The following is a 144,179-nucleotide window of genomic DNA, read 5'->3' as shown; positions in this document are numbered from 1 at the left end:
ATTTTTTCTTTCTTCCATGGAGCGTTCTTGACATGTTAAGACTTAGCTCAGATCTTTTTTGAGAACAGCATAATTGGCAGGAATGTGATCAAGGGCCCTATTCACTCAGAATGTACACATGATCTACATAGCCAAGTTGTGTTGGTTTCAGAGTCACGCAGACGCATCTTGAAGACACACACACACACACACACACAACAGAGAGATGGGGGGGGGTTGCCAAGACTGTTACACTAAGAGAGTAAGAAGGCTCTCCTCAGCTTGTGTCAGCGCATCTGACCTGATCTAGCCCTGCTTTGTCCTGTCTTTCAGAGCTAGCTTTGGAGCAGCCCATAGGGTCTGATATTCAGCAGACAGCACTGTCTGGCCGCTTTGATTCAAGCTTTGCCATTTTCCACAGTCTGTGTGCTGTCTGCTCATTGCCTGATAATTAGGGAAGGAGTCCCACTCTTTGACTATTGTGTTTCTGAAACAAAATAGAACTACCTTCTTGTCAACTGCAACAGGCATCTATATTGCTTTTTAAGGATCACTTAAAGATAAGTTGGCTTGATCCTTTGTGTCTGAAACTCACTGAAGTCACATCCAAACAGAAAATAATAAGTTTTCGTCTCTATTTCATGAAAGATAAAGGTGCCACACATTTTACCTGACTCCCTTTTTCATGTGAATAGGTGTCAAAGTATTTCCTTAAAAAAAAAAAAATCCTGCATTCTCACATTCCTCCCTTCACGTGGCATGGCTCATTTGGGAACTCTGTTATTTGGAAGAATGTGGGTCACCACTGTCAAACCATAAATCTAAACTGGGTGGTGGTGGCACACACCTTTAATCTCAGCACTCTGGAAGCAGAGGCAGGAGGATCTCTGAGTTCAAAGCCAGCCTGGTCTATAAAGTGAGTTTCAGGACAGCCAGGTATACACAGAGCAACCCTGTCTCAAACAACAACAACAACAAAAAGGATTCATTCTAGTCTAAAGCACAGAGGATTTCTTAGTAATTTTAAGACTGAATTTGTTTGTCTTAAATACATATATACATACGTACATAGGTACACACATATGTACATGTATGAGTTTTCCAAGCAGATAAACTGACCCATTGAAAGATGCTGCAGCAGGAGGACCATGGCATCCAAGATGAGTGGAGGAGATGGTGAAGCTATGAAGGGTGAGATGGGGCAAGAAACGATAGTCACGCAGATACCTTTGCTCTTATTAAGAGCATTCCCCATGCCTTTCAAACACTTGGATGATTCTATGATCATATTACCATAGACCGGGTTAATCATTTTGACTCTTTCCTTGGAAACAGTAAAAAACAGTAAGCATGGAACAACACACTTAGAATATGGACTTCCAAAATGAAGACATAGAGATCAAATCAGGTCTACCTATGACAGCATACTTCATACCAGCCTCTTGTGAAACCATGGCCTGAGTAGAGCAGAACTGGCCATTTATCCAGGTGTGACACAGGAAATTATTGTGTTCAGGTTGGCTTCAAAGAAACTTTAATGGCCAATTTTAAGTAATGTCCAGAGAAGCATTCGCTAGAGTACTCCAGAGCAATTGAACAAGTTAATATATACTAAGAGAAATTGTGTGGTCAGGAAAAGGTTGGTGGATTTTTAAAGAGTTCTCATGAATATAAAGTTGAGGACTTGCAGTCCAGTCTTAAGGAGAGTCTCACAGAAGAATTCCCTCTTTTTTGAGGGAATAAAAAATAAAATAAAATAAAATCTTTTTTTTTTTCTATTCAGGCCTTTACTTGGTAGAATGAGGCACATCCAAACTAAAGTGTGTAACCTGCTTTACTCAATGTCTACAAATTTCAATATGGGTTAAAAGCAAAAATAACTTCACAGAAACATCCTGAATAAGATCTGCCCATGTTCTGGCTACTATGGACACGTGATGATCCATCAAGAGTCCGTTGATGTAAGTGTCTTTCTAGCTGTCAGTGTGAGGAGGAGGTCTGTCGTATTTTGTCATAGCCCCTTCGTGGGGGGGGGGGGGGGCAACACAAGCTGTACTGAGACACACTGAACACAAACCAAAGCTCATGCTCACCACAGTCCAGAATGAAAGGGTGAGAGAGGGGCTGGAAGCAACATGTCTGGGGCCTCCCCCACAAATGTTGCCCTCCTAAAAGAATATGGCAAGAACTGCTTCTTTGCAGAAGAAATTCTATCAGGGAAATATATCTTCAGAACGTCACAATTTCAGCACAGAGGCTAGAAAGGCCAACAGAGGAGCTGAAAGTCTTCCTCTCTATTCATTAAAAAGAAAGAGAAAGGGAAAACGCCCCGTGTAAGCAGTTTACCTGGCGCTTCTGCGCTTCTCTGAAGAAGTGTGAGTCAGAGGTATAAACAGGGAGGGGAAGCTTCAAGGTAGGATGGGCTGCACAGAGGCCCATTGCATCTGAGGATACCAAACGGTAAGTTCCCATCAGTGTGACCACTTGAGATTCTAGTTCACCAAACTCTTCCTTAATACTTACGGGTATGCCATTTCCTATTTGGGTGTCCAGGGTAGCCCCTTATCAAAATAAATAAATAAATAAATAAATAAATAAATAAATAAATAAATAAACGAAGAGATTAAAAATCAGAAAATCCAGAGGGTATGAGAAAGTTTCTGAAGACATTTCTCTAAGGCCATACCTGTTTCCTTGCCTTCTTTCTTCTTTTAAGCTTTTTATAACTCAGAGGAGGGCAGTATACTTAGTAAAGGCAAGAGAAAGTTTTCAAAGACAAGAAATGTGGAGACCATTTGATTCTGTGTTTTCCTCTAGACAGGACAAGAAACAATAGGCTTAGACTTAGCGAGAGTAATTGGAGCTCGTTAGAGAAAACCAGCCCATAGTGGTAGTACTCTTTCTCATCTCTCCACATCTCTCTTCCCATCACTCTCTCTGTTCAAAGCATGCCTAAGGGCTGGAGACATGGCTCAGTCGCTAAAGGTGCTTCCTGCCGAGTCTGAAGGTCTGAGTTTGATCTCTGCACTGGGGAGGCCGACTTCTACCCACATGTTGAGGTATATGTGCATGTCCATGTATATTTGCTTACATGCACATGTACATACGCACATACATACAGATGAACTAATAAATGTATTTTAGATTTCTTAATTAAATTTTAAAATGCATGCATAGGAAATTGAGAAAAATGCAAGTAGTTTAGACTACTACGAGTATATTGGATCTTCTTTCTTGCATGTGGAACCTCATAAAGCAAAAGAAGGCATATTTGTGCTAACATACCACTAACTAAACATACAGTTGTGCATACACACAGACATATAATTACTCTAAACAACGGTCTCTTAATTTAAAAATAATGTGTAAAATTAGCCAGGTGTGGTGGTATGCACCTTTAATCCCAGAACCCAGGAAGCAGAGGCAGGCAGATTGTTAAAAGTTTGAGGCTAGCCTGGTCTACATAGTGAGTTCCAGGACAGCCGGAGCTACATAGTGAGACCCAATCTCAAAAAACAAACAAAGAAAAATGTGTAAAAACATTCTAATTGTCTCTTTCCACACAAAATAGTAACTGCTCTTACAGAGAGATATGATCTCTCCATTAGATTATCCATACACCTAGATGCTGAGATGTTTAGATGTCCACGATTCCTCGAGTCAAGCATCAACATTTCTGTAAGAACTAGCTAACTCTAGTATGCTTCACTATAGATAGTAAACCTGTCTCTCCCAGAGGTAAGAGTAAGAAACAAATAGATCAGAAGGCCTTTAAGGAATGAGAAGGAGGAGAGAAAAGAAAAGAGATATAAACTGCTTTTACAGCCCCATTTCTTTCTCAAGATATGATTTATCATTGAAAAGTTTGTCAAAGCACAAAACATTGCTTCTACCCCTCCCTCTTCACGATAAACACTTTACAGCTTTCTTAAATTCTTACGTATTTTATTTATGAGTGTTTTGCTTGCATGTAGGTCTGTGCACCGTGTCCATGCTCGGTGGCCATGGAGGTCAGAAGAAGGTATGAGATCCCCCTGGACTGGAGTTACAGATGGTTGTGAGTCACTATGTGGGTGCTGGGAACAGAAGCAAGGTCCCCTGCGAGGACAGTAGGTGACTGTTACTGCTGAGCCATTGCTCTAGTCCCCTGTTCTCTCTTCAGTACCATTAATCATCCTTTTAATCAATCAATGGCCGTTCTCTTCTACATCTCTTCCCTGTATACAAACTACTTCAGAAAGTACATGCAAATTCAAAATAGAATATTAAATATGAGGTAGGCTCAGGGGTGCAGTGTTTGCCTAGCATGCATGATACTTTGATTTCAATTCCTAACCCCTAACAGGGGAAGGGGAAATAGTCATAAACACCTGTAATCCAAGCCCACAGGAGACTGACATAACAGGACCAAGAGTCTCAGAACAGCCTGGACTACGCAAGAAGAGTCTGTCTCAAAAAAGTAAGTAAGCACTTCTTAGGAGCGTGATTTGATATTTCTCTGCCTGAAATTTGGACAGGATGCTTTAAAATGCTCTGTCAGGGTTTAAATTTAGACTAAGAGGTATCTGCAAACCTTGCCGTTCTGTCTAAAACTTCATTCCAAGTACTTAGGAAGGTTTTATTTACTATGTTTGTGTCTGTATATGTGATGGTGTATGTACACATAAGGGGGTCTGGGGGAGAGGGGTATGTACCACCCACATACAAAGAGACCGGAGGATGAAATCAGGTGGCTTGCCGTCTAGTCAGTGTTATTTTGCTGTAAAGAGAAACCATAACCACAACAACTCTTACAAAGGAAAGCACTTAATTGGAGCTTGCTTACAGTTACAGAGGTTAGTCCATTATCATCATGGTGGGGAGCACAGCAGTGAGCAGGCAGATGAGCCAGAGAAGGAGCTATAACAGTTCCACATCCTGATCCACAGGCAGACTCGGGGCTTGGAATGGGCTTTTTGAACCTCAAAGTCCTCCCACCCACACCCCTGTGACATACTTTCTCCAGCCAGGCCACCTCTACTAATCCCTCTCAAGGAGTGCCACTCCCTGATGACTAAGCATTCAAATATGAATCTTGGGGGCCATGTTTATCTAACCACCGTGTTTGCTCTAACCCTCTATACCCACTTCCCTGTAGAGAGGGTCTCTCCCTGAAGCTGGCCTTAAGTCTCCTATTTCTGCTTCTTTACCTTGCTGCTTGGATTATAGGTGTGCACAATCACACCCTTTTATCACAGATCCTGGGGATATGAACTGAGGTTTTAAGGATTTCACAGCAAGCTCTCTTATCTACTGAGTCATCTCCTGGGTGGCGAATAGCCATCTCCCCATAATTGAGGAAGAGAGAACTTTCCCCCTAACACAAAAGATCTGACTTCTATTCTTGTTTTCTATCACAGTAGATCAGGGACCAATGCTAAGGCCAGTTCCTAAAAGAAAGATACCGTGCTAGACTAAACTGTGCTCCCCTAATCTTTATCTGTTGAAACCCTCACTCTCGTGTGACTATTTAGAGACAGAACTTATCAGGAAGTGACAGAGGCTAAAAAATATTATAAGGGCAGGGTCTTCAGTTGATAAAACTGGTGTCCTCAGATCAGGGGCTGAGAGTGCACCTCAGAAGTAGAATATTTACTTAGCATGTGCAAAACCCTGGATTAATCTCCAGCATCAAGAGACCATGAGAGAGGGAGGACACAGGAAGGAAGGTGGATGGAGAGAACAGCTCACTCCCCCTCACATTGCTACTTCAGGTGCGCAACAAGAACTCTGTGTGCACACAAAGAGATAGAAGTTATACCTCAGAATGATTTGGGACACCTCGATTTTGGACTCCTAGCCCCCAGAACAATGAGAGACAAATTCTATTCTTTAAGCCCTTCGCTGGTGTTTTGTTAGGACAGATCTTGCTGACTGGAACAGGAGCAGGAGATGGGTGAGAGCCACAAGTCCCTGTGAGATCAGACCAGTAGCTAAGTTTTGAAGAGCTGGAATGTTCTTTGTACCAATGTTCACAGAAACACAGATATAATTACTGGGAGCTCTGAGGTTTAAGCCAGGGGATGAGCTAGGACACAGCTTAGAGCAGGACTTAAATCCCTGCTTTAACTAAACTTGCAACCTTTGGCAATTTTTTATTATTACTTTTTTCGTTTGTAAGATATGGATAAAGGCAGAAAATATTCATTCCGAAGAAGTGATAAAGCATATAAAAAGCTCATCACAGTAAATGCCACATAGAAGTCACTCACTTAAGTGATCCAAAGCAAGGGAAGGTTGGAGCAGAAAAGTCAAGCTTGCCACTGGTGGCTGTAATATTCTGTCCCTTTAAGAGACAAGCCACGCCTACTCCCTTCCAGCTTGCAGCCTCAGAGCCCCATCTTCCTGCTTCCTGTCCCCACTCTTGATGAGGCAGCTTCGGCCTCTCTCCCTTCTTCTCCGCCCTCCCCTCCCCCCTATCTCCCCTCCCCCTTTTCCTTCCCCTCCATAACCCATCTAATAAATATCTAACTTTACTCTGTATGGTACATTTATCCATCTCTCTCGCCTGCCCACCACAGTCACATGGAGCCTGCCGTGCAGTCTTGTGCACCGTCCCTACTTGGGACCCCGGCAGCTTGTAGCAAACCCATCCGCATGGTGTGCCTGTCTGCCCCTTGCCCACCTGCCGCCCACATGGCTAGCCACCAGGGACGCTCAGGGAACCAGCCACCTTGATTTGTGGGGACCTGCAGCAAATCCATAACAGCGGCTCACACGGGCAGTGCCAGAGCCAGAACACAGCATGAATCTTGAGCCCAACAGTGAGGGTTCGAGAATGCCTCGCTACCAGAAACCCACAGCATTATAAAATTGTTCCAGACCAAGAACTGACCGCTCTGCTCTAAGAAGCCCGTTGATATGGATGTATGAACAGTCATCGTGGCAGAAAACTGATGGCTCACTCAAAGTGTGTGAAAGACAGAGGAATGACGGCTAAGGAAAGCCAACAGAAGATGGAAAATATCCCTACACTCACACTAAAAAGAGGCTAGCAGCAATAGTAGTCGGAAACACAGGGGACGGGAGACAGGGCTGAGCCCTAGGAGAACCCACACTATGGGCAGGGCCCCCAACAGGAGTCACTAACAGCCAAGGTCTGGAGGGAAGGGCAGTGAGAATACTTTATCCATCTCACTTCCCTGCTTTCCTCTGACTTCCTGCCAGTTCTGCCTATTAGCCAGACCAAAGCAAAAGCCAGAGACAGGGCACTCTGCAGAGGACTCCGGAGCAGTCATCGCCGCAAAGCCCAGAGGGAAGTCTTTGGGGACACACAGAGGGCACAATGAAACTGACCAAGGATAAAAGGCATGTTGCCTAGAATAGAGGGGGAGGTCTTAGGGGGGCTGGTTTTAGAATTGAACCTGGGTCTTGGGTAAGGGAAGGGTTTCATCTTTTCAAGTCAACTACAGACTCACTAAAGAAAAAGCAAGCTAAGAATTCCTTTGTTTTCGGGTCTTAAAGATACCTCCCTAGCCCTTTATCTGACACACATCTCGTTTTCTGATTATACTCCTCATGTGTGTTCCTGCCTGGGTGGCTGCTCCTTCCCCCTTCATCTTCGTGGGCTTAAGCTACTTCTAGAAGTCTTCTTTTCAAGTGAGCTGTAATGAACATACTCAACTATACCTAGGGATAAGTTTGGCTAAAATGTTTTAAGGTCTATTGCATACATAAATATAATTCAGAGAAAGAAAAAAAAAAAAACAACCCAAGCCTGAAATCTGTTTCATCTTTAACCTGAATAGGAAATGCTCCAGTTTTTCTGTTATAGTCGTTGAAGAGTAATGAGACTTTGATCGTTTTCATCTTGGAATGTATTGCAAAGATGTTGACTTTGGGATCTAGTCCTCTTGCCTCCACCCCACCGGATATGGTCTCATAAGTCTTGTTGACATTAATGAATAGTTTTGTGTGCACAGCACAAGGGTAAGAGAAACAACTGAGGGGTCGAAGTGGTGATTTCTTTCCTAGAAGCATGAACAATAAACTCTGCCCACCAAAGCAATCAGTGGCTAAACAATGTGTGTCATTACTTTTTCTTCATCCTATAAGGAGAAATTGTCAATTCACTTAATTAATAGAATCTTTTGTGTATCACATTCAAAAGAGTCTTCCCCTTTCAAGGAGAAATCTAACAGCACAGCAAACATATGCATTTCTGGCTGCATTTCAAGTCGTATTTATTAACTAAGTGCTAGGGTGGAGGAGGGTTTTCTGGCCAACAGGATTCATAGGACACAGCGGTCGAAAGCACATCCAGGAATGAACCATTCCTACAACAAGTACAGTCGCTGCCTGTAACTCCAATGGAGTCGGTGCTGTCTGCACTGACCGCACAAACCACAGTCTAGCTGCAGAACTTGAGGCACCTGAGATTAAACACAGCCTTCCAGTATATGAGGTGCTGGAACCAATCCCCAGAGCCACTTGAGTTGAGAGAAAATAGCAGCTGGTCAGATGGAGGCCATTTCCGACTCTTCCCCACCATTTTGGGCACAGGGACCTTCCTGGAGCTGAACTCTTTCATATCCTGCTGTTGGCAAGGAGTAGCCTATTCACCAATGAGTCTACTTCACACACCCTTTGCAAAACAACATTTTTGGAAGAAATCCAATGACCTATGAAACCAACACAGGGAATATGCCAGGTAATTAAGACACAGGCAGGTTTTCTTTGGTGCCTCTCTGCCCCTGCCCACACTCCCTCCTACCTCTCCCTGCTTCCAAAGTCAGAAATCCTCCTCCTCTTTTCCCCCCACCCCAGCTCAGCAGCCCCCCCTCCCCCTCCACTCCTTGCTGAGTGTGTGAGGACTAGATTGGAATCAAAGGGTTCACATCAGGTGACAAAGCTGGCGCGTGTTAAACACTTAGCATTATGCAGCCAGCCCTTCAGAGTGCTCCAAATCCATCAGTCATCATGGAAAAATTAGAAGCTTTACTGGGTTCCTGCCTCTCCAAACAGATCTTCTCAGCGCCTTAATGCACTCCATAATTCAGCATTTGAGAACAGAGCCTCAGACCGGCAAGACTGTCTCTGTAGCACACCGTCAAGCAACTTGGAAGAGACAGAGAGGAACAAGTCAAAACAATCAGCAATTTCATTAAGGGGATAAGATTAATCTTGAATGATGCCCAAGTCTGACTTACATTGTCAATTATATATGATCTCTGTGAGCAGGCCATTTTCCCGACTCCCTGGAACATCTGCACATTTCAATGGGCTGAGTTTTTTTACCCTCTCCACTGCCCTCTGGCTGTTTTTGTTGTGGATTATGTCATTTATGGGGTGATGCAATGAGGAGAAGATGCTTTCTACCTGTGCTTTGTACGTGATGGGGTCCAGCGATTACGGAAACGGGCTAAAGGGCCCAGGACCTTGGATTTCAACACCCTAATTTGCTCTGTGACCTTAGGCCTATAACTTCCCTTCTCTGCATCCGCTATAAAAGGGATGTGGAGCAACTACCTTTGCTTCTGTCATCACTGGATCTGCAACTGACTGTACCTGCCACTCACACAGGTCCCGGTCCTTGAAGGTTTGGGCTAAGATTCCTGGGAAGTACACGATGGGCATTAGCTCCAACAACAAAGTATTGCCTTTGGGATTCATCTTTGCATTTATCTATATAGGAAACTATGTTTAAAAGGGGACTCACAGCTGGTGATGCACGCCTGTTATCAGTATACTTGGGGATGTAGAAGGAGTAGGCCAATCTCAGCCGAACAATAAGTTCAAGAACTTGGACTCCATAAAACTCTGTCTCAACAAACCAATAAAACAAAAAGAAAAAAATTGTTAAATAAAAAAGAAATGTACATTTTCATCTACCAGTATCAAGTAGAGCAAAAGGAATTAAGGAGATCTTGGGTCTGTGGAACACATACAAAAAGTCACATTTTATTTTATTTTAGTTTTTACCCCAAGATATATTTCACAAGATCAATTAAAAATATGTCATAAAGTCGCTAGAAAAAAATGGGTTAATATTTTTTATAACCTTATAGCTTTCCGATGGACACCATAAAATCCAGATGCTCCAGAAGGAAGCCTGATGAAATTCACTGCAGAACACTGGGAAACTTCCTTGCAAAAGCAGATACACATAAAGCAAACATATCAAAAAAAAACTGGAGGCAATGTTTGCGCTTGACATGTGAGAAAAGACAAATGCCTCTAACATATGACATGCTTTTTAAAAATCAATACACAAATATGAATACAAAATCAAGCATAAGCATAAGGAAAAAAAGAGACAAAAGCCTGGCCAACATGTGGGAAGAACCACAGCCTTGCTCACAGTGGACACAAAGGAAGATACAAACCATTGTAACACCTTTCTGATTGCCAGCCAGACTGACATGCTTCTGCTGCCCCTGACGGCTGTAGCGTGAACCATGGGCTTTCCACAGCCTAATGGCTTGTGTGAAAGCTCAAGAGGACTGATAAACAGGCAAGGTACATTAAAATTCACTTTCAAATTTGGTGATTCCCTTCCAAAAATTTGTTCTGCAGACATGCTTCCAAAAATATACAGACACTACTTACTTTAGCATTGTTGGCAATAAAGGAAACCTGGAAATATCTACACAGTACAATACCAACTCCAGACCGTAAGAATTATAGCGGGTCTATATGTAAGACGACACGAGCTGTGGCAGCTATGTTTTTAAGAGAAGAAAACAAAGTCCAAATTAATAATGTGGACATTAGAGACTGACCAGAGAAGGAGAGACGAAAGACCGGTCATGCTCACATTTGAGTTAGTGCTCCATGGAGTTCCCCAGATCCAGAGAAAGCTGAATAGAGAGGAAAGACAAATCACACTAAGGAAAGGGTGGAGGCTCACCAGGGGGAGACAAGGCGGGTTCCTTGTTGGTAGTGAACCCTCAAGGGCTCATTGCCTGCTATTCCTTCAACAGAATAGGGAAAAAACTAGTAGCGGAGGGTCCCGGTGTTCCCTGGGACTTGATGCACTAATGAGTGTATGCGCCTCCCAGAAAGAAAGGCTAACAGCCAGAACAAAGGTATTTTAGTTACTTGTCTTGTTGCTGGGACAAGAGAACTGACAAAATCATCTTAAGGAAGGAAAAATTTCTTGCACTCAGAGTTCAAGGGTGGTCAATCTTGACCAGGAAGGTGTAGCAGAAGGAGTTTAAAGTACCTGGCCACACTGTATCCACATTCAGAAAGCAGAGAGCAACGAGGGCTGGCACTCAATTCCTTTCTCCTCTGTCTGTGTGCAGTCTAGGACCTCAGCCCACAGAGTTGCGCTACCCACATTTAGGGTGAGTCTTTCCATCTCCGTTAACCAAATCTACAAACTTTCTTACAGACATGCCCCGGTATTTGTTTCCAATTCTAAATCCCATCCAGTTGGCAATCAAGGTTTAGCATGACAACTCTGCTCCTTGTCAACCTGACACCCAAACATTTCACGTTGAAGCCACAACCGTGCACCCCTTGTAAATACTAACCATCACCTAGGGTGTCAGGAATGACCTGCTGTGACAGAGCAAAGAAGAAAGGCTCTGGTGGGAACAAGACGCTCCGCAAAGGGTTCTGTGCAGCGAAGTTTCCAAGACTTTCCAAGGAGCTGAATGATCACCCATGAAAGTACTAATATCTTTGCTGTAGAAAAATCCTTGTGGCTTGCTGGGGCGGGACTATCTCAGAAGGCACATTCTGTGAGAGCGGGGTGGTGGGGGGAGGTAGGGGGGATGTCCGTTCGGGGGGGAGCCATTAAAGGCCTACAACAGAGAGCAGAAAAACCACCTCTGCATCTCTGAACAAACGCACAGACCCACCCTATGCAGGAAAAACCCAGAATGAGGCTTCCATCATTTAAAAGGAATAGGTCTCCAATCACATATGACCCCTTTAAGGGGAGACCCTACCCTTTTCTACGGTCTTTACTTGTTTGTTTTTGTTTACATTTTGTTTTGTTTGAGACACTGTTTGACTCTAGCCCAAGCTGGCCTGGAATCTGTAGCTATCCTCCTGCCTCATCCTCCTTAGATGCTGGGATTATGGGCATAAAGTACCCTATTCCGATAAGACTTTTTCTTTTCCACTTTGCCTCCTGCCCCTCCCTCTGTCCTGGAGGTTCCTGGGATCAGTGTGGGCCCAGGAGGGGCAGAAATGCAAGGTTAAAAGGAAAACAGAAGTTACACTCCCTTTGTCCCTGAAGGTTTCTGAATCAAGCCAGGCCTAACCTCTGGCTATAAACAAGAGATAAGAGGATCTCTAGATTTTTATCAAGAAAAGGGTGAGAGTTTTAACACCCAAACAGGTTTGGAGAAACAGCAGGAACTGCCTGAGGAACTCCCCAGGAGCCTTGACAAGAGGAATGCAGAGTGCTTTGGAAGGGCTGGATCAGAAAAGGCTACTTTCCCCATCTCCTCTGGTTTCATCTACTTAATATACAATTTAGCCACAAGCAAACACTCCTCAAAGGGTCAGAAGAAGTTGTGCGATGAATTTACAAGATACGGGATTAGGATGCCACACAGAAAGGCTTTTTCTATATTCACCCAGACTTTGAGCATCTTAACAACATTACTCGATATTGAAGACAGTTTGAATATGGAGCTGATACACATCTTGTAGCCAAATGAATTTTCCTGGGGCATTTATAACATCTTTCTCAGGATTCTCTCCTTCAACTTTGACACAGTCAACTACTGCCTACTTGGCCTAATTGGCTACTACTAAGAAGTGCTCTCTGGCTGTCTAGTTGTCCTTACAAGGCACTAGCACCTCTTGGCATCTCTCCCTGCAGTAAGCTAAAAAAAAAAAAAAAAAAAAAAAAAAAAATCTAAAAACCCTTGAGAAGGAGGTCCCAGAGAGCCTGTGCTATGGCTATCCAGTCTTTACCTAACCAGGGGCATTGTGGGACATTCCTTAAGCCTTGACAACCGTTGTTAGGGCTCCTGGCACATTTATGAAGTACATACATCCCAGCACATTTCTTAAGCCTTGACTGACAGTCGCTGTCAGGGCTCCTAAAACATATGTCACAAAGCAGAAGGGGGTCCTGCTATGAACACATCCAGGTCTGGAGAGTTCAATGGCTGTCACCAAGATGCCTATTCATCTACCTGTCACCGTCAGTCAATAGCCAGCGTTTTGATTGATTATTATTACCGTGCCGTGAAGTAGCAAATAAAAACACAGGCAAGCCCGAGGAAAGAAAAATGTCCCTGAGTGGTTCTTCCACCTCAGAACTATTTGGTTGCTAGGCTGTAGTATCTCTGTGTCAAGACAGTTGTGAGGATGGTCTGTATCCTCACGAAGACCCATGGGTGTGGTAAGGTACTCTGTTGCCTTCTAGAGTGAACTGCTTACCTCATGGCTCTGCTGAAGAGAAGGAAGGGGTTCAAAACAAACGCCAAACTCTGAGGCCTCTGTCTCAGCCAACTGTCTCCTGCCTTTGAGCGATAGTGGCCATACAAAGAGAGCCTCTACAACTATGCTGTTATTCCCCCCACTTTCCACTGAGAAAATCCTTGTTGCTCTCATTGCCTTAACTTCTCCAAAAGCTGTAGGGAAAGAGAGAGCTACATTCTCCAGGCCGGGGAGAAATGACCCAAGAACTTTCCATTTGCTCCCTAAAGAAAAGGGAGGCCTGCACTGCCATCCAGCCATGCTCCTAATTATGAGATGATATTTTGGGACTGCACCTCAGAGCTCAATGTTACCAGTTTTTTACCCCAAACTGAGCCCCCACTTCCTCCAGAATCATCCACTAACATCACCAAGGGTCTGCTGAGTAGTGAGACCACAAGCAGGAGTCAGAGGAATACTCACAAATCACCTCTCACCCTGGTGGGGTCAGGAGGTTATAGATACAGTGTAAGAGACATAAAGATGAAGGGATGGAGAAGCTAAACGGGGAGCAACGTTCATGTATTTTCTGGAAATTGATGGAGATTTTTCCGGAGTTTGGATACCACTTCTTTTTCCTTTTCTGGTTCTTTTATTGCCAGCTGTCCCGGAGCTTCCAGGGAGGAGTCCTTTGTGCGTGCGGATAGAATTACAGTGAGGCTACAGGTTGTCTGGTGGTCACTAAGATGGTGGTCATCCAAGCTCTGATCAGTTTCTGGGTCGCATACCCAAACAGGAACTTCTGGCCTTCAAATATCCTGTCCTCGAAGATCAACACGATTAGGACAGGGTACCAGAACCTTGCCTAGCCCTCTCCACAGACAGCCACTTCTCCCGTGCACCTACCAAGTCATCTTCCTAGCAGTTGCCATCCAGGCTTCAGCTCAACAGCAAGATTACAGCCACCAAAGCGCCGGCAGCGATCAAAAGCCAGTTAGGACCACCTGGGAAGAAGCCGAGGAGGCTGAAAGCAAAATGGGTCCTAACCTCATGCATTCGCCTAAATGACAGCCTGAATGGTCCGAAACCAGGATGACACAGGTCACCAAGTCAGGGCCAAGCAACAGGAGGAATAAAGATGAAGGAAAGCGCAGTTCAGTAACTTGGCTACTTAAAAAGCAAGATGGGGGAGGGGCGCTGAAACAAGTAACTTCTACTTCTAGCAGAGAGAGAAAAAAAAAAGCAAGCTTCTTTTCTGGTAGACTCTCATGGTGTCTAGGACCTTCATCCTCTGGGTCATGCCGTAGGGCTTTCGAAAGTTGAGAAATGACGGACAGGAAAATTAACCTGGCTTTTGGAATGTGTCTGGGAAGATAACTCTCTGGCCAGTTACCACAGGACTGCCAGGAAAGGAAGTTGCACAAGACTGAAATGTAACAATTAATTAACAATGCAAGAAGAGCCGTATCTGCAAAGGAAGGACAGGAAGCTCTCACAAGCCTATAAATTATTCCTGCTTGTTGAGTGCTAAAAGCACAAGTTCTAGACGTATATAAATAATATATCCCTGTAAATAATTGAAAACACAAGGAAAATTACATAAACAGAGAAGCCAGATCTAAATTTAGCAAGGCCAGTGGCTTTTAGAACCCTTACACACACATTATGCTTCTCCCTAAGCCCCAGCACCTTGGCTACTAGGGGTGGGGAGGTGGGGATGGGGGTAAGATCATAACGAGAAATATTGCCTCCTATCAGAGAGAATTGACGATAGTGTTTCTTTTCTTTGGCTTTTTGGTTTCCATATCTTTTTTTTTTTAAGGTATGAACAAATGAGCTGCAAAATCCCTTCCAGGCTTGGCTTTCTGTTTTTGTGCAAAGACCTTGTAGCATCCCAAACCTCCCTCCATTATTGATGGTCGGATCGATCGATCCTTCAGCAGCACTTCCTGTAGCAGCTTGGGCATCTTGGTTTGCTGGTGTGTGAGCTAAGAAGTGGCGATCTTCGGCCAACTGAGAACTCTGTAGCTACAACCTTCCTTCATGAATTAGCTGACTGCTGTTCTGTCCTTGGGAAAGATTAGCTTGTTGTCTGTTTCCTTCAGAGGACGACTTCACATGGTGCCAAGAGGACCGGTATAAATTAAATAAATGAGCTTCATTTTCTTAGTTGTACAAAGTCCACGGGGAACAGGACCCCAGGCTGGTCTTTCCTCTAGCACTGGCTACATTCTATCTTAGGGACAACTTACCAAGTTGTCTCCTGATTAATGAGAAGAGGAAAAGTTAGAGGCAGTAGGAGTTTGGCTCGGCTTCCTTTATTGGTGATTGTTTAGATACAGAGATAATGACTTAATCACAACAGCTGTTATTTAGTATCTAGGAAGCAGGTGATAAGCGCAGACATTATCTCTGGCCTTATAACCATCCCTGAAGGAGATAGTATCAAGAAACTGAGTCTCAAAGGTTAAGTAACTTGTTCGTGACCACTTACGAGACAGAAATAAGAAGCCCAAACACAATGTTCAATCCATCACAGTGATTCTGACTTTCCTCCCAGCAATGCTGTGGAATGTTTAATTCCACCGCAGTAATACAGTTGCTCCCCAAGCCGCAAGATTTTAAGTTTATGTGAAGATGTTCTTTCAGAATCTTGGACCCTTCTCTCTTATTGTCCTGAATTTATACTTGTCTTCATCCAGAACTACAGCTTGAATGTTTGTATTCCCTCCAAAATTCAGGTTGAAACTTAATCTCCAATGGAACACACTATAAGGCAAGGCCTTGAGGAGTCGACTAGGTCCAGAAGGCTCCTCCATCCTGAATGGGATGAAGGTCCTTAGAATCAAGAGAACGCGGAACTTCTCCTCTGGCATCTTGCAACGAGTGAAGGCACAATGTTCAAGGAAACACTTTGGAAGCAGAAACCAGAGACCAAATACATCTTGATTTTAAAATGTACAGCCTCTTAGGTTTCTATTCCTGAGAAGAGACACCATGACCATGGCAACTCTTATAAGGAAAACATTTAACTGGGGTGGGGGAGGAGTCGGGGGGAGGAGTGGGGGGAAAGGACAGGCTCACTTACAGTTTCAGAAGTTCAGTCCATTATCATCAAGGCGGGGAGCATGACGGCAAATAGGCAGATGTGGTGCTGGAGAAGTAGCTGAGAGTTGCACATCTTGCAGGCAACAGGAAGTGGTCTGTCTCACTGGGAGGTATCTTGAGCATATATGAGACGGCAAAGCCCGCCCCCACAGTGACACACTTCCTCCAACAAGGCCACACCTACTCCACCAAAACCATGTCTCCCAATAATGCCACTCACATGAACTTATGAGGGCCCAATTATGTTGAAACTACCACGACTTCCAACTGTGAGAAATTACTTTCAGCTATCTATAAATTTCTCAGTCTCAGATATTTGTATATGAGAACAAATGGACTAAGACACCTAGGATTACCACAGTTCTACTCAACCACAGTTTCAGATGTCTCTGCCATTATCAAAGCATTTCCCCTCATAGTACCAGACAGCTGTTATAACAAAAAGAAAAGAAATACACAGTGAGCTATAAATCTCACATTTTATCCTCATTTATATTTCTCAGCATTTTTGTATTCATCTCCCTTAAGTTGATCCTAGTTATTAATCAATAAAAATTTATATGACCATTAGCTATGTACATGTATAACTCTAAGAAACCAGATATAGATATGAAACTTCATTGTTGAAGAAAATAAAACAATGATCTTTGGAACAAGGGAAAATGCTTGCTTGAAGATTTCTCTTGGAAATAAGTTCTGTTATCCCAAATATAAAGAATTTAATCTAGCCTGGGATGAATGGTAAATCAAAGGGACTTCATTTTTTTTTTAATATTTACTTATTTATTATGTATACAATATTCTGTCTGTGTGTATGCCTGAGGGCCGGAAGAGGGCACCAGACCTCATTACAGATGGTTGTGAGCCACCATGTGGTTGCTGGGAATTGAACTCAGGACCTTTGGAAGAGCAGGCAATGCTCTTAACCGCTGAGCCATCTCTCCAGCCCCTCAAAGGGACTTCAAAAATTAGGTGTGATTCAAGTGATAGTAAGCATTTAAACCTATGAACTAGGCTGGGCAGTGGTGGCACACGCCTTAATCCCAGCATTCGGGAGGCAGAGGCAGATGGATCTATGTGAGTTCGAGGCCAGCCTGGTGTACAAGAACTTGTGACAGAACAGGCTCCAAATCTACAGAGAAACCCTGCTTCAAAAAAAAAAAAAATTAAAATTAAAAAAAAAAAAAAGAAATGCAAAGTAAACCTATGAACTACAGGCCCAGAACCACGGGAAAGGCTGAATGGCTATTTCAATGTTTGGAGTTTGCTTTTAGCATAGAGTAACTTTGTAGAATTGAACAAAACATTCGGCTTCTCCAAAATTGTTTAAATTCCAGGCAATGAAACAGGATGAGGTGTGTTTAGTGAATGATATTAAAAGAAATAATTCCTAAACAGCAACGGCGCTGCACTCCTATCAAAACATTCGCCCCTGCTGGCCATCATCACTGTGATTTCCTGATCTATGGCCTCTTTGTCTCCAGCTCCACGCTCTGATTGCCACTGTCACTGAGTCACACAGCCTGCTCTAGGCATGACGCCAATGTGGTGACAACAACTGCCTGTGGGACAGAGAACGTTAGTTTTCAGGGTCCTAGCAAATGGCTCAGTCAGGCTCCTGGGCCTAGGGCATGAAGTCCGGCTGTCATTCATAAGATGAAAAATAAATATCTACCTAACTGAACAAGACAGCAATCTGCGATATGCACACAAGCACAGAATGGTATAGCCAAGACAGACTGAGAAGACCCTACACTGTAGCAGGCAGATACGAACACAGTCGCATTCCTCAAAAGCACCCCTTTACAATCTTGTTTTTATTTCCCAGGGTTCCAGTAGGACTTGCTGATTTTTGAATCCCTGATGTCCAGGGCATGGCATATGTACAAATAATATTTACTTAGCTGAAGTGGGATAATGAAGTCACCTAGAGTCAGTACCTGTCACCTAGCTTAATTCATTCCTAAAGCGATTCATGGCTAGGCAGCAGGGCACCGAGAAGGTTCATACTCCTTTGGTCTTTGCAACTGAGCTAAATCACTCCATTTTCAACTAATTATTTTATCTCTGTAGAAACTAAGCCTTCAAAAGAAAGAACAAAGCCAGGCATAGTAGCACATGCCTTTAGTCCCAGCAATCCGGGGGACAGAGGCAGGCTGAGTTTGAGTCTAGCCTGGTCTACATAGTGAGTTCCAGCATGCCCAGAGCTAACTAGTAAGACCCTGTCTAAATAAATAAACAACAAACAAAATCTTACCAAACAATATCAAACTCTACTAATGTAAAAAACATAAACATGTATGTCACCGGGTTGTGCTAACTACTGTGGCAACTGTGCAGTACGCCATTCCTTTATCATGGTTCTGTATTGCTCTTTTTGGTTTGGATCTAAAATAAAAGCTAGGACATTAAAATCATTCAAACCCCTCGAAAAAGATACACCTCTGTTTGAAATACACTGCTAACTGATTGCTTGTTGTTTCATTTAAGTAGCTCAACTCAATAAATATTTATTAAATTGCATAAACAGGTAATTATGGGATAAAAACAATAACAGCTTCAATGTGATTAATATTTCTTTGTCTCCACTCTTATGCTAATGGTGTGCATATATTAGCTCCCTTGATTGTCACAACAGAATTATGTGATATCACCGCACAGACTAGGAAGGTTAGAGAGGTTAAGGAATGCACTCAAGGCTACTCGTCTAAGAAGTGGCAGAGCTGAAGTCCATCCCAGAGCTCTTAAGCGCTAAAGCTTAGTTGACACACAGAGACAGAATCAAAATGTGGATAGTCAGTGAAGTTTGGGGGACCTGAAACTACCTGGACAGTCCTACTGGAGACTGAGACCGACCAGGCCAAGAGCCCCACTTTCGTGAAGCCACCAATGGCTGTGCAAGCCAAGTCGACCTTGGCAAACCCCAGCGAGTAGGACTCGGTTTGAGAGTCTGCTGTCTTTAGTCATCTCTGCACTTCCTCCCTCTAGAACATTCTTCTCCCGGCTCAGCCAGTATTTCCGCTTTTGTTTTGTAGTTGGGGTGTTTGCCACAACACCTGGCTCTCCATAGGTTTCTTGGCTATATTAGGAACTTGTTTTCTTCCTCTTTGCCTGACTCAAAGCTGGAATTTTTCAGAAGTTGGTCTATTAAGAAATGAAGGGGCAGGTACTGGGGAGATGCCCCAGTAAGCAAAGGTAAGCAAATGCTTGCCGGGTAATTATGAGGGCCTGCCTTTGATCTCTGGCACCCTAGGAAAAGAGCTGGGCATTGTATAGCTGCAATCCTAGCACGGGGGAGTTGAAGGCAAGATGATCTCTGGGGCTTGCTGCTCTGCCAGTCTTGCCGAATCTATGAACTCCAGGCTCAGAGAAACACCCTGTTTCAAAAATGTAAGGGTGGGAGAGCTTGACGAAGACAGCTGACAGTGGCCTCTGTCCTCCACAAACATGCTCCCCTACAAATAGAATCCGTGGGAATACCAGGTGGGTGTGGCAACCTGCCTATAATCTAGCTTCAGAAGATGGAGATAGCTGGTTAGCCAGATTATTGTATCATTGAGTTCTGGGTTTGTGGAGACTTTTCTTCAATGGGAGAGGCAATGGCAGATGATTTCAGATGTCATCCTTGGGCCTTCACATGCTTAGACACACACATGCACACACGCACCCACTCACAAAAGAAAAAAATATATAAATAAAATTAGGTGATTAACATTGCAGTGAAACGGGTAACTCAGGATTAAGGGAAAGTGATCAGAGCCATCCATGCACGACACATTATGTATTACATTCTTGTAAGTTTCAGCTGTTAGGGCTGTTTCCTGAGAAACCCTAAAAAACTAGGACTTCAATACACCCAACACACTTCCTAAAATGCAGTATATGAGCACCCCTACGGAGTCAGTCTGTATTGGTCCTCTGATCTCAGGCAACAATTGTATATGGTGAGCGTCCAAGAAATAAAAAGGAATCTCTTTAGAATCTCCCATGTCAATGCACGGAATGCTTGTGGTGCTCTTTGAAGCAAGGCGTGGTGGTTTGAATGCAACTGGCCCCCATAATCTCATAGGGAGTGGCACTATTAGGAGGTATGGCTTTGTTGGAGGGGGTATGGCCTTGTTGAGAAAGTATGCCACTGTGTGGGTGGGCTTTTAGGTTTCTTATGCTTAAGATGCTGCTCAGTGTCTCAGTTGACATCCTGTTGCCTGCAAGATGTAGGATTCTCAGCTATTCCTCCAGCACCACATCTGCCTGCATGCCACAGTGCTCCCATCATGATGATAATGGACTGAACCTCTGAACCTGTAAGCAAGCCACCTCAATTAAATGTTTTCTGTATAAGAGTTGCTATGGTCATGGTGTCTCTTCACAGCAATAGAAATCCTAACTAAGACATATGGTGTCATCATGGAAAAACCGCCAGCGCTGTATCAGTCGCTTCTGAACTGGTACATTGTGCTGAGCAAGCAGAACTATAGGTGAACAGAGATTTGCCTTGGGGCTGGGACAGCAGGAGCAACCCCTAGAGATGGATGTGAAATGCATTCACAGTGCTCACTTGCCGTCTGCCCTCTGCCTTCCATGCACTCACTGTGAAAACGGCCCCAGAGAAAGCAGACCGAAAAGACAGTCCCGAGAGTGAAATCTCATTCCCGAATGGACTGTCTTTCTTTGGAAGAAATACTATTTGTGTATTAAGGTAATTTCTATAAAAAGATGATAGATAAGAAGTAAGTAGCAAGAACTATCCAGAGGAAAAGAGAGGGAATGATGAGATTAGAGAATGAAGGATACCTTTTATAATGCTATCAGTGGGGGCGGGTGGACTACCTCATTGAATAACATAAGACAATAATCAAAGTCTGTTTCCAATGACCTGAAGGATTGACAATGTCCTTTAAAAACAGGACTGTAGGAAGATTGAACAAGAAGCTGTTGATGGGTGGCAGGTCCCTCCATCCCTTCCTTCCTTCTTGTTCTTTCCGTGGTACATAGGATCAAACCTAGGGCCTTGCACTGGCTAAGCAAGCAGCAGTACACATATCAATGGTTAGTTAAGAAAAGCCAACACTTTTTGGACTTAAAGGATCATGCTTGAAGCAAAATCAATGTTTCTTTACTGCACTCGTATGAGATCTAATCTCTTCTATTTCCAGAAATAATTAAGATATCTTGGGTGGGGCTTGGTAATTTCACCTTCAGCAGTTTCTTTGTTTAATTCTGATGCACCTCCAATCCAGCACTGTTGGCACAGTTTAGTGACTTCCTACCAGTGTAATATACACACACACACACACATACATACATACATACATACATGGCATATTTATGTTTTCACCATTATAAATCATGGTGCACAATCCACCTTCATAATAATAATTAATATTCACTGAATATGTCCTATGTGCTAGCTGGAACTAAATGTTTATGTGGTCAGGACAACTTGTTACTGAGATAAAATCTTATGTAAGGGTTCTGACGCCCATTTCCAGCCTGTTATGCCAGATTAGCTCTGAGGCCATTCCATACTTTGACGATGGAAAAATACTGAGGGCTATATTGCGTGGAGACTAACACTCGGCTATCAACTCAGTAAGCACCCTCAAACGGCAGCTTATTCAAGAGACTGAGGAAAGATAAAGCCTTGTGTCCTGGCTCCAGCAGCGACCTTAGCTGCTATTGTTTCTAAAAGTAGCACTCCTGAGTGGTTGCTTCCAGGAATGTCTATCCAGACTGAGCGGCAGAGACGGTTGGCTGTCTCTGGGAACTGGCACATTTCATATGCTGTCTCTTCCAGGACCCATCAAGACATAGCTGTAGTCAAGGGAACACAGTAGTGTGGAATTGCTGGGCTCAAGACTTTCTTTTTCTTTTTCAAATAAAATCAGATAGCAGATAGAAAAATGCTCTGATGTGGTGGGGGGAGGGGGAGAATTGTAATGACCTAAATAAATTATCAAGTTATGAGGAAGTTCATGTGAGCCTGGAAAACGTAATTAGCCAGGCACAGAAGTGTTATCCAATGAAAGGGAAAGATGATGTCTTCTGTGGTGGTTTGAGGAGCAATGGTCCCCATAGGCTCATGTTTGAATACTTGGTCCCCAGTTAGTAAAACCCTTTGGGAATGAGGAGGAGGTATCGCCTTGTTGGAGGAGGTGTGGCTGTCACTGGAGGTGGGCTTTCTGGAACATGCCCAGTTATCTCTCTCTGCCTCATAGGTGTGTCTCAAGACCTAAGCTCTCAGCTTCTGCTCCGGCACCATCCTTGCCTGCCCGCTGCCATGACTGTCACAGACTAACCTTCGGGAACTGCGAGCCCAAATTAAACGCTTTCTTGTATAAACTGTTCCAGTCATGGTGTTTTCATCATAGGAATTGAAAAGTAACTAAGACATCGCCTTATCCTTCTTTTCTTCAACTTCTGTTGTAAGCAGGGGAGAACTGCAGCTTATATTCATCACATATTTATAATACCTTCACCAAGAGGTGGGGCAGAGAGTCACTTGGAGGCGTGGTGTCCACCTATGTAAAGTCAAAGGGAGGGGCCAAAGCTTACAGTACTGATGTTCGGAGACCACACCACTGTATTTGGTCTAGAAAGTGAGCGGCAGCCCTATTCTCCTGGCCTTGAAGCACTGTATAACCACTTGTTATGAGAAAGGATACTCAGGACACTGGGACAAGATTCCTAATACGCGGCTTCTGAAACCTTTAAGGAACACGGGAATTTCAGTATATATTATCCAGTCTCTACCATTTATAAATAAGTCAGCTAAGGCACCAAGAAGCTGACTGAATCTCTGAAAGTCATTTAGCTAGAAAATGGAAAGCCTGATGTCTGAGTGTTAACCAAGAGTTGACTTCCTATATGGCCTCGTCTGTTCTTTTCCTTCTAGCCCTTCTAAACAACTAAGACCTTGCAGTCACTACATGTAAATGTTCTTTCTTTGAGGCAAAGTGTTAGGTGGGGCATAATAATTACTAAGGTGTGCTTCCTCTAGATAGGGCATAATATTCACTAACTAAGGTGTGCTTCCTCTAGCTGGGGCATAATATTTACTAAGGTGTGCTTCCTCTAGCTGGGGTATAATAATTGCTTACTATGGTGTGCTTCCTCTAGGTGGGGTATAATAATCACTTACTAAGGTGTGCTTCCTCTAGGTGGGGCATAATAATCACTTACTAAGGTGTGCTTCCTCTAGGTGGGGTATAATAATCACTTACTAAGGTGTGCTTCCTCTAGGTGGGGTATAATAATCACTTACTAAAGTGTGCTTCCTCTAGGTGGAGTATAGTAATCACTTACTAAGGTGTGCTTCCTCTAGGTGGGGTATAATAATTACTAAGGTGTGCTTCCTCTAGGTTGGGAATAATAATCACTAAGGTGTATTTCCTCTAGGTGAGGTATAGTAATCACTTACTAAGGTGCGCTTCCTCTAGATGGGGCAGGACACCTGGGAACCAGCTCTGGCTTTCTCACTGGCCTGGGGGTACCCACCTTCCTGAGCCTCTTTCATCATTGGTTACATGAAGGCCCATGGACTAAGTGATGTCTTTAGCAAGTCTAGATAGTTATGCTTGCAGGGGAACTGCCCCATTCAACTCCATCATCCATGTCGTTATGGTGGGGCCAAACAAATTACCACTACATCGGTCAAGGTCTGACTGACCAGGAACAGTATGCGTCCAGGCAGAAGCATTCCTAAACTGAACCAATAAGAGATATTTCCAAGGAGTTTTGGAACCGGTGCTAGAATGGTTCTGTTGGCCTCTTCCTCTGTGTCTTAAGCTGAGAGCGGACAGACCTGCAACTAATTAGTAGCCACCTTTAGCAATTTCACCTGAGTGGTAAACAGCCAGGAAGGAAGGAGGGAGGGAGGGCATAGTCATTGGTAAAGTAGTGAGACAGAATCACTTTCAGATCTGTGATCCCAGTTGACGCTGACAACTGAACATCTCTGGCCTTTATGTAACACGATCCTGTGGAATCCTTATGTGAATATTAAACTCCTCATTCAGAAAATTCTATCAGCCACTTGGCCAGTAAATGGCATACTAATTGAGATGAAAATAGTTATGCCCAATATGTTCACACATGTTCTTCATGCCCAGAGAGTTGATTTTTTAAAGAACTGTTGATTTTAAAGGCTTAAGGGGTGGCCAGACAGAAGCATTCCACATCACAGAAAACAATCGAACTGAAACAAACTGAAAAAGAGAATGTCTGTCAAACGGAGAGCTCCTAGAATGGGGACCACAACTATAGATTAAGTTAGGACATTGGGACGTTAAATGACGCGTTCTCCTACCTGAATATGAAAGGTGGACAGAAACAGGCAGTGTAGCTGCCATCTCCACAGTCCTGGGGAAGCTGGAAGGAGGCATTTGTCCCTAATTAAATCTGGGTACTTGGCTTCGTGTGTTTCCTCTAAACCTTCCTCTTTATTTTTAAAAAGGAATTAAAATATCTGTCAGCTCGACCCCTTCAGTTTGAGCTCGAGATGAATACTGTCCTCACGGTATCTCTGTCCCAGCATGAAACAAAGGGCTCCATTGCCACAAAAGGCCTTGGTAAGAAGTGAAAAGGAAGCAAAGAATAGACGCTTTAGAAAGTGTTCAGCCAAATCACAGCAAGTAACTTCATAGTATGTTTATAAGTTACCTTCATGCTTACGATTCACGCTCCCAAGGTTTATTTACCTTCATGCATACAGAGTTTCTTTACTGTGTAGTAGGAGAGCTTTGCAACCTCAGCCAGTGAGCTTACTACATATTTTAACAACTCATATAAAAGCAGTGCCGGAATGGAATTAGAGGCTTATTTCATTGGGACTCTGAGATAAAGGCCTTTGTGTAAAGAAGTGTGGGGAAACTTTTGATGTCATGCAGTGGATTTTCCTCCTGACGGGTAAGGAAGAGACCGAGTCCCGCTTGCCTGCCACACTGCACTATCTGATGGATGAGAACCACAGCCTCCTGCTGCTGGCTCATTTGTCTTTGTGTACATCTGCGAAGTGACTGGCATCTGTCACTGCTCAGACAAGAGGACCCTCCTAATGGGACCTCTGAAGAAGCACAGATGAGCCTTGTGTCCTAATTTGAAGCATGCAGCAAAGAAAAGATGACCCTGTGACTCCAGCGGTCTGAAAAGGCTGGAAGAATCTCAGGGGCTACACAGAGCTACATCCATTGAAATTGAGGGGGAAAAAAAAATCTTAGGAGTTTTTATTTGCTCTTCATTGCATTCATTTTCTAAAACTTTTACTTTAGAGTTTTTTTTATAATTAAAATAACATATCACTGGAGCAATGTATGCATAACATATGCTTTTGCACCTTGATTTTATTTACTTATTTTAAGGTTACCAATGGGAATATAGGTGATTTTTTTTTAATGATCTTGGGATAGGCGGAATCCGACTGTGTTAATAATGTTAGATTTGGCCAGACTCAGAGAACATCAGTCCACGTGCTACAATGATTTCACGTGACATGGTGGCATGCAGACAAACATGATGCTGGAGAGGTAGCCGAGCATCCTACATCTTGACTTGCAGGTAACAGGAAGCTGTTTGTCTCACTGGGTGTGACTTGAGCATATATGAGACCTCAAAGCCCACCTCCACAGTGATACACTTCCTCCACACCTACTCCAAGAAGGACACAGTTCCTAAGAGGGCCACTTCCTTTGGGGGCCATTTTCTTTCAAACCACCACAACTTGTTTGTGCAATCGAGTAAACCCCCTCACCTGAGTTTTTAGGCTCCACATCTACTAAAAAGATTTATGAGGCTTCATGCAGGACTAAACAGAAGGTGTGGTGCACAATATATATATATATATATATGGTTTTTTTGGTTTTTCGAGACAGGGTTTCTCTGTGGCTTTGGAGCCTGTCCTGGAACTAGCTCTTGTAGACCATGCTGGTCTCAAACTCACATAGATCCGCCTGCCTCTGCCTCCTGAGTGCTGGGATTAAAGGCGTGCACCACCATCGCCCGGCGGTGCACAATATTTTAAATCGTATATAAATTTCAGTTACTACCCCTAAACACTTTTTAAAAACTCCCCATATAAATAGTGTAGGTTATCATTAATAGATATTCACGAGGAAATATTCAAATCTGGAAAGTAAGTTTTGTTAAGGTAAGAAACACTCTAGTCTAATTCGAGGGTAATAATTATTCTTCAGATGCTTTCAGTAGAATAATGCTTCTCCTTTTTGCTATTGTTATCTCAACATCTGCTGTGTTTCATTTTAATCCATGGCTTTATAAAGAGACCTCCAAATAATATCATTCACAGAATACTTATCCAAAGAATTCCGAGGCCAAAGAGAGAAAACTCTGGCAAGAAATTGCACTCAAATACATCGGCTTAAGTATTTTTACTATTGCTATTTTACGTTATCGTGTTTTTAATGAATGTTCTGAATTTAGGCCAGAGAGGAAGGAGTTGAAAGGAAAGAAAATAGAAAATGGATAGAGAAAAGAAGCTCCGTGTGCCCCCTAGACCTTGTTTAGGGACAGATTCCACACTACCAGAGAGAGACTAGGTACCACTGTCTCTCAGAAAAATGGGGTTCCAACCTTGCTGTCGCTGACATCTTGAGCCAGATAATTAGCTGCAGTGAGGGGCTGTCCTAAGGAGTGTCCCTGGACACTTCCCACTAGATGCCAGTGACATTCCCTCCCACTCAACCCCTGAGCTGTGACAACTAAAAGTATTTCCAGACATCACCAAATGTCTTCTGAATGCATGGGGTGGGGGTGCAGAGGGAACTTGCTCCTAGCTGAGGGCCATTTGGATGAAATGATGCCCTGCTATCTTTTCTATGGTACATAAGTGAGTCCAGTGAATTAGAGAGTCCCTGAAAACCCCATTCTGAATTGTATGATGGCTCTTCCAGAATGTTTTCAAGAACATGCTTTCTAGTTTTTTAGGAAGTTTGTATTATAACTTACTTTCAAAGAGTTCGGGTCCCTTAGAGTCTCTGAGAACTGGAGTACCATGAAGCGAGAGGCTCCAGGGATGTTTCCAAGGCCGAAGAAGGACTTCTTTTTTTTTAAAAGATGTATTTATTTATTATGTATACAACATTCTGCCTCGCTGTATGCCTGCACGCCAGAGGAAGGCACCAGATCTCAGTACAGATGGTTGTGAGCCACCATGTGGTTGCTGGGAATTGAACTCAAGACCTTTGGAAGAGCAGGCAATGAATGCTCTTAACCACTGAGCCATCTTTCCAGCCCCCCGAAGAAGGACTTCTACAGACAGGTGTGTGCAGGCAAGGGAACGAATCCCTCACCTGAGTTCTTAGTTTCCAAGGGCAGGGGAGGCTGACTAAGGCCAACTTGAAAGTGTAGCACATTTGATTAGGCATGAATGCGCAGGGGTTCAGTTGGTGGTATCGGAGTTGGGAAGGAATTCTCCCCATTTCTTTCTCTACTCTCACCATTTACTTTCTCCTGTCTATTTGCCTCCTCTACCCCTCACTGTTTTCTTTTCTCTCTCTGTGACCTCTTTATAGTTTCTTTCCTCTCTGACCCTGTTTTAGTGACACTCTGGTCACGAAGATGCAGCACTGTGGTCCTGAAACCAGATGGCCTGACTCAGAATCAGAGCTCTGCTACTTTCTCGTTTAAAACCAACTGGAGCTTCTTTAACCTCCATCTGCTTTCATTTCCTTCCTACTGGACTGGGGATGACACCAAGAGCACCTCTCTGTGGTGAGATGAACTTGAACATCTACGCAGCAAGTGGGACTGAACCAGGACTGGTGGTGGACATCCAACATTAGTGCATTCTCTGTGGCTAGACGAACATTGAACATCTATGGAGCAAGGGGAACCACAGCAGGGCAGGAGGTGAGCATGCAACGTTAGCTATTATATTTTCTTCTTTCCACTATTATAGAACATGAGTCACGATTGTAGAGTTTAGCAACGCCCACCTGTTTGTAGCTGTACAAACAGCTGTCCTGTCCCTTTAAGAGACAAGCCCCGCCCACTCCCCTCTTCCTTCTGCTTCCAGCCTGTCTCTTGGGAAGAGATGGTGGCTGCCATGGTTCCTCTCCTCTCTCCCCCCTCTGTTTCTCTCTCTCTCCCCTCTGTTTCTCTCTCTCTCCCCTCTGTTTCTCTCTCTCTCTCTCTCTCTCTCTCTCTCTCTCTCTCTCTCTCTCTCTCTCTCTCTCCTCTTCCTTTCCCCCTCCATAACCCACTGAATAAACTATACCCCAAATCCTCTCTGCATGGTGTGCCTATCCGACTGTCTCTCACTCCCCCCTCAACCTGGGACCCGCTGCCCCTCCTGGCCTGATGCTCACTGCCGCCCCTCGGGGAACAGCGCCACTTTATTTTTACCATTACAGTATCTCTTTGGAGAGTTATTGCTTGTTCCTGCTTTGGGAAAGAAGACGTCGGGGTTCCTGCTTCTGGGAGTTGATTTAACAGCTTTATGCTGGGGCAACAAATGCACCTGTAATGGCTCTTTTGGATTTCTTCCTGGGCACAGCGCATTCTGTGTGCCCAGAGCAAAAAATGAAATCACACTAAATACTGGAAAGAAAACCTGGAAAAGCCTTTCTAAATGATACCCTCATTTGTCTATTATTTTTCTCAGACAAAAAAAAAAAATCAATGACCTTCTTCTAGTATATAATAAATGAGAGTTTCCATAGGGAGTACGTGCATGTTTCAGTTGTAGATCACTTATCTAACACGAATGGAGCCCAGAACTCAATCCCCAGCCCCACAAAATCATCATCAGAAAAGATTAAGTGATGTGGCTGTGGCTGTGGTTACTCATTATTGTTATGCCCAGATCCGCAAAGTCCCCCAAAAACCAACAAGGAGACCGAGTCCCATATGTAAAAGCAAAGAGCCTTTATTTTATAGAAGTTTGCAAACTTGGTCTCTCCATGTGTCCAGCGTGTTGGAATAATCAGAGAGCCCCAAGCTCAGATAGAATTGGGGCTTTATAGTAGTAAAGGTGGGGTTGAGGGATTTCTAAGGCTCAGGACCCCTGATTGGCTGACATTTGTCTAGGGGTGTCCTGGTGAGTGTGTGCTGGCAGGTGATCCTTTCTGCAAGGGGTTGGAATGTTAGGAATTTCCTTTGGATGGTCTGGTCTTGGGCAGTACCTGGGTAATCTCAATTTGTGGTCCTTCCTGCAACCAGATATTACCTCAGGGTAAACTACTGAGACTCAGACCTCCATTGAGCTTATCATGGCTAGGTCCTACTCTGGCAGGTGATAATGGTTGGAAGTTAAGAACTTCCTTTGGGTGGTCTGTTTCTGTTAAGCTTATCATGGCTGGCTCCTACAATTATAAGCTAAGGATACAGAACAGGAAACTGAGGCAAAGAAATAAATGAGAAGAAGGTAAATCATGATGCTCCTTGAAGAAGAAATGCCAATGACATTAAAACTGGTGATTAGAGAAGTAAAAAAACAACAACAACAAAAAAAGTAAAAAATAAAAATCAAAATCAAACCAACAAAAAACCCCACTCAAAGCAGCAATAGAGTATTTGGGCAGAGTGTCACATTAATAAAGAGATCAATATCCTTTATGTGTATGACAGAGAAAATGGTACTGCCTTTCAATACTAATGAGAAAATAATTGGTTTTTTTTTAAAAAAACATGCTTTAGAGGGAGAGCCAAGTAGTTCTATCTTTAATTAAAATGCTTATTCTCAAGTCAGTTGTGGTATTTACATTCAGGATGCTGAGGTAGACATGAGCTACATAGCAAGAGCCTAAAAGGAAGGAAGGAAAAAAAGAAAAAGAAAGAGAGAAAAAAAGAAAGAAAGAGAAGGAAAAAGAAGGGAAGAAGGAAGAAAAACAGAAAAAAGAAAACGCTCTCCCTTTTGAATTTAGGAATGCCACTTATGTAAATTTTACTCAGAGAAATGTTTGTTTTTATAAGTATACTTTTAAGGCAAATATACAAAATTTTTTGAAAGTGCTGTTTCTCACAGGAAAAAAAAAACCCTACTAGTAAGGAATGGTTGATATAGAAATAGAACGATAAATAGATGCCAGTACCTGTACTAGGCTTTTTCTGTTGGGTCACCAACCAGCTCCCAAATCATGACACAGAGACTTATTTTAATTTTGAATGTTCTGCCAAGGTTAGGCTTGTTTCTGGATAGCTCTTTTAACTTAAATTAACCTGTTCCTCTTTATCTTCTTTTTGCCTCAGGGCTTTCTACCGGGCTTACCTTTGTATATCTTACTTTCACTGCTTCTCCATGTCTGTCTGTCTGTCTGGTATCTGCCTGACTTCATGCCTGGAGCCTGTTCCTTGTTCTCTCCTCTTTCCTCTCTCATTCTTTTTTCTTCTCCTCTTGAGCCTAGAATTCTCTTCCTGTTTATTCTCTCTGCCCAGTAGCCCTGCCTATCCCTCTCCTGCTTGGCTATTGGACATTCAGCTTTTATTAGACCAATCAGGTGCTTTAGGCAGACAAGGTGAAACAGATGCAACCCATCTTTACATAATTAAACACACATTCGTATGTCACTAAATAAGTGAAGCAAAAATAAATGTAACACATCTTTACACAGTTAAAATAATATTCTACAACAGGTACCTTGCTGTGTAAGCACATTACAAACTACCATATAACTGTCTAGAAGAATAAATACTGCTATAAAGCACGCACATGGCATGGTACACTAGTGGTATAAGCAAACCCATGGCTGCTGCGTGCACATTTGAATATCTAGGGAAGGATCTCAGTTCATATCTTCTCAACTACTAACCGTATTCCCTGGGAGACATGTAGACTTGGTGTTCTCTGCCTCGGCAGTAACTTCTGGCAGAGGTCCTAGTATTCACAAGGAATGTTTGGTTTAATTTTTTAAAATTTAATTTTAAAAAACATTGTAGTAACATTTTCTTTGCTCTCTGGGATTCCTGAGGAGGGGGTGGGTATCTTGGTTTCTTTTTCTCTTTCTGTGATAAATCATCCTGACAAAAGCAGCTTAAGGGAGAAAGGTTCCTTTCTGCTCACAGCTCAGGCATCTCGGCTATCATGGCCAGAGCGCCCTAGCAGCTGCAGGGTGAGACACTAGGTTCCAGCACATCTCTAGTCTGCAAGCACTAACAGGTGAATACTTGTGCCTAGCTCATTTTCCTGTTTTGTACAGTTCAGGATTCCAGCTCAGGGCATTGTGGGCAGGCCTTCTCATTTCAATTATCCTAATCAGGATAATCCCTTTCAGACTTGTCCAGCGGTTAGTCTAACCTAGACAATCCATCGCTTACCCTCTAAGTGATTCCTGTCTTAGCAGTTGACAGTTCCTGCTGACTGTCACAGGATGGAAAGCTCCATGATATCTGAGTTTAGGTCATTGTGATTTCGCCATTTGATGTTATTTTGTGCTCTTTTTGAATGATTATTTAGAATTATACTTGAGGTCTCCGGCTCACATGTGCTTCCCTCAGTTTTCTAGCTCACCACATACGATTTCCATCTACTAACATTGTTGAGAGTACAATCTAGACATTTGGGGAAGACAAAATATATTTTAGGATGTAAGTTTCCTGGTCTCTTTCTTTCTGTTATATTGGGGTGGGGGTGGAGAGCGGGGGAAACAGAGTGTCAGTCTGACCTCAAATGTACCTATACTTGTTGCTATGACCAAAGCTGGTTAAAAACAGATAGCAATCCTCCTGCCTCAGCCTTCAAATATTGGTCACTATGAGTAGTTTAAGAGAATATGCATTAGAAACTTTTAGAACTTTTTTTGTTTTTTGGGGGGAGGGATTGGTTTTTTCGAGATGAGATTTTTCTGTAGCTTTGGAGTCTGTCCTGGAACTAGCTCTTGTAGACCAGGCTGGCCTCAAACTCACAGAGATCTGCCTGTCTCTGCCTCCCGAGTGCTGGGATTAAAGGCGTGCGCCACCACTGCCCGGCTTAGACCATTTTTTACATAATAAAATTAGACCCCAAGAAGATATAGGTAGTGTAGGAATTTTACGTTCACTCAGAAGAAAAGAGAAAGGGACGATGCAGCGCAAAGGCCCTGGGATGGATGCAGGAGTGGTCAGGCAGGTGGCCTGACTGAGAAGTAATACAAAGGACAACTGCTGGCAGTTAGGATCTAGGAATCAAAGCAAACCATATTGAATTATGTAAAAGGTTACTTACTAACTAGATTAGCAGATTGCTGTCCTAATCCAAAAACACCGATATGACAAACAACTGCCAGAAAATACATACAACAACAACAACAAAAATTCAAGCTAGCTAGGTCCACATTTAGGGGTCACAGTGTGGTACCAGAGAGGTATTAGCCAGTATCACGCTTCATCCCCTCACGGCAGGCCAAGAGCGAAAGGTAGGGGAGGGTAGGATGATATTCTTACACCCAGTGTCTAAAAGTGCGGGAGAAAAGAGAACAACCACACAACCACACACTTGTCAGATCTCTCTGGGCACCAGCTGGCCCTGGGGAAGCTGAGTCTACACAGACATCAGTCAGCACTTTCCTGTTCACGGTCTCCGTGGATACGCCGACAGAGTCAAATTCAAGGCTCTCTTTTTCACTTCCTTGTTCTTATTTATGTTTCACAATAGTGCTTCATGGTAACCTACTGTTAATTCTTTAGTGATGCGAAGCACGTTGCTCGTATGATACCTCACTCCTAGCCCTTCACTCACAGTCTTGACGGGTCCATGCCTTCACTAGATTGCAAGTTTTTTGAAGTCCTGGACTGTGTTTATTTCATCTATAGTATGAAGCTGGTATTTGACGTGAATATCTCAACAAATGAACTTTCCTGACAAGGAGATCTTCTGTGAGTTTATAAAGAGAAACCAACCCTTCGAGGGTCAAACCAAAATACTGCTCGCTAATAAAGTCCAGGTGACTCAGCTATTTAGAAGAGGTCTTCACCAATGAATACTTCAGTATTATAAAGTAAGATATGTATTAAGAGTGAAGGTAAAAAAAATGATTAAAAAAAAATACCGAGCCAAGGCATGGGAGTTAGTTGCTACAACTAAATGAACTATTGCAGATACTTTTTTTTTTTTTTAAAAAAAAAAGCAAATGACATTTTAGAGCTATGAAAAGTAAAAGAAAAACAGGGGCTCAGCATGCAGGTGGACTTGCATGGGGGACTGAGTTTGATCCTTGGAAGCCACAGAAATGTGGAAAGAGAACCAACCCCTTTGTGCTGTCTTCGGATCTCCACACAAGTGCAGTGGCTTGCATGTGTTCAGACTCAAACACACCTAAGCTCATGCTGTAATAATGAATGCTACTGCCTTGTTCTGGTTCAGACTCCATAAATGTGGAAGAAGTGTGTCAGATACTATTGACACCTCTTCACTTGAGCGCACAGGAATTCCCCAAATACAAAGGCAAAGCCATCCCACCAATGGCAGTGAATTATACGTCTCGATAACCTCTGACAACAGCCCATCCGGGTCTCACTTTATAAGTTCTTATCACAACAAACTGATCCATGTGAATATTGAACTTTCAGTGCACCAGAAGGACGGACGACTAAATACAGATTCTAAACAGATGGCGTTAAGAATAGTTCCATGGCCCAAAACAAGCGCAGCTACACCGTGCTAAGATGTGGACACACATTTGTAGAAAGCTATTTTATTTTCCCAAATCAATTCTAAATGATTTGTAGAAACAGCGAGGAGATTTAAATGCGTAAGCAGAGCAGGTAAAAAAGACTGTTCAAAGGATGTGGAAGGGCTTGGCAAGGAACCCAGAAGGAAGTCTGGGACAACGCAACAAAGGAAGGAAACTTGAAATAAACAAAGATTGGCTAAAGCCCAGGAGGCAAATAGGGTGTGAAGTGTTGTAGGGCCTTTGATAAGGAACTTTAAAGCCGAAGGTGGCTCTTCAGTGTGAAGGAAAGCCGGGTCTGCCTGGACTTTCAGGCTGAGGAGAATAAAGACAGTTCTCTATGATGAGGAGACAACTAGACAAATGTCACTAGAATTGGAGACTTCACCTCGTAACAATCGCTTTTCAATTTGTAAGAGGTTTATTTTATGTTATTTTTTTTTTATTTTTACTTTTTCTTTTGGAGACAGGGTCTGGCTGTCCTGGAACTTGCTATGTAGACTACGTTGGCCTCAAACTCACAGAGATCCCCCCTGCCTGCTGGGATTAAAGTCATACACCACCACGCCCAGCTTGTATGAGTATTTTTGTTAAATAAAAGTATGGCATCATACAATAACAAAATAGATTTCCAAAATGGACACATTTGGGATGTTACTAAAAACTGGTTCCAACGGAAGAAAGTCCTATGAGTTAGCTTACTTCTCGCTAGGCATTCAGTCATACAGCATCTTGTATTGACTAAATGTCTGCCTTGTGTTTGCACATCCTCCTAAGATGATGGGACTCCTCGGGGGGCTTAAAGCGGCCCCGTGGATCCTCCATGCACTGCATTTGCAGTCACTCTTCAGCTTCAAGACCCATGAGCACTGTTTCAATTCTTAACCTTGCATACATGCATCATCTTCCTCCTTCTTTCTTTGTTTCTTTCTTTGTTTCTTTCTTTCTTTTTTTTTTTTTTTTTAACACAGGCTTAGTCTGTAGCTCATGTCCAGGCTCTTCAACACTGAGAAATGTGCTACCTGACTATCTCATAGAGACTGTTACAATAGCTTTTTTTTTTTTTCTGGTCTTCAGTCTTACAATATTAACTATGGAAACATGAGAAACTGAAAGAAAGGGCATGCAAAATGGCTCAGTGGGTAAAGGACCTTGCATCCAAACTTGATGATCTGAGTTCAAGCCCTGAGACCCACGTGGTGGAAGAGAGAATTCCCATAAGTCGTCTAACCTCCAGACTCATGCTTCCCCCAGCGAACACACAAATAAACATTTAAAAGAAAACATTTAGATAGTACAAGATTCTATTCCAAAGAAATAACATTTTTTCCTCAAATACTAATATTTCCTTTCTAGCTTTTCTTCCATCTCTATCAATTAAACGTCTACAACATGGTTTCAAATTACAACTGCACATATATACACACGCACTCTGTTCACCAGATAAAGAACTGTTACATATAGCAAGGTTGCATGTAAATGAAGAGTCATCAAGACTTTTTTCGTTGGCAATTGTAACAACATGTAGAACTGTAAGAAACTCTAAATGATTTGTTAGAAGCACTGAGCTTTACACAAACCCAACATGGAGACCAGATTAAGTTCTAACAATAGTGCAGAGGGAGCTGGAGGGGAAAAAGACTGGGCTTTGCTTGTTGAAAAATCAGGTAAATTTTAGAGCAGGGAAGGAAGAAGGGGGTGTATTAACTCTATTTTATAATGTTGGGTGGGGGGAAACCTGACAACAGCTCCATAAGGAAGGGCTTATTTATTTCAGCTCACAGTTCCTACAGAATGTCCTGGTGGGGAAGGCATGGCAGCAGGCAGCGGCAGGTCACAAGGCATCCAGTCAGGAAACAGAAGATGACTTCAGTGCTCAGCAAGCTTTCTCCTCTGTATGCAGCCCAGAACCCCTGTCCACGGAATGGTACCATTTACACCGAGGTTAGCTGTTCCCACATCAAAGGCCCCAGTCTAGAAAATCCCTCACAGCCATCCCCAGAGGTCTGTTGCCTACTCAACCATCACAGGGAGGCACAGCTCTCAAACGGAGCCCTAAGACTGCAGAGAACCAGGTAAACAGTGTCCCACCCAGAGGTGAGGCAAGATAAGGTGCTGGGGGGTGGGGTGGGGGTCTAAGGCAGACTACAAATAAGAGGTCAAAGGGCAGCAATGGCAAAGACTTTTCCGCTTGTAGGCACCAGGAAAGGAGCCAGATCAGTGACTCAATTGCCTGATGTGTTTGTATTCTCAGAGTCTAACAAGTGTGAGACCCAATGTTTTCAGTGAGTGTTAGCAAAGGACACTACTATCCACAGATTAATCTTTGCACCATTGATTCATAAACACCAATGTGCAGATGAGGTCTCTGGGGAATATTGTTAAGTGAAGATTCTAACTCAGTAAGGATGGGGTGGAGGCGAGGAGCTGACATTTTTAACAGATTTCAGATGATGCTTTGCAAGGGTGGATGCTTGAAGTATTTTTACAAAACAAACAAATCAGTGAATTTATGTTCCCCAACAGAGAGATACCTCCTGTGGGCTTATCAAAGACCTTAATTATGAAATTATCCCCTCTTTCACCTTTAGTGGGTAGAAATAAATAGATAATTGGATATCAAAAGAGGAAATCCAGTGTCCCTATGCAGGTCAGTAATAATACATTTGAAGGCATAATCATAGTGAATGTCCATTTTAGTAACAAAATAACTCCCTATATTATTTATAGCAATACATCTATACTCTAAAGTGTCCAAAAGAGCTTCCTGTGGTAATACAAATGTTCTGTATTGACTGTCCACTAAGTATATGTATCTGTTGAGCTCTTGAAATATCCCTAATACTCCCAGGAATAAATAGCCACACATGGCTTCCAGCCACCATGATTGTCAATGCTGCCAGCGTCACACAAAGACGCCAGATACCCAGATGCTTTTGCCTTCTGAGGGAAGTACATACGCTTGCGACTAAGGCTCTAATTTAACTACTAGTTTATAAAAGAGACCTCAGAAGTCTCTGGGGCCCACCATGAGAGCTGATGGCAGAAGGAAACTTGGGTTTCTTTCCCATAGAAGGCAACTGATAACAACCAGGGAATTTAATCCCCTTTTCAGCTAAAGCGAGCATTCTCCTGCTAAACCATCATCTAAAAGAACAATGACTCAAAATAGAAGCATATCCCAGCTAGGAGCCTATGTTTGAAATAGTCTATAAAATACTGAAACACATAGATGAGGGAGAGAGGGAGGGAGAGAGGGAGGGAGGGAGGGAGGGAGGGAGGGAGAGAGAGAGAGAGAGAGAGAGAGAGAGAGAGAGAGAGAGAGAGAGAGAGAGAGGGGGAAAGGTTTTTGAAACATATGATTTCACTTCCAGCTCCAACTACACCTTTACTACTATAAAAACCCCTAACAAGTATCTTAACCTCCCTGATTTTCAAGCCCAGTCTCTGTAGCTTGGGGTTGGTAGTATTACTTACTGGACAAGGACATAAGGAGCTTAGGTCACTAAAATCCCATGCAAAGGTTAGTTATTACTCACTAAAGGGAAAGCCGTTGCTATAAAACAAAAATCTGAGAACTACCTAGACTCTTTTCTTCTACTATTAATAAATCCGTATTGCATGCACAGAGCCTTAGGACTCTCTTGTGATGCATATCCAACCCTTCATGACTGCTGTAAGGGAACATAACCTTTACAGAACGGGATTGCCGCAGCCATCTGGGAGGGTGGCGGTAGAGCAGAGTGCTTTATTTAGTAGCACAGGGTCTGCTAAGCATCCTCCCTGCTAAGATTACACTGAACATAAAGGAAATCGCAGACTGCTCATTTCCCTTGTACTCATCCGAAGCTTGTGGAAACTTCCTGTAAAAGGCAGTTATAGCATTAAAAGTAAACTGATTTCACACATACCGGATACCAGCAGACAAACAATTGCAGTCCTTAGGGAGAAAAAGAAAATAGCACACTTGTCTTTCATTCTTTACATTAGTTTGGAAAAACACGGAAGCTCAGTGAAGGAGAGAGACCCACGCTAGAGGCAAGTAAACTGTTTAGAAATATATTGATTATACCACAGAAGGGGGAAAGGAAGAGGGAGGGAGGGGAGGGGAGAGGGAGACAGAACAAGGCAGGAGGGAGGGGAGAGGAAGAGAAAAGGAGGGATTGGGAAGGAAGAATGCAAGGGGGAGGGAGAGGGAGAGGGAGGTGTGGGGGAGAGAAAGGGAAGAAAGAGAGAGAATCATTATACAAAGCCTATTGCAACATGAAATAGAGTCCTTTAGGACCTGGTTTCAAACTGTCAACTCTGCCGACTAACAACCGCAAAGGAACAGTGCTAAAGTAGGGGAATTTTGGAAAGGGAAGAGAACTCGTCCTTTAAGTACTAAGAGACCCTCACGTGTTGGCATGGCTCTCTCCTCTTGGGCTTGCCAAGTGTACAAATATCCGCTGAGAGTGAGGAGCACCAGACAGGGTCTGTGTGAAATGCTGAACCACCATATATTCGAGTGCAGTAGGAAGTGCGAGGGGCTTCTGGGTTTAGCCCAGACTCAGGCTACACAACTGCACTTATATATGTGGATTAGACCTTGGCACAACCTTCTGCCTTGAAAGCTCTATTAGTAAAAAGAATACACACACACACACACAAAGGAAACTAGCCTCTGTTTTTAGGTCCCATAAAGTTTAATAGGGAAAACAAATATATATTTATAAAAAAGATAAATAGAAAAAAAGGTCATTAATGCATTAACACGATGTATAAATAGTAAAGGCAAGAAGGAAAGAACCTCAGAAGACAAAATCCACGTTCCTAGGAAAGCAGGTTACTATAAAGTACAGTGCGGGAAGACTGATGAGGGCAGAGGACAGGGCGCCATTTACCACCCCGGCCACCTCTGCTAGCTGCGTTTCTCACTGCTGGGACAAAATACCCTGGAAGAAAGAAGCCAAACTTGAAGGAGCAGGCTCTGCCAATCATGCTGAGAGGACACTTGAGGTGACTGGTCACACTGCATCTACGAGCGAGAAGCAGAAAGTGATGGGGATTGGTGCTCAGTTTGTTTCCTCCTTTTTATTCAGTGCAGGTCCCCCAGCCTGTGAGATGGTGCTACCCACACAGTGGGGCTTTCTGCCTCAGTTTACCTAACCTAGAAAACCCCTCACAGGCACGTCTCTTAGGTAATACGAGATCCTCTCAAGTTGACAAGCGGCACATTAACAAGACTTAAACTATTACCTGCCTGAAACTTCGAATCCACCGGTGACTTAGCGTTTCTGAAATGATCCCATCCTGGCCTTACTTGACAGTCATGCTTTTGCTCTTCTCTCTTTGACCCTTGGCACTACTCATAATTATTCTAGTTTCCTTCCTGTTGTTACAAAAAATAAAAAGCAACTTAGGGAGGAAAGGGTTCCTTCCACTCAAACATCTAGGTTATGGCCACTCCCCTTTAACTGGCTGGGGTTAAGTGGGTGTGGCTAACTTTAAGAAGCTGAGGACAAAGTACAGATAGCTAGCCACCTTTGGGAACCAGCAATTGTGGCCATCCTCCTTCCACAGTTTCCCCTCCCCCCACCCCCAGGGAAAAACAATCAAGCTACTACAAACATCACCTCCCTTGAACAATCTGAACCTAGCCTTTGAATCCTTGGTTAGGCTGGGTGGTGGTGGCACACTCCTTTAATACCTGCACTTGGGAGGCAGAGGCAGGCAGATCTTTGTGAGTTCGAGACCAGCCTGGTCTCCAGAAGCTAGTTCCAGGACAGGCTCCAAAGCTACAGAGAAACCCTATCTCGAAAAACCGAAAAAAAAAAAAAAAAAAAAAAAAGAATCCTTGGCTAGTAGCAACTGCACAGAGTTGGAACTGTAGGTGCAACTGTGATGTCCTTAGCATGTGGCAGACATGTGAGGCTGTCCTTTGGTGCTGGCAAGAGCAATGGAATGGTTTTAGTTAGGGATGTGTTAGGAGACAGGATGACAAGGTGCTTGTAAAGAAAGGGGAGGAAAACTGTGAAGGACCTGTCCTATTTCTGAAAAAGGAAAGTTATTGGCCCTATTACAAAGCTGCCTCACTGCTGCCAGGACCGGAAATGGAGTCAGAGGGAACGTACCTGCTTAGTTCACGCAGATTCTGGGTTTGATCCTCAGCACTTTGGTAAAGAAGTACAAAAGGGAGTGTTCACAGAAGACTGGGGGACATACCTTTAGTGGAAGATTTCAATATAAAATATAGTGAAGGAAATATACTTATCTGTAAACAATCTTGCATCATCAGTCTCTTAAGTCTTTCATTTTGAAGTAACATTCAGATACCATATCATTTAAACTGTACTATTTTAATATACATATATGAAAAATAAGAATTTAATAAACATAGCCATGAAGGGCAATCTTTAAAACAATCTTTATTTTCATCAAATCCTTAGGTAGTATTGAACATTCCCTAATCATCTATCTTAAAATACTTGCCAAATCAGGATGCAATTAAAGTCTCATATATTGCCTTTGATTGCTGTCTCTCTCTCTCTTTTGCCTTAAATCTTTCACTGAGAGAGAAACACCAGTAGGCAATCCTTTGTCCAAGAGTCTTCTTAGGCCTTAGATACATGGTTTAGTAAAATCAGACTAGAAAAAGCCCATCTCTGCTGTTCAGACACCACGGTTCTAGGTAGAGGCCTGGTTTTTCAACTCAGGGGTAGGGTCTACAGCACCCACAGCCTGGTTTTCAAAGCTGGTCCAATGGGGCAAGTCTGTGCACTTGCAGGCAGAACCCGAGGACAGATGGATTGGGTAACATAGTTGGTTGGTATCCATCTTAGAGACTAATGTTTGAGGAAAAGCCACAAGACAACAGGCTGTAAATGCAACCAGGTAGATGATGGGGACGTCACTAAGCTCCCCCTGAAGGGCTGCTCGTTCGTTCCTTTGGCAGTCAGGCTTGAGGACCAGGCTCTGCATCAGACTTCCCTAGGAAAGGATCTGCCCACCAAAACTGACAGCAGTTCCGAGGCTGGTGGAACTGTCTCCCACTCCTGCTCAGGAGCAAACTTTGCACGGAGGCATCCAATGTCCTTGAGCAAGGGCTGAAGCAGAAAGAGTTGCAGCAGAAATCTTTCTGCCCTACATCACCACACACACATTAGCACCACTGTGGGTCAGGCTGCCTGCCCCTCTCAGCCACACACACACACACACACACACACACACACACACACACAAAACACATAAAACATATAATATCACATATATAATATTAAAAATATATTTTATTATAGGTTGGAACTAGACCAGGGAGACACACACACTTATGTATATAACAACTACTGGTAAGAGGTGGGAACTACAAATGTCCTCTTAAAATGGACACAGACGAACCCTAACTAAAAGGAGTTGATGGCTTGACTACCCACTGCATCTTGTCCAAAGGGCACAAGAATAAGCTGAGGTGCAGCACTTCAGGCTGTTAACTGCATTTTGAGTCTTTCAGTAGGCTCTCTCTGTGTAAGCGGAGAGCACACGGCTTGGTATGTGCTAAACAATGCCAGTTTTCTCATCTTCCCCCAGAGCCGGTTCTGATTATCTTTGTGCTGCACAGGAGCCTCAGACAGCTGCACCTCCTCAGAAGGGAAAGCAACCCTGCAAATGGCCACCTTTGCCCTGCATCCTAACTCTGATGGTTATCACTGCTGATGGCCTAAGGAGGGCCAGGCCATGTGTCTTTTGGGGCATGCGGAAGAAGATGGATGGTTGTCTGTTCAATGACTGGACAATACCGAGTGCTTCACATCTGACTTCACACGCTGTCACTCTGACGTGGGCTTTACAACTTAGTTTTACAGAATCACAGTTAGAGCTGGAAAAACAATCAACTTTGAATGTCTTCTCAGTTCTTCTTTGCTTGTTCTGTTTTTCAAGGCAGGGTTTCTCTGTGTGTAGCCCTGGATGGCCTTGAACTCACAGAGATCCGCCTGCTTCTGCCTCCTGAGTGCTGGGATTAAAAAAGGTGTGCGCCACCACTGCTTGGCTTGTTCTAAATTCTTTATGTGTGTTGCAATCCCAGTAACCCACGTAGAGCCCGTGAAATAGGTGCTGTTAGCCCCACTGCAACAGGCAGAGTGTAAGTGATTTAAGAACAGTCTGTGAGAGATTAGACTTGACTCCAGCCTCCCTCCAGCCTCGGTATTGAGGATTTAGCCCAGGGCCTCAGGTATCCCTCACCCCCACCCCAGATACTCTACCACCCGGCTAGATCTTCGGTTTCTTTTAAATTTAAATTTTGAGAGAGAGAGAGAGAGAGAGAGAGAGAGAGAGAGAGAGAGAGAGAGAGAGAGAGAGAGAGAGAGAGAGAGAGAGAGAGAGAGTCTTGCTAAATCAACCAGACTGGCCTCGAACCGGTTCTGTAATCCAGGCAGACCTTGAACTTGTAATTCTCCTGCTTCATTTCCTCCCCCTCCTCCCTTTGGGGAATTGCCAGCCAGGCCCAGACTGATTTAAACTAGAGTGGGCAAAGCTAGTTAGTGAGAATACTTGGAGGACAGACTAGTACCAACACTCCCGCGGTCAGGTTCTTCACATCACAATCAAGTTCAAAATGGTAGGGGTAGAGACCTCAGCGCAGGCTCCACGCACTTCTCTTCCCCATCCGCACCAACTGCTCCTTCCTCGCTCGGAAGATGAACAGTCCTGCAGACGTGGCCGGAAGGCAGTTATATAAAGGAGCCTCACTGATCCACCGTATGGGCTTTTGGTGCACGGCTGGCTGGGTTAGCGCTCTCATTCCTTCCTCAAACATACCTTAGGCACTCCTATGTGCACAATACTGTTAGCACACTGGTGTGTACTCATCCGGAGAGCAGCAATTCTGAGGCTTCCTGGAAACCCTTGGCAGGAGAGTGTCGGTTTCCTTGGGAGGCTCTCCCTCTTTCTTCTCTGGAATTGTTCGGTCCCTCAAGGTGGCTGGAGCCGCAAGTTTCCTTCCCTGGAGGTCAAGTAAACTTGAGAACAAAGTGAGAAGCCTCGAGCACAACCGCCTGGAGGGAAGCGACAGGAACTTGGGAGCGCTTGGGATTCAGTCTCCCAGGCCATCTAGTACAGAGGCTGACTCCGTAGAGAAGAGATAAAAGAATTTATAGAGCCAGGAGTTCCTAGCCCTTCAGTCACAAAGATCCCAGGCTCCAGTCCTCAATCCTAGAAGGCTCCTATGCAAAAAAGACCTTTTGGGATGACTGCCTACATTGTCCTCTGACAATGCAAACGTGACAGCTGCCTATCCAACAATCGTTCCGCCTCCGTTCGGCGGAGTTCGTGCCACACTGGCATCTCCTGCGCTATAGTTATGCAACCTCACTCGCAGCGGGAGTTATTTCCTGTGCTGCTGGATGCGCCAGATTCATGTAACCCGCCTACCCCGGGCTTCAATGGAAGCCGTTCTCCATTAACAACCACTCGGGCTTTGAGAGATGAATGCCTTACATTGCATGCTGTTTGCGCAGCGAGAATCGCGCTGCGAGGTATTGAAATCAACTCTTTACACACACACACACACACACACACACACACACACACACACACACACACACACACACAGAGTCAGTCTCTCTCTCTCTCTCTCTCTCTCTCTCGTGCAAGCAGCAAGGGGACTGCAGCAATGCAACTAGAGGGACAGCAGGAGGAGCTCGCTTTGCAGTCCCGGCCTATAACCCCCACTAACTAGAGATGAACTCATGCCAGTTCCATTCTTTGCAAGGAAAACACAACACACGCGCGCGCGTGCACGCGCACTGAGCAGAACGGAGTGGCCTTCGGATTTCTTCCCCGAACACCCGGCGAAATGCCGCCTGCTTCCACAGACAACCTGGATAGTCCAGGCCGAGTAACGGGGAGTTGCGCGTCGCAACAATGCCAGTCCCGGAGCAGCTCTGCTCGGAGCTCCCACCCCCGCCCCCTTTCGCGGCGTGCCAAGAGTTTGGAGCGCGCGCACGCACACGCGCGCGGTGCAGCGGTATATCCCTCCGCCGCCCTCCTCGCCCCGCTCCCTCTGCCCGACAATTTGGGAAGCGAGGGGAGGAGGGAACTACTTTTTGGAAACTTGTTATGCTGCCCACGATCTCGAGCTGCAGTGATTCGCCTGCAGGCCGTGGCTTTTAGGTCTCTCCTCTCCCGCCCCGCCACCTCGCAGGAGGCCCCGCGCCGCCCGCTCGCAGCCGCGCCCCACGTCCGCCTTCCCGCCGGCTCCCGCGCGAGCCCCGCCGCCCCAGAAGTCGCGAGGGACTATTTCGCCTGCCTCTCCCGCGGGCGCCCCCGGTTCGCGCGGCGGAAGGAGCGGGCGGCGTGAGAGCTTCCGCCGCCCCCCTCGCGGCTCCCCTCTCGCGGGCGTGAGGAGCGGGCCCGCGGAGCTGCGCTGGTCTCGGCCCTGCTCGCCGCCGCTCGGCGCTGTGCCCTCGGGCTCGGACGGCCGCTTCGCACCCTGCCCGCCACCCCTAGCTGGAGCGCGTCTGAGGGGAGCCCCTGAGGGCCGACCGGGCGCGCCGCGCGGGCAGCCGGCGGCCAGGCGGGAGATGGTGCGCGGCACCTCGGCGGGACCGCGCCGCCGCCCGCAGCCAGCACTCGGCTGCCCCCCGCCGGCCCCCGTCACCCTCCTGTCGTCGCGCCCTTGAGAGAGCTAGCAGTACCGCCTCAGCCGCCGGCCGCGTCCCTTTCCAGCGCCTGCAGCAGCCCGCGCCGTCTCGACGTCGCACCCGGCCTCGGCGCAGCGAACCGCTGGGGTCGCCACGGCCGCGCTCGCTGCCGCCGCCCCCCTGTGGGGGTGGCCGGGCTGCCCGGCTCGCGGGGCGCCGTTCCCGGTGAGGCGTCCACCATGGTGAGGCCCCCGAGCCGCTGCCCGCGCGCCCCGCCGGCCGCCGCCGCTCGCCGCCCCTCGGTGCCGCCGCTGCCGCTGCTTCCCCGCCTGCTGTTGCTCCTCCATCTCCTGTGCGGATCACGGTGAGGGAAAGATGAGCGAGGAGACGGCGACTTCTGACAACGAGTAAGCGAGCCCTGGCTTGGGTGAGCCCCGTGGGCAGCCCCCTCCCCTAGTCCGTCCGGCCCGGGAGGTGATAGATGCCCGATGTGTCGGGCCGGGTTCTTTAGTGGCAGCACCCCCTTTCCAGCTTTGCGTTCGCCTCCCTGCTTGGGGAAAAGGCTCTCGAGTGCCGAGCAGAGGCGTTGTAGCCATCGGACGTCTCCGAGACCGAGTCATGTGGGTGGCTCAAAGTGGAGTAGAAACTACCCTTTGCCTGCCCTTCGCTCCTGCACACCTCCCATACCTTGACCATGCAGCCATCCTCCCTTCTCAGCTCTTTCGCTCGGAAACTAATGTGTGGGCGCACCTCCTGCCGCAAACTGCTCTTGAATCCTAATTCGATGACTCAGTGACTCTTAAATGCCGATTAAGCCTTCGCCCCCTGCCCCACTTTTTAAACTTCTGACCTATACTATTCTAGTTTTTTTTTTTAATGGTTAGGGAAACATTTTTAAGAATTAAAGAGGATTAAGGACACCTGGAGTGTGGGCGATGTTGAGCTTTTTTTTTAAACCTTTGCGAATATTGAACCCGTCTTCATCAAGAAAAATTAAGAATTTTGAGTGCTAGGGTCTGGCTTTCGTTTGTGATAAAGCCCCGTTTACATTGCCGAACGCGTTGGTGACTTCATCAGTGTCATCTCGAGCATTCCATGACTACGTTTTTTGCTTGTTTGAACTGTCCTTATGTTTTCGAAACGAAGCACTTAAATATTTTGCTTTTACATAGCAGCCACTTGGAGGAATAATGGTGCGGCAAGATTTTCCTGTTGAGCAGAGAGTTAATTTGGGGCAGAATATTGGCGTCTGTTTTTCTTGTAATTGAGTTCAAGTTTTGTTTGTTTCTGGAGGGTTCTGAAGAGTTAAATGAGGATGCATTCCTTTAAATAAAGTACATTCCTCAAGTCAGACCTCCTCCGGAAGGCTTCAGAGGCCAGTGCCGAAGCCCGCTTAACGTAAACTAGCTAGAAAAATGCCAAGCTGCGTTCTCCCCCCCCCCCTTCGAGAAGCACAGACTGAGGAGCGGGTGTGGAAGGAGGTGGATTGCTGCAGTCAGTGCAGTCTAGAAGCAGAAGTGGCCGCCATGTTCTCTCTTTTTGTGAATCGCCCTCATTTGCATAGCACACTTCATTCATAAAAAAAAAAATAATTAAACATCCATCACCTTGGACAATTTGAAAGGGTTTCCTAAGAAAAACATTCGAAGCTAGTTTCTCTTTATGTAGATTTTTGAGTTCAGGAAGTGAGGAGAATTAGAAGTTTTAGATTAAATTTTAGAACATACGCACACACAAACAACTACCCCAGTTCTCAGAATGTTGACACAGTTATGTGGGAAATATCAGTTCGGGGAGGTGCTGGGATCACGTGATCGCCTCCATTCATAAAATACCTGGCTGTCCATTCACAGTGCAGTACACTGTCACTGCCTTCCGCAGACTAGACCTATTTTGAGCGAGATCAAGACGCCTGTCTCAGATAGTACTGGGTTAGGAGAAAAACTGCGGAAATGCTGAAGGGAATGACGGGAACTTTTATTAGTATCTTGGAAGAAAGCAGCTGTGATAAAATCTTAAGATCTATTTTAGAGATGGGGAAAGATGTCTTACCAGTTTAGTAGTTTAGGGAGTAGTATTATTGCCTTGCTGCGGCTGAGAAAAAAATGGGATGTGGACTAGTGCAGGCATATAATAGATTGTTTCAAAACGGGCCTTTTTTGGGCACTCTAGTTAGTTGAAAGAGCAAGTAAGTGTGTGAGAGAGATCTCAGTGGATGGAACCTTTGTTGCACTAAAATGAAAAATATTTCCGATGGTTTTAATCCTCAAGATAGTGATGCTTTGAAATAACAATTTGGAAATTATTCATCCAGATTTTTAAATTTGTTCTTAGAAATACATCCTGCCTTATTAATACATTGCTCCCCAGGAACTTTGTAATATTAGTTTGGGTAGGAAAAGAGTAATCTATTTTAGCATGTATTACCCACTAAAAGGTTCTTCATAGGGCAATTTTTTTTAATGTTAGAAAATGCTAATCATTGCTGCTAGACCTGACATTGTTTACTTGTTAGCTCAGCCACAAAGTGGTTTTCTTGGAATGTCGATTTTAATCTGTTCATTTGTATATCTCATCTTTAACGTAGAAGGTGAAGTTTTGAAATGGAAATTCATTAATTGTAATCATACATTATGAAGAAGCAAGAGATATAGATATAGCAACGCCCACAAGGACTTAGGTATAGTTTAGAATGGGCCTTTATTATTTTTTCCTTTTTTCTTTAAACCATAGTTCATAGGGATTTAATTACAGTAGAATTTGTTCTTAACACTTTATTTTTCTTTGTTTTTAACTTTTTAATGAAGGTGAAAATACCAATTCCTTGAAGTGTTACCCTTTTAAAATTAATAGATAGCCATTGTGCTGAAATATAATAATGTTTTTTAGAATCCTCATTCTGAAAACCATTATTTGAATTTAGACTTTTTTAAACAGAGAGATAGCTAACTGAAGTGGTTTCATATCTAAACAAGAGTTAGTGGGAGATGTGCTAAGTAAAAGGCTTCCTGTAACAGTGACAGGTCAGATGAGGAAGTGAATGAGAATGGGATGGGTGGGAGACTTTCCCATTCATGTTTAAAAAACAAGGTGGCTCAACTGCTAAAGGCACTTTGCACCATTTAGCCTAGTGATCTGAGTTCTGGCACTTACATGGTGGAACCTGCTCCCAGAAGTTGTCCTCTGACCTAAAGTCACCTGTGTGCCCAACACAGTTACACTAATAAATGTAATAAAAGAATTTTTTAATCTGAGTTTTCAAAAGGCAGTAAATGTACTCTAGGGTAAACTACTTTATACCTCGAGTAAAGGAGCTGCCACACATCAAAAAATATTTCATTTTACAGAAATTGATACCCAGATATGTTTTTCATTTGCAGAAACTGATACTCCAGTAGATAAAGATGTACCATATTGTATATAATGAATTAGCCTTTTAAATAGAATTTTGAACACTTAAGGACATGTGATGTAATACCTAAGGGCCTTTGTAACTTGTGTTGAGTGACTACCATACTACATGCCCTTTGCCAGTTGGGCCAAAGTACTTGGAGGAGTGAAGTAGCTGAAAAACCAAGAATTTTGTTTCTTCTGCTTAAATAAGCCAGAACCATCTGCCATGTCAGTATACTAGGCTTTTTAATACCAAGTTGGGATTATAGTAATTTTAGAGGAGGTTAATTAGAATTGAGGTAAGTCTGGGTTAGAACCATTTCTCTTGCCAATGTACCTCACAGTGGGAGCATGTGAGTATATATGAATTTTATTTGTTGTGTGTGTGTGTGTGTGTATGTCTATGCATACATTATATACATCTATTTAGAAAGTATTCTAGAACCGAATGGAAAGAAACATTGGGAAGCTGTGTGACAGTTATTTAAGGAATGTATGTTTATGTAGATATTATGGACACATAATGTAAAATTTGCTTGGAGTTCGTTTGAGCTCAATGCTAGCTTACATGTTTCAACTTTATTCCTCCTATTTGATGCAGAGCTTTCTGGTCTTGGGTTTTCTGTTTTAAACTATATGCTATCATGCTCAAAATAATTTTTCAAAAAAGAAACTTGTGGAAATAATTTTACTCCAGAGACTTAATTGTGCCATGCTCTCCAACATTCTGTCCTCCTGTGTTGTGTACTAAATCCATACTTACAGTTAGATTTTTAAGGCATAATGTAATCATTTACTCATTTCTATGTCTGTTATCGCCCCTTCATAATGCTCATTTTATACTTTGAGTGTGTGTGATTTTATGCATTTGGGGTCATTTAATTTTAATTAGAAAATAGACTGAGCAATTATGGAAAAAATTATTATCTGTTTTTAAAAGATTTATTTATTATATACACAGTGTTCTATATGCCTGCAGGCCGGAAGATGGCACCAGATCTCATCTTCGATGGTTGTGAGCCACCATGTGGTTGCTGGGAGTTGAACTCAGGACCTTTGGAAGAGCAGCCAATGCTCTTAACCTCTGAGCTGTCTCTCCAGCTCTTATTGTTATCTTTTAAAGAAGATTTACCCTTTTATTTCCCAAGGCCAAAATTGACTTCCTTTTTGACATGTTAGATTTCCTCAAGTTCTAGAAATAATAGTTGGGACCTAAAACTATCCTAGGTACTTCTGGAGTAATCATTGTGTTGGCCTGTGAGCTATTCACTCTATCAACAAAACCGTAGTCATCTATCAGTTTCGAAGATTTGAAAATTTCTTCCTTTTGAGGTTTCTACATGGTGCCAAATAATGAGAAACTAGTTAGGAATAAAGAAGTTCATTGATGGGAAAGGGTAGAAATTATAGGCACCCTAATTGTATGCTGCTGCTGGTGACTGAGAAGTATTCGAGGAGAAAGACTGACAGACAACCTTGCTCTGATTAGGGTGACTTGAACTTGCCTAATAGGTCTCACTAATTGTTGGGAATGGTCATACAGAGAGGTCTGCATTTCTTCTCCAATCTTCTAGAAGAGTTGCATTTGGATTAAAACTGACAATTTGCAAAATAGTTTACCCACCCATGCAAAAACAAAAACCACTTCAGAGATGAGTAATTTATTTGCTGTGCTACTGTGAAATAACAAGGACTATGATATTTCGTTATGTAACTGCATGCATACTCCTTTACCTGTGAGTTTGATGATATTCATATATTGGATTTTTCACTTTCTGCCAAGCACTGAAAAATTCATTGTTTAAGAATTATGTAACGTGTTTATATACACTCTCTCATAGACAGACACTCTGACCGGAGTGGTGTTTCATAGTGGATACTTATGATAGGTTAATATATGTAAATAGTTTGCTATGTTTTAATTGTCTTTCTAGAATGTCACATTTAGTGGCTACTGTATATCCAATGTATGATATATTTTGATGTGTACCAATCTAATATTGTTGGAATGTGTTTGTTCTGGATTTTCCTTTTTCGAACAATATTGTTTGACCTTGAATTTTTTTCTTCATCAGTATCTGCTGTTTTTTCCTTGAGATGGTCACATTTTTAACTTTTTATTAAATTGCCATACACAAAACAAAAATTTAATAATATGAGACTACTTAGGCTTTGAAATGTCTGTCCATTTGTCTTTGAGAATTATATCAGTTTTAAAGCAGAGAATGAAATTTTGTTCAGACTGCCTTAATGTGCTGGGTGGTAAAGTAGAAATGGTTTGTTTAGAAAAAACAAAAAAATACGGTTTAGGGTATTTGGAATTTTTTTAAAATACTGCATTATAAATAGACTTAAAGTGATCATTCAAAAGTCATTTGCATATCTATTTAACTTTTAACTGTTTTATGCACTGTAGTATAATACAAAGAACATTTAACTTGAAATTGGGAGACATTTTTCTTGTGACTAGTTCTCTGGTCAAGGGTGAGTGATAGCCTCTCTGGGTCACACTTGATAACAGTTTGTGATTGAGGGAGTTTGAACTAAGCATTATGGGCCCTTTTTATGCTAATAGTGTATGATTTGTTCTAATGATATCATTTTGTAGACACACTACTTCACTTGATTTTGCTAATTTTATTATATTATTTTTGACATGTTTAAGTAATTGCTGCCTGAGCGTGGTAAAGTAAAAATGTGAATTTTGAATAAAAAGATAAAAATAGTTTGTGAAGCCGGGCGGTGGTGGCGCACACCTTTAATCCCAGCACTCAGGAGGCAGAGGCAGGCGGATCTCTGTGAGTTCGAGACCAGCCTGGTCTACAAGAGCTAGTTCCAGGACAGGCTCCAAAGCCACAGAGAAACCCTGTCTCGAAAAACCAAAAAAAAAAAAAAAAAAAAAAGTTTGTGAATAACTGATCTGTACATCAGAAAATTTTAAGCTGGGCTTACTAACCATTTTGTTGTCATTGGGAGATGAGGTCCCACTGTATATTTTAGCTTCTTAGATTCAACGAATTTGAACTACATCCAGCTAGTTGGGGATTATAAGGAGGTTAAGCATCCTACCCCGTTAACATATATTAGTTGGAAAGGTGAACAAAAGGCTACTTGGGCTTCAGTGCCAACTTGAAGAGTTCCATAAGGAACATATTAACATTATACTAGTCTCTAAGCTTTACTTAATGACCAAGAACACACCAGAAAGTCATTCTCACTTGATCATTTATCAAAACATGTTAATCTAACACATTTATTTAGTTTCAGAAGTTAACATGGGTAAAGTGTTGTTGTATTCTCTAGCATTTGGATATTGTTCTATGACCAGATTGGTATATGTAACTATACCCTTAACAGTTTAGAACTAGTCTTTAGGTCTATGAAATTTGTGTCTATGATAATTGGAATGAAAAAACATTTTTTTTTTTTAATTAGAGGGAGGCTATGTCTCATTATATAGCTCTGGTTGGCCTCCAATTCACAGAGATCTGCCTGCCTTTGCCTCTAACAAGCAAAATAATACTAATGTATCATGAACGTTTTCATTCATGTTCTGGGCAAAGATCAAGGAAAGAGTGGGCAAATACAGAACTGGTATTGGGAAGGACTAGTTCTGTATCATTTTTCCTTCATTAAACAACAACAACAACAACAAAAACTCACCTGTCTGTAGAAAGTATTTTTCTAGGGCCTGTTAAAACCTCTTTGAGTACATTGTGGAGGTACTGGTAGGTTTGATGCTATTCCCTCATTTAGGTGGGAAGGGCCATCTTTCTGACAGTTTATATCACTGTAAAGGGATCAGAAGTTTACTTTCATGGGAGAAGTGAGCTTTTTCAGTTTCAGTTATTTCAAGAGGTAAACACTTGCTTTGTAAGTTGTGATCCAGCTAAGATCTCTTACTGGTGAGAAAGATTTGCTAGCCAGAAGTGAACCCTTCTTGGTTTAATCTGTTAGAACTTTAATTGAACCAACCAAGAATTTGTCAGCTTATGAGTAGGCTGTCAGTTTTGGTCATGAGAACTAGCAAAAAGTTAATATATCATTAGTTCTGATATATAGCCTGCTATTCTGTGGTAATTTTAATTTGCTAATTCAGAAATAACTTCCTTGAATATATAACTATATATTTGGTTTAGGAATTAATTTGAAGTTTATTGATAAATTAAAGTGTTGAATAAGCATAAATCTAGAACTTAAAATGAGGCTTGTTTAACAACAACAAAACCCTAGGTAGAAGTCGAGAATATGTAACAAATAACCTTTAATCAATGCATCAAACCAAAATACTGGTCAACTTTGCATTTTAAAAAGAAAGAGAGTGAATGAAACAGGCTAACCTTTAACCACCCTTTGTTTTCCTTAGCAGATTTTTTCTAAGTCTTGATACTTCACAAGGGAGCAAACAGTTTTAGTGACCAAAACAGTTTACTGATGAGACACACATACTGTATTGCTTTGAGTCTGAACAACCTATATAATGTGTGCTTTCTGTTCTCCAGTGCATATCAAAGGAAAAGAATAGTTTGGTTTGTAATTACTGATTACCTTCATTCAGTTCATCCCATTCTTGTATTACTCTGCCTTAAATACATTTAGCTAATCAGGAATTATAAGGAAACCAATCCTAGCCAAGTTGGTGACCTGCAGGTGGATCTCTTAAGTTTGAGGCCAATGTGGTCTACATAGTGGGACCCTGTCTTCAAAAAAGGTAAAATGGATACTTTTAATTGACTTTGGTTTATGGGTAGGAGCAATTAATGTTGAAGAAAGATCTATTTTTTTAAAAAGCAAATGTAAAATCTTCAGACCTTTCATACACATAAGCTTCATGTGTATATAATTTTGTTTTTCTAGTGTAAATATAAAGTTATTGTTAAATTAGATTTTAATAAGAGGTCAAAAAGCAATAGAACTATTATTCACTCATACTTGATAATACACTTAATATAACGACTATTTTATATGCTTATGTTAATAGTTCTTACTTAAACTGTAATATACCATCATATAGTACCAAAAACTTACATAGCTATTTTCTCCTTAATGAATGGTAGATTCCCAGCTCCTTACTATTACAGATAACATTGCATGGTTGGTATACAGCTGGAATCCTTGCATTCAGAAGGCAGAGGCAAGAGGATTTTAAGTTGGCACAGCTTTGGCTGCATAGTAAATTCCAGGGCAGCATCTTTGCCTTTCTCTGTCCTCTTCCCTTTCATGGCACAGGTATGTGTATGTGAACGTGTGCTTTTGTGTTTGTGTGATGTGCATGTAGAGGGCAGAAAAGGATGTTTAGTATTCTGCTCTAGCACTCTTCAAATTATTCCTCTTTTTTTCTCATTGAACCCATTGAAGCTGTCAGGCAGCAAGCAAGCGCCAGGGATCCTTTCTGTCCTCCATAGTCCTGGGATTTTATATAATGTGGCTATACCGGCTTTTATGCAGTGCTAGGAATTTGAACTCAGATCCTCACGTTTGCAGAGCAAGCACTCTCATTCCCTGAGCCATCTCCTTAGTTCCTTAGTTTATTTTCCCAACATAATATTTTTATTGATTATTTGGGAATTTCACATAATGCATCCTGATCACACTCACTTCCCAGTCCTTCTATGTCCATCCATCTTGTTACCCTTGTGACCGCCAACAGAAAGAAGAAAAGAGAAAAAAAATATGCCAAGTCTAATTTGTGTTGTCCTCATTGGAGCCTGGTCAGACTCCCAGTGGCCAGTCCCTTAAAGAAAGCTGAGTCCTTCCCCACCCTCACTCCCGCCAGAAACCTCAAAGTTTGTGAAAGGATGATAATTGTCAAAGAACATATCTTTTAAAGATAATATTTTTTCTGTTGATTGTTTTTTGAGTGAAATTAGTCTCTAAATGTCTTAGATTCATTTTGTATTTTTAGTGCCACATGATTCCAAATACTCAATTAAATTATCACTAATATTTGAGGGATTGTTAGTTTATGTAGGAGCCAGCCAATGATAAGCTAAATATGAACAGATCACCCAAAGGAAGTTCTTTACTTTCAACCATTATCACCTGCCAGTGTAGGACTCAGTCATTGATAAGTTTTAATAGAGGCCTGAGTCTCAGTAGTTTACCCTGAAGCAATACCTGGCTGCAGGAAGAACCACAAACTGAGACTACCCAAGCACCACCCAAGAACAGACCATCCAAAGGAAATGCCTAAAGTTCCAACTCTTGTATTTAGGATCACCTGCCAGCACACTCACCAGGACACCCCTAGACAAATGGCAGCCAATCAGAGGTCCTGAACCTTAGAAACCCCTCACCCCCACATTTACTACTGCTGAGCTTGGGGCTCTCCATTTATTCCAATAGGTTGGACATACGGAGAGACTGAGTTTGCAAACTTGCATAAAATAAAGGCTCTTTGCTTTTACAAACAGGACTCGGTCTCCTTGTTGGTTTTTGGGGGACTTCATGGATTTGGGCATAACAGTTTATAGAACTGGGGCTATAGCTCAGTGGTACAGTGCTTGAGGAAGACACAGATTTTGGCTTCATAGCAGCTACTTGTTCTAGTAGATGTCATTGCTGTTAACTTTGCCCTTTTATAAAAGTGAGAAAACTGAGGCTTGGGAAAGTTTAGTCCCATAGCTGGTGAAAAAGGTCTCCGTGCTGGCAAAGCTGATGGCCTTAGGACAGAGGCAGGAGACTTTGGAATGTAGTGTGATTTCCTAGGGGGCTAAGTTTTAATATCATAGTTTTACTAGCCATTTCTGAATTTGACAGATCTGGAGCATTTCCAGTCTTTCATCACAGAAAAATATATTGATAACTGTATCGTATTCTTTTTCAATCTATTGAAAATTCTGCATTTTACTAAGAAAGCTTGAGGAAGAATAGCTTTTCTAAAATTTGTAGAAGTGTTACTGATAAGTAGGTAATTTTAGTTGTTTTGCAAAAAGGCATTAAACTAAGGTTAGTCCTTTTTAGTATGTGTTGAATGTTGATGTTTATAGATTATTTGCATTTCCTCTTAGTCAAAAGGTTAACCAGTGATTGCATTATATCTGTTTGTATGCTCATATAAATCTTTAGTCTATGGTAAACCAGCATAGTACACTTGGCTACATTAAGTGTCATTACCATAGACTTTTGATATGCATTGTCATTTACTAATGATTAAACTGTCCATGTTTTGGAACATACTTTGGAGATTATTCTTGACACCTAAAACAGAAAAGCTGATAAGGTAGTTAATGTCAAAACACATTTGTGGCATGCTGATCTAGCAAAAGGACAATTTGATTGGTAAGAAGGAAAAACCCTCTGGTGCCATTAGTTTGCCCTGGGATAGTTACTATTTATTGTGGGATGTTTTGATTGGACTGTGACTCTCCAGACTGTCAATAGATTTTTACCTTGAATTGGGGCAGAGCCAGCAACTAGCGGACCAGAATAAACCATAGAGAAGCCAGGAATTTGGAGAGAGAAGACCCACGGGAAGTAAAGGGCGGGGCTAGGGTTTGAGCTTCCTTTTGGTTCTGGAACAAGGGAAGAGTCTCTTGCCCTTCTAGCAGGTTTTCGCCACATCTGACTTCTGAGTCTTTGTTGGTAAATAGAACCTATATATTGTGGTTCTGGGAAGCCCACTAGGCCTTGTACTTAGTGCCTGTTGGGGCGCTGGCTGCTGGGCTGTGGTGTTGCAGACAATAATTAAAATATTAGTAGATGGATGTGTAATCACTAAGCTGACAGAAAAACATCAACTATTAAGTTTGGATTCTGTTTGGGGAAACAAAAAAGGGGTTATTTAACATGGAAAGTGGTTTTTTTTTTGTTGTTGTTGGGTCTCCTGTTGTACAGATACTTGAATTTCTCCTGTAGCAGGGAATGACCTTGAACTACTGATCCTTCCCTCTCTGTCTTCTGAATGATGTTGGGATTATATAGATACGAGACCTCACTCTTGGAGAGGTTTTAACTTTTACGAATATTTTATTCTAAAGTAAGCCCTAGTAGATTTTATCACTTTGATTAGTAGCTAACATGGATCAAATCAGATGTTTTAGTATGTGAGACATGCATTGTCTTGTTTTATTCTTTACCAAAGCAGGTTATACTTAACCCTCAGTCCTTGTTAGGTGTTCAGAACTGGATTAATCATTTATTGTTTCATACTGTTACTATTGGCACTTGTGTAGACTTCTGCAGTCCTATTTTTTAAATATTTGACTAATAACTGTCTAGAATATGATCACCACCTAGCATATTTAAACATTTTTAACATGCTGTTTTAAATTCATTGGTATTGCTATGTAATACTCCTTTTGTTAACACCCTGTGTTTTCTTTCCTGGGGCTATTTGAGTGTTTCCAAATATTTGCTGTCATGAATGTTCTTGTTTGTGTTCCTGGTACATATTTGCTAAGTGTTTTCTTGGGATAAATGTAGGAATATATTTGGGTTATAAAGTTAGAGTGACTTTTGAAGTCTATGAATCAATGCTCCCTCTAAAAACAACAACAAAAACTACCAAATTGTTCCTCCCCACAGTTCCAGTTTATTCTTCCACTCTTCTGTTTTCTTGAATATCAGATAATGCATTTCAGTAAAATGTCCTAGAGTGTTTACATGTGCTAGATACTGAATTGAGTTAGTGAATTAATTTACATATTTAATGAATTTATTTACTGCAACAGCCATATGGTGTAGGTATAGTTAAGTCCATTTTATAGATGAGGAAATTGAAGCCTGGTAAGGTAAGGCTGATAAATGATAATTGGGATTTAGACTTGGTTAGGTCAGCAAGCAGACTCTGGTTCCCTTCCTGTTATATTTTTCCTTTCTCCAAATTACTGAAGTTATATTTCCTGATCTCTTTGTCTCTTCACTTGCTTCCACTCATCTCTTGGCCTTTATGTATTCATGATAGTGAGTGCTGGTGGTTCATTCTGTTCTTATAGTAGTAAGCATTGTCTGATATGTAATCTTTTGAAAGCATACTTTTAGAATCACAGTTTCCCCAAATAATATAATGAGTAAGATTGCTCTGATTTCTAGCTCAGTGGTTTTGTTGTAATTTGACTTAGTCTCCTGTTCATTACATCATTAGTTTCAAGATTTGTTTTACTTTGCCTTTTTTAATTATAAAGTTGTGAAACAGTTGAGTAAGACTTACATTCTACTATATAATTCTATTTGCAGTTAATTACTTTTATGGACTAACTATTTAGATAACTGAAAGATCTGAAATGATTTACACATATATGCATAAAATTATAAAAGCCAACTGGGAGTCGACCTGAAATGCACTAACCCCCAGACAAGCTGTCTACACACCTGTAGCCGGGCTTCTTCATTAACATTCTTGGTTGTTCCTTTGAGGTTGGAGACGGTCATCTGTATGATATTCTGGGTGCACAGTCGATAATTGCAAATTGTATTGCTGTTTGTTTGCTTTGTCTCTCTCCTCTTTCTTCCCTTTTTAATTTTAATTTTTTTTATTTGTATGCCTGTGTATGGGTGCTCACTGAGGTTCAGAAGGTTTATCTCGAGCTGGAGTAACAGGTGAGCTGACTGTTGACGTGGGTGCTGGGAGCCAAACTCCAATCCTCTCCAAGAGCAGCCTTAATCACTGAACCATCTCTTCAGCACCAGATTCTTGTTTGTTAATTTGTTTTTTAAAGTAATTATTTCAAAATGAAAAATGATAGTGTTAGAATTTTCTTTATTACTAAATGGCAAGATGCTCGAACCCAGTAATAAATGATTATCTCTATGCTGTGTATGATAATCTAAATGTCAGCAACATTAAAGTATTCAGGTCATATAAAAAAAGTTTAGGTCTTCTTCAGTAAGGAAGTGTCCTTCAATTAAAAGCCATTTTGTAAGTCCTCCATATCTTAGAACTCACTAAATGTTTCAGCGCTGTAGACCCAAAGAGCTTAATCATTCATGGTCATTAGAATGGTGGGCTGGTATGGTTGTATCAGCCAGACAGATGGAAACGAGGATGCTGTAGCATTTATTAGTCAGATAATAGTTCATCTTCCACATTGTTTACTGCTTCAAGGGTTGGCACAGTCATTATTGTTGATACTGAATGTGGTAACACAGCAAGCATTTATTGAACATTTATAAAATACTGGTGGAAGGAGAGGAGCTAACGTTTTTGACATACTATGTTCCAAGTGTAAGTATTGGGGGTATGGAAGAATAGAGCCTGGGTCATTCTCTCAGACAATTCTTTTCACCTACTAGAAATAAATGCTAGCTCTTTGTACTGTAGGATTTGGATAATGATTTAACTACAGGGGCAGTATATTTTCCTCCAGGATGAGAAAGTGTTGAAATGTTGAGACATTTTTTTCATGTGCACTCACCTTTACATTTCTGAAGTCTTATGATTTATGTAGTTACAATCTTTGCTGACTGATTTATCTTGAAGTTCATATGGCAGGATAAATTTTATTTTGCTTAAAGGTTAAAGACTTAGTGTTGGTTACAGCTTAGAACAAAAGATCAAATGAGTACTGTGGAAATAGTCTTTTTGTACCTTTATATTTTATGTGTTGTGGGTGAAACAGTATGAGTAGTAGCTCAGGTATTTTATTCTCTCTCTCTCGCTCTCTCGCTCTCTCTCTCTCGCTCTTGCTCTCGCTCTCTCACTGTCTAGTACTCCTTCACTAGAAAGAACTTTGAAGTGAATAATTTGTAATTGTTGATATATGACAGTATTAGCCCAGTTGTGCCAGCATTTAATGTAAAAGTAGGAGATGTGCTGCTCTAAAAGTTATGCTCCAGAAAGCTTCATTGATTGGAAGACAAAAGGTTATTTGAGGTGAAGAACAGGTTTGGAGTTGCAAACTCCTAATCATTGGCCATGAACAGTCTGAACTGTATTTACTTCTCCCTTTCCATTCAGATGGGTAAAAGGTGAAGGTAGAAACATTGAAGAAATGAGGTAAATATACTCGTATGTCATTCTCTTGTCCATCTACGTATTCTTGAGGGTTGATTTTTTTTGTTTGTTTTTATTTTTATTTTACGAGACAGAGTTTCTTTGTAATTTTGGAGCCTGTCCTGGAACTAGTTTTTTTTTTTTTTTTTTGTTTTTGTTTTTGTTTGTTTGAGACAGGATTTCTTTGTAGCTTTTGGAGGCTGTCCTGGAACTAGCTCTTGTAGATCAGGCTGGCCTCGAACTCAAAGATATATGCCTGCTTCTGCCTCCAGAGTGCTGGGATTAAAGGCGTGTGCCATCACTGCCCGTCCCAAACTTGGCTTTTTATATGGATGTTGTGGCTCCAAATTTGTGCAGCAAGCACTTTACTAACCCTTTGATAACGCCCAGCCTCGGGGGTTGATTTTTGTCTTAGAGGACAGAGCTGTCAGAAGATAGTTGGCATTTATTGGTAATTATAGCTCCTGATACTGCTGTTTTGCTTCATAAAAGTCATGTATTTTTGTATCTTATGTTCAGTGACAAAGCTAATACTTAAAAAACAATTTTTTTCTCTCTTTAAATTTGGAATCCAAATACTCTTTGATCCCTTTGGCTTAGCCCTGAATTCTAAGTTGACAATGCAGTTTGTTCCCATAGACTTGAAGGTGTATTTGGGTAACTGCAGAGACCAAGTGTCTGTTTCTTGCAGCATCAGAATCTCAAAGTAGTTCTGTAAAGTTGGGGGAAAACTTATCTTTTTTGAAATATATTAGACCTCAAAAAGTAGGGATCAGTTTACAAAGAATATACACAAACCTTCAGTCATTATCCCAAAATGCTAGTATCTTGCATAGTCGAATGAAACAGTTAACACATAGATAATATTGTGTACTGACACTGCTAATATCTAAATACTATTCAAGTTTCCCCAGTTGCCCTAATTCAGGATGTAGTCCATGTTTGTATACTTAGCCTCCTGTGATCTGAGATAGCTCTTTAATTTCTCTTTATATTTTGATGCTGTCTGAAGAGTACAGGGCAGGTATTTGCAGAATGTTCCTTAACTCAACACAAAAGATGTGCATTTTGACTACAGGACCATGTTAGAGAGTGGTAGTAGTGCATTTAGTCAGGAGGTTGGTGAGACCAACTGAAAATTTGTCTAAGATGCTTGCCATGTTTCTTAACTTTTTTTAAAAAATGTTTTTGTAATGTTTCTTAACTTTTTTTTTCTAATAAGCAGCTTCTGAGTAGATTTCTGTGGCCTAGAAAATACTGTTTTCTTGCACATATCCACTACCTTATCATTTGTTGATAATTCTTATCTGCACTATTACAGTGATGCTTGCCCATGAATTTTCTATGACCATGGTTTCTCTCACTTTTAGTAAGTTGGTATTTGGTAGAAGAATGTCTCTTCTCATATTTATATACATACTTATATTAGTATGACTTTTGGCCCACTGTCAGCATTTTTATGCTTTTTTCCTGGTCTTGGCTACTGGAAGCACCAGCGTGTTCACCCTTTGACAGCTGCTCTTCGTTGTGCTGTCACAAATGTACTGGGCTCAGTGCACACTTTGCTTGTCCTAGCTTTGGAGTCACCAGTTTCCTTAGGCGCACCGGTTCTTTTTATTGGAGATTTGGATTTAAAAACTTTCCAGCTGTTCTCATTAGCTTTGGAGTAAGGTCCATAGTATTATTTAGCTTACACTACAGATGGAGAAAGCCAAGCTGAAGTTAAAGATATCCCTCATAAAATCTAGATAAAGTAATAAGATTTGGGATATGAACTTAGACCTCCTCTGTTCAAAGATAGGGTTTGTTCTATTTAACTAACCACTTAGATATTGTATTCCTTCCTTACATTTACCTACTTTTCTGTCTTTTCATTTCCTTCCTTTCGTTCTTTTTTTTTTTTTTTTTTTTTTTTTTTTGATACAGTCTTGCTGTCTGACCCTAGCTATCTTGGAACTAACTACGTAGACCAGACTGATGTTGAACTCATAAGAGATCTGTCTTCCTTCACTTCCCAAGTGCTGAGATGAAATACCTGCTCCACCACTCCCAGCTTCACATTTGCTTTATTAATTTTGCTTTCCACCTTTTCTGGACACAATCTAATTAAAATATATCAAAATTTATTTGCTAATAATACAGCTTTTTCAAATCAAAAATAGCCACTGCAATTTTATACATATTTACATGCTTGCTGTAAGTAAGGCGTTGTGTTAGATATTAGTAGTTTTTTGGACTATGCATGTACATGTTGGAGACACTGCAGAAAATTTTTTATTTACTATGCCATTTTCCTCTTAAGTATGTGTTTTTGTACAGGTAGGTGGTGTGATGATTGTTACTATTTCATTTTCTATGCTCTTAGGTAGCTTAGGATCTTTATGTAATATGTAAATACATGCTACTAGACTTACTATCCTTTTTGCATTTACCCGTGCCCTATTGAGTGCCCTGTCATTTCATAGGTGTTATAGCCTTGTTAAATATTTGTAAATGCTTTTTGTTTGTTGCTTAATTCTCACTGTTTATCCAATACCATTTTAAATTTCAGTGATTTGTCAAAGATAGGACATTTCAGTTAAAGGTGCATTTAAATTTATTTTTACACCATCTGATGTGGGAGAGTCTTCTGTTTGAGTTGATTTCATTGGCTAATAAAGAAACTGCCTGGCCCATTTGATAGACCGCCCCTTAGGTGGGTGGAGTAGACAGAACAGGAAGAGGAAGTGAGGTAGAAGGATCAGTCAGATGCTACACCTCTCCTAAGTTAGACAGACCGCTGTGCCTCTCCTCAGAGAGAGAAGCCAGACGCGATGAAGCTCGAGCCCAAGATGGACATACGCTAGAATCTACCTGGTAAGGCACCACTTTGTGGTGCTATACAGATTATTAGATATGGGTTAGTCAAGATGTGAGTAAGAGGCTGGAAGTAATGGGCCAGGCAGTATTTAAAAGAATACAATTTGTGAGTTGTGATTTCGGGTCATAAGCTAGCTGGTGGCTGGGAGCCTGGCGGCGGGAAGCCGGCCCGCAGCCTCTCCACTACAACCATCTGTTGTGAAGTACTAGCTCTGTTGTCAGACTTTCTGACTGTCCCTTCTAAGGTTGAGTTTCTGTTAAATATTTATCTAGTTATGGCTTGTACTTTTGATTTATTTTTTCTCAGCTTTTACTTGATTCAAAGAACAGTGGAGTTTATCATTAAATAATCTTTTTTCAGGATAACTTTTATGAGGCATTCTTCTGGCCAACATCTACAAAAACTTTTTTTGTTGTTACTTTTTGTAGTAGTAGGCCTGATGCTTGCTTGCTGAGCTTTTCTGAGCACAATTGCTGATATTTTATAGTCTGTCTGCACACACAAGAAAGTATGCATAACATCTTCATTTGTGCTTCTATATTAAAAGAAGGAAATACATTATACTTCTGGTAATCATACAGAAAAATGCTTGATAGTAAATTTTAAAATGAAATCCTGTATGAAGTGGGGTAAAGTACAACTGTGTAGTTAAATTTAATCACTAGCAGTAAAACAGATCTGGAAACAAAAGTTCATCTTTGTTATTAGAGAATTCTTAGGGAATTTTCTTCTTGTGTATATCACAGTTAGATTAACATGTCAATGTATGTACCATCTATATGTTTTTCACTATCTTAGTGAATCTTAATAAATCTAGTCTCCCGAGATCTTCCTGGGGTTGGTCAGAGCAGTTTTGATTCAAAGTAGCAATAATCAAGTCCAGCCAGAGGAACCAGTCACAAAGCATGTGTCTTCACATAGAAAGCACCAGAATGTTAGCTTTCTGTTGAAATTACTACTGTGGTAGTAATTCATCATCACAAGTATAACTACTAACAAGTTCCTAGTGTAGAATAACTTCTAAGTAACACAGCTAAACATTCATGGGAATCATGTCAGGTAATTTACAGGTCCTTGCTGTTTCACTAAAGTGAGGGAATTTGGAATGGAAAAGGGTTTTTTTTTTTTTTTTTTTTTTTTCCGAGACAGGGTTTCTCTGTCCTGGAACTAGCTCTTGTAGACCAGGCTGGTCTCGAACTCACAGAGATCCGCCTGCCTCTGCCTCCCGAGTGCTAGGATTAAAGGCGTGCGCCACCACCGCCCGGCCTGGAAAAGGGTTTTTATTAAATAGGACTGTCAAAGTTAGGGTTTCTATCCCTATGATGAAACATTATGACCATAAATAACTTGGGGAGAAAAGGGTTTGTTTTGATTACATTTCCATTTTAAAGTACATCATTAAAGGAAGTCAGGGCAGGAACTCAAGGCAGAACCAGGAACCTGGAGGCAGGAACTGATGCAGAGGTCATGGAGGAGTTGCTTACTCTCCATGGCTTGTTCATCTTGCTTTATTACAGCACCCAGAACCCTCTGGCAAGGGGTACCATCATACACTGAGCTGGGTCCTCACAAATCAATCATCAATCAAGAAATTGTCTGACAGACTCGCCTGCAGACCAGTCCTGTAGTGGCACCCTTTTTTTTTCTTTTTTCAATTTAGATACCTTCTTCCCAGATGACTATATTTGGTGCCAAGTTGACCTAAAAACTAGCTAGTTCAAAGACCATATTATTTAAATAAATGACTATACTAAAGCTTAGGATTATAAGATACTTAGCTCAAACTATTATGGTTGTATTGTGTCTGCCTCGGTAGAAAGTTTGTCTTCATTACTGTCAGTTCAGTGTCGCCACTGAAAAATGTCACCTCCCCCTCCCCAATAAAAGTGGTCACTTTTCTTTGGGGTCTTTCACCTTAAACTTCCTAGCCAATTTCTACCTTCTGTTTTCATGAACAAGTTATCTGTGATGACCCTAAAATTTATTTTGGGGAAATCATCTCCTTTGTTTTTAGGGATAGATCATAGATACTAGTAGTCAGCCCAGGAAAAGATGGTACCTTTTCTTAAATCCCTGCCACAGATCCATGATTCAGTCTTTTGTAAAAGCACTATTTCGGTGCTCCTGGTAGCTAGGTAGGATCTTGGCAAGAAGTAGAGTACTCAAGTAGCAGTGAGTGGGATGCTTTTGTGTTTTGAAGTTTTTAAAGAGAAAAATGCAAAGATAATAAAATGTCTATATTCTTAATTACCCAGGGAATCACTATCACCATCTTTGACCCAGCTTTTTAAAATATTTATTTACTTACTATTTATACAATATTCTGTCTGTGTGTATGTCTGCAGGACAGAAGAAGGCACCAGACCTCATTTCAGATGGTTGTGAGCCACCATGTGGTTGCTGGGAATTGAACTCAGAACCTTTGGAAGAGCAGGCAATGCTCTTAACCACTGAGCCATCTCTCCAGCCCCTGACCCAGCTTTTAATCTAAATGTCTTACTGTCTTTGTGGTAGTGATTACAACTGAGTTGGGCTGTCAAATCTATCTTTACCAGAGACATGAAAGTGATGAAATGACATGATTTCCTCTTGAGGGGTTATTTAGGATTTGGGGTTAGCAATGTGTCTACCCAGTTAGTCTGTGTGTAGACCTGCAAACGCCATTTCCCTTGCATAATCCAAAATGACTATTGGCAAAACTAAATGATTTAGAATAATCCTATGCTAACTTATTGTCTTACAAGTAAAGGATGAATTTGGATTGTGAATTTGTAACAGAAGCAGTGGTTTCCACTGGTAATGAAACTACTCTGGGAGATAGAGGAATGGAGAAAGCTTATTTTGACAGCCAGGGAACCACTGGAACTCTGAACAGACACAGCACATTCTCATGTTTGAGAAACTCCTGTGTGGTTCTTATAGGACAGACTTGTTATGACACTAGTTTGAGGTTATTCATCATTCATGCATTACAAGTTCAAAAATGGATGATGAGAACATCTGTGGACTGAGAATTTAGTATTATAAGGAGTAAAATTCACCTCTGGTCACATTAAAGGTTTGGGCTGTATCAGTTTCCTCCTAGGTCACCTTGAAAATTTCAGGCAGGGTGTTGTCTGGTCATACAAAAAAACCCTTTTGAAGTAGGTTCATAGTCATCTATGGATCTGAAACTATTTTTTCCTGGAAGGTTAAATGATTGTCTTGGAAAGTACTGGCCATGGCCTTCTAAGAAACTAATTGACTTTAAATTAAGGAGTGTAATAGAGAAAGGATGATGTCCCAAAGAGAATGTGGTGAATTGTTTTAGAAGTGTGCCTACTCTATCATCTAACATCTGTGTCTCAAATGTTATTAGTTATTCTTTCCTGACACACACATAACTGTTGTGGTAAGTCTGAACCATCAGTGTGATGTTCAGAAAGTAGATTAGATGAAGACAAGTTGTAGGAACTGGTCAAGTGGGGCTTTGAGGAAACTTAGTGAACTAGCTCCAAATAATAGGAGTCTCGTGATGTTTTTCACTTGGTAAGAATGAATCACACTCTGTTCCTGGGCGTAAAAGTAGAATGAGCAGGTGAAAGTTTAAGGGAAAAGAGTAGACTTTTGTTCTATGTTTAGAGACAAAAACTAAGTTCCTAATGTGGTTTGTCTGAGGGTGAAAAGGATTGTCTTAGGAACTTGGAAGTCACCTTATTTTCCAAGTGAGAGAGAAAATTGATCATCTGATTTTTACCCCCAAAATGGAGTACTGTGTTTTATGTCAAGTTGGTCTAGTTCTTTGAGGTTCCTTATAATTGCTTAGGGTCCATGCTTTTAGCCCTCTATACTTAATGTGCTGCTGTTTCTTCAGTTTTTCACTCTATGAAAAATGTGTGTTTGTATAAAAATGTAACAATGCTTAGCTTTAGAGAAATACTCTGCAGCTTGAGAATTATAAATGGAGAAAAAATAATTGACCTTCATTAGTTATTTCTGACAAAGCAGTATGCATGTTTGGTTTGTGCCATAGAAATTGCCCACATGTTTTTGTTTGTTTTTGACTTTGGAGGTGGGGAATGAGTTTGTGTGTGCTGTAGAAGTTTGTGTCCAGTGTCTTCCTTGACCACTCTTCATTTTATCACTGAGACAGGGTCTTTTGCTGAACCCCAAATCACCCCTTCATCTAGTCAGGTTAGCCTAGGCAGCTAGTTTGTTCCAGGGATCCTGTCACTACCTCTGAAGTGTTGTGATTACAGATGTGCCCCAACATCTGCCTGGCATTTACATGGGTACTTGGGTCTAAATTCTATTCCTTTTGTTTGCAGGCTTGTGCAGCAAACGTTTAACAGTTGTTCAGGCAGCAAGTATCATTGTAGCTCAGGGGCAGGAGAAACAGAGCCTGTGCTTAGCATATGTGGGCCCAGGGTTCAAACTCCACATGATTTTTTTGGTGCATGCTTTTTTTCTGTGGATAGAAAAACTTTACTTACTTTAAGAAATCAACTTGGCAGTTTTTAAATTGTCATAATCTGGTGGGCATCAGCATTTACTGTATCCATAATGCTTCACAACATATTCACACAGTCTATAAATACAAATAAGGAATGCACTAAAAATTCCTTATGCAGATGTAGAAGCCATGATTAATATCCTTGATTCATTCCAGTTTTGTTTGATATAAAAACTGCTGACCTAAACTAGATAAATAGTAATAGATGGTTTGAGTTCGTGAGTCTTGAAGATACTCAGAATGAGTTATCTCTGTCTATTGGTTAGTGGCTTTGGAAAATGTGTTCTGTATGTCTTTAGTGTAATCTTTGACTTATTAAGACCCCAGAAATGAAACGTTGATAGACTAAGTGAATATTTTTCCCCCAGTGATGGCTTTTTTTTTAACCCCCACACTCCTTTCCCTTTCTGAGTAAGAACCACGGTTTGACGATATTTAAGTGCTTCACTGTCAAGGGAATCAATGAGGCTGATGAGGCTGATTTGAAGCCAGCATTGATCCTTGTTACAAAAGTTCTGGTAGCTTCTAGTATATTCCATGAACTTGTGAGTAGCTGAACATTAAGGGGTTAATGAGACATTCAAGGCAACTGTGAGTGGTAAACACATGGAGATGAATGTCTGTGGTACAATCACATGTTTTGAGGTGGTGATGTTTGGGGGCCTGATTCTGGAATTTTTTTTTTTGTTTTTCTATAGGTGCTATGTGCTTATACTTAACACTAGGAAATATGAAGCTAATAGAGAGTATCTACCCCTTCCAAAGATTACTTCCGTAAATAAAGCCTCCTTTCTAGGCACATCTAATTAAGGCATAGAGCAGAACCAAGAGGTCGGGGATTTAAATTCTTGTTTCAGCTCTTGTACAAGATGCATAATTGTCAGAATTAAACATGTCTTGAACCCATTTTCTCAAGCATAGTAGGTTACCGAAATCTTCAGTGCTGAATGGACAGTTTACTATTTTTAGAGCTCGGATTATTTTGTTTCATTTTTTTTTCTGTTGTAAAAGAAGAAAATAAAAGTATTTACTTCTGTGTCTTCTGACTGCCATGACATGTTGTGACTCTTCCTTAGGAACAAATCCACTTGTAGAAATTATCTCAAACTGAGATCATGATGTTTCTGGCTGTTTCAAAGCCTATCTCCTCATTCTTACTGTGTCAGCTTGTATATAGTTTGCCTCATAATAACACTTAGTCACAGAAGATTTACTTTTATGATGGAGGAGTGTCTATGTGTTACTTTCATTATTAATAAAGATACTGCCTTGGCCCTTTAAGAGACAGAAAATTAGGTAGGCGGAGTAGACAGAACAGAATTGTGGGAACAAGGAAGTAGAGTTGGGGAGATGCTTCAGGCAGTCACCATAGTGAGTCTCCATGCTTCTCCTCTCCGAGATGGACGCAGGTTAAGATTTCTCCTGGTAAGCCACACCTCGTGCTACACGGATTACTAAATATGGGTTAAAGGAAGATGTGAGAATTAACCAATAAGAGGCTACAGATAATGGGCCAGGCAGTGTTTAAAAGAATACAGTTTCCGTGTAATTATTTTGGATAAAGCTAGCCGGCGGCCGGGTGGCGGGACGCAGCCCGCCGCTTCTTTCTACACTTTTAGTCTTTTGCTGATGAGCCTCTAGTAAGTTCCTTCCCTTCTTTATTAATCTACAATCACCATTGCTTTATGCATAGTCTTGAGTATATCTTTTTCTTGAATTAATTTTTAGATGTAAAATTTCTGGCTCTGAGGGGTATATATGTGTGTATAGGTTTTAAATGATTTCTTTTTTGGGGGGGGTGGGGAGGTGGTGTTGCCAAACTATATATCTGAATGTAAGACACCTACATTCCCATAAGATGTGTAGAATAGATTGTACTGATACTATTATTTTTCAGTAGTTCAGTAGGTGAAAAAAGTCTTCTTAATTGTAATTAATTTCTACTAAAGTGATTTCTTAGTGAGGTTGAACACCAGTGACATTCTTCCTGTAAATTGTCTTTTCTTTGCTTGTCCTCTGATACTATTTTTGTTTGTTTTTTCTTTTGAGAAAGTCTGTGTATCTCAGACTGGCCTCAAACTCACTCTGTAGCTGGTGCTGACCTTCAGCTGATCCTTTCAGCTTCCAACTTCTGAGTTACGAAAATTTCTAATAATATATCATTTTAATTTTAGCTTCGAGTTAAGCCCTTTCTTTAGAAAGCTTGCTTTTTTTTTTTTTTTTTTTTTTTTTTTTTTTGGTTTTTCGAGACAGGTTTTCTCTGCGGCTTTGGAGCCTGTCCTGGAACTAGTTCTTGTAGACCAGGCTGGTCTCGAACTCACAGAGATCCGCCTGCCTCTGCCTCCCGAGTGCTGGGATTAAAGGCGTGCGCCACCACCGCCCGGCTGAAAGCTTGCTTTTTTACTTTAACATTATCGAGCAGCCATTCTGTTTTCCACAGATCTGATATTCCTTATTGCAGTCTCAACTAAATACTTTGAGTACATTTATGTATTTTCTAGACTACATTTCTTTATTTTTTGTTGTTTTGTTTTAAAATGTATTGTTACTTTGATCTTGACATGTGGAATGTATTTAAACATTTGGGTGGCATTTATGAGTCAGTGATATAAATAACATTAGATTACTGTGATGCATGTTTATTACGAACTATATATTGAAGAACCTCACTGTTTCATCTGGACCACAATATTTTAAATACTACATCTTTATTTTGCTCCTGCTGCCTGATAGACAGGTTCTGCTGCCCCTCCTCTGTGCTCTTTTTGAAACTAGATATGTTGCATGTGCAGTAAAAACTCTCGAGGAAAAGCACTCCCCTATTCAAATTAAAACTTACTTGTTTAGTGCTTATTCCCTACCAGACACTCTGAGTTTAAAAAGGGTCTGTGAGTTTTTACAAATTAATCAGTGCACTGTTGTACTATTAACTCAGCCCAGACAGCTGTCCCAAGACAGCTGCTGGAGTAGAGTATCCCTTTCTCCCTGCCTTACAAGAATGTACCTGCTTGTACCTCTCTCTGTTCTTAGAGGTCCTTCTGGAATCTTACGTTTCCCTGCTGCAGAGCATAGATGTAAGAGGTATAACAGAACGTAACAGTGATGTACAGCAATATAGTTTAGTGCTGTCTGGGACAGGCCACATGGGTGATGAGTAGAGTGGAGGTGATTATGGCATTAAGTCTTTGTTTAGAATAACTGACAAGCCTTTACTGTGGAGGTTAGAGTCACTTGAAAAATGCATGGAAGTACAACTTAGAGAGTGGAGCTTCAGAAGCACCCTGAGCAGCAGAGTATGCCTTTTTGCCATTTGATTTTCTGACCCATTTTTCCAGTTATTATCCTGATTTTATATTTTTCAGCTGTGTTTCATTCACTTGGGTCCCTCTCCAATTTTTACTTTAATCTGCAAGACAGGTTTTCTTTTTTTAAGTGTAAGTTTTACATTTCCCTACTCAAAAGGTGTTTTTCTTAGTAAAGAGCAGCCTTGTTTTGACCATGTGTTGTGCACTGGACTGTCTGTCTTACAGTATTATTTTCTCACCTGAGACATTTTCTTGCCTCATGGTCTTTGTCTAAGATAATCTATCAGGAGAATCCTTTCCTCCTCTTTGTTAATTAATATTCTATTCTTCCTTTGGCTCCTTGGATACAGGGTACCTGGTTCCTGGAAAAACTGTAGTCTCTAAGCTTGGGGTTGTTTTTTTTTTCTTCCCTGAATGACGCAGATTGAGAAATTTCCATATTGAATGGCTTTTTCCTGGCCTATAAGAATGTAGCTCTTATACAGGTATAAGAATATAGGTATAATGCTTGTACCTCTCTGTATCATTAGAGGTCCTTCTGGAATCTTGTGCTTCCCTGCCATAGAAACATAAAAAAGTTAACCTAAAAAAGGATGTTCCTGGGACTGGAGAGACTCAGTGGTTAAGGGCATTGGCTGCTCTTCCAGAGGACCCAGGTTCATTTCCCAGCACTCATATGGTAACTCACAGCTGTCTAATTCCAGTTCCAGGGGATCTGACACCTTCACACCAATGCACATAAAATAAATTTTAAAAATAAATTGTAAGAAAATGGGGGATGTTTCACCCTAGCAGCTGCTTTAGGAATGGAGGTTGAGTTATTAGTACAACAACATTGTTGCATATTGAAATTTTCTCGTAGGACAAAATCCACATAATATTTTACTGTCTTCATAGAGACTGATAGATATGACCTGTTAATAAACTGAGAGGAAGGTTGGGACTTTTCATATTTCTCTTTGACTTTCTCAGTTATTACATGTTGAACATCTACTATTCCATATGATAATTGAGTGAGAAACAGTTGAAAGGCCCACTTTACATGAATCATTGGCCATGTTAATAGGAGAGGAACAAAAATATTTAAGTTAATAAATTAGATTATCTCAGTCATAAGTATTAGAATGGCAAGAAAGTATCTTTTTTGAGGAGGACTCATTAGCTGATACTGAAGAAGCAAGCTTTCAGTTAATTACATATTTTGGGGATAATCAAGTGGAGACACTAGGGTAGAAGAAAGTTGTTAAGAAGTAAGAGGATGTTGTGTGGTATGGTAGAATGGTCTGTATTCTATCAATTATATTTTAAATAAACGCTGATTGGCCAGTAGCCAGGCAGGAAGTACAGGCGGGACAACCAAACAGGGAGTAGAGGCCTGTCAATGAGAACAGGAGTATTCTGGGAAGAAGGAAGCTCTTTTTGCAGTTGTGAGCCCACCACAGAAGAAGCAAGATGTGAGACTGCCTCACTGAAAAACGTACTGAGCCATGTGGCTAGCATAGACAAGAATAATGGGCTAATGTAAGTTATAAGAGTTAATAAGAAGCCTGAACTAATGGGCCAGTCAGTTTATAGTTAATGTAGACCTCTGTGTGATTTTTTTGGGGGGGAGGGGTCTTAACGACTGTGGGAACCAGGCAGGACAGAAACCTCAGACGACAGTTGTGGTTGAAACACAATGAAGGGAGCATTGGGAGTAAGAAGGTAGACCCTCTTAACGAGTTTGCTGGGATCTTTAAGTTTTGGATTCAATATTGAACGATTAAATATTCAATACTGAAATGACAAAAGTCATTAGAACTAAATTTAGCTAAGTCATTAGGAAAGTGATAAGCTTTTTTTTTAAAATATTGCCCATACAATTTGAAGTGTGCTAAGTTTATGTAGTTTTTATTCTGTAGTTTTAGAAAAGGTAATTGAGCTGGACATGATGTGGCTGAGTCAGGTTACTGTTTCTTAGGCAACTTGGCTCCTTAGTGAGTTCCAGACTATCCTGGGCTACAATATCAGACCTGATCTCAAAAAACAAAACAAAACCTATAGCCAGGTTCATGCCAACATAAAAATGGCTGAAACATATATAACTCTACTGTGCTAAGGAATCATTACCTTAAGTCAAACTGGAAAGTGGAATTCAACTGGTCCACATTAAAGTGAGCCATCATTTAAAAAGCCAGGAGCTTTCACATAAGCAAGGTGTCCAATTTCTCTAAATAGATCGAAACCTTCCCAAAACTGTGCCTCCGTTCCTACAAGGTCGCAGCTGGAGTGAAATACTCACTAGATGGTTGGAGCCTCCAGCCCTGAAGTGTTATCCAACTCAGAGGTTTTTTATTCATGTTAAGACCGGTGACACTGTTACAGGTGTGTAGGCCATTCAGAAAATTCACATGTTTTTTATAGCTACTGGTTCTTTTTAAAAAGCAGACCTTTTTTTTTTTTTTTTTTTTTTTTTTTGGTTTTTCGAGACAGAGTTTCTCTGTGGCTTTGGAGCCTGTCCTGGAACTAGCTCTTGTAGACCAGGCTGGTCTCGAACTCACAGAGATCCGTCTGCCTCTGCCTCCCGAGTGCTGGAATTAAAGGCGTGCGCCACCACCGCCCGGCTATAAAGCAGACTTTTTAAAAAGTGGTTTGGATTAACCAAAAGATACCAGAATCTGGACTTTATGTCCCTGTTACTGAAGAAATGAGTGCTCCACATTTATTGTGCAAGTTTATTACTGCTTCTGCATCCAAATTATTCTTAAACATAGGATTCACTTCTGAATTTTAAACAAAACCATTATCTTGACCTTAATTATATTTTAAATTATCCACCTCTGTTATGTGTCATACTGCTATCACTGACTTTCACTTTTCAAAAGAGTATTTCTCACAAAAGTTAGCCTGACTCACAGTCTTTCGATTTACTTCCAGAGCGTTCATTAAATACATAGAATAATTTCATTAGAGTAAAGCACCTCAAGACATTATTCTCCTTACATTATTAAAGTTCGCTATATTGTGAGTACTCTGAGGACAGGAGCTGTGTCTTATTTATCTTGGATACTTGGTACTTAATGCAGTGTTTTGTGTGTGTGCATATGTGAATACATGTGTTGAGAGACTGGAGCGCAACATTCAAGTGATCTGTTTCATTTTTTTATTTTTTGGAGACAGTCTTTTACAGAACAAGGAGCTCACTCTGACTGAGCTAGAGTGGCTGGCCACCAAGCCCCCGTGAGCTTCCTATTTATGCTTCTCCAGTCCTGGGTGCACTGGTGCACACTGCTGTGCCCACCTAGTTACAAGGCTGCTGTGAATCCAAATTTAGGTCTTCTTACTTGTGTGCCAAGCACTTTACCAGCTGAGCCTTAATGTATCATTTTATTTTTAAAAATTTAGTGAATTTGATTGTCTAATTGAAAAAAATCAAATATTATGGGAATAGGCACTGCCACTCAGACTTTCTGTTACTACCTTTGGACGCTTTTAACACATGTCACCCATCCCTTTATTGCTGCTTGGCTTTGTTGCTTTGGGCCTGTGGTGAGAGTAGCATGACACAGAACAAAGCTGCTCACCTCTTAGGAGGAGGGGTGTAGGATAGGAGAGGGTTTTCACCATCTCCCAGTAACACCCCCAGGCTGGTGGCCAAACCCAATAGAATGTGGCCTTTAAGAGACAGTTGTGATCCAAACCATAATACCATGCTGGGTGCTTATTCTGGATTAGCAACTTCTCTTCACCCTGCTTGGCTCTCAGTCTTTATAGGTTTGTAGTCTTGGAAATTATTTGATTCCTGTAGTTTTTGTCTCACTCTTTGTCTTTTAATGCTTATACTGCCTGAGTTTTGTTGAAAGGAATAGATACAAAGTTCTACCTTCTTGCTTGGTCTATAAAGACACTGCTGTATTCCCAGGCTTTAGCATTAAAATAGTATCAGGATGCAAATAGCATCTTCCTAGCTGCCTTTCTATCTTTGTTTTCTGGTTATTCCAGGCTTTCTTGATTCTATTTTTTAGTGTAAATATTCTTAGAATTTAATCATATCCCCCAGCATTGAAGCCTAGAATAATTTTATTTTTTAATATATAAGGCCACCTACCAGTAAAATTCCTATTCAGCTGAATCCATTTCTTTTGTTATTTAGATTATTCCACATTTCTTACCAGATCTGTACCCATGTGGAGAGTACCTTTCTTCTCTTTAGGAAATAACTCTTTCCTCACTCTCAGGCCTTTTCATTAAAAGTCAAGATTAACTCTTTAGGTGTGTTTGGTTCAGGAATTGGTAAATAAACCAAGACAGATAAATTAGACAGCAGAACTCAATTCCAGGATTTTTGAACACTGAGAAGAGATACTTTGTTGGTACTCTAAAGATGTTTTGAACCTAAAGCTGATGAAGTGGTGGGCAGTGAAGAACCCTTAGCTAGAATCAAATTTAAAATAAAGTTTAATTTATTTAAAAAATAAGTCCCTTTTCTTTGAAGTATTTTTGCTACACTTGAGAATCTAAATTGCTGAGGATGTGTGAAATTTCTCACTGGCATTTGTATACTGTATACATGAATACTTGCATTGTGTGTGTGTGTGTGTGTGTGTGTATCAGTGAGTTCAAGAGAGTCCTCTAACTTCTTCACCAAAGGAATCCAGCAGCCCAGAACTCTGAAGAATAAGATAAAATGATTTACTTTGGGTTTTGATAGAATATGTGAAAATGTAGATATACTTTCTTGATTGGATCTGAGAGGAAATTCAGAGATCTTTTGTGTGTGCTGGAGAACGAAACCCAGGACTGGTGGCTTAATAGGCACAAGTCTTACCACTGAGATTCCAAGACTTACTTGAACTCTATCCTTTGACTTAGGTACACTTATGTGCTAATATACATATGAGAAAATAGAAGAGTTAATTTAAGGATATCTCACTGCAAGAAAAACTTCATTATTGTAGTCTGCCAGGGAATGCTGCCAGAAGAGATTGTGTTTATTGTTAGTGCCCAATCTCTAAAAGAAAAGAGATCATCCGTCAGTCTTTGTCCTTGGAAGGTTTATTCAAGGGAGTATGTGCCCTGAATTTCCATTCTTAAAACTTAGCCTGTGCTAGCTCTCAACTAGCCAAGTTTGTGAACTCTAGTTTGTGCTCTACTTTGAGACCCAAGATACATATTTGCTGTTATTTCTGTGTATTCTGTCAGTTTTCCTTCCTTATTTTTGCCTATTCTAGTAACTTTTTTTTAAAAAAGCACCAATGACTTTATTAGATTTATAAGTCACCATGAAAACAAAAAGGGGACTGGCAAAATGGTTATGTAGGTAAAGACATTTGATCTTGTACCTACATTGTGGAAGGAGAGACTGATCCCAATAAAGTATCCTCTGACAGAAAGGCTTGCACAGTGGCTCAGGAACTCCCACATAAAGACACACATACACACAAATAAATGAATAAATGGTAGTTATTAAAAGTTTTTAAAAATCTGTATGAAAAATGATGTTACTTATATTGATGTTTCTCAATACATCATACACAGGGTGTCATTAAATTGATACTGTATATAACCAGGCAGTGTCCATATTCTGATATTAACAAAGTGAACTACAATGAGGAAGTGTAAGGGGTACATATTTATCTAGTGGCTCTTCCATTCTAGATAGCAATAACAGTTAAGCAAATCCATTCTTTGTGGAAAATGACTTTGAATCATTTGGCTCAAATGTGACTGTCTGGACTGTCAGCTTTGTTATTAGATGGACATTTTGTCTGTTGATGAACAGCGTTGGGCTGGGAGGACTGACTGATTTACATGCTTGGTGGAACGACAAAGTGTAGTGAGATGTGAGGGCGATCTGGCTGCGACATCTGTCACCCCATTGATCGCCAGGGTTGATTCGGCTGATCTGGCTGGCTAGGCGGGTGTCCCCTTCCTCCCTCACCGCTCCATGTGCGTCCCTCCCGAAGCTGCGCGCTCGGTCGAAGAGGACGACCTTCCCCGAATAGAGGAGGACCGGTCTTCGGTCAAGGGTATACGAGTAGCTGCGCTCCCCTGCTAGAACCTCCAAACAAGCTCTCAAGGTCCATTTGTAGGAGAACGTAGGGTAGTCAAGCTTCCAAGACTCCAGACACATCCAAATGAGGCGCTGCATGTGGCAGTCTGCCTTTCTTAGGAGAGGTGTGTCATCTTACTGATCCTTCTACCTCACTTCCTCTTCCTGTTCTGTCTACTCCACCCACCTAAGGGGCGGTCTATCAAATAGGCCAGGCAGTTTCTTTATTAGCCAATGAAATCAACTCAAACAGAAGACTCTCCCACATCAACAAAGTTAATGTTCTTTCCTTGTCATGACTTGAAGCTGTCTGTGAGATTATAAACAGATATTTGGTTCCTCTGTAGAACTCAGCTTTTATCTACTTTTTCATCCCATTTCATCCTCACTAAACTATAACTTAAGAACTAAAAGTACCAATAAATAAAAGTACCTGGGTTTTCTCTTTTTGTGAGGACCCCAGTGTAGGTTGATTTTTTTTTTTAATTATTTTGTTAAGCTGAAAACAAGAGTGGATAGATATCACAGGAATTATAAAAACAGTAAAATAGATGTTAAATGCCTAAAGTTCATATAAAAGAGAAGTCCTCATAGCCAACATGTGAAAATGTGCATGAATTTTTATATAGGAGAAAAGGGTATTCTGCAGGAGAAAATACAAAGGTAAGAATATTTATTTATGAGTATTGGAATGCCTTCTTTCTCTATAGTGTCCCCTTACATTCAAAGATATTTTTTATTTTAGTGTATGTGTGTTTGTATATCGTGTACAGTATACCAGAAGACAGACAAGTGTGTCGGGTTCCCAAGTACGGGTTGTGAGCTGCCATGTGGGTGCTGGGAATCAGACCCAAGTTCTTTAGAACAGCCAGTGCCCTTAACTGCTCAACTATCTCCCCAGTCCCTCCCCCCCTTACATTTTAAAATAAATTTCCAATATTGGACATATCAGTTTGCATTCATGTAATTACAGAGCAGTTGTCAAAATTGACATAGTGACATAAGGCTATTTGAACTTACTAATATATTTCAGGTTAACCTTGATGCTAGGACCCGCCCCCCTCCTCCGGCGCCTCTTTGATTTGATGTTTGCTTAGTCACTGTACACTACAGTTTTAACAAAGTTGATTCTGAGTACATTTTACTCAGCCTGTTGGTGTTTGGAGTCGTGTACTCACCATTTCAGTGCTGCCCTCTTTAGTTATGTAACTTGAAATCTCGTTTTTTGTTTGTTTGTTTGTTTTTATTGGACAGTGCTGCTGTAAGTACATTTAGTTGTCAGTGAAAATTAAATCGATTTATTGCATTAGGAGGAAGGAGTGTTTAAAATTTCAGAAGTCCCACAGTCTCACAGTTTCTATTTCCAGACTAGTGTGGCCTCTTAAGAGGAAGTTTCTAAACTGCCTTCTGTGGATAAAATGCTGGCAGCATTATGTAACTCTGTCTATATGCACATCACAGAGGAGTGCTAAATTCTGACTGAATTCTCACCTTGTAGCATCTACATGCCAGAGTCACTCTTGAAAGGTATTTATAGAAGAATTTTAGCCATTTTTTATGTCTCCTTTATGATTTTTATTTTATTACTCCCACCTTCACCTATTCAGGTATTTATTAAATGCCTGCCTGGAGGTACTTCTAAGACTTTCAGGTTTTGGGCGTATTTAGGACACTTAGATGGTGGTTTTTATACTCTGTGAACATACTTGGTTTTCCTCTTTGTTAGTCTGCTGATGAATCTGGGTCCTTGTCACTGACTTCATATCTTTCTTGTATCCCCAGTTTGACTGCATTACCTGTAAGGCTGGTTGTTTACAGCCTGTTTGCTTCACTTACCTGCCATTAAATGCCAAAACGTTATATGAACTCTCAGCATGCATATAGCTAAATATTTACCCCTAGATGAACCTAGAAAAGTATGTGTTTTTCATTTTTGCTAAATGAAGCTGTGTGTACAGAACATCAGAGGGGTTCACAGTGTTTTCAGAAGTCCTAGCAATTAAATGGAACAGGTTTTGCTGTTCCATTCTGAGCAAAGGCCATCTTCCAATGTTGAGAGTAAAGGACTTTCCTCTTCAGGATGATCCCCAAATCTTGAACAGTGATCTATCACCAAATGCTTTTGCCACTGCTGCATGTAGCTAGAAAAGTATTACTTCCTCCTACCCAAAAACCCACAATTGTCATTAGTGTCTTTGGTAATACAGATAATACCAAGTAATAATGGCTGAGCAATATAATTTTTACTAAAGCTAGAAATGAGAATAGACTTGTGTGCCTTTTTTCTAGCTGGCAAGAAGGAATTTCTCAGATAGCTATATTAGCCTATGTTAGAAAAATGGACTGGTGTCTGCCTTGTGCTCTAAGTACTTATTATTAACCACATTAGTCATCAGATGTCCATTATTTGAGTCTTGGATTCATATCCCACTTGGAAACATTTACAAAAATAATTCCCTCTCTTTCTTGTCTCTTCTTAGCTCCTCTCAGGAGACGTTTTACATCTTAGGTATCCCACAAGAGAGCATCAACCTTTCTTTTTTTTTTTAAAAAAAATATTATTTATTTATTTATTATGTATACAGCTAGCCAGAAGAGGGCACCAGACATCATTACAGATGGTTGTGAGCCACCATGTGGTTGCTGGGAATTGAACTCAGGACCTTTGGAAGAGCAGGCGGCGCTCTTAACCTCTGAGCCGTCTCTCCAGCCCAACATCAACCTTTCTTTAGGCAAGACTTTGAGCTGCCCCTTTAATTTCCACAGAACGGTTACTTGGTTTCATGAGATATGCCTAGCACCCTCAGAAGGACCAAGTGTGTTCTAGAAAGGAGTGTGAAAAGACTGCAGTGTTGGATCAAGTTAGTAAGACATAGGATGTTATAAGTAGTAAATAGGTGGGCAACAGTTTCCAAGTTGACAGGATGTGTGTGTTATGTAGGATGTAGTAGGTTTGGGCATCATGGAAGAAAGCAATCTGAGTGAGAGAATGTTTGTATTTTAAATTTTGATGGATATTAATAAATTATCTTTTAAAACCTATCATACTAATTTGTATTTTCATATCCTCACTGTCTCTTGAGCTAGCAAATGTCCTGGTATTTTGGTCATCTCTAATTTGCATCCTTTTAATTATAACTAGATTCTTTTTTATTTTATGGCCTGTGTGTATTATTCATAAACTTATTTTTTCCCTTTGAGTTATCTTCCTTGTTTACTGATTTTTGGAGTTGCCTTTTCTTTTTCTTGTTGTTTTCTAAATTAAGTTCTTTGAAAACTTAATACTTGCATAGAGTTTTGGCGTGCCTTTTGTTTACTTGCTTGCTTGTTTGTATTATTTGTGGTAAAGAAAACTAGTATATCTTTCATTTTTTTCAGTTTTCATTTCTCCCCTGTCTCCCAAAGGCTCTTAAACCTAGCAACCTTGAAAGTGTGACTGCAGTTAGCTGGTGTGGGAGAATTGTCTGTATTCTGTCAATCATGTTTTAAATAAACGCTGATTGGCCAGACAGGTAAAGGTGGGAAAACCAGACAGGAAGTAGAAATAATGTAATGAGAACAGGAGAATTCTGGGAAGGAGGAAGTTGATTCCCCCACTCCTGCCCAGACCACCGAAGCAGCAGGATGTGATCTGCACCACTGAAAAAAGGTACTGAGCCACATGGCTAACAGATCAGAAAAATGGGTTAATCAAGATGTGAGAGTTAACCAGTGAGAGGCTAGAGCTAATGGGCCAATCAGCTTTGTAACTTATAGAGATCTCTGTGTTATTTCTTTGGGGCTTGCCGGCTGTGGGGTACCTGGTGGGACAGAAACCCAAAAAAGCAAGCCAGCCCCTCATGTTACAGTTAGCATTGCTGTGGAGAGCTTGTCTTGGATGACCCGAATGGGCCCAGTAATGATGACCTGAATGACCTGAATAGCACCGTGATCAGAGAGAAGTTACTTCAGGCAGATTCATATGAAAAAAGAGCTCCTTGCTTTGAGGGGAGAAGGGCTGAAGAGTGTTATCGGCTCTAGGAGCTGTTTCTCTGCTGGACCCTCTTGACAGGAGTGCAGCGTTGCGAATATGTTGTTTTTACCCAGTCAAACTATGAACTTCAAAGTCACAGAGGTCTATAAATTTGTGTTATTTTAAACTACTTAGTTGGCATTTTTTATATCAATAGCAACAGTAGAAATGTGTGTGTGTGTGTGTGTGTGTATTCCACCAGTTTGCTGCTTGCTTTTGTTACTTTATTACCTTGTTTATGGTGTTTTCTTGTATAGGAATGTATAATAGTTAAATCTATCTTATTTTGCTTCCTTAATGGTTTTTTTTATTTTACCCTGAATTCTAGTATTAATGTTGGCTTCTCTTGGCCCCCCTCCCCCTTCCTTCTCCCTCTCATCATCTCTATGCTGGACCAACCTTGGTCTTGAGAATGTTAGGTTTGTAGCCAGAGATCAGTGTCAGTTTTCTTTAATTGCTCTCTACCTTATTTTATGAGACAGGTCTTCCTTTTGAGTCTAGAGTCTGTTGATCCAGCTATCCTGGCTAGGCATCAGAATATAGGGATCCTGTCTCCATCTCCTCAGTGCTAGCATTACAGGTGCTTTATTGTGTCAGGCTTTTTATGTAGGTGTTAGACATGCAGACTCAAGTCATCATGTTTGGATGGCAAGTACTCTATGGACTCAACTGTCTCCCATGGTTCTTCTGTTTTTTTTCTTTTTTTTTTCTTTTTGAAGGCAGGATCTTAGTATGTAGCCCAGGATGGCCTTGAGATTATGATTGTTCTGCTGTGTTATTCAGATTTGAGATTATGGACATCACCTGCCAGTTTTTAATTGTGAACTCTGGAAAGTTGATGATATTGTCAATCAGAACTCTGGTTCATAAAATAGAGGTAATTCAACACTTCTATTCTTCAGATTAAAAAATGAATTCTGCTTCTCTTTGAGGGCTTTCCAGAATGCCTAACTTGGTTAAATATGTTTCCATTCTCTAAACAATTAGTGACAGAATTAAAAAATTGATTATTGATTCTTAGCTATAGTTAATAATGTTTAAAAGTTTTGAGAAGGGCACTGCCTCCTGGGTTTCTTCCTCAAAATCATAGTGAATACAAAATGAGACATTTCCAGAATGCTCATACTATTAACATAGAAAGTTAATTTAATCAGATCATTTTTAAGAACATTTATTAGCCATCTGAGTATGAGTATACACAGTGCTAACCATTTCAAATCATCTTCATTTATTTCTCATAATACTGTGATAATAGGCATTACCTTACCTTATGGGTCAGGAAATTGTGATAGGGCGAGCACAAGGTTATCATAGTTAACTGGTGGCATTGCTTTAAAACTTGAGACGTTTTTATTTCAAAATGTAGTTTTAAAAATTAGAATGTAGAAACAGTTTAAAAAAATCAGATCTGGGTCTTTAATTCAATTCCATTGGTGAACAAAGAAGCCAGAAATACACATTGTACAGAAGAAAACATCCTTAGCTGGTCAAAGTAGATAGCTATGTGAAGAATTGCCCAAAAAACATCTTCAGATGGCATCAAGGACTCAGCACAAGGACATATACCCTGAATCTGATAGAGGGAATCAACTGTTATCTGGGAAGAGTTTACCTCAGTTGCCCACATTAAATCGGCCTGTGGACATGGCTGTGGGACATATTTTTGGTTTGTAATTGAAGTGGAAGGGTCAAGCCGGTGAGTGGTAGGTACCATGCCTGGGCAGATGGTCCTGGGTTATATAAGAAGCAGCTTTGCTCATGATCTCTGCTTCATTCCTGCCTTCAGGTCCCTGCCTTGAGTTCTTGCCTTGACTTCTCTCGATGACAGATAAGTCAGACAGATGAGTCGGATAAGCCCTTTCGTACCCCAAGTTTCTGTCAGTGTTTTTTTCACAGTAGCAGAAACCATGCTAGAATACTCAGGCTTAAAGAAATATAGGTATATGGATATAAACTGCATATTATTTGAGTTCCCTTTAGTGTCTGTTACTCATTCTACTTTTTGAGCAAATTAATATCATGCCTATATACAATATTCTATGATTACATTTAGTCACACTCCACTACCCTCTTCTTTCTTTCACTCCTTGTTTCTGACCTCCTCTGGCCCCTTCCTACACTCTTGTCTCTACATCCTCCACTTTCCTGGTCTTTACTTGAGAGGGAAACTATTGCAGCTCTGTGTGCATAATTGTATCTGAAACAGGTCCCACCACATTTCTCCCATCATTCACTTCCCATAGTCCTTCCAGCTGTTCTTTGCTATGTTTCCAGGACTTCAGTGGACATGACATACACGTACCATTTGGGGTGAGTATTTAGCAGCCACCTATTCTCAGAAATTTTGGGTTTCTGCTTTAAATATTACTAACTTCAGAAAGGATTATCTAAGGCCAAGAGCTGCATTAGTCTGTGTGTATAAATACCGATATTTAGAAGGTAGTTTATCTGTGAGTCCCTAAGGTAAAACAACAGGAGATTTCCTCATAGGCCTTTGACTTTACTATCCATAGATTTTGGAAAACCAGGAGGCCTGACTTGGTACTGAACACAATACTATTTGGTATTTTGTTTTTGTTTTTTTAAATATTTATTTATTTATCATGTATACAATATTCTGTCTCTGTGTGCCTGCAGGCCAGAAGAGGGCACCAGACCCCATTACAGATGGTTGTGAGCCACCATGTGGTTGCTGGGAATTGAACTCAGGACCTTTGGAAGAGCAGGCAATGCTCTTAACCTCTGAGCCATCTCTCCAGCCCCCTATTTGGCATTTTGGATTGATGGTTACTACATGGGAATTGTTTCTTCTACTTTTAAACTTACTAGTGCAGAAGAGTAATTTGGACTTGGAATTTTCTCATCATACTTAGTACTTAATTTTCTTATTCAAGTGGGAGAGTAACTACCATTGTTAGAATTAGTATAAGATTCTGAGAAAGGCCAGACACAAATAAATCTCTCCCATGCTCACTGCATTTTGCATTCTGTCATTGCAGTCGCAAGTCATAATATTTAGCATCGTGTACAAGGCTTAATTATTGACTGTTGAGCCAAATGTTGTGGTATTTGCCTATAATTCCAGCATCCAGGAACTGAGACAGAAGGCCCTAAGTTTGAGGGAAACCTGGGCTACGTAGTGAGATCTTGCCTTACTCCCCCTTCCCAAGTAAAAGGGATATTAGTGATTTTTGTTTATGTCTTTACTTGAGGTGCGAAGCCTCTACAGACAGGAAAGGGAACATAGTTTTTCCATTTTGTTTATGTACATGACATAAGTAGTGTTCATTAGATGAATGGGTTATAATGTGGTTCTCTTAGTATCTGCGTTAATATTTGGATGGTAAATGTGTGCCTGAAATAAGCCATAATGAATACTGAAAAAAAAAAAGTACTTTGCCTTTGTAAACATACATGAGGGGAACACACACACACACACACACACACACACACACACACAGAGCTAATTCTTGTACTGAATACACCTTATAGGACTTTTTGATTCATGGGGAAGAGGAACAGTTAATTGTCATTTACTGTAGGAAAATGATCGTTTTCCTCTCCAGTACACAGATTACTTTCATATCTTCAAGATTTTCCCTCATGCTTTTGTATTCATTTCCTGTTGGTGATGGGACAAAGACCAGAGATCCAGTGTCTTTAAGGTAATAGAAATGTGTTACGTTGTTGCTTGGAGGCCAGAAATTTAAATGAAACTTTTAGTAAGTTCACATAAAGGTGTGAGTCAGTTGGTATATTGTAGAAGAAGATAGAGTCAGAAGCAGAGAGGAAGGAAAAACTAGGAAAACAATTTATTTTACAAGCGTTTGGACAGTCAACCAAAGCATAAACCACAGATAGGCTAGATTAGAAATATTCTGAGCTAGACCTAAGAGAAGCCAGAGCAGCACAAGAAATTCTGTTTTGTGTAGCCATGCTTCTTACATTAATTGAAAAGTTGTAGTTAAAACTATGCTATCTCTAGAAAAGGAAGTACATACATGGTTAAATAGCTTTACAGTTCATTACAGGTGTGTGTGCTGTGTGTGTGAGGCAGAAGAGATGACTCAGTGACTAGGAGCTCCTAATACTATTTAAAAGTACAAAGAAACACAGTTTGGAAATTCTTAGTTCCTTCCAAGAGTTTTATAAACGGGACGTTAAGAATTTCTGGTTTAACACTTGGGAAGGCAGGCCCTGCACCTCATCTGGGTATTGTAGTGAAGGTGACCCTGTTGGTGGGGGCACAGGTGAACCGGCCTGGAGAATATGGGAGATTTTGCCCTGCCCTTCATCTACCATACAGTGGCTTGAGGGGGAGAAAGATTGCCCTGTAGAAGGAGGGAGAGGTTGCAAGGGCAAGGGCAGATACGAAATGAATGGGATCGAGATGCATGATGTGAAAGGCACAGTGAGTAAATAGAAAGTTAAAAAATTTCTGATTTTAAAATTTCTGGACTAAAGAGCAAGAAAATTTTAATAGATAATATCCAAGCCCTATTCCTAGGGTAACAGTTCCCTAATAAGTAAGTTTTACAATAATCCTTTTAAAAAGATTTTATAAAAGTTAGTTGTATTTGTTTCTTAGGAGGTTTTGTGCCATGGCATGGGAGTAGAGATCACAGGAGACCTTGGAAAATATGTTTTCATCTACCACATGGGTCTTGGGGATGAAACTAAGGTCATTCAAGCTTGATGGCAAGCATCTTTACCTATTGAACCAAAAAGTGGTAGAAAGTGGACTTGAGTCCTGTAAGAGCATTGTGTGCTTTCTAAGCAGCAGATTCATCTCTTCACCCCCTTTAGTATCTTAAGTAAATGATACTCTTACTACACATGTAGGGAAGAAGCAAAACTACACTACTGTTTCAGAAACGAAAATGAAACTAATGCAAGCCAATTACAGTTCTGTAAGAGTCAGTGTTATGCCACAGTGCCTGGTAACAATTTTTTCTAGTTGCTTAGTTAACAGAATATTATTTGCTAACAACAAGATAAAATACAGAACTTTAATTTAACATAGTTAACTTCTACCTCTGTGCTAGTCATCTTTCTATTGTTGTGAAAAATACACGAGAAAAACAACTTTAAAGGAAGAAATCTTATTTTGGCATAGAGTTTCAGAGATCTCAGTAGATGATCATTTGGCCCAGGAACTTTGGGTCTGTGGTAGAGTAGCTCATATGTCAGACAATTCATCATCTAACAGAGCTGCTTAACCTTGTTGGGCCAGGAAGCAAAAAGGGAAAAGGAACAAGGGTCTCAGTGTGTCCTCTGAGATCATGTTCCTATGACTTCCTACAGTCAGTCAGTCCCACTTAGAAAGTTTCAGCTCTGAAGAGCGGTATCAACTGAAGACCAAGCGTTTAACACAGAAGCTTTTAGGACCAGTGTTATTTTCTGGAGATCAAGGGGTTTGAGGCAACATCTTAGAGGCAGAAAGCTGGACTGTTACGAGACAAAAGTTTCCTGTTTCTTGATCTACGACTTCCTAGTCTCCAGAACTAGGGGAAATAAATCTGTTTGTTTAGAAATTGCACGGTCTTGTGTTGTGCTGTAGTAGCTAATTCTGCTATATGTGAATGAATACTTTAAAACAGTTGTTAGAATGAGAACAGAGATCAGAAGTTTAGGTACCATATTAGTTTTAAATTAAAAACAAAAACGAAGAACTCCTTCATCTACGTTAAAAGAATCTAGCCTCCAGAAGCTGTTAATAATGTAGCCTTTGTGCTCCTGGCCCTGAGCAGTTCAAAGGGAAGATTGACAGTAGACTGAAGAGCTGGGTACTGAAAGCGCAGGCATATAGTGGTTTCCTGTAAAGCCAGTGCCATCAGAACTTCTGTGACTTACTTTGACTAGCGATAGAAAGTCATCAGTGCCTGATTTTGAGTAAGTAGAGGGGCAACCTTAGTTTTAAATGTTTTGCTGTCATTTACTTAAATACAGCATTTACTGCAGGTCAAGGACTGTTTGCTTATAATAAAGATGGGTGTTATTACTTCAAATATTAGGCACAGAAGGTTTGATATCTTCCCAGAGGTAACAGACCTAGTTAGTATGTGGCCAAACCTAGATCCAAATTAAGGACATTTGACTAAAATCCACCTCTCCCTCTCTCCCTCTCCCTCCCTCCCTCCCTCCCTCCCTCCCTCCCTCCCTCCCTCCCTCCCTTCTCTCTCTCTCTCTCTCTCTCTCTCTCTCTCTCTCTCTCTCTCTCTCTCTCCCTCCCTCCCTCCCTCCCTCCCTCCCTCTCTCCCTTCTCTCTCTCTCTCCCCTTTCTTTCTCTTCTTGTCCCTCCCCCCCCCCCCCTTTTAAGACAGGGTCTTACTATGTAGCATTGGCTGGCATGGAACTTGCTATGTTGACTAGATTTTGTTGGAAGCCATTCCATTATACAAAGTTCAATCTGCCTTCAGAATATTAGGGTTAAAAGTGTGTACCATCATGGTCCACCAAAGCCTCACTCTTAAATCACAGTGCAGGGCATTGTAATATACTTGGTTAAAAGACTTGTGTCCAGAATATATAAAGAGCTTCTAAGGAAATAATTTAAAAAAAATGGTCAAGCAGGGAATGGTGACACATACTTTTAATTTCAAGACTCAGAAGGCAGAGGCAGGTGGATCTCTGAGTTTTAGGGCAGCTTGCTCTACATAGCTCATTCCAGGTTATTCAGGGCTACACAATGAGACCCTGTCTTTGAAAAGAGAGATATGAAAAGATTTAAAAAGAAGACAACCACATGACCAAATGAAATGCTGTTAGCTTTCATTAATCTTAAGAAAAATAAAACAAGAAAAAATGACAAATAGCACTATAATGTTCACAGTACAGTAAGATTTAAGATATTGAAAACATCAGATATTAGGGATGTAGAACACAAGCTTTCATTTTTTTATGGAATGTATAATTATAACTACTTTGGAAAACAATTTGTAAACTTTTTATATAGCTAACCATGCAGCTGCCCTGTGACCTAATAATTGTATTTCTCAGTAATTAAGAGACATAAAAGCATTGCTAATAACAGACTTGTATAGTCCCTGTCAGCTACATAGTGAGTTCTAGGCCAGCCTGGGTTACATGGGACCCTGTCTCAAAAACAGGATTAAAGAAAAAGAGATCTGTATATGAGCTTGATCATAAAATTAAAACTGAAATGATCCAAGTTCCTGTCAGTGTAAGAAAGAGAAATGGTTCAACTAGGAGACTCTTTAGTAAAATTTACAAAATAAACTTCTGATACACTTAATGTAGTGAGTTAAAAGAAGTCTAATGATAATACTACTTGCTTCAAAGTATATGAAGGCTTAGCATGGGCCAAGGTGTCTGCAAATTATAAATAAAAATAAAGAAGGCATAGGGGGTCTCTGGTGTGGCAGAAGATCTTAATTTCCATGATGTTTCTACATATCTTGTCCCTTTGGGCTTCTACAAGTTAAAGTGTAAATGAAATGAATTGTTATCAACAAGCATTTCTTTTTCACACTTTTGGAGGATGAGAAATTGAAGATTAAGTTGTCTGTTTGGGGTTCTTTTTCAAGACCATAGGTGGCCCCCTTCTAGCTGTGTCATCACATGGGAGAAAGAATGAGGTAGCTTTAAGATCAAATCATGAGGGTTTTGCTTTCATGACCCAAATACTCCACTGCCTCATGCCCTCATCTTTGGGTTTAGATAGCAATGCATTCTGGAGGGACACAAACACATGTACCGAGCTGCACATGTACACATCTATAGACTTCGGTGGTGCCTGTGTATTTAAAGTGGATGCATGCTACTGTGTATGAAGTTACCTCAATAAAAAAATAAAGATTCACATGGGGGGGCTTGAAGGGAGTAAAGGGAAGAGGGGAATTATGTAATTAGATTTTATAATTTTTAAAAATTAGAAAAATAATGAAAACAATAGAAGCTAGGGAAGAACTTTTGGACAAGTGCAGTACCATATGAATGACAAGCAGCTTAGAGCATGTAGAGATACATTAAAGGTACAGAACTGTTGTGTAGAACTTCAGCTGATATTTATAATTAGCCACAGATCTAAGTTGTATCCCCTATACTTTTCTAAGCTTGCATGGTTCATTATGAAGACTTAGAGATTATTTATTAATAATCAGTAAAAGTTTTAAAACTGAGGGCTTACATGTCAGTTGTATAGGACACTTAACACATTAAGTGACTATCATAGGTTTTATGTCAAGTTATTAATTTGGGGAGAGCATTATGAAATGGAACTAGTCTCTTAAGAGTAGAACAGAGCAAAATGAAGACATGAAAGGTTTCCACAGATATGTTTGATTGATGACTAAACAGAATATTTATCCCTCTGTGATTTATAAAAATGATGTAGGCTCCCCATTCATTGGTAGATTTTAAAAATGGGCTTCTAAGTCTAAGCATGCTTATTCAACATTTTGTTTATAATGTATTCCAGAAAAGTTGGGGATTTAGAAACAATTAAAATAAATACAACAATATTTTGTCCTTGTAATGTTGCAGCAAATGAATAAATACAGGCAAGGTGACAAATTATCTTTTGGATCTATGATCACATATACAGCATGATCCAGATATGCTCTATTTACCAAAATGATGAATTAAAATAGTCCTGTAGTCTTATTATGAGTTGAACCTTTAAAATAAAGAACAACCTTCAGTTTGTGGGTTTCCCTCTTTCAGTTAGTTTTTTCCCCCTATGGCTTATTATGGAAGTAAGTAATAAACATACTACTTGCTACATAGCAATTACTGTGGTCTTTGGCTTCTCAAACAAAACATGCTGGCTTTCTTGTTGTTTATGGAAAAGCTAATTCCTGATCTTTGTGTCTGTTTTAGTAATAGTTATGCACGAGTGCGAGCTGTGGTGATGACCAGAGATGACTCAAGTGGTGGATGGCTACCACTCGGAGGGAGCGGACTGAGCAGCGTCACTGTCTTCAGAGTCCCTCATCAGGAAGAGAATGGCTGTGCAGATTTCTTTATCCGTGGAGAGAGACTCAGGGACAAAATGGTAATGATTAATACAGCTATCAATGTAATTTTAGGATACTTTCTGAAGAAATGAATTATCTGTTTAAAATTCTGGTATATCATTTATGTCAGAGTTAATTTTGCCTGTGACTCAATGTTTATTTCTTGGGAGTTTTTATGTTTATGTTAAAGACAACAATATGCGCCTGTGTCTGGCTGGATCTGACAGTAATGTACACATATTGTGTGGGGCTGCTGCTTTACTGTATAGATTAACTCCAGAATGTTCATCTTCCCCACTTTGGGCCAGGGATCAGCAATTCTTAGTCTGAAGAACAGATTTAGGCATGCCACCTATTCTATTCTATGCTCTTCTCTTCTCTTCTCTTCTCTTCTCTTCTCTTCTCTTCTCTTCTCTTCTCTTCTCTTCTCTTCTCTTCTCTTCTCTTCTCTTCTCTCCTCTCCTCTCCTCTCCTCTCCTCTCCTCTCCTCTCCTCTCCTCTCCTCTCCTCTCCTCTCCTCTCCTCTCCTCTCCTCTCCTCTCCTCTCCTCTCCTCTCCTCTCCTCTCCTCTCCTCTCCTCTCCTCTCCTCTCCTCCCCTCCCCTCCCCTCCCCCCCTCCCCTCCCCTCCCCTCCCCTATTCTATTATTCTATTCTATTCATTTATCTATTATTTTTTATTCAGACCATGAGCTGATGACGCTTTCTTTTTGGAGGGTGGGGTAGGGTGTTGTTTTAAACATTTTCAATGATTTGATGAAAGTTGATGAGCTGATGGTTACTCATACCTGTAACTTCAGTTGTTAGAAGGCTGAGGCAGGAGGATTAGGAGGATTATGTTGTTTAAGGTCAGCCTGGAATACATAGTTCTATGCTATGCTGACCTACACAGTTAGACTTTATCTCAAAAAGCAAGGCTTAGTAAAGTCAAAGAATCATAATTTTGTGACTTTAAAAATTAGGTGGAGTCAAATTTTAGCATCCATAAATTTAAATTCTTCACTTAAAAATTATTTGCATTTTATATATATGGATGTTTTGCTTGCATATTTTTTATTCATTACATGCATATCTGGTACCTTCAAAAACCAGAAGAGGGTGTTGGGTCCCCTGGAACTAGAGTTACAGGTGGTTTTGAGCTGCATGTGAGTGCTGAAAAATGGAACTCTCTGTCCTCTGGACGAGCAGTCAGTGCTCTTAAGTACATCTTTCCAGCCCCGTACAGATTGTCTTGACTTTGGCTGCAGTCATTGATTATTGTAACTGTTGTCACGCTATAAAGGCAGTTCAGTAACAGCAACAGAGGCCTTAAGTGTGTGGCCTCTTAAAGAGAATCTTTGCTTACTTCTGCCTTAGACTCTTGGGATCTCAGGTTTTATCTATTCCCCATAATTTTTTCTGATTTTTCTATTTTAATAAAAAGACTTAAGATTACCTACTGGCCAGTCTGAATCCCAACAAAATTATTTTTCACTTTTGTGGATGTTTTCTTATATTAAAATATTTTAAAATGATAATCTGGTTCTTGATGTTAGTTGTTCTAACAGCTTATTCTCATTTTATCTGAGAACCAAAAACTACAGCCTATAAGTTGAGTAACATTAGTGTCATTTCTGTGTCAAGGAAAGAGAAAATATGTAGAAGCAAAATAGAAATAGTGTTGAAAATTTCTTAAGATCCTTTAAAGTAACTAGAAATCATTTAAATTTGTTAGATGAGTTCATAAGCATATTTAGCCTTTGTTATTTCTGTCAGATGTTTGAGATGTAAATAATTCTTTTGTACATGAACATTTTGAATGTTTTTAGGTTGGGTTTTGGATTTCATAATGTTTTTAACTGATGGATCATTTCAGTAACTTAGAAAGTTGTTAATCTTTGCCCAGATTTCTCCCATAGTTAGAATTATCCTATATTGTCTTGAAATCCTCCCAAGACCACTGTTTTGTGGTTTTATAATTACTTCTTAATGGTACACATGACACAATGGATCACAGTTAACTAGAATATCTTTAGTTTTGAGGAAAACTCCAGTTAAATCAGAGGAAAATGGAATAAACTTAATGTGTCACCTTATAAAGTTTAAAAGTGGTTCTTTGAACACATAGGATGGTGTCTGTGTATTTTAAATGTGGAGATGCCAAATAGTGACCATAATGATGTTGCAAGTAGTTTGTCCTAGAGTATAATGTTTCTAATTTGATAGCTGAATATTTTTAAAAATAAGTTGTAGATTTTAGAAACTGTGTAAAGAGGAAGGATATAAAATGTTTCTTCAGGAATGTTTGGTAATAATTTTTTTTTTTAAAAAAAGAAGGCAAATATGGAATAAAATTTGGAGGAGAAATATTTTTAAGTAAGAGCATATCAATAGGAAAAGATGACCTAAATATAAGATACGGTTTACTTAATGTTAACTAAGGAACCCAAATAGTATAATTTGAAGTGAGGCTGGTCTGAGGTAGCTCAGGTTGATGGAGACAGTGAGTGTTCAGTATGTAGCTCTTCCATACAACTGCAAAAAATGAACCTGGGATTCAGAAGACAATCTTATTTTCAACAATAGAAAATCAGGGAATGAGGAGAAAGGGAAAGAGAGGGAGAGTGCACAAACACAAGCACGGAACTTCCTCCTGGGATAGAGGATCATCCATGATGGTTAGTGACTAGATGGGTTTTTCTGCCAGAAGTACTGACCTCGGGAATCAAAGCACCTGTTGTTTTACTTAACTGTTGACTGTGATGCGGGGACAGTAAGCAGATCAAATGTTGGCCTCGAGGAGACATTGCATAATGTCTGTTTCAGAGATTAGCTATAATGAAGCGTTCTAGGTTGTGAGGACTTAGGGACAAAGATAGCAATAACTCATGGGTATGTCTTGAAAATATCAAAGCATACAGTCTCAAGGCAAAGGAGACAGGAGCATTGAAACCAAGAGATAATAGGCCTTCTAAGATGAGAATGTTGATTCTATGACTTACTTTGTTGATTGGTTTTAATTCTAGTTCTCCTATTTTCTCTAAGGCTCCCTGACTGCAGATCTGGAAATCCATAAAATTCTTTCCAAATGGATAATTGTTTTCTTTTAAAGGTTTTCCCAGTAAATAAACATTGTATTTTAATAGTTTTCCATGTGATAAGTTGCTAGAAACTCTCCTATACTCTTTTGTGGGCTGAATCTTAGCATTCAGTCTGTTTGATGAATTAAAGAAGTGAAGTTCTTGTTTTTTAGACTCCTGAATGAACTTGCACCCTTAAGAAAATAAAATAATAGGAAAAGTTGCACATGGCCACGGCTGACCAAGACACATACAAGGTGTATTTAAGAATGTTTACAAGAATTTAGAAACATTTACTTGAATTAAGAAAACCAGCCCCCTCCTCCCAAGTGATGAACAGAGCTGTGGTTTAACAGAAGACTGACTTCCCAGCTTTTAATTTGTGATTACTTGTTATGCTTCCCAAAGGTTATATAGTGCAAGAGGAGGATACAGGGAGGCTCTCCTAAAACAATGGAATTGTTTAGGGTGCTTTGCAAACAAGAACATGGTTATAAAATAGCTACCAATGTAAACAGTGATTGCACGTGTAATTTTGAAATGAAAAGAGGAAAGATGCTTGTTTTTAGTATGGGAAGTTGCTGAGGAGATCAGGGAATTATTTTTAGAATTAATGAGTAATTAGATTGTGGATAAACAATTTATAGAAGCTAAAATTTCACTAAAATAGTTTTTCATTTCTTCAACAACAATGGTATTTATAAAAGTGGGTTTTTTGTTTGATTTTGGTTTTGTTTTGTTTTGTTTTGCCTTCTATTGAGGACCAAGACAAAATTAGAATATTTCCTGGGAAGAAGATAATATAATTATACAACACCAGTCACTTTGACCCTGACCCCCTTTCTATGTTAGGGAATCTTAAAACTCTGGGTTGAACTTAGTAAAAGTACAGAACAAGAATTTTCCTGCTAAGCTTTCCCATGATACTTCTGAATTGCTTCACTGTCAAATGGCAGTACTGTAGGAGTGTGCTCCACTAAAATCTAAAGGACTTCACTAGCTTTTACTTAGGGTTTGGCCTCCTTGGCAGTTCTGTCTCCTGAAAGACACTGTTGTGTGAACTGGAATATCACAGTTAGGAAGAGGGAGGAGTGGGAGTAGAGGTGTTGTGCTATTTCAGTGTGCCGCCCTCAGAAAATCACAGCCTCTGACTTCCACTTTCAGCTCTGACCTTCACAATTGCTCCCCAAAAAAGCTCTTCTGCCTCTGGGCCTTCTCATTCTTCCTGAGGGCTCTTTGTTGTCTTGACCGTGGTCCTCTTTCCAACAGGTTCTTCTGATATGGTTGATAGGGCTATCCTGTTCCACTTGGGGCTCTGTAGTTTTGTACTTAAATTTTATGCCTGTTCAATTACTTTGCCTGTATTTTCTCCTAAGCTCACTAAATTCCTGTCTTTAGCATTTTTATTAATTTTATCAGAATTGTTTTTTCCTATCTTGTAAATTATTTTCTCAACCACTCTGTGCTAGGCAATAAGTTGATAAATTTTTATATCAACTATAAAAGCAACATCATACAGCATGCCCATTTAATAACTACATTTTAAAGCTTAGAATATATTGAGATTATATCTGGGTTCTATTTCTTCCTTCCAAGCCCTCCTTTGTACTCCCCACTCTCCTTTCTATAGCCTCTTTTATCAGTTGCTATCGCATAAATATATATATATATATTTCACATATACACGCTTATTCCCAGATATAACCTGTCGAATCCATATAATGTTACTTGTTTTAATTCTAAATTTTTAAAGGTGAGTTGTCCTTCCAACCATATAGCACATAATTTGTCAGCAGATGCTTGTGCCAAATTCAGTTAAAAGAACTGGTGTTGACAGAGGTTTCTGTCTGGCAGCCATTCAGTCCCCAAAACATACAGAGGTCAACATTAATTATAAACTGGTTGACCTATTAGCTCAGGCTTCTTATTAACTCTTATAACTTATGTTAATCCATAATTCTTATCTATGTTAGCCACTTGGCTTGGTACCTTTTATCAGTGAGGCATTCTCATCTTACTTCCTCTGCATCTGGGTGGTGACTGCAGACTGAGTCTTTTTCTCTTTCCAGAATTCTCCTGTTCTTGTTGCTGGCCTCTACTTCCTGTCTGGTTGCCCTTCCTCTAATTCCTGCCTGGCTACTGGCCAATCAGTGTTTTATTAAAGCAGTATAACTCGTAAATCTTTACAGGGTACAAGATCATTGTCCACAGCAAATTGAGATTATGAAAATGAATTAAGAAATCTCAGTTCTCACAGCATATACATTCTAATGAAAGTAAATATTAAACAACATGCTAGGTAGTGCTGGAAGAAATGGTGTAGGAAGTTTTTCTGTCAGGAACTTGGGTAATACTCAGAGTAGCCAATGACAGGTTGACCGAGAAGATTGGGTAACATTTGTGTGAAGATGATTTATATTTTAGTTGTATGTTGAGGTTTCCATAGTTTGAGCATTGTTAGAGTAGAATACGGTTATGGTGTTAGTTTTGGATAATATATAAAATCTCAGACATTTTGGATTTGGTAAGTGGAAACAAAATATTTGTTAACAGTAGTCATTGATGTAGGGATGAACCGTGATATGTGATCTCTACTGTTCAACCAGACTTTCTTACTTGATCTTTGTTGTCCTCCTCTGTATCTTTTTTACTTTGCCACAGAAAAGCCTCCTAATTTTTTTTATTGCCCAGTTTCCATAGTTCTATTTTTCAATAATGTTCCTACAGAGAATCTTATTTTCTTATGTCAAAAGAAAATGATCTGGCCTTAACATTTTGTCTCATCTATTTAGGTATATCTTTCTCAAGGATAGACTATCAGGTATTTTCGTGTTATTGCTTGAGTACCTATAGATCAGCTGAAGCAATGTATATTAAACTTCAGAATATGCCTACTCTTACAAGTATGGAACTAATGACCCCAGGGTTAAGAGCTCTGGCTGCTCTTTCAGAGGACCCCGCTTTGATGCCTAGAACCCACATGGCAGATCTCAGCCATCTGTAATTCCAGTTCCAGAAGAAATAGTGCTTTTTTCCTGACCTTTATGCCCTAGGCATGAGCACAGTACATCAACAGACATTCATGCACATAAAATAAGTATTTAAAAAGTTTAATTTAAAAAAAACACTGTAGAAAGGAGGACTGTAAATAGATGCTCACATGTCCTCAGGTCCATTTTGTTGCCACAATCCAAAAGCACAGTACTTGGAGAAAATCAGCTTTGCTACGAATAAATGGAATTTGAACACATGCCAGCAGTGTTCAACCAGTCCATCCTTACCTGTGTATTTCAGGGTCAATCCACCAATGGCAGAAGTAAATTAATGCTTTCAGTATCTTTGTGAACATTTGTAAGTTTTGTGAGTTTCTTCCAAAAGTAGTTTTACAGCAGTTACTTCTTTAATGTGGCTGATGATGCCTGTTGACAGGAAAAACCCTGCCTCTTACCATCACTGTTTGCTATGTTTTGGAGCCTTGTGATACCTGGTTCCTGAAAGTTAGGATTGAGAGCTAGCTAGTTACCCTTTTGGCTGCCTTTATTTCCTCTTTCAGACAGCTTCACCTTTTGTAGTTTGACCTTTCTTTAGCCAGTGCTTCACATATCTTAAAATTCAATTGTCTGTTTTATATGATGATCATCAGGCTGTTCATTAGTTACTCATATTTCTTTGAATTCTAGTACACTGAACTGATTCATACTGGTATGGTGGGTCACACTTGTCAGTTAGGTTGGCTTCATCTTTCTCTTTAGTGCCCAATGCTAGTGCTTCATACTAGGTCTCCCATTCTGATGTGCTGTTTATTTTTTGAATTGTAGGCTGTTTTCTTGTTTCACCGTTTGTGGTACTGGATATTGAACTAAAAACCTTATATTTATTAGGCAAAAACTTTACTACTGAGCTATACTTCTGTTAAAGCTATTAAAGTTTTGTAGCCATCTTGATTTCTGAATTAGAGTCCAAATTTTTAATTGAAATTATTGGTGCTGCATGCTAGCTTTCTCCACTACTTTTATTATACTCTTAATTATAACCTGGCTATCCACACTTTTAGTTAACTGGTTAATTAATATCACTTTTGTCTGTATTTAATCATTCACTGTTGTCTTTTCATGTGCTCGGACTCCTGTTCAGGCTGCCATAATACAGTATTGCTTAGATGGCTTATGTTTTTCGCAGTTGTGGGTGTCACAGAGTCAGATCAAGGATGTTTCCTGCTTATGTTTCTAATGAGGGCACTTCCTTGTTGGGAGACTCTCTGCAAGTCCTCTGGCCTAGGGAGGAGTGCTGATATCTCTTCCGTCAATGGGGCACTTGCTTCATAACAATTTAGGCGCTGTGTGTCTAATCTCATTTGACATTTGTCACTTCCTCACAGGCCCTGTCTTCAGAGAAAGCCACATTGGACGTTAGAGCTGCGCACAGGAATTTGCAGGGACTCAGTTAATTTACATGCAGCTTCCTGCTTAACTCTTAGTTGGTAGGTTTTTAGGCAAATGTACTTTCTTATTATTAGAGCTGTGTAGAGAGAGTTTGGTGTTTGCTGGCACCACTTGTCTTCATTAGTTATTACTTTCTTGTAGAATGTGTTTTTGTATTTACTTTGCGAAGTATGAATAGTTTCTCTTTAAGCCATAGGGGTATATATTCATTTAATCTTTTTCATATATACATAAAAATTGCCATCTTCTTTCTGCCATTCTTGGAGTCTTTTAAAGTTCTTCCAGTAATTTTTCTTTCTTAGATACTAAGTAGATCTTTCTGAATAACTTTAGGTATTATTAGTAATTAAGGATCCCTGTTTTGTTTGTGAATTTATAGACTTTCTACTGTTGTACATAGAATTATGATGTTGGCTGTTACCTGGAGAGATATCTTTTATTGTGGATGTAGCATTTTTGTATTTCTCACCTGCCACCAGAATTTGATATTAATTTTTATGAAATCTGGTTTAGAATGTGTCCCATAGATATTTTAATTTTATTAAAGTAAATTTAGATTATTAATGTTATAAAAATAATGTAAAGAGATCCTGTATGTATTCTCTAGTTTCCCCAATGAGAGATAACATTTTAAAAAGCTTTATTATTATATTATACTAGAATATTCATGCAGACAACTACCTTTTGATTTCTGTATTAACCTTAGTCAATTTTTATTGTATTTAGATCTGTAGAGTTTAATCACATAAATTAACATCCACAGGCACAGTACAAAGTAGCCAACGACAACTCCTTGTTGTTATTTATAGCCACATACATATCACTCTTAGCCTGGCAAGCACTGATTTGTTTGTTCTCTGGATCACTCCTATGATTTTTGTCATTTCCAAAGTGTTATAAAAGTGGAATTGTAAGTATGCAACCTTTCGGGATTGTCTTGTTTTTTATTCAGTATAACTTGTTTTAAAAAATCTTTTATTGCTAATATTTTGTAATATAAGTATAGTTTTTTTTATATTAATCATTGACTAATGAAGGACTTCTATGTTGTTCTAGTACCATTTCATAGATAAGGCTACTGTGAGCATTTGTATAAATTTTACTGTACATTCATTTGTGCACACAACTTTCCTTTTTCTAGGATAATCAAAATAGAGTTTGCTAGATTATGTGATAGTCATTTGTTTAATGATGTAAGAAGCTGCTAAACTTGTACTGAAAGTGGCTGTGCTGTGGTAAATTTGCTCAAGAGGTACCCAAGTGTTCACAACATTCTTGTCAGCATTTCATGTGCTCACTTTTCAGTGTTGGTAATTAGGCATCTAAGGAAAAGTCATGTTCATTTCCCTTGTAGCTAATAGTATCCTTTCTTGGTGAGATATTTGTTGTCATTTGCCCATTTCCTCACTAGGATACTTTCTTTCTATTGAGGCTTCAGTGCTAATTCTATTCTGGATGGTAGTTCTTGGTGGAACAATGTGCTGTGTACATGTTTTCTCCCAGTCTGTAATTTTCTTTTTCATTCTTTAATAGGCTCTTATAGAGCTTTTAAGTTTTGCTAAAGTTCATTTATCTATCTGTTTTTCTTTTAGTAGACTGCTGTTTTAGTGTCAAATCCATAAACTGTTCTATTGTCTGTTATTTCTGATGCTATATTTTATAATTTGTCCTACACATGTTATAGTTTTGTATTTTATATTTAAACCCATTTTAGACTAATTTTTAGTTACTGTTATAGTTAAGCTAAGATTCTCTGTCTTTGGGCTGAATGATTGTATTTCTCTGCAGCATTTGTTGAAAAGTTTGTCCTTCCTCCTTGAATCACCTTTCTGTCTTCCTTTAAGATAGTTAAGCATATTTTTGTTCTCCTACTTTGACAGTTTTCTTGCAGATGCTGTATCCCATACTCCCGTACTGTGCATTAGCACAGATACCTAGGAGAGGGAATCCTCCCACTGTGTCCTTGTCTCTTCAAGATTGTTGTCGGTCCACAGTCTTTCCCTTCTATAGAAAGTCGAAGTCCTGGTCTTGCCTCTGTCTGCAGGAAGACTATGGGGCCTTGGCAGGAATTGCATTTATGATGAGTCATCTAATCTCTTTGCTTAGATCTCTAAATTCTTAAACTAAAAAAAGTGTGTTTATTTTGTACTTTTGACATTAAGTTCTTTTGTTTTCTGGTTTTCTTATCTGTCAAGATTTTTATGTTACAAACTCATTTTAAATATTCTGCTTTGGTTACCCCACATAGGATCCATCCCCCTGCTTCCTCCTCCCCACTCCTGTTCTCCTGAAACCTAGGCCATTATGTATGCAAAACTGTTCCCTCATGCACGGCCCTCTACTCTTACATGCAGTTGTTTCCTTGTTGTCTGATTCTCATGCTGATTTCCTTGATTCATTAGCTATTTAGAAGTAGAGAATTGAGTTATTTTTACTTTTATTATTCTAGAGAATGCAGTCTGTGTGATTCTTTTGCCAAAATATATATTATGTTGTGAGTAAATTCTTTTAAATGTTACACATCTTAAAGACCATCTTTCATGCATTTGTTTCCAGTGTGTGGGTGGCAAATGAAATTTAATGGTCTTGTCCAAATCGACTTTACCCTTCCTACTTTCAATTTTCTCACAGTTCAAGAAGCAGAGATGAGTGAATACTTGTAGTCGTCCACTCGCTTTCTCCATTTTATATAGTCTAAGATCCCCGCACAGGGCATGACCCCATCCCCAGTTAGGATAGACCTTCTCACTCAGTTAATGTAATCAAGATAATTACAAGCTTGCTCAGGGCCCATCTCCCATGTGAATCTGGATTCTCTAAAGTTGACAGTTAACACCACTCTGAATACCTTGTGTGTTACCTTAGTTAATTCTTCAAAGTAAGGTGGGCAGAGCATGGTAGACATGGGATGCCATCAGCTGTTGTTGGGTACAGGGCCCACAGACATCCAGTCACTGTACCACATTTCTCTCTCGCTGTCTTTCATCATGCTTTGGGAGTGTGAATGTTATGTTTCTGTTCATTCTGTTTTTCATAACTCAGTATTGTTATTTTGGACACTTTACTGGAAATAATCATGATGATTAACTCTGTGTATGGACTTGGAATCGCTGAGGACACACTTCTGGGCCTCTGAGAGTGTTTCCACAGAGGTGTAACTGAGGAGGAGGGAAAGAGAGACCCAGAATGTAGGCCACACCATCCTGTGGGTTGGGACCCAGGCCGAATAAAAAAGGACCAAACAGCTCAAGTATTTGGCTCTCTTTATTTCCCTCCTGACTGTGGACTCAGTGTGTGTGACAGCTGCCTTGTGCTGTGTCGCCATGTTTTCCTGCCTTGCAACGCCTTACCCTCAGACAGTCGGGAGCACCCTCTTTCCTCTGCTGTCCTCATGAGTTTTGTCACAGGAGTCAGAGAGTTACCTAGTAGACCGTCCTTCTCCACGTTTGCTTAACTTTGCGTAATAGCACAGAGACCATGTTTTTCCTCTTCCTCTTTAATACTAGATTTTAATAAATGGGTGGTGGTAGAATTTTTTAAATTCCAGAGTGCAGTTGGTTTTTTTACTTTTTACTTTTTGGGGGCCCACCACTAGGCTTCCAAATAAATACCCAGAGATTTATTCTTAATTATGAATGCCAGACTTTAGCTTGGCTTGTTTCTCTCGACCTTTTGTTAACTTAAATTATCCTGTCTACCTTTTGCCTCTGGGCTTTTTTACCTTTCTCTATTCGGTATGTCTTGTCTTTTCTTCATTCTCTGTATCTGGCTGTGTGGCTGGCACCTGGTGTTTTTTCTTTCTCTTTTTCTCTCTCCTCCCTCTTTTCTGATCTCATTCTATTTATTCTCTCTGCATGTCAGCCATGCCTACCCCTTCTTTTTTGCCTTGCTGTTGGCTGTTCAGCTCATTAGGCCAATCAGGTGTTTTAGGCAGGCAAAGTAACCCAGTTTGACAGTTAAAACAAATGCAGCATAAAAGAATGCAGCACATCTTTGCATCATTAAACAGATATTCAGCAGCATAAACAAATGTAATACATCTTCAACTAATATTCTACACACCATAGTTTTATATAGTTTTTATAATTAATATCTATTTAACCCTAACAGAATAAGAATAATACATCTTTACTTCTTGATCTTTGATAACTAACCACATTCTAAGTGGATCAGTCACAAATTACTTTAGGAAATTCTTGTTAAAATACTTCAGCAAAGTATTTCTATAGTTATTTTTTTATTTAATATTAATATGTACAATAACTATTTTATTAACTTAGAATAAGATTTTTCTCTTGGGTAGAAATGAGAATGAGGCTACTTACTTGTATGTATGTGTGTATTAGTATTCTTGTGTGAATTTCTGTCTCACTAACTCATTAATGCCCTTTAAGGTTATCATGGAGACCTGGTGAAATTCACCCATTTCCTAAACTACTTAATCCTGGAAAAATTTTGAATTATGAATTCAAATTAAGTAGAGATATATTTGAAGCATACAGTCTCACCCTCTCCTTCCTTTCCTCCCCCCCCCCCCCCCCCCCGGAGGTATAGTGTACAGGCACACACATCCCAAGACACATTTGTAGCGGTCAGACAACATTTCTTTTTGCCTTCCACCTTTTTTTGAGACAGGTTGTCTTAATAGTTTGCCTTTGACTATGTTGAGCTCGCAGGTCCAAGAGCTTCTAGGAATTCTCCTGCCTCTGCTTCCTAACTCACAGTAGGTACACAGGCATTGCAGGGTGCACTGCCGTGCTCGTCTTTACGTAGGTTTCAGAGACATTTTACTCGGGGCTTCACAGACGCTTTGTCTGACCCATGGAGCCAGCTCCTGGCCTTGCTTTTCAACTATGACTGCATTTATGAATGGCAAAATAAGCAAACCATACTGCTTCTAGTTTTAAAACATATTTTTATTAAGTGTGGCAGTTGCATTTAGGATCATTTTAATGGAACTTGGAATTATTCATTTCTTGTATACAGGATCTTCTCTTGTAAAGAAGCTCCAATAATTATAAATAGAGTTCTCCCCTGCTCTTCTTTCTCCTCTCCATCTCCTCCCTCAATTAATGTTATTTTAAGTCAAATATGAAACAGCTTTGTAATTTGTGACTTAAATAGAAAAGAAGTTATTTAATTCAGACATGGAGTCTGAGATTTATGTGACTATTGTTTGATACAACATGTTCTCAGTGACATAGATTTAAGATTATCCACAAAGGCTTTGGTTGTGTGGTAGTGGTAATTAATAGGTAACTTGTCTTTCTGTTCCACTGACTGCTCTTAAACCCTCAGTAGCTACCACCATTGTAGCCCTAAAGAATGTCTTTCTGCCACATTAAATGTATTGTATATCAGCAAGTTAATCCCTAGTATATAGGCAAAAACAAGTTGAGTTCTTTCTGATTCATAATTTGTTGGTATGTTACCCTTGTGCCTGTTGTGTATTGCATGAATTCAATGTTTGCACTTTTGTATATATCTCCAAGAATTCAGTGTTTTCCTTTTTTATCTATCTCCAAGAAGATAGCATTTGGAAACTAGTGGTAGATAGTAGTGTAGATCACATTGAGATTTTAATCTAAAAGGAAACAGTTGGAAAGTATTAATTTTAGGAAATATAACAGAAGAACTAACTAAGCAATATTTTCAGGCATTAAGATTTAGTGACATGCTACATAATACCTAGAAGCAAACTTCTTTGTTCTTTCCTGTTTTCAAACAAACCAATTTACCATTTTCTAAAATACTGCATTTCCTATATTTATGAATGAGTTTCAGTACAAGTGTTATAGTTATTAACACCTATACTGTATTTATTCTTGAGTTCTAGAACTTAATTTGGGTCTTCTTATATTTCTATTACTAAACAATAGTTGTATAACAAATAGTAAATCAGCATAGAATACTTTTCCACACATGCAGCCATCAGCAAAACCCTAGCACTAAGTTAACAAGACTTGCTATCAAACAGGCATCAGTCCCAGTGCTTTGATGATAAAGGTTTAACAACCACTTTCAAATGGGACAGAGGTAGTGATTTATAGTATTTACATACTTCTGCCTCATCTGACTTCACTCTACCAGTGTCATTGAATATGATGTTTGAAAAAAATGAGGAGCAGGGCAGGAACTACCCTATACTGGGTGACATGAATCAAAGCAGTAATCAGTGTAATTTATTTCACTATAAAGTTTTATTATTGAATGTTTAATAATGACCTCCAAAATTCCAAAACATTTGTCCACTGGACTCTATGGAACCTGTAAAAGCCACCTGTAGCCTGGTGTAACCTAATTCAGTGGGTGGAGATCTGGAAAACACATAAAGCCTGCAAGTTTTTGAAGAAACTGTACACGTGTGTATTTTTCTGAGGAAGGATGTTTATTCGATATGTAAGGTTGCTTCTGTGTTGTAAGGATTAGGGGAATACAGTGATAGCCAAACATAGATGCAGTTTATAGACTTAATGAAAGGAGGTGTTTAAAAACACCCAATTTGAAATTACAGTGTCAGAAACTTTATCAGACTATATCTTGTCTAGAGGTCAGGAAGGGCTTTTCTCAGTGAATGTTTGTATGAATTGGCATCTTTGCGAGGTGTGGGTTGAGTAATAAAGTATAGGCAGAGAAAGTGACCTATGCTACTCCATCTCTGGGAATGTCTCTCCAGAGTCTTTTTCAGATGAGTAAAGGGAGCAGAGAGCAGAGCAGGAAATGAGAATGGAGTAGGAAGTCATATGGGTGGAGTGGGACCATCTCTGGGCTGCAATCAGCCATGGTTAGGATTTTGGTTTTGATCCTAGCTTTGGGAAGACTGTAAAGGTTAAAGCAAAGTATACTTTCTGTTTGAAAAAAAAAAAAAAAAGAAAGAAAGAAAATATTTCACATACAGAGTAGTTGCCCTGACTGAGTGGATTGTTAGTAGTGTGTGGAAAAGGCATGCCAGTGAAGGTGATAGCCCGGAGTAGCGGGCATAGTGTTTTTGAGCATGTTTTGTGTGTGTGTGTGTGTGTGTGTGTGTGTGTGTGTGTGTGTGTGTGTTTGTGTGTTTGTGTACATATCACAGGTTGCCCCGAGGTCAAAAATTTGGCAAGAAAAAAATCTGAGTCCAAGTCCTTGTAGCATTCCTAGTCTTAGAAGCACTAGGAATAAACAGACTAGGAAGCAAAGTGGTTTGAAGTCATTATGACTAGTGTGAAGAAATAAAATAGGTATGTGATCTGAGTGCTGCTTAGGTGGTTCTTAACTGGTTTCTTTTAGCCTTATAGAGTAATCTTAACATGTATTTTTTTCTCTTTTGTATAGTAATAATGATAGCAAATGTGATAGAAAGTTGACTGAAAATCTTGGTAGATAAAGGCTCCCATATTAAAGAATATAATGTTTGTCCTAGAATGAACCCTATACTAGAAGTTTTTAAAATGTTATCAGACAAAATTAGAATATGAACTAAAAGTGTATCTCCATGTTAACTTTGATCACTGTGTTACATACAAGAACACTCTTGTCTTAAGAAAGACACCCAAGTTTTAAAGAGCAATGGGGCATCAATTACCTTCTTGGTACAGTTCAGAATAAAATAAGCAAAAATGTTGGACTAGGAATGTAGCTCAGTGGTAGACCACTTACCTATCATGTGTGAGGCCCTAAATGCAATTCCCAGCACTGCAAACATAGACAAACAGAAATTAAGTAAAATAAAAATTGTATACATTAGAATGTATAGAGCAGATATTAAAAATAGATAACCCAAGTAAAAGGGAGGAAGTCATTTTACCCATTATTGTTACTTCCCTGACCATTTCAGAAAAAATAGAACATGAAGAAACAAAGCTGCATTATCCCACAAATTACATGAAATTTTCATTCAAAATTATAGGATGTATTTAATGTTGTTACTGTATTTTCAAAATGAGGAAGCTAGACCTTTGAGAAGTTAGCAACCTAGTGCCAGGCATGGTGGCACACACCTTTAGTCCCAGCACTTGGGAGGCAGAGGAAGGAGGTCTGTGAGCCTGGTCTCTGTAGGAAGTTTCAGTCCAGTCAGACATACTCAGTGAGACCTTGTCTCCAAGGGGGAAAAGTTTTATAACAATAACCAAGCTACTAAAATGGCAAGTAAGTATTAGATCTGCTTCTGTAATGGGTCTCTTAAGAAATTAGAAGAGGAATGGCTGGAAGATGTAATTAATGGGGGAGCGCTTGTTAGATACCCAGAAACACAAGGAGAAAGGGGGAGAGTGGTTTTTAAAAGTCATATTGTTATTACCACTTCTGTTGTGTCTATTTCCCAGGCTTTCTCAAAAACAAGTTTAAGTATATTCTGTTGGAAATTTTGTATGCAGCACTGTGTTTATTCTTTTAAATGATAGCATAATCCACATTCTGTTTACAAACTCCTTAGTCCCTTTATTAAGTTGACTGTGTGAAGATTACATTCAGTAGCTCATTTTATTTAAAAACACTCGTATTTATAGTCCTCAGTGTTTATGTCAAAGCTGCATTAGATGCATTTTGTGTGTTCATTAACTTTGGCACCTGACTTTTGGCAGGTGGTTTTGGAATGTATGCTTAAAAAAGACCTCGTTTATAACAAGGTCACTCCCACATTTCACCACTGGAAGATCGACGACAAGAAGTTCGGCCTTACCTTTCAAAGTCCTGCTGATGCTAGGGCTTTTGATCGAGGCATTCGAAGAGCTATAGAGGATATTTCTCAAGGTAGGTTTTTTTTTTAATTTTCTGAATGTTTACATCTTATATATAGATAGCAGTAAATGTTTATTCTTTCTTTGATGTTGACCTAAAGTAGTTGTGTCCTTTAATCAAGTAAGGTTGTCTGTTAACATGCCCACACTTTCAAAGGACATAGTAAGTAAAGAGTAATGAGTTGTGAGGAGTCTGCTTGGCTTCTTTGTTTGTCCAGTCGCATTTGATACCAGGTGAAGGTGGTATTGTGAAGAGCCTGTCAGCAGTGTGTGTCATGGAATATTAAACTCTTTTCTATTTAATGAGATAGAAAGAAACCTTGTTGTAATACTCACATATATCTAGATTCTAGATACTCAGTTAAAAAACTCTGTGGTCTTCTTGAGATTTGGCAGAGGCCTCAACCTCATCTGTCCCCTTTACTATCTTACCAATTTGTTAAATGATGGTCAGCCCCAAACATGGAGATTCTAAATGGAGAATTTATTTTCCCATAGTTCTGATGTGTGTTTGCTTAAACAAAAAAAGATGATATTTAAGATTTAAGATGGTGATTATTATCTTCCCATAGGAGATAATAACCAATATTTTTTTTCCTAATTGAGAAGGATAAAACCTTTAATAATACAGAAATGTCAGTGTGGTCAAATGTGACTGTTAGCCCAGTGCTCAGGGACAGAGGCAGGGGGTTGAGAGCTCAAGCTCTTCCTGGGTTGGGCTGTATAATGAGACTATATCTTAAAAAGCAAGCAGACAGAAAGTAGGGAAGTGCAAGGTGGTAATTTAGAGAAATTTGAAGAAATAAACTACTTAGGAGAACACTAGAGATGAGTTTGAAAATGCTTAATACTGAGTGTGTTTTGATAATTGTGTGAAGCTGGTTAATTTTGGCATATTTTCTAAAGCTGCCCAGTTGATTCTAATTGTTTACCTAAATTTTATAAAATTTTTTTAAAGAGAAAAATCATTATTCATACTCCTCAACTTAATATATTTTAGATTTTGAGCTGATTTTTTAAAACCTGTATATAAATACAGGTTTAAATGCCCTTGTACGAGAATACTTCTTTTTCTAAGATGGAGTAAATCAGGTTCACAATGTTGTGCCAGTTTATGTTTAAGGAGGAAATGCGTACTTGCCTCACCAGGTTACTGTTGCTGTATTCAGCCTGTCTTGTTAAAAATTTAATATCCTCCTCCTCATCAAAGTTCTCTAAACTTACTAAATTTCTGTTACTTTTTTTATCCCAAAAAATAAACTACTTTTTACAAGGACCACATTTCTTTTTATCTCATGCCTGCTTCATTGCTAGCTATGTCTAAAACATAAATGACGTGTGCTCTACTACTGCATGTCATTTTATATTAATTTATTGTAACTAAATGCACTCAACACCATAAAAGCTTAAGCAGACATGGATATGCACAAGTTAGTCAGTGGAGCCTTGACTGTCCATAGTAAGTCAAGCTTGACTTCTTTTTTAACTTGAACAACTAAAATCTTGGTTTTTGGATGCTTGTGTTTCCTGGATCAGACTATTTAAATACTGAATTAATCACATTTTGACATCACTTAAACAACCAGAGAAATATAACAAGTCTGCTTAGCTGTAAAAGAAAGTAAGTGGAAATTTGCCAAGAGATGATGAGAAATCATTTTATTATTCTAACAGGAACAAATACAAGTGTCTGGTATTTGAATCTGTAACCAGGCTACCCAGAAATCAATCTCTGATCTTTATAATGATATTGTCAACCTTTAATATGGAAATCTAAGGGGATATATATGCTTTATTAACTTTGACCTCTTATTTTAGGGTGCCCAGCATCAAAAAATGAGGCTGAAGGAGGAGAAGATGATTTACAAGTAAGTAGTTTGGCTTAAAAGGTATTTCAAAACATAAACATGTTTAGGAAATCATTAGAATTCATGTTAACAGTTCACAAATTTCAAAGATAATGTTATTTACCTAGGTCTTCCTGATTAAATGGAACCACTGCCTAGAGAGGTTTGTTTTGTATAAGGAATTGGCTCATGAAGTTGTAGAGGTCGGAAGTCTGAAGCGGGCAGACTGGCATGATGGAAGCTGGTCAGATTCATGCTGTGGCATCGAGCTGGGTTGTCAGACCCCTAGTCCTTTCTCTGCAGGACGTCCTCTCACACACTGAGGGAAATCTCCTTGACTCATTCGATTGGTTTAAATGTATGTGACTTGTACAACAGAAGAACACGCCATTGAAAAAGTTTGACTTAATGGTACTTTTAAGTTTGTAGAGATTATTCGTACATCTATGTTGTTCCCAAATTTCTGACTCAATTTATGTCATGGAAGTTGTTTAAGCTGCTGAGTTTTGTGGAGTTGTCTTATATAGCAAACAGTTGTGTGAACAGAGACTCTTTCTTAAGATGAGTAGAGAGTCCTTATTTGTATTTTATGTATGTAGATGTTTGCACACCATGTGCAAGCAGTGCCAAGAGGGAGTCAGATGCCTTGGAACTGAAGTCACAGGTGGTTGTGAGTCTCCATGTAGGTGCTTGGAATGGGATGTCCCCCTCCACACAAGGTCCTCTGGAAGAGTACAGCAACCATTATTTTTCCTCCTCACCCCCAACCAATTACACTATTCTAAGGGTCTGTCCAGAATTAAAACTACGAAAGAGAATTCTTAAATTTACCCTAATGCTGTATAGTTTATCTAGTGACAGATATGCCAGAGTTTGGGGGAATAAGTGATTGGGGATGTGGGAGATTTTGGGGGGTGGGGGAAGGAAGGGAGAGGGAGAGCAATAGGGAGCATGCACCTCGGTACACTTGTAGAAGGCAGAGGACAACTTTTGGAAGTCATTCCTTCCATCATGTGGGTTCTAAGGGTTGAACTGAGGTCATCAGAATTGGAGGCAAGTACTTTTACCCACTGAACCATTTCATTAGTTCATGTGTTGCTTTTTGACAGTCATTTGTAAAGACAGCTAGAATATAGTCTAAAAGCATAGCATATAACCTGTTTAATTTTTTTCAGCTTAGTAGAAGTAAAACATTGTCAAATTTAAATTAATTTCTTGAAAGGATTAAATGTTAGAGCAGAAATCTCATTTTGAACTTTCATTAATTTATCCACAGATAATAAGATCCTATTCTTTGCATTAATTGTTAGATAGAAGAGTATTTGGTGGCAGAACACCTTCCTGTTCTCATCAATTCAGTGTCTTTATCATTTGCCATTTACCAGGGAGAATTTCCTTCTTTCTCAACCATCTTTGAATAGTTTGAGAACAGGTCCATTATTTTGGTTTAAAATCTCATCTTGTTCATGTTTGACTTCTGGTGTCTTTTATAACCGTGATCACAAACATTGTTGTTACTTAAGAAATAGCTAGGTGGTGGTGGCGCACTTCTTTAATCCCAGCACTTAGGAGGCAGAGGCAGGTGGATCGCTGTGAGTTCAAGGCCAGCCTGGTCTACAGAGGGAGTTTCAGGACAGACTACAAAGCTACAGGAAAACCCAGTCTTAAAAAAAAAAAAAAAAAAAACAAAAAACAAAAAAAAAAACAACAACAACAACAACAGAGAGAAAAAGGATTTACTGCTTATTGTCTCAGGACTGTATCTACAAACAGTAAAGAATCTCTACAAACTTAAAAGTACCTTGAGGCCAAATTAACTTTTCATTGGAATGTTCTTCTGCTATCTAAGCCAGGACATGGCTGGTTTCTGTGATATATTTTCTGCAGGTATGTCTTGACATTCCTTCTTTCTTTACTGTTTCATCACAATTCTTTTGTTGAGGTTGCTTAAGTAGAATATTATATACTAGTGGTGTTTTAGACAAAACTCTGAAAAGTGCTGGATTAAAAACTTAAGTGAACCATGGGAAGCATTAGCCCTAGATTGCAAGAGACTGACAGATCTATGTTAGTTCAAGGCCAGTCTAGATGACATAATGAGTTCCACAACAGCCAGGGCTACATATTTAGTTGAGAGCCTGTCTTCAGAGAAAAAGGTGTATCTGAGGGGATTAGTTTATTCTTAATCAAAAATTTACCTGAGGGGATCTGTTGACTAGAATAGGAATTGATTGTGGCTAGTTCTAAAATGACCTGGTACTATAAACATGTTTGTGATTATGTTAGGGCAAAAGAATTATGGAACTTTTTCGTACTTTATGAGGTCACAAAATCTGAGCATACAATTTCAACTACTATATGTATATATACTTAATAGTTAAGGTTTTGTCTTGTTGAATTTCATCCAGCCACACATTATTCAAAGCTAATTTGTGATAACTTCAAGAATAAAATTCTTGAGCAAGTGCAGTGTAGTGTACTTGTTTGTTCTTCAGATAAAATTGAACTTTGCAGTGCATTCCTGTGGACTGTGTAGTCACTTAACCTTAGGAGGATGCTTTGGGGATTCTGGGTCTCATCCATGCCTCGATAGCATGTACCCAGTTTCTTACCGCCTTGGTATTTGGGGTTTTTAGTAAGACTTTGAGTATAAAAATAAAAGTCTTAATGAAAAATAGTGGGCCAGAGTCTGAAAAGATCAGTTTGAATCACACTAGCATGAGATAGGCAAGAAGGATAATGGGGCTTTCAGGCAGACAGTGGGTATTGAAAAGAGAAAATAGATTGGAAAGTGGATGGGAAGGTCACATGTTTACAAAGTCATTTTATAGACATAGAGAGTTGTTCTGCATCAATCTAGAAATCTCAGGCAAAGGTGTAGCATATTATAGTGCATTATATTAGGTGAGAGGGAAAAGATACATTACACTTTTTAAAAAGTGACTGGTTTACTGGTAGAGTATATTTGTATTATTTTAAAATATTAAGATTTTTTTTATCAAAAGTAAGGGTAAAAGCTTAGTCGTATTTTTTAAAAAGAAATTAACAACATAAAAATAAATAAACTTTTCTTGGCTCAGAATTGTCTGAAATGTTAGTTTGATTTTCATAATAATAGCTTTATTATACATCATATAGATAACACTTTCAAACACTGGTCATTTCTCATCTAAATGATTCCTTAGTTATTTTATTGGCTGAGACCCATTTAAGTGTATCCTTATAAATTGTTCAGTTATTGCTCAACTCACAGAAGCACAGAATTCTAGCCACGTCAGCATAGTAGTACTGGGCTGTAAAACTGGTTTTTTGTTTTGTTTTGTTTTGTTCTGTTCATATATATATTTTAAGTAAAGCTTGTTATTTTGGACAAAAAGGTTTTGTTGCTTCCTTGCTGTGCTGTGGATGGAACCCAGGGCATTGCTCATGCTAAGTGAGTGCTGGTATCCTAAGCTACATGCCCAGCTTTCATTTAGAATTCCTAAACGATTTCTCAATTAGACTATATTTTAGTAAAAGAAGTTATTGTTAAAGATATCATTACCTTAATCTTTTGTTGATGCAACTAATGCTTATTTAAATTTCTATCTTGTAAGTATCCCAACCAGCTATAAGACTGATACTATACCCAATTTATAGTTAAAAGTTGGTTGAACATTTTAATTTACATCCTATTTTAATGAGTGAATCAAAGCTTCCAAGGTCCTTTTTCTTAACCATTTGTTTTTTCACATCGTCTTCTATTCAGTTTCTGAGTGACTGAGTGGTTTGTTTTTGAAGGTCTTCAACAGATAGACAGCTTTCTTTTTTTCTTCTTTTTTGCTTTTCCCAATTTTTAAATGTATTTTGACAGAAAATGTTTGCTGAATCAGTGTTTAGCCAACTTCTTTCAATAGTTTAGCGTTAATCATCATACTAGTCTGGGACAACTGTGAGGAGAATTAGGTCACAATGTGAGTTAACCAGTTCTGACATAGTTGGCTTTACTTGGCAGTGGGTCCTTGTGTATATTTTAAACTTTAATTGCTTGGTTCCTGGTGTAGTGACTGCTTTTCACTAGATGTTATTTTATAATTTAGAAAAGTGAATTCTGGAGAAATTAATGACTGGAGACTATGTGGTTCCAGAGCAAAAATTTTATTTCTATAATAAATAAATTATTATAAATTTAAAAGATCCTGGTCAGCTTATGTAATTTACTTGTTTATTTCAGAAGCAGCATTAACAAGCTCTTCAAAACTTATTTAAGAAACAAAGTATACATCTGTACCTTGAAATTCGCTAACACTATAATGATTGTTCTAAATTAGTTTAGGATAGTTTGAGTAATAATTTGAGTCAGTGACAGTATTCAGCCATTTCTACTTGACTGTCAAAATCTCTTCTCAAATAATTACACATTAATAGAGACAGTAGCAAATAGTTTAATCTACACTGCAAAGAAATGGAAAAACCTAGGACTTTGTTTTATAGTTGCTATATTTTGTTCATGTAACATTTATTTTATAGACATTTTTGTTTGTGATATTTTGAAATGTCTTAAATGTCTATCATTATTGAGTATATACCCTCCCTAAGTCTGGTGATTGGTGGTTTGTGTCTGTAAGTCTTTAGCAAGTTCAATGTGGTCATGGACCACTGTTGCTCATGTTTCTGTTCTCTTTATCATCATTATAGCTTGTACTGTGTGCTTTTTATTTTTAATTTGCAAATTGTTATATTTATTTGTATTTTCCTCCTAATTTCTTTGTCATCTATGTATTTAAACTAGTCAGTGTAGTTAAAGGCTTTATCATTGTATCTCTATGGAACAGTAGCCATTCATTTCTTCTGAGTGTTTGTTTGTTTGTTTTTGGTTTTTCGAGACAGGGTTTCCCTGTAGTTTCTAGAGTCTGTCCTGGAACTAGCTCTTGTAGACCAGGCTGGCCTCGAACTCAGAGATCCGCCTGCCTCTGCCTCCCGAGTGCTGGGATTAAAGGCATGCGCCACCACCACCCGGCTCTTCTGAGTTATTTTTAATGAGAAGGTCTGTAGTCGTGAAGTTTAAGTGTTTTAAATTTCTTCATATTCTGGCATGTACTTTTGAGTTCAGGGAATTGCCTTTCATAGTGATGTTAATGGCATAGACTTACTAATTGTACTGAAGTGTTCTTCTGTGTTGTTGTTCCCATCAGACCACTGAAGAGGACACTTCTCGTTCCCTAGTAAAAGATCACCTTTTCCAGCAAGAGACAGTTGTTACCAGTGAGCCTTACAGAAGCTCAGACATAAGACCTTTACCCTTTGAAGATCTGAATGCCAGAAGAGTCTACTTGCAAAGCCAAGGCAGCCAGGTAAGAAAAATGCATACTATTCATACATATGTATATCATATATAGAGAATCTGTTGTGCTACAGAAGACCACCAAGACCCTCTACTCCTTACCAGGTTAAAAACAAACAAAACCAAGAAAGGGTATTGATTTACAGTTAATGGTAGTCAGATGAGATTGGGTGCATTCAGGGTGGTGTGGCCATAGACTAATCAGTGTAATGCTCTGTAAAAGGGCACAGGGAGGTGGAGGATGAGTGCTGCAGACAGGGAATGAGTACTGTAGTTCACGCTGTTGTGGGACGACATGAACTGGATAACTCAAACAGCAAGGTTTTAGTTTGTTTTAATCTTACAGCTCTAACAGTGAGAATGCCAAGATTACAGGGCGTTGGACTGGCTTTTATAAGGGCCTTTTTTTCTAGCTCACCAATTGCCTTCTTGCCATGTCCCCACTTGGCTGGGAACAATAGAAATAAAAACACCTGGTAGCACTAAGAAGGACCCCTATTCTGTCTGATTAGGAGATCTGTTCTCATGACCTAACTATCAGCCAAAGGCCTGTCTCTAAATAACTGTTATATAGAAGGAGGCTAAAAATTCCACATTTGATTTCCAGAAGAGATATGCAGTCTCCATTACAGAGAGCACCATTAGCATGTGTGTGTATGTGATCTGGTAGAAAACCACACATATTAGAAGCAAAGGAAAAGAGGCACAGGCTTTACATGCAGTAGGTCATGAAATGGGCTACTGGAGTTTAAGTGTTCAGTAGGGGAGTTAATATGCTTTGGATATTTATTTGCCTGCTTCAGAGTTAGCTCAACAGATCCTTTTCTACAACAGAGAAGCTAGCTTTTCAAAAGGGCTGGACAGCTAGCTGCCTTGTTGAACTATAAGGTCTAGAATGTTACCTTACTTAGCTACCAAATTTAGCTGCCATGTTTATAGATTCCTCCAAAAGACCCAAGATTGTTTGATCAGACACAAAGAGCCTTATTTCTCAGTACAGTGTAGTGCCATAGCCTTCATTTTCATGTTGTTTCCCTTGTTTCCCAAAGCCAGGTTGGTGTTTGCTCACGATGTACAAAGTGGTCTTGCTCTCATAGTATTTGATATACTGTTCAAGCTGCCAAGAGAGAAAAGTAATTAGTAGCCCTACCCAGTTTTAGCACCCTCAGTGACGAAAATATTCTGAAAGATGCAATAGTGATGCTTACATTCAGTGGGTAGCTAACAGTTATCTGGTTGGACATTGGGTCTACTGAATAGGAGGAAATTCTCTGTGGCTGGTAAAGTCATAGACTTTAGAGGAGAGCCCCTTCCTGCCACTTTCCTAAACCAGTTTAATTTCTCTCAGCCCTTATCAAAGAAGCTTCTATTTTTCAGCAGATAGACACTGTCATGGTAAACCACAACTGGTCAGAATGCAGGGAATAGCTGGCCATAGTGTGCCTTGCTATAACTAAGACATCTACAATACAAACACAGCTTAGATAATTAAGGCTTGGGGAACATGGAAGAAAGATTAAAGAGCTAGAAAACTACTACATCTACTGTACTGTGAGACAGTATCTTCTGTATATGAGAGGGAAGCTGCACCTGTGAACTCTCAACCACATAGCTGCTTAAGCAAGAAAACTGAACACCAGTTGGCATGCCAACATAGGGGATTTCTCACAAGGACTCACTTCTAGATGAAGAGTTATAGACAATTAATGGCTACTGAAAGAAGGAGAATTCAGGAATGAGGCCCTGCTGAGCTAATCCCAAACACATGAAAAATACCAAAGGGACTCAGCTAATTATATTTCTAAATTTATATGTGTAATTGTAATAATAATAGTTAAAGAATTAGAGACCAAGAATTTAAGAGGGAATAGCAGAAGACACAGAAGGAACTGGAAGGAGAAGAGAAGAATGTGTGTGTGTGTGTGTGTGTGTGTGTGTGTGTGTGTGTGTGTGAGAGAGAGAGAGAGAGAGAGAGAGAGAGAGAGAGAGAGAGAGAGAGAGAGAGAGAAAATTAATATGAAATCCTAAAAATTTAAACAGAACCTTGAACTTCAGGAAGTCAAGACTGTAACCAGCCTATTTTACTTATGTCTTCCTTTCTTTGGGTACTAAACAATCCTGCCTTTAGAGAGAGCATCTTATCTTTTAGGAGATTCATTATATTAGCGTATATCCTTGAAAAGGCCTGAAACAAAGATGGACAATGTATATATTCAGTAGATTTGCAGAAATGAGGTCTGTGGAAAATTGTTCCCAATGCTAGATTATCATCTTCCCTTCAGAAATACTTACATAATTGTCTCTTTTGCTTTGGCTCCTTTAGTGTTTCATGGGCTGTTTAAATCGTCTGTATAGATAAGTACATTGTTTCAAGATGTTAAGTCATAATATGCTTTTCTTTGAAGTTCATGGCAGTCATTTCACCATGAGCAAGATAGTGTTTATGAGTTGAGGTCATTACCAGAGGTTTGTGAAATGTAAGAGCATCCAAGAAACCACCCTATAACGCAGGAGCATCCCAGCCTGTCCCTTACCTTTACCCTTTGTTACTTTAGTTTTTATGTGCTTAGTGTTCTGCTTATCTTGATCTCTACCTGGCTCTTTTTATTCTGCCATGCATTTGTAATTGCCGATAGTTCTTTTCTCCAGCCATTCACATGTGTGAGTTTCTTAGGGAGTGCATAGGTGAATATTTGATGTTGGTATGCTGTAAAAGACTCCATAGCAGATTGATCCAGCCCTTCTTAAAACCCCTCTTTGCATAAGAAAATTTTGTGTGACCATGGGTATGTATGGATATAAAATAGGTATACAAGTGATAACTTAGAAATTTACTTTAAAATACCTCCTTGGCAATATTTAAATTTACCATTTACCAGAGACAAATGCAACTTGTGTGCTAATAAGATTTTTACATAAATGAGCCAATGATCTGTGATGAAGAGCTCTGGTTGCTCTTTCAGAGGACCCAGTCCTATTCCAAGAGCCCTTATGGGGACCCACAAGTGTAATTTCAGGGGATCCAATGCTCTGTTTTAGCCTCTACAGGCACCAGACACATGATGCATAAACACATATATATGTATTTATAGACAAAACACTTATAAACATAAAATTAAATCTTGCCTGAGTATTTAATACTATGTCAAAATATTGTGTGTCTTTAAAAATTTTTGAATTGATCAATATTTTGATTTATAACTGTCAATACTGAGAATGCCACTTCTTACAAATACAAAATAGCAGGTGTATGTTTAGAGCCATTTCAGAAATTTGGAGCTAAATCTAATCAATCCTTCACCACAATTTTGCTTTTTTTAATGAAACTCATAAGACAGCAACTTTTGAAAAAATACTCTTAACAGTACAATCTAAAGATAGACTGCTGATTCATGCTGAGGACTGACAGCAGGAAAATAAAATCATAAGGCCCATTTTATAATTAAACCATTATGATTCTGTAAATGCAGAAAGTCTTTTATGTTCAGTAAATACTGCCATTCATAATTCACGGTCTTGGGTCTAAACTAGAGTGTTTCAGGCAGTGCCCCTTGGCGTGAAGTGAAAGCATGTACCATGCAAAGTCGGCTTGTGTGAATTTAGACTCAGGGCTGCAGTGAAGTGGTGATGTGGACAAGTGCTTTCAGAATCATCCCAGACTGATGGTGTTTGGTTTTTGAATTGATTTTTTTGGGGGGAAGGGGCGTCAAGCTTATTCCTTTGTACCATTTTGTTGGCATTATTAATGGAATCCCTTTGAAAAAGTATCTTCTGGCTTTTGAGCTGATAAATTATCCTAAAGATAATAGAAATAACATGTATTCCCAGTGTTTTCAAAAGCAGCACTTGAGGTGTGTATTTTAACAGCTTTGTTAAATGAGCATAAAAATAAATGTCCATTTGTCTTTTTACTTACAGATCACATGAACGAACAATAGGTATTATTGATTCATTAACTTGAATAGTTGCAGAATGTGTATGTGTTTATATGGGGTGTGTATATGTGACTTGAGATAGTAAAATAGGGATTATAAGTGAAAATAGGCATTTTTACTTTTTAAAGTCTACTCCTAGAATAAAATAAAATATTCAGGATATTTGGGGCTTTGTTTTCTTCTAGCACTGTGGATTGAAACCAGGGCTTTGTATGTGCTAGGCAAATCTTTTACCCCAGAGCTATGATCCCTGGCCATTAAGACTGTATATATACTTACTATTTAACTAGAAGTCATTATATTAAGCAAGACTTTTCACTCTTATTTCCTTCTCTATAATGCTCCTCTATTTATTATTGTTTTAGTTTAACAAATAGTTTATTCTGTGTTTCCTTCATGGAGTCTTACCAGAACTTTTAATCCATGGTGGTCTCTTTCTCTGTTAATTACTGAATTTTTATATGTTCTACCTATAAACCTCATGCTTCATATAGAACGGGTGTTGCTATTTTCAAATTACACTTTTATTAAGTGTAGCAGGGTTTGGATCAGAATGTCTCAGTAAACCAATAGAATACAGAATCACTGAAATACTGATAATGATTAACATGGGAATTCATTATATCCTTTACTTTTTCTGTATATTTAATTTAACTATAAAATTCTAAAAAGTAAACTGATAAAATTTTAACCATAATCTTCAGTTCTTAAATGTTATTTACAACTCAAGCTGAGAAATCTTACCAGGACATTGACTGTTCTCATGATTTTTTTATAATCTCCTGACCTGCTGTATTGTGTATTTACAGGCAGCCATTGATAGATTCTTGGGTTGCATCTTTGTTTTGACAGGATTTTACTCTGTAGCCCAAACTGGACTAGAACTCTTAATTTTGTAGTCCAGGTTATCCTTAAGCTGCAGACTCCAAAGTACTGGGGTTACAGACATAGGCCACCATACCCGTCTTCTATGTTGTTTGCTTTTTTGTTAATCATTGTTAGTAGTGGTGTTCTTTTGCAGGGGGGTTGGATTGTTTGGTGCAAGATGTTACTTGGTAAATTGAATTTTAAATGCATTTTTACAACAACAAAAATTCTTTCCAAGAATAAAATAGGGAAGAAGTGATTCTGCTTTTCTTTATTTTTTAAAAAATATTTCTATATTTTGCCTGCATATGTGATGCACAACATATGTGCACAGGAAGCATAATATGTTGGATTCCTGTGAAGGCCAGAAAATAGCTTGGATTACAAATGGCTGTGAACCATCATGTGGGTGCTAGGAACCAAATTCAGGTCCTCTGTTAAGAGTAACAAGTATTCTTAACTGCTGAGCTATTATCTCTAGGCCAATTCTGCATTTTATTAAAACAGGGTTTTAATGTGTGTGACGGGAAGGGGCTGGTTAGACGTGATTTTACAACCTATCAGGTATAAAGCCTTGAAATGTATGTTGTCCTTGGTTTTGTTAAAAGTAGGAAATTCATACTGCTGCCACTTAAAATAGAAATTATTGAAATTTTAGATACCATTCAGTCAGCAAGGCCTAGACATTCAGAGCCGAAGTATGGAATATGTACAGCGGCAATTATCTAAGGAGTGTGGGAGCTTAAAGTCCCAAAATAGGGTAAGTAATGTTCATTTATTTCTTGGTTTGAAATGTAGCAGTTCAACATCCATGTACATGAGACTTATTCAGTATGCATCTACTGCGTCTTTATACATGAGTTCTCTTCAATCTGCGTGGCTTTTGAATCTACACCATCAGATAAGACAAAACAGGAACTCAGGTTATTTATTTAGTACACAGCATCCTTCACTCTACACTCTGGCCTTCACATGCCCTTCTCACACAGAGAATAATATATATCTCCATCCAAAAGCAGTTCACTTAATTTTTGGACTTGGAATTAATCATCTTTGATTTTGTGTTCGTCTCTTCTTGCCCTCTTGAGTTGGTGGTCCTCCCTGCTTCCCCTTCACTCTAGTTAACAGCATTGCCATCAGGGTCATAGAATACCATAGATAGCGTGGTATACTGCAGTAAAAGATTTGCCTTCCCTCTTAAACTGTGGGAACATACCTCAGCCCTGTCTTCGGAGTCAGGCTTCTTTACTGAAAGGATGGAGTATGCCTGTAGCCACACAGCACTCTTGACCTGTTTTGTAGAGACCCAGAGATTGAACATTTTTCTTCATCCTGACCTACCCTACCTCTTTAGTCCATGCTGGCACAGTTTGGCTTTATGAATCCTTCCACTTCCCTATTGTTTGCAATAAAATTACACTGGGAATTATCCACTTTCGAGTTTCACTTGCTTAGCAAGTCCTTTACCATTGTGCATGTGCGTACATACACTAACACACCTGCCATTCACACATGATATTACAAGCAGCAAAGAGAAAACTGCCACACTTTCAGCACTTCTGCTGAATATTGTTACGTACAAGTTCTACCTTCCAAGTGTACCAAACATGATTGATCTTGTCATTTACATTTTCTTTCTCCCAGTGTCCAGTAATAAGTTCTGGTTTCAATCTGAGTCCCCACCAGTAGTTTCTACCAGTAGTTTCTCTGAGGCTTTGACGTGTATCATAAAACATTCTAGTCAGCAATCATTACCCATTTCTACATTTTTAAAGATACGAGAGTTGCAACCATCTTCTTGGCACTAAAAGTCTGTAAAACAGAATCAGGAGATGGATCTTCTGTTTTAAGGAATTGGCTCATACAGTAATGGGATACAAACCCAAAGTCTAGTCCAGATCTCATGGCACAGACCTGTACGCCCAGCTACTCAAGAAACTGAGGCAAGAGGAAAGAGAACACAAGGCCAGTCTGGATAGCTTAGTTGAAACCCTGTCTCAAGATAAAAAGTGCAAAGAGTTAGTTGATGTAACTCAATGGTAGAGAGCTTGCCTAGCAGACACAAGGTCCTAGGCTCAATTTCCAGTATTGGAGAGAAATAAAAGTCCAAAATCTACAGATAAACCATTGGGTTGGAGATGGGAGAAAATTGGAGCCTGAGTACAAAGTTCTAATGGCAGAATTTCTTGCTATGCAGGGAGATAGTTTTAGTTTTAGGTATTATCTGATTGGATATGGTCTACCAGTTGAAGTGTTGATCTCATCCAAAACTTTGTCATGGAGCTCCTTGAATGAGTCCCTAGATAGGGTCGCTCCACCAAACTGAAATAAAATTAACTACCATAGTCCTTTATGCAATTTTCATCTTGTCTAGGTCCCTTTGAAGTCAATCAGACATGTCAGCTTTCAAGATGAGGATGAGATTGTCAGAATAAATCCTCGGGATATCTTAATACGTCGGTATGCAGACTACAGACATCCGGACATGTGGAAAAATGACTTGGAGAGAGACGATACTGACTCCAATATTCCATTTTCTAAACAAGACAGTAAAAAATCAGACTATCTCTACCACTGTGGAGATGAAACTAAGTTAAGTTCCCTGAAAGACTCTGTGGTGTTTAAGACACAGCCTCCCTCGTTAAAATTTAAGTCAAAACGAAGAAAAGAGGATGGGGAACGTTCTCGCTGCGTGTACTGCCAGGAAAGGTTTAATCATGAAGAAAATGGCAGGGGGAAATGCCAGGATGCTCCAGATCCTGTTAAAAGATGCATATATCAAGTTAGTTGCATGCTCTGTGCAGAGAGCATGCTGTATCATTGTATGTCAGACTCAGAGGGAGACTTTTCTGACCCTTGTTCATGTGACACTAGTGATGACAAGTTCTGCCTAAGATGGTTAGCCCTGGTAGCGCTGTCCTTTATTGTACCGTGTATGTGCTGCTATGTCCCTTTGAGAATGTGCCATCGCTGTGGTGAGGCATGTGGGTGCTGTGGTGGGAAACATAAGGCTGCTGGGTGAAGCAGTCCAGGGCCAGCAGGAGCTTAAAATCTTCATCTCCAGGAATTAGCTAACTTGGATTTGTGAAAGCTGTTGGCAAGCAGTATGGAATCTTGCCTGGTTCATTGGGGCCATGCGTGGAGGAAGCAGAACTCATCAGTTCTTGTGACTTACAGATGCTAGCCATGCCTGATGTTTTCCTGAGTGCGTGGCATGTTCTGGGACAGATCATAGATGATTGGCAGAAGAAAGTCATTTCTGGTTATTGACTACAAAAGGTCAACATAGAATATGATCCAACTAAAAGGGATTAATTTTGGCATTTTTATATTTATGCACTAGGTGATGGGACTTTTTAAAGATTTGAATTTTTTAAGACATTAACTAAAAAGTGCACTAAGGAACAGGTTTCAGTACAGAAAAGTTAATACTTGGAAATTAAAAAAGATAAAACAAATGCAACTAAATCATGTATTAGTTGTTTTTTGAAAGCAGTTTTATGTATAAATAACAAATGTTTATATTTAACTAAATGTAAGGTACGAACTATGACATATTAAACTTTTCTTGCCCTTCCTAGTTCTGAGGTAGGTGTGCATATATCTACCACCACATTCCATATATTTTGAGTATTTAACTCATCTAGTTAATAACGTTTGTATCCATGTGAAAGATTTGATATGTTCATCCTCATTTCTCTTTGGCTGCAGTTTATATTGAGTTACTATCTGTACATTCTGGAAATCTAAATCTTTAAAATACTCTAATAGCTTTGAGTGACCAATTTTTTTTTAAGCACAGGTGTAATTGTCTAATGTTCTGATGGAAACATAACACTTATTTTTTATATAAAGAGACTGAGTAAGCATAGAAGAAAATGAGGGTTTCTAGTTGTTTTGTTTTTGTGGTATTCAACCAGCAAGTTGTTTTCTTTCAGAGTTTCCTCCTTCAGAAGAACTTAGTTGCCTTTATAAAAGTTTTACAAGGCAGGAGCATTAGCTGAATAGTTAATGTGAAGCAGTTTCCTCTTGAGTCTCCATTTATCATTCTGCTAAGCCAGAATGTGCACAGCTGTTTCACTGATTTTTTTTAAACTTACTCTTCTGTGCTTATTATTACTCACATAACAATGATAACATTTTTCAGTTGCATTTTATTTCAGCTAGTCATGAGCAAAGTTATTTTGCATTAAAATGTATGTGGAAGTCTCCCAAGAAAGTATTTAATCCGCCATTGTGAATGGAAGAGCTTGTACATCACATCTTGTCACGGAGCATTTGTATTATGGGATGTTTGAATTACAGAGTGATATGGTGTATTCCAACAAACCATTTAAAGTGCTTTGGGGTCAAACTGTCTTTTTTTAAATGTTACATTACATTCTAACCATATGAGGGGTTCTTTGATATACTCGCTTGACAGTTGAGCAGTGTGCCTTTTTTTCCCTTTTTTTTGCTTAAAGTCTCTGAAGTGATAGAAAATCACACTACCATTTGAAGTTCATTCTGCACGTTCTCAGTGTCATTTCTGTACCGTTCATTTTGTGTGTCACACTTTAAGCTTGTGTTAGCTTCTTTTGCCCTAAATCAAACTGAACAATGTATATATAACACTATCTGTCTGTAAAATACTTTTTTTTAAGAAAGCATTTATATTTATATGACAGCTTGAACTGACAACATTATGTATATAGATCATCTTGAAGTATTATTTCACATTGAAAAGAAGAAAAATATATTGATAACTATAGATGTTATGAAGAAGAGGTTATTTCTAGTTTTGTACTAAAAATCAATTGGATGAACTAAATCCAAAACCAGACACTGTAGCAGCAATTTTAAGTCTTATTTTTACTGTTTCTATATTTGGAGGCTGCTACACAGATGATCTTCATCCCTGACGTTTTCAGATAAACTTGGTTTCCTAGAGCAGACTGTTAACTTTCAAAATTCCTTTTTATTGCTGAAATAGAAATACTGGTTTTCCTTATGAATGAATATTCATATTTGTAAGTGTGGAGTTTATAATTCAGGTTGGAACAAGGTGTGAATAACTGAAGACTATAACTTGCTGGCTATATAGGAAATGCCGTGGAAATGAACTGTGTATATAAGAACAAAATTAATCATTTTCTGTTAAGCACTAGTCACTATAGTGCATCTCCTGGTTCTCTACTGTATTTTATACGCAACATACCTGCTTTAATATTTTAATGTTTGTGCATTAATATTTTCAGTTTGTTTAACCACTTTGCTGCTAAGAGTTTGCCATCCTTCCTGTTCCCGTTTTTTCCTTTACAGTTTTAAACATTTCTCTTCATTAAAAACTATGGTAATGAAATTGGGTTTTTTTTTTACCTTGGAATTTTGTAATTAGCATATACGAATTCACATCAGTGCAGAAAAGTAGCTGATAATGTAATAATATTGAGTCCCTCAGTGATCAGATGAACAGTTTAATCTTATTCCCAAGCATGTGCAGGTGGATTCAGGAATGATTTTTCATTTGCTGTGCAGATTCGGCACCGCCATTGAGCGTTTCCTTTTAAAACTCCTCTTTTGTCTAAAGTTTAAGCCGATGGCTCAACAAAACTATTAGAGTAAAGTAAATATGAAAATCACGGAAATGGCATGACTAGAAAGAATTCTGCCTGGTGGGCTTGTTTGGTCTTCAAGTGATTCTTGTGGCTTAAAGGGGCCTCAGAGCCTTTGATTTGCTGATCAGGAGTACTTGTGGAGTTCCAATGCCACCTGCTGGATGATTTTAGACCAGTGTCCAGAGAAGGAGGTGGCCTCTGCCTAGTAAAGGGCTGTTCAGAGGGTGGCCCACTGCCCACCACAGAAACCAGGGGTAAGGAACCGCTCAAAGGAATGTAAATAAATCTTTACTCTAATGCATTTTTTGGTTGCTGGAAGATTTTAAGCACTTTTTTCTTACATATCCTGTTTTAAAATATTTATTGAAGCTTGGAACTGGCAGTCAGACTTACGTATGTACTGAAGCATTTATATAACCAGTTCCTTTAACTCATAAGCCATTACCAAAATGGTATTCCTATTTTCTTCCCAGTGCCAGTCAGGGAGAATTTTTAAAAAATAAACATAATTGCCTGTATTTTATCACGACAACTCCAGAGAGTGTGTGTTTCTGAGTAGATGATGGTGATGAGACAGGGCTTCAAACTTAAAGGGAAAAACTTGAAACTACCTATTTTCATTGGTTATTCAGCAGTGCCTAAAGTAAGCTTCTGAAATAATACAAATGCACTTTCAGTTCATGTGTATAGTGCTGTTTCATTCCTTGGGTGAGTCTTCTCCTCTCCCTCTTCCCCTCTCCCCTTAATTAAGTGGCACACAGGTATTTCTTTATACTCACGTTAGTCTTCAGAGTGTAGGAAACATGTACTTTCCTCTAAATGGGCAATGTAGAGAATTTTATGGATCTTCTGTTGAAATTGAATGTCTTGATTATATTTGGAATGTGTAACTTGGATTAATGTGCTTTAAAGTCATTTTACTTGTAGTCCAACAGTGCATTGAGCAAGTGTAACCTGTTTCTGAAAAATAACTTGGAGAACTTTAGTTAACCGATAAAACCAATTCATCACTAAATGTTGCTTACTCTTGATTTGACGTCCAGAACCACACTTGTAAGTATTTGGGGACACTGGAAAGCGGCTGTGAATGATAAGAGGGCCGTGTGTGTTTTATGGTGAGTCAGACTACAAATATCAAGAACTTGCACACTGACAAGCAGAGGCAATTTATACAAACCAAAAAGTGGGCGGGGAGGGAAGGAGAGTTACCAACTCGGTTGCCTAACAGCCCGGCAGTTAGAAACCTTTTGGTTGCTTTGGTACACTGATGTCATCCATTATTCCAAAAGCTACAATTGCAAAAGTTGTTAGTTTTTTGAAATTTTTCAAGAAAAATCTAGTTGAACGCCTTTGTGTTAAAGATACACACATTTTTGTGTTAGCATTTCCAATGTGTAGGATGTTGCTTTCTATTTCCTTGACCTCAGAAGTGCCTCACGTGTATATTACCCCCACTAGGAGCCTGACCACATCCTTTCTAACAAGCAGTGGAAGCCTGTTTAACTGCTGTCCTAATGCATCTCTCCACATAGAGTCAACTAGCTTGAGAGTTGTGAGTATATAATGTAAATATGCACATACAAGTTTGTAACTGCTTTTGTTCCATCATACCATGTAATTGGACTTATCAGCCGGTAGATGATTTGTTTCAGTGATTTCCCCTCCCCTGGAATTACCTGATTAAACCAATCATGAAATTTAAAAGGGCGTTCTCTTTACTTCTTCAGAACATATGCTGTGTAAGGTGGTAATCACTGGGGAAGAAAGCAGGGGGACTGAGCACTTTCGTCTGAAATGTGGTTTCATTCTTGAGAGCCATATTCTAACTGAAAGGTCACCTGCAGTTCAACTTCATGACATCACCCTTGATTCCAGATAATTGCTAGTTGTTAATTTACATAATTACTGGTTTGCCCCGGTGCTGCAGTTGCTAGAATTAGCTGCCTTAAAGATGTGTGGCAAATGTTTAACAAGCAGCAAGATGTCTGGGTGTGTGTGTACATTAGCCACTTGCCTTTGTATTACAACAAAAATAAGGGGGAACTGCTAGGCCAGTCTGATTGTGACAACATCTCAACACCAAAGTAATGCTTTTAGGTTATTGTGTTACAGCTCTGGTCATTTGAAGAACAAACTGTACCTTGATTATGTATGGCACAGGATCATGCTTATTTACACAGTCTTTTCAGAAAGTTACTTATGTTATTCACATCAAGTCAGTACGAAGTCTAAGAACAGTTTTCTATCAGGTAAGTTCAGTTGTCCTGTGATGCCATCAGGATAGTGGTATATGCAGTAATACTCCTTAAGGAAACAGACAGCTGAAGAGGTGGCTCAGTGGTTAAAGGTGTGACACATCAGGTTGCTCGCAGTGACGTGTAATTCCAGTTTCAGGGGATCTGATACACTCTTGACTATGGAGGGCACACACCCACATCATACATTCATCCAGGCACATAAATAATTAAAAATCTGAATTTATGGTAGTCGTAGTGAATTTAGTTAAAAGTAACTGCTCTGATATCTGAGTTTTTAGACCCTTGAAGTAAATGATGGTTCAAAACTCCATTTGAAATATTAAGTCTAACATAAATAACTAGAACATGTTGTTCCATGAAGCACCTCTGTCTGGTCACTTCTAATCCTTACGTAACTGAAGTGTATGTCTCCTAGGTTTAGACTAGGGAGCTTAAGACACGCTCCTAGGTCCCGTGAGAGAGCACTGTAGAGTCCTGGTGCAATTTGTCTCTCTATGGCAGATTGAGATGCACTTCATAGGATCAGATAGGTGTTTATTCTGGAATTAGATCATAAGGGAGTCGTTTTTTCTCTTCCCTTTCATTCCTGGACCCCTATTCAGCCATCTTACCGAGGCATGGAGAATCCCATAAAAGCGGGAGCATGGAATTGCGGTAGAGATCTGGGAAATCTTTGAGGCCTGGGCACTTTGGCTAACTCTCCCTGTAAAGGCCAGATACTGTCTAATGTGGAATTACTCACTGGTGCCATTTCCCTAGAGGGATTCTTTTTCACCAAAGCAGGGCCAGATACTTCCCCTTGAGGCAGAAGAAAAACAGTAATCTCCAGTTTGAGTCTCTCATCACCCCTCAAAGAATGGCAGGCTGTTCCTGTCAGCTTTCCCACAAGCCTCTTGGAACCAGAGTTGAGTTTATATTGGGGGTTACTTCTTAAACATGAAGAAATTACTGTGTCCCCTCAAAGCTGCTGGTTGTTCTAAGGAAATAATTTTTGAAAAGTTAAGAGGCTGTGTATGAGTAGGCAGGACCAACTGAAGATTGAGCTTTCTTCCCATTACTTGTTAACTCATTGTCAGATTGGAACCATCCACTTGATTTTTTTTAAAGGTTTGCTGTATCTTAGACCTTCTGTCCTCCATACTTTCTTCCCTACTTTGTTGTGCTCTAAAAATATTTTTTCCAACTTAGTCTGCAGAAGAATTCATAAAAAGGAGTTTTAATGGTATATTTTACATATACACACACAAAGCCCTCCCTCCACCTTCTGTTCTTCTAAGAAAGGCCACATCAACACAGACACACAGCTCTTGTTCCAAAAGGGTAGTGAGAGATTTATTCTAAGCGAGATTTGAGTGAACACAGCCTAGGAACAAGGATTCGGGTTACCCTGAATGACATGTTCTGCTGTTAAAGTTATTGCATAAACTTTGATGGACACAGAACGAAAGTTCAGTCATAAATGCAGCCTCCACATATATAAGTGGGGTCCTTGGGAAGAAGGGTTATGGCAGGAAGAAACCATTGCTAAAGTTCTCAGATGCTATATGATGGCATTTTTAAGCTTCAAGGTATAGAGTAATCTACGTTTCATCCCAAAGGTTTTACCTGATACGGAGGAGGCATGGTAAAGAGTTACTAAAGGAATTCTGACTCCCGGTCTGCAAAATTACAAGTCTCCATGATGAAAAAGTTCTAATCAATTTGTAGAATTTATGACACAGATGTGTTTTTCTAGGCAATGTTCATACCTAGGAGGCCTTTTGGGGAAACCAGTGTTTTTACTCTACCTTAGAATTTAAAAGAATAGTGAATTCGTGACCTCCCTGCTAGTTAGTAGATCTTGAAGTATGAAAGCAATATGGTTACAAATGGTGTGGTGTTCTTGAAAGGAGAAAATGGGTTTAAGATCAGTTACTTCATGAGATGTTGAGGGAGTCATCAGATTCACTCCGATTGTGGACTATAAGGCACTCTTAGGACAGGAATGCTGCTTGTAACAGGTCAAGGAAATGTAGAGATTTCTGCAAGGATGTTGAGTTGCATCATAACCTTTATTAAACCAGATGCTCACCTGCCCAAGTGTGTCTCTTCCAGAAAGTTGAGGATGCTCCAGTTCTCAGTGATTGTCCTCATCCCTCAGACCTTTGTCCTTGTTCTTCTCTGCCTCGATGGACCGCTGCACCGCTGCCATCCAGTTGGCCTAATCATCACCCTGAGCCTTGCACTGAGATGGGAGTGGTGTAAGGCTCAAGTGTGCACAGCTCCCATCTCAGAACAAGGCTCAGGTGTGCACAGCTCCCATCAGTACAGCTTCTCGTGTGCACCATTCCCATCAAACTCTAGGCTCGGGTGCTTTTTGTTTGTTTTTCCTCCACTTATGTAAGTGCTTCTTGCTTCCATTCTTTTACCCCTGCTGTGTCCACAATAACATTGAAGCAATATTAAGGTTTAAAGGGAAGTCAGTGTAGAGATGGAAAAGGGGTTAAGAGCACTGCCTGCTTTTAACAGAGGGTCTAGTTTTGTTTCCCAGCACACACAACTCCAGTTCCAGAGGATCTGACACTCTTCTGACCTTTGTGGGCACCTGTACATACATGGTGCACATAAATTCATGCAGGAACATACACATGAATAAAATGAAATCCTTCCTGACTTTGGTGTTAATGCCACTAAAAGAATTATGTTGTGAATGTTTCGAAGACGACAGTAGAAAGTCAGAGTGAGCCTCTGTACCGTGTTTGTGCAACGCCTTAGATGCTAACAAAGAGGCCTCTGTTTGCTTCCTGGTCATAGTGCAACCTCAAGTCTATTGTGCTTAGCAAATGTGGACACTCATCCATTACTTCCTGCAGCTTGATCTGCAGTTGATTAAAGTCGTTTCCCTTTGGAGGGAGAAGGCTGTTAAAGTTTGTGTTTCTGAGAATGAGCTCACTGTCCTGAGCACAATAAGCAGGCATCCCAACAACCAGTTTATTGGTCTGGCCTACATATTATCATGATACTTATCTCCTGATTATCTGAAACCCTTTTCTTCCAGTGAATGGTTCTTAGGCTTTTAATTTGTCCCCTGCTTGGTGGTTAATCTTGATTGTCACCTTTATCATCAAGATTGAGAGGATCTAGAATCTCCTTGGAAACAAATCTCTAGAGCATCTGTGAAGAATTACCTAGATGGGAGTAACTGAGGTGGGGTGACAGCCCCAGACTGTATAAAAGGGGGGGAAAGCCAGTTAAGCGCCAGCATCTATTCATCGCATACTTCCTGATGCAGAGAAAGTGTGGTCAGCTGCCATAAGCTCCTGTGGCTGTGACTTCCCCATGAAGGTGAATGCTATCCTTGAATTCTGAGCCAAAGTAAAGCTGTCCATAATGAATACACAGCATGTCTCAACATTACGAAAGCTGGAGCTGGAGAGGTGGCTAGTGGGTGAGAGTGCTTGCTGCTCTTGCAGAGGACCTGGGTTCAGTTCCCAGCGCCCACATGGCAGCTCACAACCAACGGCCTGTAACTCCAGTTTTAGGGAACCTAATACCCTCTTTTGGTCTTTTCAGATACTGTACACACATGGTGCACATATATACATGTGGGAAAAACACCTATAAAAATATTTAAAAGTGTGAAACATGCTTTATTTTCATACAAAGAAAATTTATAAAAATGACTTGCAATAAAAGGCTTGGTTATAGACACATCTCAGTGAAGTTAGAGATTTAAACATTAAAGGCCTTGGATTGCTCACTCATTTGCCTTGTAAAGACAGACATGATAGCACATGCCTCTAATTCTAGGGCTCCGGGAAAATGGGAGGCTGAGGCAGGAGAATCTCTGGACACTCACAAGTCAGCTAGCCTGGCATATGCAATCGAAAATAGCAAAAAAGAGATGCTGTCTCAAAGAAGGTGGAAGTGAGCACAGACACCTGAGGTGGTCTTCTGACCTCCATGCTCACACTGTGATTTGTGCACCCACATTCCCACACAGGGACACACAAGCACACAGAAGAAACATTAAAAGCACTGCAAAAGTAACTAAAATTACACTAAGACCTCTCAAAATGTAAGATTAGCACTATGGCGATGATTTGGTAGTTAAAGGACTAAAGTTTAGTTAAATTGCCACCAAGCCTAAGGATCTGAGTCCTATACCCAGGACCTATATGGTAGAAGGACAGGTTGTCCTTGGACCTCCATATATAATATATAAACTGTACACATAGGCACACAAACACAAAGTAAATAGTGAATTTACTATTCACTATTTTAGAGATTACTTTTGATGTTTTTTTTCTTAATTTTTTGTGTTTGTTTTTGGTTTTTTTTGAGACAGGGTTTCTCTGTGTGACAGCCCAGACTGTCCTGGAACTCGCTTTGTAGACTAGTCTGGCTACAAACTCACAGAGGTCCTCCTGCCTCTGAATCTTGGAATTAAAGGTATGTGCCTCCACCACTTGGCCAAAGTTAGTATTATTTAAACCCAAACAACAATAACAGATACCAAATAACAAAACATGTAAGATATAGCCAGAGCAGTACTTGATAAAATGTTATACCTTTAAGGTTTAATTTTAAAAAGGAAAAAGTAAAATTGAGTCAAGACCGAAGAGACAAAACAACCCAGAAGGAGCAGCTCAAGGCCAGAGTAAGGAAAGGAGATAAGAACCTAAGATTAGACTCCAGTAAACTGGAAAACAAGCATATAATGTGATAGGTCTCAGTCTGGAACAAGAGGCTGAGGTGCCTATTAATATCAGAGCAGATGTACTGGCTGGCGCACCCTGCCCCCCACCCTAAACTTGAGTCTCGGGCTGGACCACCCTCTCCGCAACTGCTCTTTATATAATCCAACCATTTTGGGTACATTGACCCTCTTTGTATTTTGTCCTCTTGGCTCCTGCTCACCGCCAAACACACAGACATGGTCTGGCTCAATCTGCTGGTCATGTCTACTCTGGACTCTTCTAGATGTCTCTGTCTCTGGCTATGTGTTCTCTCATGTTCATATCCACCATACCTAGGAGGAGTATGTCCTTTTTCTATTTTTCATTCACAGTGTGGAAGACTGAGTTTTCCATGTATCTATTCAATGCTGTCTTTAGAGAAACTGACTTTGCTTTCCAGTGCAAACCATCCTGTTTGCAAATAATGGTCCATAGCGTTCAGTTTCTTGTCTTTTTCTCCATATGGTTCATTTCCATGTAATAAAACTACTGCATAGATAAATAACAAGATTTCACTAATAAAGTTCTTGCTGTTTTGTATGAATGAATGGAACAGAAAAGGGTGTTCTTGTTTCATATTTCACACTTTTCTTCATACAAGTGGACACAGTGCAAGGGTGGGAGGATGGGGTGGGGATCAGAGAAAGGAAGCACAGACAAGGAGACTGGGAACCAGAGTGGTGAGGAGAGGGAGGGACGGGTGGGGGGAGGGAGGGAGGGAGGGAGGAGGAGGGATAGAGAAAAAAACGCTCATATGTAAAATGCTGGTATAATGTATTCCTGCATGAGGAAGTCAGAGGTCAAACTAGGGTATCATTCCTCAGACATAATCCAAAAGTCTATTTATGGTTGCAGGGGGAGGGCAACCCCCTAGGCCTTACTGTTCTGGAAGAGGACAGGTAAGCTAGGCTGGCTGCCATGGAGCAGGCACATGCCAGCACACTTAAAATCCAAACAACAAACCCTGGTTTCTAAAGGTCAAACATAGGTCCCATACATACCAGCCCAGATTTATGTAGTGTTGGCTATCAAACCCAGGGTTTTGTGCATGTACTCTAGCAATTGTGCTACATCTCCCGGCCGATCATTAGGAGTTTTGAGGCTGATTTTAAACATGGGGAGTTTGCCTTGTTTGAGAACATCACCCACGGTCTCTTGTCTATTAAACAGGGTTCTGATGTTCATAAAATTCCAGGCAATAACTTTCTAGTCTCTCTGAAGAGCTACCCTGGGCCCCTGCCAGAGCAGACATTTCTGACTCACCTGCTCACTCAACCGTTCGGATGTTTTTATCCTGGTATTGAATGTGAAGAAAGGGCAACCGAAGAAACTTTTGTGTCGGTTGTTCACACTTGGAGAGGCAGGATGAGGGGACTGGGCCATTTCCGTCCTGAAGTGTCCTTACGCATTGCCTTGAGCCATGCTTCTTTTGATGATTGAGGTTATCTGCTTGTCAGCAGAACTGGGATGTCAAGTTAGCACAATCAAGACACTGAGCTACTTTAAAGGAGTCTTAGTATTGGCATCCAAGGACTGAGGATATATCTCAGATATATCTTGCTGTGGTATGAGGACCTGAGTGTGAACCCCTATATAAAAAGCCAAGTGTAGCCACAAGCAGTGTGGGGGCAGGGGTGGAAAAGCCTAACAAATCATTGAGCTCCAGGTTCAGTGAGAGACTATGTCTCAAGAGCAATAGAGGAGAGCACCCTGCTCACCTCATCTGGTGTCTTCTCGTGTGTGCACACACGTATACATGTGTACATATACTGCACATGATTGCCATTTAACTCTTTGAAACTCCTTTATGAGGGCTGGCAAGATGGCTTACTGGATAAAAACACTTGATATGTGTGCATAGTATCCTGAGTTTGATCCCTGTAACCCATGTAAAGAAAGAAGTTGGTCGCTGACCTCCGCACACATGTGTGGTACCAGTGCCTGCATATACATGACATGCACACACAGAATAATAAATACCCCTTTGGGAGGCTTGAGGTAAACTTGGAGAGAATTTTCTAGATAGCACAGGGCCCTGCATTTGATCCCTAGCACTGAAATAGAAACAAATATGAAAATAATACAGTAATTACTAGGAAGTCTGAGTATTGATTGGGATTTGTGCTTGTTTTACTTCACTGGAACTGTGGCTCTTCCTCCAGCTAACTCTTTGGGCCTCAGGAAAGTAAGTGGTTTGGTAGTAACTGAGAGACAATGTTCCCTCAAACCTCAGAGAGTCTAGGATTTCATAATGGGCTTAGCAGCTGCAGGATTTTGACGATGCACCCAGAAATACACATCACAGTTGGATCGAGATTGTGAATGCTAGAATCTTTAAATAAGGGGTGGGTAGAAGTGCCACATTTTGTTGAGGACGGGATGAAAGGCTGAATGTAAATGTGCTTTGAACATGAAGCCCATTTTCAACAGCTTCCTATTTTCTAAACAAAAATGAGTATTCTATACCCATGGTAGCCCAAAGAGAGCATATGCTTGAGAAAACATTCTTTCTCGAGAGTGTGTAAGAATAGAAGGTTCAGTCCCACCCCTTTCATCTGAGACTTCAGCTCAGGACAGACTTGTGCAGCCGTCTATTCCTCCTGCATCCTGGGTCTCTTCCCTTAATCTGTTCCCTGGACCTTCAGATCTGCTTTGATGACTTCTTGTCCATAGGGCAAAATCACAGCTCCCTATCGGGGCTGCCAGAACAAGGCACCCTGCTTGACCTTCAGCCCTGCCCCTTCTTCCCAGCACAGGACTCATGAAGTCACCGTGCCTGACATCTGCCACTGCTGGCTGCTCCTCCTCATCTCCCATCAGCACTTCAAGCAGTTGCCATAGCACCTTCCCAATAAAGCCTTCCTAGGATGCTCCAGCTAGCAGTCATGCCTGCTCCCAATTCTCTGTGTGCACTTGACTCTTCAAAGAATGTGACTATTTAATAGTCAGAAACTAAGTTCTCTGCGACCAAGTTCAGGTTTATGCCCTGGTCCCTAGCAGACAAGAGCTCAATAAATAAAATAGTACCAGGTCCTGTCAACAAGGGCTACATTTGCACCAAAACTACAAGGGCGCCCTGAATCATTGGGAGGTACTATGTGCACCCGGGCATCATCTTCCACACAAGCTCTGGTATGAGGAAACTGCCATTATGCCAGGCAAGACGCTCTCACGTAAGATGGTAGGCTATGTCACACATCTGATAAAGTGGAGATAAAGTGGATTTAGGGAGGTCTGTGGGAGGCATTTCTATGAAGCTGCAAAAGGAGGAGAGAGAATTATGTTCGTGAGGTCTCAGGTCTGGAGCAGATCATTGAAGTAGATCCTGACACCAAGGAAATGGCTGAAGTTTCTGGATTCTGAGAGTCTAGCCCATTGTGGCCTTCAGTTGGGATAAATTTCAGGAGACCACATGGAGCTGTCTGAATCTTTCCTGCTATTCTGCAATATTTTCAGCAAACCAACAAAAACAATGTAAAAAAAAACACATAGTATTAAGCATTTTCCTCTTTCCTTGGTCCTCCTTTGAGACACAGTACTCTAAGACCAGTAGACCCACAATGATAGACTGTTTTCATCAGTGGCAATACCCACTTAGAAGGCAATGCCATCATTAGATACCTGGTTTGTGGACAAGAGGGGTAAAGAAATGAGCAATGCTGGAGAATGAAGGACCCATCTTCTCCAGGCCCAGAGCTGGTTCTGCATGCCGATTACCTGTTTGGAGACCCTGCTCCGAAACAACATCTCCCCAGTAGTTCTTTTGGATTGGAGCCCCACACATGAGAACCAAAAGAAAAAAAAATCATGTAGTCATGGAATAATTACTTGAGAATAACCAGAAAAATAAGCCTGGGCTAAGTTAGCTTACTATAACTGTGAGAAAGAAATTCGTGTGTGTGTGTGTGTGTGTGTGTGTGTGTGTGTATTTTATTGCACTCTGAATTCTGATTAAATGTATTTTTCTGGCCTTTGTGTGTGTGTGTGTTCACACCTATGTGCATACATATGTGTGCACTTGCATGCAAAGGCCCAAAGTTAATGTTAGTCATCCCTCTTAATGGCTCTTCATTTTATTTACCTATGCAGAGCCTCTAACCATGCATGGAATGCAGCGATTCTGAGTAGTCTAGGTAGGTAGCCAGTTTACCCTGGATCAACTGTCCCTTCCTCCTGTGTGTTGGGATGACAGATAAGCTGCCAGGACTGCAAGGCTTCTGCCTGAGTTCTGAGCATCCAAACACTGGGCTTTATACAACCAAGAAAATGCCCTCCACAGACTTGCTCTCAGTTCAGTGTGATGGAGGCATTTCTCAACTGAGATTCCCTCTTACCAGATAAACCTACCTTACATCAAGCTGATAAGAAATGAGGCAGCACAGTGCTACTCCGCCATCACACAGACCAAATCCTTTTGTTCTGGAAGTCTCGGTGCAAAAGATGGAGCTTTGTGGTGTGTTTCAAGCTCACTGGCTGATCCTCCTTGGAACCATTTGCTCATGCTCTCTAAGGCACTAACATGGCCCCAGGTTCAGGCTTGAGCCCTCAGTCTTCTCAGAGTGAGTTCATCTGGAGACATGGCTTTATTTACCGGTCATTAGCCTAAGAATTCCGGGATGTCCAGCTCCAGCTTTAGACCTCTCTCCTAACTCCCAGGCTTGCCTGATCAACACCCCCTTCTCCCAGCTACACTGGCTCTGGTTCTGATCTTTTCCCATTTTCTCCTCCAGGTCATATCATTCCCAGCCCATCTCCTTCCTGTCTCTTATGATATCACCATACTACCCCGATCCCCCTTCTTTACCCCCAACCCTGCCTGCTGGAAGACCTAAATGGGAGATAGGAAGCCGAGGAACAAGACATCTGGGTTCGCATCCCTCTGTTAGGAGAAATGGTTTCTCCTCTACTGAGATCAGTGCTCCCCGGTACCAGTTACTCATTTTCAGACTGCTAGGAGGCCAACCCACTCTTCCTCCTGTCCATTGTCCCTAAGGGCTGGAAGTGGGAACTGGTTGTACTTCGGCTTGTCCTGGGGTCATCCTGTGTTGGTCTCCTTGCCCACTTTGCTCAGTTACTTAGTATAGTGTGCATCTGTTTCCTGTCCAACCCTGGTTTCGACAGACCTCAAGTTGTGTATTGTTATATAGGTCAGTAGTTGGAATATAGTAGGCAAACCCTAAAGGTATAGTTAGGATTTGTTAAATATTGATCTAGCTAATGGAAGCAATCCCACTTTTACTTTTTTTAAAACACTCTTATTATGTAGCCCAGGCTAGACTCAGTGCAATTCTTTTACCTCAGGCCTGAGTCCTGAGACTATAGGTATTACTGCTGTGCTTGGCAGGGGACCCTTTGTGCTCTCATGAATTTTTTTTTTTTTTAATTTTGAGACAGGGTTTTTCTCTGGGCTTTGGATCCTGTCCTGGAACTTGCTCTGTAGACTAGGCTGGCCTTGAACTCAGACCTGCCTGCCTCTGCCTTCAGAAGGCTGGGATTAAAAGCGTGTGCCACCACCACCTCGTGTTAAACTTTTGATAGACAAATCTCTCACCTGATAGTACTGTACATTTAATACACTTTTAACTTTCCTAGCAGCAACTCTTTCTTGGTTAATATTCTAATTCTTTGACTTTTAGTGTGGTTTCCTCTAAAGTGCAAAAGGTGAAGATTTGAAAGGACTGTTTTTGGCTTTTGAGTTGTTTTTTAGCTCGATGAAGTTTGCAAAAGCACTGGGAGACTTACACGAGCAGCTGTTATGTGACCCCTAGGAGGAAATATGCATTTTAAAAACAGCAAAGTATAAACAAGGAACATCCTGGGAGGTCGATTTGAGCAGAGGAAGAGGAAGGCTGGGAATAAGGCTGAGACAGGGGAATATTTCACACCCGCTCTAAAGAGCTAAGCATTTTTCCGGATGCCTTTCAAAGAAGTTTTAGCCATTTTTGGAGAGGAGATGATCGTGGCTATTTATGAGCACGGCGTTGCTAGGTGACACCATGGGATGAGTACCATGCTAACTAACCTATCACTCAACTGACTTTCAGAACTAACAGTGAGGGGGTGTACAGGGCGGGGACAGAGCCCAGGGAGGCATTCCGAGGTCCTGGAATGAGAAGCCTCTTGAGTGGGTGGAGCAGCTTTATCAAACCCTTTGCTTTTCCCCCTCTCCATTCCAGTAGTAGAATCTATTCAGGGTCTTGGGTCCAGCTTACCCCTTGCTCTCTCATTAGGGCCCCTCGTTGCTAACAACTTTTTCCCCCTGTCATGACATTTGGCCTCCTCTGGGAGAAAAGCAGATCTTCTTCCTCCAGAAGCCAAGTTGGGAAGTCACTGGGGAGGAAGCCGAGAAGCCAGACTCCCCATGCAGAAAGTCTGAGAACAGCTTCTTCTAAGTCTGTACACCAGCAGCGTGGGAATGTGTGTGAGACCATGCATCTGGGCTTGAGTGAAGAAGCCAGGGCTTCGGGATCGGCACAGTGACTGACAGGGCTGCCTTCCAATCAACTGACCATCTGCCCGGCACATGTTAGAAGCAACCTCAAGTATGTTTTTAGTCATCCTGTGTTGCAAATTCTTGGGAAAACATAAACCACCACTTTGAAATGCATCCTCAGAATAGTAGGCTCCTAAGGTGTATTTGTCTCTAAGCATTCATGCAGTTTGTCACTCCCTAGTGGCCACTCATTGGTTCTAGCTAACCACTGCAGGATGTTAGCATCCTGAGGATGTGGAGATTTGTGAGTACCTGGGAGCAGGATAGTCTGTGGTTATTATGTCTCGTTCCATTCCCACCTCTGGGACACAGACTTGACCACAATTCTAAGGCAGACAGAAGCTAAGCCACATTGAAAACACTTGCTGGAAAGAGAGGGCTTTCCACCCACTCATTACTGTGAGGTAGTGGCGAGTCTATTGCACCTCCTAGTGGCTGTAACTTCCTTTTGCGATCTCGTCATTGCCCTTGGAGGGACCAGTCCATGGATTCCCTCTTGTGCTCTCACGGGCTTCCGTGCTGGTACCTCTGCCATTCTAACAACTTTATTATAGCTCTCTCCATCGGAGAAGTTGTCCTTGGGGAGACTAGCTCTCGAATGCCGTTCTTGCTGGAGCCCCTACAAATCACCTTGCCATTGTAAGGGATATTTCATCACAGCCATTGAGTGAAAGGCCGCTCTCAGTGGGACTTTTAGAAAGCTGGATCCTTTCTTCCCCATGAGACCGTTGCCCACCTAGGCAAACTGCTTGCTTGGCAAGCGGGACCACGGCTGCTTCTGCCCCTGCTTCCCTTCCCCTGGCTGGGGCCTCATCAATTCTGTCTGCAGTGGCCCTGTATTAACTGAAGCCAGATGCTAGCTTTTTGTTTTGTTTCGTTTTAAGTCAAAGTCTCAATCCAGGCCAGCCTTCAATTGGCTACGAAGCTGAAGATGACTTTGAACTTGTGTTCATCCTGCCTCCCTTTCCAAGGGCTAGAATTACAGGTTCACACCACGATGACCAATTTATATGCAGCGCTGAAGATCAAACCCAAGGCCTGATGTGTGCTGGACAAGGTGACTGAGCTATGTCCTCAGCCCCGGGTGCTAGCACTGCACAAAGCTCTCGCTCTTCTTCATGTGCTAACTTCCAACAGGGTGAGGTGGTTTTCGCAAGCTCCAGAAGACTCCAGCGAAGCTTGAAGTGAGTAAATGAACCATAGCCTGCACCACAGTTGATGTGTTTAAATCCATTACAAATCCTGGCTTTGCTGACTGGGTCACACTCCCCGGCCTTTGTCTAGTAGGTGCAGTTTGGCTTGCCCATATGTCTCTGCCTTATTGCTGCTGCTCTACTTCCAGTTATTTATTCAATAGTCAAACCTTGCCCCGTTTCCTACTGTTTGCATGCCTTTGTCTACCTGTGTTTGTTATTCTATCAGCTGAAAGCTCCCCTTTGTTGTAAATGCTTATTCTTCATGTCATGATGTAAGTGTGGACTCCTGGTTCCTCAAGGGCTTTTAGCACACCCTTAGCTATCACCAACATTATCATTTGTTCTTTTATCCTAAATTTTGTCCACATGAGCCTGTGCCAATAGCTTTCCATCACAGGCCCATCAGGGATCATGTGCCCTCCGTCCTCTGAAGATTTCCTTACTAACTGGCACCATGAATATCCCAGGCTGGTTTCAGCGTTTCCCATCCCAATCTCCAGTTTGCGTCAGTGGAGGCCGCTGTCAGACAAAGGTGCTAGATGTGGGCTGCTGCTGAGGCGTCGCAGCTGTCTGCCCTTTCAGTGCACAGGTGTTCACCCATGCGTACACACATGCTCATACATTTGCATCCATTGGTCAGTGTGCTTCGATGTCTATTATCTTTAAATCCATCTGTCTACCTGTTTTGAAAGCACACACACAAAAAAAGCACAAGCTCATTTTTAAAATTTATTTTACACTTTAATAATATTATTTGTGTGTGTGTGTAGATGTTTAATGCCACGGAGAACAAGTGGAGATCAGAAGATGGCTTTCCAGAGTCTGTTCTCTCTCCACCATGAGACCTGGGACTTGAACTCAGGTCATCAGGCTTGCACAGTGAGTGCCTTTACCTTCTGGGCCATTCCCCAGTCTGAAGCAAGCTCATTCCCATAGCTTCTTCTCCAGTCTGCACTGTAGGGCTCTGGCCTCCCCTTTCCTGTGTTTATACCTGCCCTTCAGCAGTGAGAGAGTGACATCCACCAGCGAGTGCTCGGTCTTCCTCTGTCTCACTCAGCCCCCTCTGCCCACCATCATGCTGTTCTCACTGGTATAACTTTCAAACATGGTCCCCCCAAAACCCTCAGGGTTACTGAGTACATCTTATTCTTTCCATCCTCTAACCCTCAAAACCCTTCACATGGAAGTCAGGTGGATCTAGGGAGGGTCAGAGAAGAGGGGAAAGGTGGAATCAGAGAGGGGATGGACGGGAAAGAAGAGGGGAGTGGTTAAAATTCTTTTAAGAAATAATCCACAGAAATAGTTATTCTTTTAGCCTCTTTCTTCAGTAGCTTATTCTGAATTCTCAGATGCCAAAACTACAAATGCTCTTTGACTTGCGATGGTATTATGTCCTGATGAATCCATTCTAAACTGAAACTGCGCTGTTGAAAATACATCCGGCCTACGCTTCTCATCATTTAATCCAGCCCACCTCAGTTTATGCAGAACTCTTACGTGAGCCTGGAGCTGGCAGACCTTACAGAGCATAAACATGTTTTAGAATAAAATGCTGAATATCTCACGAGATATGCATGTTCAGATGAAGACCAGGATGGTTGTTGCAATACTCGGTGTTGTTAGCTTGACAGAATCTAAAATTACCTAGGAGGTGGGCCTATTTATATTGATTATATTAATTATATTAATTGATACTGGAAGAACTGTTTTAATTATGGTGGGATCATCCCCTGGGCAGGGGCCCCTGAGTTGTATAAAATGGAGAGAATGAACTGTGGATGCAGGGTGCTGAGCTGAAACAAGCCCTTACTCTTCGGCTGCTCTGTTGAATATTTGATTACAGCAGCAGAGGAGAAATTCGTACAGTACGGTGGGGTAGGCGTTTGATGGACAGTTCCTGTTGAATGTGCTTTGCCCTCATGACAATGTAAATTAGGGACTGTCTGAAGAGCAGGGGACGGTTGCCCCGAAGGACTGTGGTTGGCACGGAAGGCTAGTCATCCAGACAGTAAAGAATGACTGAGTGGGGGAGCAGAAGGACATAATGGAATATTTATGTAGCCTTTTTTTTTGAAAAATGGAAAGTTGGAAAAAGTATGTGCTCCAAATATTGATTGGACAGTGGGATCTGCAGAAGAGCCGGTCGCCTTACACAGGAATCAAGTTAACAGATAGTATTATTCAGCCCTTAAAAACCTAAGCCTTGAGGAAATGTGCGAAAGAGCTTTGCAGATGCCTGAGAAGAAATTGAAGGTAGCAGACCCTGCTGGACGTCCGGATGTGTTTTCATCAGGAAGTGTTCCCTAGGCAGTACCTCCAAGTCAACCCAAAGAGCTGATGACTCAAAACGCATTTCATGTGTGAATGTGTGAGCTCCAGCCTCAGAGATGACCCCGCCCTGCACTTCAGTTTCAACTGTTGCCAACACGATTAAGCTATAGAAATTGGCAATCCAAAACATAATGAGGAACCTTTACAGTCTTTGCAGCTGTGTTCAAATTTATATTCTGAAATACTCAATTCAGCAGCACGTTCAGTTTCCCGAAACCAAAAGAGCATACAGAAGATGCTTTTCTATTAAGAGATTATTTTAAAAGTCTTTACCGGGAAACTTTTGCTAAATTAATGTGCCAGAAATGATTCACAAAGACTAGTGCAGCAATGGCCTGACCTGAGTTGTGATGTTCGAACGTATTGCTGGCAATCTGAATGTCCTAGCTTCCATCCTACTGCCGAGATAGTGTGCCTCCCAACAAAAGCAGCCTAAGAAAGGAAGGACTCACAATCCCAGGTGATAGTCCGTCATTTCAGGGCAATCAAAGTGGCAGGAACTTGAAACACCTGGACACATCACATTCTCAGTCAAGAGCAGAGAGCAGTGGACCGCCTGCCTGTGCTTGGCTGGGTCTCTCCCCTTCAAGCCCAGCCTAGGAAACGGTGCGGTTCACATGCACAGTGGGTCTTCTGACTTCAGCTAACCTAATTAAGAACAGTCCATCACAGACCTGCTCACTCGCCAATCTAGACAATTTCTCATTGAGATTCCTTTTCTGGGTGATTCTGCATGTATCCAATCTACAAGGAAAATTAACCATTACAGTGAAGATCTAAAAAAAAAAAGATTTCATAGAGTGGGATGTTGCTCTTCAGTTAAATTAGGGGCAGGTAAACTATGGCCATTTGTAAAACTGACTAATAAAACTTAGGGCACAGCCGTGCTTGTTTGCTTATGCATGGTCTGGGGTTACTTTGTGCCATGATGGTGCCGCTTGGTAGGTATGACAGAGATCATAAATGCCCTAGAAGACTCAAATATTTACTCTGTCATTTTATAGAAAACTTTGCCGCAGTCTCTCTGAATTAGTAGATGCAAGTATATTCATTGTTTATCCTGGAGTGTTTTAATAATGAAATTTATAAAATCTGTTTGTGTCCGTTTTTATGGGTAACTGCTTGGAGAAATTAGATCAGTAGTGAGTATTTGAAAGTGAGAAGAAACTGGTATGCCTACAAACAGGCAGCCACCATGGAAAGGAGTTGGTCGCTGTGACCCAGATGATGCAGAAAGGCTATGGGAATCACAAGCACCATGAGGTGTTTGAGACACTCCGTGCAACAGGCTCGGGCTTCTCTAAAGGTGGGCGAGGCAGACATCTCCAGAGGGCCACCATCTGTCTTTAGTGTGGTGAATTTTGTACGTCTCTTTGACAGCTAGTGCCAAAGCACTTGAAGCTCTGTGCCTGTCACCAGCGTGCGGAATGCTCATTCTCTCCACAATTCTCCTGCTACCTATTTTCTCTCTGCTTCTCCCCTCCCCTTTTTCCTCCTCCACTGCTGTGAGACAGTGGTCTGTACCCTGACACTTGCATTTTAAATAAATGCTGATGGGCCAGTAGCCAGGCAGGAAGTATAGGCAGGGCGACCAGGCAGGAAGTGGGGGCGGGACAACGAGAAGTCTGGGAAGAGGGAAGTTTCAGTCTGCAGTCATCACCCAGACACAGAGCAAGCAAGATGTGACTGCCTCGCTGGAAAAGGTACCAAGCCATGTGGCTAACACAGACAAGAATTATGGACTAATATAAGTTATAATAGTTAATAAGAAACCTGAGCTAATAGGACAATCAGTTTGTAATTAATGTAGACCTCTGTGTGATTTCTTTGGACTTAACGACTGCAGGAACTGGACAGGACAGAAACCTCAGTCAACACTCCACTCTGTGTCTCTGTCCGTCTCTTCATGCCTCAGTCTAAACATTTCCCTCTGATCCACATCCAGTTTACACAGTTTCTGAAGCTCTGCACAAGTTGGTGTGCAGTCCATTTACTGAAGTCTTCCTTGTATTTCCCCCCAATTTTGAATATTTTATGCTTCCTGAACCTCTGTCAATATTCTCAGAGTTGTCTTTTAATTACTTGGGCATGTTAGCCATATGTATTTTAAATTCGTCGCTAATAACCAGGTTATTTGGATCCCTTGTTACCTGTCATGGGTTCTTTTTTCTATATTTGATTATGTTCTCTGTTCTTGAGGACAGTAATTCTTTGATGAGACTATTGTTAATCATCAGATCGTCTCAATCTCTGGCTTATGTGCTCCTCCAATGAGGAGGAGGAGTTAGAAATCACCTTGATTCACACAGAGATTGGAAAGATCAGGAACTGGACTTGAGTTCTTGAGAAGGCTAATCCAGCCGTGAGAGTTATTGTTGTCTGCGTGGCAGAATGGAGAATCACTGGGAGTATGGGCCCCTGGACATGCCTATGGAGGGCTATGTTGTTTTGTTATTTGATGTGGGAAGACTACCCACTGTACAGTGGTCCTGACTAAAACAAATAGGGACAAGGAGGTGAGCAGGAGCACATGCTCACCTGTCTCTGATTCCTGACTGTGATGATGGAACGGCTGCTTTAAGCTCCAATTGCCACGCCTTCCCCACCATGATGGACAGCATCCTGGAACTGTGAGCCAAAATAAACCTTCCTTCTCCTAAGTGGCTTTGTTGATATTCTCTACCACAGCAACAGAAAAGCAGCTGCATTACTACGGAGTCTCTAGAGGAACAGAACTCACAGAATGAAAATATATATACATACATGCACAAGATTTATTAGAATAGCTTACAGGCTGTGGTCCGTCTAGTCCAACTATGGCTGTCTACCAGCAAAAGGTCTAAGAGTCCAGTTCCGTCCACAAGGCTGGATGTCTCATCTGGTCCTCATTACACATTGGAATCTTGAAGAAGTAGGCTCCAATACCAGTGTGAAGGAAAGGACTTGTGGTCAAGAGAGCAACGAAGAGCAAGCAGGCAAAAGGAGAGAGCTTCCTTGTTGTGGGAATTCATTCTGCTAGTAGTTTTTGGAGTACCTGCCTTGGGGCAAGGTCTGGAGACTTACCTGATCCCTTTTAAGAGAGAGGAGGGGCCTCGCTGGTGCTCTCTTGTGTGATGGTCTGCTCTGGTTGTGCCCCCAGGGCAGAGAACTACGGCAGCTTTCTCTCTACCTTATTGTTGTTCATGAGTGTTCCCCAGGAAATGTGTGATATCCTTTTATCGCAGACTCTCATGGACTCGCTTATCCGGCTTTACATTTCTTTCTTTCATATACTCCATACAGACTGCTAGCAGAAGGTGCGGTCCAGATTAAAGGTGGATCTTCCCACCTCAAAAAAATCTGGATCAAAGATGTATCTTTTCACTTCAAAAAAACTGGATCGAAATCTTCCCACTTAAAATGGTTTAATTAGGAAAAAAAATCCCTCACAGGTGTACCTAACTGCTTGGGTTTCAGTTCATTCCAGATGTAGCCAAGCTGACAACCAGCATAGCCATCACCGTAACTAAGCCAGCAGCTTACCACTAGGCTCTCTTGCCCCAATACCACGGTCAGCAGAGCGGACAGCTTGTTGACCCTTTCTGCCTGGTTCTTTTTAGAGGGAGAAGCAGGTCTATCCACAGAGCTGATTCCCCCATCCCCGCACTCAGTGAACTTCCCGATTCGTTCAGATCTAAATTTTTTGCACTTTTTTTCCTTTTAGAAAATTATAGAGGAAAATACTTCTGACACAACCCAGTCCAACAAAGCTGGAAGGATGCAGGTCCAAGATCAAACATATTCGCTACCTTTGCTGTTTTCTCCATCATGTAGTTGTGAAAATATGCTCCCTTGGAGATGGTTAAAGAACATTCTGGATCTACTGTTTTAAGATAAAAGTAAAGTCAGAGAGACAGGAACCACTTTTTTAAAAAGTGCTATGGAGAAAGAAATTTGCAAAGAAGCATGGATGCCGTATGTGTGCATACATGTTTATGTGTATTCATGCATCCATGTAGGTGTATATTGCATATAGATGAAGGTCAAGGACTGAAGGTATTTTTATTTATTTTGAGGTAAGGTCTCTCACTAAACCTGATGTTCACTTATTGGCTAGATTCCTTGGCCAGTAACCTCCAGAATCTTCCTGTCTCTACCCTCCAGTGCTGGGGTACAGACATGGGGATAACCACACCCAGCTTTTAGGTGTGTGCTGAGAATTCCAGCCTGGGTCCTCATGCTTGTGCAGCCAGCTCTTTCCCTGCTGAAGCGTTTCCCAACCTGCAAAGACATTGCATCCAAATCACTGCCACCCTGTCATGGTTCCACCACTATAGAGGGTGCTGGGCTAGCTCCTATGAACCATTCCATGCTGGGCTAGCTCCTACTCTTCTAACCCAGGCTAGCACCTATGAAACCTCTTATCCCAGGCTAGCTTCTCTGTGGTAGTTTGAAGGTAATTAGCTCTCATTAGCTCATGAGGAGTGACACTATGAGGAGATGTGGCTTTGTTGGAGTGGGTTTGACCTTGTTGGAGGAAGTGTAACACCATGGGGGTGGGCTTTGAGGTTTCCTATGCACAGGATACCACCTAGTGTGTCAGTCAACTTCCTCTTACTTGCAAGATGTAGCACACTCAGCTCCAGGACCACATCTGCCTGCACACTGCCAATGTTCCCATCATGATGATAACGGACTGAACCTCTGAAACTATAAGTGAGCCATCCCAATTAAATGTTTTCTTTAT

The 144,179-nt window shown here is 40.5% G+C and overlaps 1 protein-coding gene across 2 annotated transcripts; it reads left to right on the top strand.

The window, feature by feature from the left end:
• Positions 1–44,921: 44,921 nt before the first annotated feature.
• On the top strand, positions 44,922–123,472 carry Spred1 (sprouty related EVH1 domain containing 1). 2 transcript variants are annotated; one of them, XM_038331599.2, is made up of 7 exons: positions 44,922–45,078; positions 88,539–88,713; positions 104,733–104,901; positions 106,707–106,756; positions 111,910–112,068; positions 117,519–117,620; positions 119,235–123,472. In XM_038331599.2, the coding sequence occupies exons 1-7, from the start codon at positions 45,047–45,049 to the stop codon at positions 119,880–119,882; spliced, it is 1,335 nt and encodes a 444-aa protein (XP_038187527.1). In that variant the 5' UTR covers positions 44,922–45,046; the 3' UTR covers positions 119,883–123,472. The 2 variants fall into 2 exon arrangements, with proteins under 2 accessions (XP_038187527.1, XP_038187528.1); XM_038331600.2 differs by having other exon boundaries at positions 44,999–45,098.
• Positions 123,473–144,179: the final 20,707 nt, after the last annotated feature.

This window comes from Arvicola amphibius, chromosome 5, assembly GCF_903992535.2.
Source record: "Arvicola amphibius chromosome 5, mArvAmp1.2, whole genome shotgun sequence".
NCBI lineage: Eukaryota > Metazoa > Chordata > Mammalia > Rodentia > Cricetidae > Arvicola > Arvicola amphibius.
The sequence above is the reverse complement of the archived record's forward strand: the minus strand, read 5'-3'. Positions and strand labels throughout refer to the sequence as shown.

Coding starts and splice junctions, on each gene's coding strand:
- Spred1 (XM_038331599.2), top strand. CDS start 45,047: ATGAGCGAGGAGACGGCGACTTCTGACAACGA. Junction 104,902..106,706: donor TATAGAGGATATTTCTCAAG/GTAGGTTTTTTT, acceptor CTCTTATTTTAG/GGTGCCCAGCATCAAAAAAT. Junction 112,069..117,518: donor TGCAAAGCCAAGGCAGCCAG/GTAAGAAAAATG, acceptor TTGAAATTTTAG/ATACCATTCAGTCAGCAAGG.